Below are 138,797 nucleotides of genomic sequence, written 5' to 3' on the forward strand. Positions count from 1 at the left end.
CTCTTTCGCTCCCTCAGAAAGCCGTCCTCGGGTTTGTTTGCACCTCAGAGCGCTCTTATCCTCTCTGCCATCCAGGGTGCCTCCATTTGGTTTCTGGCCTCCTGAGGACATCTATACTCTGTTCAAATCCCCTCCAGACATCCTCCTTGTGTCCCTGAGCCTTCTTTGGTGTCTTTGGCCCAATCGGGACCCCTCCAATGGTGTCATGATGCCTATCGATGCCTTTGAGGTTGCCCTTAGCACACTTTTAGCATTGCAGCAGACCTCTCATCCCTCTCATTCTCTCAGAAGACTTCCCATGTCCATATCTATGACCCAGACAAGTCATTCTGTCCTTCTCTTCCTGCTAGCCATGCCTCTATTTGGCCCCTTGCCCTCCAATGACATGTTTACTTAGCTGAGATCCCCTCTGGATTTTATCATCATGTCCCCAATCCTTTTTCTGTCTCTCTGGCTCCCTCAGGACATTTCTCCTCCCAGTCACGACAGCTCCAGAGACCTTGTGCTCCACATTCACCTTTTAGCACTTTAGGTGGGGACATCTTTGAGCCACAGAACACTCGTTTGTTCCTCTACGCTATCTAGGATTCCTGTGTTCAGTCCCTGGCCACCTGAGACCGTCTGTACTCTGCTCAGATGATCACCCAAGTTCCTCCTTGTCATCCCCAAGCCTTCCTTTGTCCATCAGCACCCCTCAACACCCCTCTCCTCACAGTCACAACGCCTCCTGAGACCTTCCTTGATCTCCACAGCACCTTGTAGCACCTTATCTGACACGCGGAAACGAACTTCACAACTCACACAGAGTTATAAAGCAGGCATGTTTATTGCGGTGCCGGGTGCAAGGGGATTTCTCCACAAAGCTGCACACAGGGTTAAAATCATGACAGGTATTTAAAACAGTTAACAAAGTTAGTTACGCCTACTGGTGCTACTCCTTAATTAACTATTGGTTAATACTTTTCTTACTTCATCTTAAAGTTACAGTTCTCTTTTAATTCACCACGCATGCTCAGAGAGTAGGGGGCTAAATTGGGTTGGGGCTTCTCTAGCTAGGAGGTGTGTTTTTTAGTATTAAAATGAGATTATAATGAGACAAGTTAACTCTAGGGCACTATTTTGGCAGTCTTTTCTATTTTTCTACGATTCGTCCTTGAGCTAATCATTATTGCTAGTTAGCAGAGAGTCAGTGAAGACAAACTTTATCAGCAGAGAGTCAGTGGAGACAGTCTTTATCTCTAATATGTCTAAGTAGCAGGTGCAGTTGTTACAAAGTATCTTCTCTACACTTTTCTTTCTTACTTTTAACCCTTGTTTCTTACGATGCCCTGTAACATTCCCCCCTTTTCTTTCCCTTAAGCAAATTCCTTTGCTCTTAAAAGTGGTTCGTTATGTTTCATCATTACTTTTAGTGTCCATACTTGCCCAATAATTTCCTTTAGTTTACACCAAAGGATAAGATTCACTATTGTCAATGTTGAGGTGGCTATTAGTAACACCAATATTGGGTGGGTCATTATGTTTAAGGTTTTGGTAGCTGACAGGGAATAACCCCTAAACACATCCCACCAATTGTGCTCTCCGTCTGCCTTCACTCGTTCCACTACTTGGTGTATTTCCTCTGTATCATGATGTTCAGTAATAAAAGTCTTTCTTCCACTTTCTTGAACTTGTTTTAACAACCTTTTTACATTTTCATGATCTAATAGTTTTCTTATTAGAGTGAGATTCATTCCAGTAGGGGTGGGCTGTAGAGCCTGAATGAACGTATAATTAAATTGTAGCAATTGATAAGTAGTAACAGGAGCCGTGTAGTTAAAATCACATCCTGTAAGACTAACAAAGTTGCAAATGCAAATATTTGAATGGTTGCTCACGTCCACCATTTGATCATCTACTTGTACAAGATCACATTGAGATCTCAGACAAACACATCCCATACCCCTGTAAATTATGATGGTTCTTAGGGTCCCGTTGGGATGCACCTCAAAGTGACAAACATTTTGTTCAGTGTCAAGACAAATATCTTGCCCTTTGATGGTGTTTCCTTCAAAAATAAATCCTTGCTGGTCTCGTACGATACAGGCCTCGACATCAATAGTTTGCCACTTATTCCTGTTTTTCATCGCCCATACCCTATGTCCTAGGGGATAAAGTACAGTTCCATGGTAATTTAATCCTAGTGCAACAATCGGGTATATGTTATACACTAAAGCTTTATATATTGTTAGTAGAAAAGCTGTAGCTGTGTTGTTAGTAGGGTCAAAGGTAAAATTAACCAAATGCCACCACGATTGGAATCTCCTTTCAAATTTTGTTGTGTTATTCCAAATCACCTTTTGGATTTCTTTTGGTAGGATTCCGTCTTCACCTTCCCTAATGATTGCAGCTGCTATTGTCTGTAACCATAATTGAGCTTGGATACAACTGAGTGCTGTAGAAACATTAGTCTGAGCCACGTCTAATGCATTTATAATCAGTTCATTGTCCTTTTCATTGAGCTTTTCCCACTGTGGTAACATATTTACTGTAAGCCATTGGCTGGTTCCTAAAGTTAGGAGGGAAGATCTTAAAGGGTTCTGTATTTTGTTTAGATCACCGGTCACCGCTGCGAGCTTGTTCCTTATTATCTCAGTATCTATACTATTTAAAACTCCCAGTCCTGTTCCTACTGCACCAATCGCATCTCCTTTTTCTCATTCAGGAAGGAAGGGTCCTCTTATGTAACCATGACGTCCACCCTATGTGTAAGGGTCTTATAAATGATGAACAGGATGGTTGAACGGTGGAAATATCGTTCTGTATTAATAATTCCACTTGCTTAAGAGACCATATTGGATTAGACATTACCTGTTGCTGACCGACATATTTAATTACGTATGGTCCTGTTGGATACATATATGGTCCTATTTGCTCAGGCTCTGTGGGACTTGATTTAATAGCCTGAGTCGAGGTAGTGTAGGCAGGGGGAGTAGTGGTTTCCTCTGGTGTCTGCAGCCGAAATCTAAAAGTTAGAGCTTGGGCCTCCTCTTGAGTTGCCCCCAGACATACTATGGTCACCGTTTGAGTTATATTGAAGGGATACCAACAAACCTCCTTTCTTTCACATATTGTGCTGCCTGTCCTATTGGCAGAGTCCCAGACAGCACCAACTTTGACAGTAATTTGGGTCTGGAGAGGAGGTGGGTTACTTACATTAAGGAGTCTACAACCTATCTGGACCTCCTTTCCTTTCTCAATTCTCCAGGTACAGACCAAATCTATTCTTTCCCGTTCAATTGGTCGCAGTGTCATGTTGTTATTATATATTACTATAGTTGCTAAATTCAATCCATTTAAATTCTTTCCTGAGCTTCCCATATACCCAAAATAAGCGTCTGTCCAAGGCCACTCCCCACAGTGGTTACAGTTCAGTAGAGTCATAAGAATCCATATCACCGCTTTCGAATGCAAAGCTTCAACGGTCCCATAGATGTCAATTCCCATCGTGGCTTAGGGGCTTTCTTCGCCCTGGTATGATGCACCCATGAGGTCTGCTCCTTAATCTTGATCGCTGTATGGGGTGTCAGCAGCACCTGGAAGGGGCCTTCCCATTTCGGTATCAGAGGTGAATCTGTAAAGGACTTCACATACACATAATCACCAGGTTTAATATCATGCACTGGCCCATCAAGACCTCGGGCTCTGGTTCCTAAGACAAGTTTCTCTATCTCCCGAAGTTGTTTTTGCAGGTTTACAATATAATCAGATAACATTTCATCTCCAGTCTGAGTTGATATTCCCGCCTGTACAATATAGGGCCTTCCGTACAGTATTTCAAAAGGGCTCAACCCCTCTTTAGTTCTGGGTTTAGTTCTAATCCTCAGGAGTGCCAAAGATAATGATTGTGGCCAAAACAATCCGGCCTCCTGCCCCAATTTTACAATCTGTAACTTAATTAAGTGGTTCATCTTTTCCACTTGACCACTTGCTTGTGGCCTATATGAGGTATGTAACTGCCAATCTATTCCCAAGAGTTCACTAACTTGCTGAACAATTTTTGCAATGAAATGTGATCCTCTATCCAAGGAGATTGTTGCAGGAATTCCAAATCTCGGTATTATTTCTTGTAATAGTGCTTTAGTTACTTCTCTAGCCTTATTAGTTCGGCAAGGGAATGCTTCTGGCCAGCCTGAAAAGGTGTCTGTTAGAACCAGCAGATATCGAAACCCCCCTTTTCTTGGAAGTTCTGAGAAATCAATTTGCCACTGCTGCCCTGGATAGTTTCCTTTCTGTCCAAGTTGGCCTCTAGGGCTTACCTTAGGCTTATTTTGCAAACATATTTCACACTGCTGTGTCACTTGTTTAACAGTGGAGTAGAGGTTCCGGGCAACTATACGCTGACTCAAATGTTTATACAAGGCCTCAGCTCCCCAGTGGGATTTCCTGTGTTCTGCTATAACTATGGCCCACAGTAACGCAAATGGGATTATTATTTTGCCCTGCGGAGTCTTTGCCCATTTACCTTTCTCTACTTCTCCCCCTACATCTTCAACTAATTTCTGATCTTCTTTGGAATACCTGGATTCACAATCAATTTGTATTTTACCGTCTGGGACCAAAGACTGCACCTCTAATTCACCTTTCTCAGCTGCTCTTTTGGCTTCTCGGTCTGCCATAGCATTGCCCAATTCTTGAGCGGTATCTCCTTTCTGATGAGCCTTGCAATGCATGATAGTCACTTTTTCCGGTTGCTGTACTGCTTCCAGGAGCCTAAGAATTTCTTCAGCATGTTTTATACGTTTCCCTTGGGTGGATAGGAGTCCTCTTTCTTTCCATATGGCTCCATGGGCATGGACTACCCCAAAAGCATATTTGGAGTCTGTCCAGATATTAATCTGTTGTGTCTTTGGCTAGCTCCAAAGCTCGGGTTAAAGCGATTAGTTCTGCTTTTTGTGCCAAAGTATTTGGGGCAAGGGCTGCGGATTCTATGACCTGATTCACGGTGGTTATTGCATACCCTGCTCTGCGGACACCTTGTCGAACAAAGCTACTTCCATCTGTGTACCAGGAATCCTCAGCGTCTTTCAGTGGCTCCTCCTTTAGATCTGGTCAGCTGGAATAGACCGCTTCAATCATTTCCAGGCAATCACGTGATTCCGGTTCTCCTGTGGCTCCACTGAGGAAAGTTGCTGGATTGACAATGTTAGTAACAATTATTTCCACATCATCCTGTTCCACCAGAACAGTTTGATATTTAAGGAATATCTGTGGTGAGAGCCAATGCCCCCCTTTTACCTCTAATACTGTGGATACAGTATGAGATGTCAGCACTGTAATCTTTTGGCCCAATGTAAATTTACGTGCTTCTTGAATATTTAGCACCAATGCTGCTACCACCCTGAAGCAGCTAGGCCAACCTTTACTTACTTCATCAAGTTGTTTGGAGAAATACGCCACTGCTCTTCTATACGGTCCCAAGTTTTGGGCTAGGATTACCAGAGCTATTCCCTGTTTCTCATGGGAGAACAACCAGAACATCTTAGTAATATCTGGTAACCCCAAGGCAGGGGCTTCCATTAATTGCCTTTTCAGTTGCTGGAATGCTCTTTCTGCTTCCCCATTCCAGGTGAGGTCTTTTGGATTAGATTTTAACAGTTTATAGAGTGGTCTTACCGAGAGTCCATAGTTATAGATCCATAGACGACACCATCCCGTCATCCCTAAAAACGTACGGAGTTCTTTAGTTGTCTGTGGTCGAGGAGTTTGGCAGATGGCCTCCTTTCTTGCTGTTCCTAAGGTCCTTTGGCCAGCAGTTATCTCGTATCCGAGGTAAGTTACCTGCTGCTGAGCTATTTGGGCTTTCTGTGGAGAGACTCGATAGCCATTAAGTCCAAGGAAATTTAGCAGACTGACTGTCCATAGTATACATAGTTCTTTTGTTTTAGTGGCTATTAATAGATCATCTACATATTGTAACATTATTCCATCTCCATGCGGTCGCTCCCACTGTTCCAAGTCTTTAGCTAGTTGGTTCCCAAAAAGAGTGGGGCTGTTTTTAAACCCCTGTGGTAACACAGTCCACGTTAGTTATGTCTTTCTCCCAGAGTCCGGGTTTTCCCACTCGAATGCAAACAGCAACTGGCTCTCTGGAGTCAAAGGTAGGCAAAAGAAGGCATCTTTCAGGTCCAATATGGTAAACCAGGCCAATTCAAGTGTCAAGTTAGTTAATAATGTATATGGGTTTGCCACGACAGGATGCAAATCCTCAACAATTTTATTAATAGCTCTGAGGTCCTGTACCATTCGATAATTACCATCTGGCTTTTTGACAGGTAGAATGGGAGTGTTTTATTCCGATTCATACTCTGTTAGTATCCCATATTTGATAAATCGGTTGATTATTGGTCGGATTCCTTCCCTATCTTCAGTTCTGAGGGGATATTGCTTAATTCTTACAGGCTGCGCCCCCGATTTGAGCCTGATCATTATTGGGGAGGCATTTTTTGCTTTTCCTGGTATTTCTGAGGCCCATACCCCTGGATATACTTGGTTCTGGATTTTGTCAGGTATTTCTGAGCTAACAGGAGTATCTATGAGGGCCAGACTCAGAAGTTCAATTAGCTGGTCATCCCCCACTCGAAGCTCTATTTTTCCCTTCTCAAATTTTATTTCTGCTTTTAGCTGTTCCAGTAAGTCTCGCCCCAATAGAGGTTTTGGTGAGTTGGGCATATATAAGAATTTGTCTATTCCCAATTGTTTTCCCAATCTAAATTTAAGAGGCTTTAAAAAGTACGCCTTTTCACTTTGGCCAGTAGCTCCCCTTACCGTTACAAAATCATCATCAGTGGGTGTTAAAGCTTGATTTAAAACCAAAGATGTTGCCCCAGTATCAATTAAAAATTCTATACTCTGTTGTTGTTTCCCTAGCTTCAATATAACCAGTGGATCTGCTAGGGTAGACTCCCCAGGTCCCCATCAATCTTCTTTGGCATAGGCCTGTATTCTGCTTTTCCATTTCTCTGGACACTCGTGTTTCCAGTGTCCTCTTTGTTTACACCATGCACGCTGGTCTTTTTCCAAAGGTCTCAATTTCCCACGTTCCATACCTCTAAATCCCTTACTCTCTTGTAGTGCTGCTACCAGTGCCCGTTTATCCTTCCTCCGATCCTCCTCTTTTCTATTGCAAAACACTTTCCAAGCTTCATCTAATAGAGCCTACAAATTTCTGCTTTCTGGCTGCTTCAATTTCTGCAGCTTTCTCCGGATATCACTTGCTGACTGCCCCAGGAATAGAGACACTAACTGCTGTATCCCTATTTCCGATCCTGGGTCCAGAGGAGTGTGCCGCCTCATAATGTCTCGCAGCTTATCCAGGAAGTCTGAGGGGGTCTCATTCGGGCCCTGTCGAATAGTATATAAAGCTGACCAATTAATTGTTTTCGGGATGGCTCGTTCCATACCTTTTATGACCCAATCCCTGTATTTATTCAATAATTCCAAATGGGCCCTTCTGTTAGGGTTCCAATGTGGGTCTTGTAAGGGAAAGTGATCCTTTATGTCTTCCCCTGTATTACTAAGTTGGTCACTAGCTAAATCATGGGCAGTTTTTAGCATCAGTTGTTTTTCAGTTTCCGTCATGTTGTCCAATAACAATTGAACATCACTCCAATCAGGATTATGTTGCATTATTAGAAATTGGAAATGTTTAGTGACTCCTACAGAATCACTTTGGTAGTTTTTTTACTACCGTATTCCATGTTTCAAGATCAAGTGAGGAGAAGGGGACTTTTATTAAGACAGGACTTCCTTCTGGTCCCACCGCCTCCCTGAGGGGTGCTTGCACCACTGTCTGTTCTTTCCTACTCCGGGTGTGGGAGGATACTGGATTATCTAAAGGGGCTTCCGAATAGGCTTGCCAACGTGACGCCCATCTACAAGAAGGGTCGGAAGGAGGATCCGGGGAACTACAGGCCTGTCAGCCTGACCTCGGTGCCGGGGAAGGTTATGGAGAGGCTCATCTTGAGGGCGCTCACGGGACACGTGCAGGATACCCAAGGGATCAGGCCAAGCCAGCACGGGTTCATGAAAGGCAGGTCCTGCTTGACTAACCTGATCTCCTTCTATGACCAGGTGACCCGCCTAGTGGATGAGGGGAAGGCTGTTGATGTTGTCTACCTGGACTTCAGCAAAGCCTTTGACACTGTTCCCCACAGTATTCTCCTGGAGAAGCTGGCGGCCCGTGGTTTAGACAGGTACACTCTTCGCTGGGTAAAAAACTGGCTGGATGGCCGAGCCCAGAGACTTGTAGTGAATGGGGTGAAATCCAGCTGGCGGCCGGTCACAAGCGGAGTCCCCCAGGGCTCAGTTTTGGGACCGGTCTTGTTTAATGTCTTCATTGACGATCTGGATGAGGGGATAGAGTGCTCCCTCAGCAAGTTTGCAGACGACACCAAGTTGGGAGGGAGTGTTGATCTGCTTGAGGGTAGGAAGGCTCTGCAGAGGGATCTGGACAGGCTGGATCGATGGGCTGAGGCCAACCAGATGAAGTTCAATAAGGCCAAGTACCGGGTTCTACACTTTGGCCACAACAACCCCAGGCAACGCTACAGGCTTGGGGACGAGTGGCTGGAAAGCTCCCCCGCAGAAAAGGACCTGGGGGTGTTGATCGACACCCGGCTGAATATGAGCCAGCAGTGTGCCCAGGTGGCCAAGAAGGCCAACGGCATCCTGGCTTGTATCAGAAATGGTGTGGCCAGCAGGAGCAGGGAGGTGATCGTGCCTCTGTACTTGGCTCTGGTGAGGCCGCACGTCGAATACTGTGTTCAGTTTTGGGCCCCTCACTACAAGAAAGACATTGAGGTGCTGGAGCGTGTCCAGAGAAGGGCGACGAAGCTGGTGAGGGGTCTGGAACACAAGTCTTATGAGGAGCGGCTGAGGGAGCTGGGGTTGTTTAGCCTGGAGAAGAGGAGGCTGAGGGGAGACCTTATCGCTCTCTACAACTACCTGAAAGGAGGTTGCAGAGAGGTGGGTGTTGGTCTCTTCTCCCAAGTGACTAGTGACAGGACTAGAGGAAATGGCCTCAAGCTGCGCCAGGGGAGGTTCAGGCTAGATATTAGGAAAAAGTTCTTTACTGAGAGAGTGGTGAAACATTGGAATAGGCTGCCCAGGGAGGTGGTAGAGTCACCCTCCCTGGAGGTATTCAAGGAGCGTGTGGATGTGGCATTGTGGGATGTAGCTTGATGGACATGATGCTGTGTGGTGTTGGGTGGGTTGGTTTTTGGTGTGTTGTGGCTTGTTGTTGTTGTGTGGTGGTTGTGGTTTTTTTTTTTTTTTTTTCTTTCAGGTTGGACTTGATGATCTTACAGGTCTTTTCCAACCGTAGTGATTCTGTGATTCTGTGATCTGAACTTTCACTTTCTCCTTGTTGTACTCTTACCGGCAGTTTATAATACTCAGGCAGATCTCCCATCCCGGGATCCCTTATTTTCTCTAACTTTGTACATCTCTGCCCTATGCTGCACGCCAAACAGCACATCCTCATCTTTCCTTTTCCCTCTCTCTTATTTTCCTTCTCCAAAGCCATTACCATTGGGTCCTGTGGGGGTATTAATCCACAGTCCTTTTGATATTCAGGATGATTTCAGAGAGTGAAAAACATGTCTGCGTATATGACCTCAGCCCATTTCCCTTCTCTCCTCAAAAACAACATCAATTGCAACAAGGTGTTGTAATTCAAAGTTCCATTAAAGGGCCATTTCTCCTCATTATCCAATTTATACAAAGGCCACCATTGATTACAATATTTAATTAAAGTCCTTTTGCTCACGCTTCCTCCTGGCAGCTCTCCTATCTCCTTCCAGTGAGCTAAAATACAGCCTAGAGGGCTCCTTTTCAATACCCCGCCACTTTGTTTACCTCCCATAATGAACACTCTGCCTGATGTTTACAATGATTGCAACCTGATTGAATTGACAACAATAATACCTTATCCAAGGCAAAAGAAGCAAGGGCACACTCGTACAGCAAATGCACCTAAATTCAAGACAATTATTGAAAAGGAAATAACGTACTTATGATACTCCAAACACTTAGCATGAACAAACAAAGGACAGCAAGGGTTAACACTCAGTTTGATTAACACAGTCTATCATACGCTTCGTCTGTCTCCGGCCGCTCTCCTCGTGGAGAACATGGAACCGCGGATCAGGACTCCACACTCGCCCCGCAGTCCGACAGCGTCTCACTCACTCAAACACTCACCCAACTTACAACAACTTACAACAACATTAATTGTATGTAATGAAGCACTTTTCACAGAATACACGGTACCTGGAACAAAACTTCTTAAGTATATAGATTGTAGTGACTATCATAAAATACCAATTATAGCCACAATATAAATTTCAGTTCCCATGGGTTATAATAGTTGATCCAAACGATAGCAGCCCCGCGTACTTCCCTTAATCAGGGATTCCTGCGTTCAGGTAGCTATCCCATACTCCCGCAATTTCAGCAGAGAGCACTCCCGCGTACTTCCCTATGCAGGGATTCCCGCGCCCTCACTACTGGATTCGAATCCCTCCTGGGGCGAGCACCAATGCTCTTTACCTCGAGTAGGATGTCTCCTCACGACTTACAGGTTCCCCTTCCTTAACATACCTGGTCCGCTGATGGTCCTTGTCTGTCCCTGCAGTGATCGGGCGAGCGAGGGAGGTCCTCCGAGAAATCTCGGGGCGCACCAAGGGTGTCCCCCTCTCAGCCGGTCCCGCAGCCGGGCAGAGAGGGTCCCATCTGGGGTGCCAAAATTGGCACGTGGAAACGAACTTCACAACTCACCCAGAGTTATAAAGCAGGCATGTTTATTGCGGCGCCGGGTGCAAGGGGATTTCTCCACAAAGCTGCACACAGGGTTAAAATCATGACAGGTATTTAAAACAGTTAACAAAGTTAGTTACGCCTACTGGTGCTACTCCTTAATTAACTATTGGTTAATACTTTTCTTACTTCACCTTAAAGTTACAGTTCTCTTTTAATTCACCACGCATGCTCAGAGAGTAGGGGGCTAAATTGGGTTGGGGCTTCTCTAGCTAGGAGGTGTGTTTTTTAGTATTAAAATGAGATTATAATGAGACAAGTTAACTCTAGGGCACTATTTTGGCAGTCTTTTCTATTTTTCTACCATTCGTCCTTGTGCTAATCATTACTGCTAGTTAGCAGAGAGTCAGTGACGGCAATCTTTATCAGCAGAGAGTCAGTGGAGACAGTCTTTATCTCCAATATGTCTAAGTACCGGGTGCAGTTGTTACAAACTGTCTTCTCTACACTTTTCTTTCTTACTTTTAACCCTTGTTTCTCACGATGCCCTGCAACATATCACCCTTTCTATCTCTTGTTCTGTCAGCGCCTTCCTTCTTTCTTTGCTACGCAGCGCTCCTTTATCTTTCTCTCTGCCATCGAGGGTGTCTCCATTCGGTTCCTCTCTCTCAGTCACCTGTAGTTTGCCCCGATGCCCTCCTGAGACTCCAAGGCCCTCGCTGTGTCTCCAAGACTTCTTTTCTTACCCTGCCCCCTCATAATTTTTCCGCTGTCTGTGTCTTCCGAGTCCTTCCTTACTCCATGGCACTCTTGTAGCACTTTAGCTCCCTTGCAATTTTATTTTTCTGTGCTCTTCAGAGCACTCTTATCTTACTCTTCGATGTTTAGGATGCCTTCATTCAGCCCCCAGACCCCTGACGACATCCGTACATTGTTGAAATCCCCTTCAAAGTTCCTCACCATTATCTCTGAGGCTTCTTTGGTCTCTCAGGCTCCCTCGGGACCCCTCTGCTCCCTTTGCCGAACTCCCGCGAGGCATCCCCTATGCCCTAGAGCCATGTTCTAGCTCAGGAGGGCACTTAGCACCCCTCTTTTCCCCAGAATGCTTCCTGAGTCCGCACGTGTTACTCCAGTCGGTCTTTCTGTCCTCTCATCTGTTCGGTGCACCTCCATTCGATCCCCTGAGGACATCTGTACTTTGCTCAATTCCCTTTTGAGCTCGTTACATCCCCAAGACTTCTTCGGTCTCTCTAGCCCCTTCAGGACTTCTCTAATCCCTGTGATGATGCCTCTTGTTCTGTCAGAACCTTTTCTGAAGCAATCTTTGTGCTCCAGGGCAGTCTTATTTTTCCCATCTTATTGTATGTTTCTATTTGGTATCTGTTACCCTAAAGATGTCTATCGTCAGCTAAAATCCCTTCTTCAGTTCTTCAGAGGAGGCAATAGCCTTCATCTATTTTTATCAACACATCTCCCATGGTGTTTTTTGTTGTGTTTTACAAATTATTTTTGTCCTAGCTACTTAGGTGCTAATTAGGCTGCTTCATACAGCTTGATACATTACATTTCTTGTATTTCCATGGATTTTTGGTGTTTTCTGTCCTTTGGAACTCACCTAGTTCTCTTAAGAGAGTCAGTCAGAGACACTATCAAGGTGACTCCGAATCATCAGCGATTTACAGTAAATAATTTCCTTTACAACCAGAGATGTTTTTGAGAAGGGATTCTTACAGGTTCAAATTCTGATTTGTCATTCCATCCTACCCAGAACGTAGTTCCAGAAGAAGTTAGGAAGTACACGTGGTCTTGCTGGAAATGAAGTGTAACCCTGTAGCATTTTAGGGTTTTTTATAGGAAACAAAAGCACATAGTTTTTGATAATAATATAGTTATTGCTTTTAACAAACTACTTTCTTACATAGCTTAGTACAACATCTATCTACACCCCAGAAAAATTAAGTTTCATTCCCTACCCAGTCACGTTGCTGATGCAATAGATGTAGTTGTAGTAAAAGAGCAGGTATTGTCATTTCCAGTAAGGGTTGTTTTTTGTCTTCTCCACATTACATGCTGTAAACTGAAGGCAGATGACCAAACTCCCTGCTGCTCCCCCAGTTGCCTTTATGCCTTCAGGTGATTCACCCCTCCCCTTCCCCAGGTGTTTGTGGGGGAGGCCCGGGGTATGTGAGCCACAGCCTCTCCTCAGGCAGCTCCTTCTGCTCCTGGGCTTCTCTGGTGTCAGTGCTCTGCTGTTCCTTCAGCTGACTGTTGCTTTTGAGCTGTCTAAGCTATTTGGGCAGATGTGTTTTGATATTTAGAGAAGTGGAGGTGTCTGTCTGAGGTGAGAGCTTCAGGACCTGTCAAGGTTCAGCAGCATATGTAGTAAAAAGTACATCTGTATGCAGTGAGGTCTTTTCAGGTCAGTAATTTTGTATTGAGTGTTCACAGCTGGCAAGATGATTTAATAGTATGTAGGGGTTTTTTATTCTAAGTACTTCACATTTTCCTGGAATTCCTGACTTTATTGAAGGTGGAACCTTGTTTTTTTTCACCAGTTGTGCTGTGTGTTGTGTATGTTGCTGATACAGTCTCTGTTAATAGAACTGATGGTGAGATTATTTAGCAGGGCTTAAGGTGAGCATTTTGTAGGCATCTGTATATAGACTTTTAGCATTTCTTAAGAAAGCAGCTGGGACATAATTCATAATGTCTTTCAGGGTATGGGGCAGCTCATCACCTACCCAATTGCTCACAGAGTACTAACTTGTCCCTACAACCCTTGCGTCTTGCAGCAGGCCCCTCATAGATTATAAGCATCAGGAGTGAGTAGCTTACAGGTTTGGGAATTTTTATTTTGAAGGTGGAAGCAATGAGCAAAGCAGGCTATTGGCTCTAGAGGTGACTCAAGGAAGGTGAGCCATGACTAGTGGGTCAACTAGTAGTTAATTTTCAGGTGTCGTATTGTTGGTGAGGTTAAAAGCATCCCTTGTTGGTGTTTTACGGGTGGTACCCAAGCAGAATGGCAGAAGCAAGGTGGATGAGTGGCCAAGGTAAAGGAATGAAAGATGGGAAGGCTGGGGTTTTTGGGCAGTATCTCAGCATGTGCCTTTTTCCTTTGGTTTCTTCAGGTGCCACAAGCAGGCTGGGAGGGGTGAAGCTGCAGGCTGATGAGCTGCCTGAGAAGGTGAGGCTGTTGTCAGCTGGGTCTGTGTCTAAGAGCAGATAATCATGTGGCAGCTCGGTTAGGTGTTTCTCTTTAGTTTTGCAGGTGCCATTCAGGCTGCATTTGGAATTGAATTTGAGGTGAGCTGGGGGAGGAGCATGGAGCTGGTGACTTCTCGCAAGCACAACAATAGTTTTTGGTCTCTTGGTACCTTAAGTGCCCAAAGCGATGATGGCCACAGTATCTGACTTTGGAATTGGCATGGTGCAGGTGAATGGAAGGCCACCTTGCTTTTGAGGAGGGGGGGTGTTGTGGAAGAGGCTGGCATTGATGGATGTGATGCTTACTGCTGGCACTGTTTTTGTGAAGATCATGAAGAGGAATCTTGCAACTGCAGAAACATCCCAGTTAGCTGATGTGGCTTATGGTCTAGGATGGCTTCAGACCCCTAGCCCTCTGAAAGGCAAATGGAAGGACTGGGACTGAGGAGGGGGCTCTGGTTGGAGGGAACAAGGTTGGGAGTTGCAGGGAGGGTATTTAAGTTGCACAGGGGAGAGGCTATCCAGGAAGAGTCACCTTTGGGCAGGTAAAGGGAGGGGGTTACTTGTCAGGACAAGACTAGCATGTGCAGGGCAGTTCCAGCCTGTGTCAGTGTGGTGTAGTTTGTGCGGTCTGTCTTCTGTGTCGTAGACCTTCCTGAAGTCTCTTTGGACTCAAGGAGCACAGTATGTCCCCTGAGTCCATCCCTAGGGTCTTGAATGCCTGTATGCATTGGTATAGTGCCAACTGGGCGCTTCTTTCCTTGCATGACAAGCTTAAAGCATGGATAGGTCTTGCATCTCAGAAGTTTCCAGTTGGTCCTTTTTTGCGGCATTGTTTGAGGCCACATCAGTATGTCTGATGTTGAGTGGTCTATTTTCATGGATACCTTTTTCTGGGACTTCTTCCCTCCATCCCTACCTACATTCTTGGGTCTTTAAGCAAGGCAGCTTGCATATGCTTCGTCCCAGTTGCGGCCATATCTTCTTGTCACGGGGCATGGCATTCAATTTTTCTGAAGTTGCCATAGATTCTTCCTCACGGCCCCTTAGGTCTTCTTGCCCAATGGCATCTCTGGTCCAGGAGTCCTTCTTCTTACAGAGAGTGTTCTTATGTCTCTGGGTTCTGTCATTTGTCTTGTGTGCAGTGTTGGTCTGTGCATGGTTTTTGTCTGGGTTGGAGCTGCTCTGCCTGGGGGCATAGCAGTGATAGACTCAGCAGGAAAATAGCAGTAAGATTCTCTAGTTGGTATCTTGATAAGCCTGGACTTTGTAGGCAAGGGGTGTACAGTCCACTTCAGAGCAAATAGCCATATATGCAGCAGGTGAGGAGAGTCACTTCCATAGTGTTATGCAGGCACAGGGGATGACCAGATGTTTTTTTTAATGGCAGGCTGTAGTTGGACTCCAGATGATATTCCCAAATGGAAACAAGACCTCTGGAATTGTTAAACTATTGATCAGCATCCATGTGACTTGTTCAATATTGCTTTTCCAGGTGCAGAGGTGTGAGCCATGTGCAAACGGGCAACAGAAGAGAGGTGAGCAGAGTGCTGTCAGAGTGTGATTTGTGTGGTGTCAGAGGGAAGATGCAACTGGTGGCTGTATGACTACCTTATAGGTTTTGGTTTGTTTTTTATTTTGAAGGTGGGAAGCAATGACCAAGTGTATATTGGCAATGGAGCTGACTCCAGCAAGGTGAGCCATGACTAGTGGGCTGAAGTAGCAGTTAATGTTCAGGTGTCGTATTGTTGGTGAAGGTAGAAGCATCCCTTGTGTGTCTTATAGGTGGTACCAGAACCTCAGTGTAGCAACCTGTAAACAGCAGAGGCAGGGTGGGTGAGCAGCCGAGGTAAAGGAGTGGAGATGGGAATCACTGCAGGCAGGCTGTGGTTTTGGGCAGCACCTCAGCCTGGGCCTTTTAGGTTTGTTTTTTGTAGCTGCCACATGTTGCCTTGGAGGGACGAAGCGGCATGCTGACAAGAGGTCCGAGAAGGTGAGGTGGTTGGTGTCTAAGAGCAAAGTATCCTGTGGCAACTCAGTGAAGCGTTTCTCTTTGGGTTTGCAGGTGCCATGCGGGCCACCTGCAGAATTGGATGAGCTTCTGAGGTGAGCTGGGTGACAGTGAGGAGGAGCACGGGGCTGGTGACTTCTTGCAGGTGCAACAGTAATTTTTTGTCTCTTGGTATCTTAGGTGCCAGAGGCGATGATGGCCACAGTGTCCGACTTTGGAATTGCCATGGTGCAGGTGAGCAGAAGGCCACCTCGCTTTTGGGGAGGAGGGTGTTGTGCAAGAGGTTGTTGTCAACCAACATGATGGCACTTGTGTTTTTTCAGATGATGAAGAGGAACCTGGTGACTGCAGGAATGTCCCAGTTAGCTAATGTGGTTTATGTGGGTTTTTTCTTGAGGGTGGATTCAAACCCCTGGCCCTCAGAAAGTGAAGTTGAAGGACCGGGGCTGGGAGGAGGCAGGCAAGGTTGCGAACTGTGGAGGGTCCAGATTTAAAGTTGGTGTAGGGTTACTGTCAGCCCAACATTATGTGTGCCAGGCAGGGCAGTTCCAGCCTGTGTCGGTGTGGTGTAGTTTGTGCAGTCTGTCTTCTGTGTCTTGGAGCTTCCTCGGGTCCTAATGTTCTCATTGCTCTTTGTGCTCAAGAAGCATAGCATGTGTCTTGGGCACCATCCCTAGGGTCTCAAATGCTTGTATTCATCGACATAGTACCCATTGGGCAATTCTCTTCTTGCATTACAAGCTTAAAGCCTGGATCGGTCTCACTTCTCTTGAAGTTTCCAGTTGGTTCTCTTGCAGCATTGTTCCAGGCTGTGTCAGCAGCTCTGCTCTCTAGCCTTCTATTGTCATGAGCTGGGACTTCTTCCCTGCATCCTTACATTTTCTGGTCTCAAAGCCAGGCTTCTTGCGCATCCATCATCTCACTTTGGGCAGTAACTTCTTATGAGCCATTACGTTTGACTCTCTTCTGGGGCTGCTGTAGAGCCTCCTCACCTCACTGTTGTGGCCCTGTAGATGTTCTTGCCCAAGAGCATCTCCAGTCCAGGCATCGTTCTTGACAAGAGCTTCTCTCATCTGAGTCACATTGGCAGGGTGGGTGAGTGGCCAAGGTATAGGAGCAGAGACGGGAATCACTGTGGGCAGGCTGTGGTTTTGGGCAGCACCTCAGCATGGGCCTTCTACTTTGGCTTTAGCAGGTGCTATATGTTGCCTTGGAGGGATGAAGCAGCATGCTGACAAGAGGTGTGAGAAGGTGAGGCGGTTGTCAGCTGCGTCGGTGTCGTAAGAGCAAAGTATCCTGTGGTACCTCAGTGAAGCATTTCTCTTTAGTTTTGCAGGGGCTGTGCAGGCTGCCTGTGGACTTGGATGAGCTTCTGAGGTGAGCTGGGTAACAGCGAGGAGGAGCGTGGGGCTGGTGACTTCTGACAAGCGCAAGAGTAATTTTGTGTCTCTTAGTACCTTCAGTGCTGGAAGCAATGATGGCCACAGCATCTGACTTTGGAATTGGCATGGTTCAGGTGAGTAGAAGGCCATGTTGCTTTTGAGGAGGAGGGTGTTGTGCAAGAGTTTGGTGTTGACCGACATGATTCATCTGCAAAAAAATCCCCAGTGACAGCAGTAAGAAGAGGAGCCTGGCAAATGCAGGAACATACAAATTAGCCAATGTAGCTTGTTTTTGAGGCTGGATTCAAACCACCAGCCCTTTTCAAAGCTAAATTGAAGGACTGGGCCTCAAGAGGGGCTGGGAGGTGGGGACAAGGTTGGGAATTGCAGGGAGGTGTTCTAAAGTTAGTGTAGGTGAGATGGCTGTCCAGATAAAGGGAGAGGGTTAGTTGTAAGCACAAGACTAGCGTGGGCAGGGCAGTTCCAGCCTGTGTCTGTGTGGTGTAGTTTGTGTGGTCTGTCTTCTGTGTCGTAGACCTTCCTGAAGTCTCCATGTCATCTCTGCATTCAAGGAGCATGGTATGTCCCCTGGGTACCATCCCTAGCGTCTTGAATGCCTGTAGGCATCAGCATAGTGCCAATTGGGAGCTTCTTTATTGCGTTACAAGCTTAAAGTGTGTATTGGTCTCATGCCAGAAGTTTCCAGTTGATTTGCTTTTGCAGTGTTGTTCTAAGCTGCATTAGCAGCTCTGATCTTGAGTGGTCTGTTTTCACGGATCCCTTTTCTGGGACTTTTTTTCCTGCTTCCTTACATCCTTAGACCTTTAAGCAAGGCTACTTGTGCATGCTTTGTCCTGGTTGTGGCCATATCTTCTTGACATGAGGCACGGCATTTGACTTTTCTGGGGCTGCCATAGACCCTTCCTTGCAGCCCCCTAGGTCTTCTCGCCTGATGGCATCTCTGGTCCGAGAGTCATTCTTCTTACAGAGAGTGTCCTTATGTCTCTGGTCCAGGAGTCATTCTTACAGAGAGTGTTCTTATGTCTCCCAGTCCTGTCATCTCTCATTTGTGTGCAGTGTTGGTCTGTGCATGTTTTTTGTCTGGGTTGGAGCTGCTCTGCCTGGGGGCATAGCAGTGATGGAAGAGAAACAGCAGTAAGATTTTATAGTTAATACCCTAATAAGCCAAGATGATGTAAGCAAATGGTGTGCAGGCCATTTCAGAGCAAGTAACCATATACACAGCAGGTGAGGAGAGTCTTTTCTCTAGTGTTATGCAAACGTGGGGGATGACCAGACTTTTTTATAATGGCAGGCTGTAGTTTAGAAACTAGTTAGTAGTCCTAAATGGAAACAAGACCTGTGGTGTTCAGCTATTGCCCTGCATCTGGGTGACTTGCTTGATGTTGCTTTTTCAGATGCAGAGGGACAAGCTGTGGGCCAAAGTGTGACAGAGGAGGCGAGCAGCTGCTGTAAAGTGGGTTGTTGTGTGGTGTCAGAGGGAAGAGGCAGCTGGTGTCTGTGTGACTACCCTATAGGTTTTGACTTTGTTTTTACTTTGAAGATGTAAGCGATGAGCAAAGCGGGATCTTTGCTCTGGAGCTGCCTTGGGCAAGGTAAGCCAGGACTAGTGGGCTGAAGTAGCAGTTATTTTTCAGGTGTTGTATTGTTGGTGAAGTTAGAAGCCTCCCTTGTTTGTGTCTTACAGGTGGTACCCAAACCTTGACATGGCAACCAGTAAAGGGCAGAGGCAGGGCTGGTGAGAAGCCAAGGTAGAGCAGGAGATGGGAATTGCTGTGGGCAGTATCTCAGCATGTGTCTTTGCTTTGATTTTTGCAGGTGACTCACATAGCCTCAGAGGGGCCAAGCAGCATGCCACCAAGCAGTTTGAGAAGGTGAGGTGGTTGTTGGCCAGGTTGGTGTCTAAGAGCAAAGTATACTGCGGCAAATCAGTGAAGTGTTTCTCGTGGGTTTTCCAGGCGCCCTGCGGGCCAGCTTTGGAATTGGGTAAGCTTTTGAGGTGAGCTGGGTAGTAGTGAGGAGGAGGATGGGGCTGGTGATTATCTCAGAAGTGCAACAGTAAATTTTCTGTCTCTTGGTATCTTAGGTGCCAGAAGCAATGGTGGCCATGGTGTCTTACCTTGGAATTGGCAAGGAGCAGGTGAGTGGAAGGCCATGTCACTTTTGAGGAGGATGGTGTTGTGCAAGAGGTCAGTGTCAACAGACATGATGCTTACTGCTGGCACTTGTTTAGGGTTTTTTTTTTTTAAATAATGAAGAGGAACCTGGCGACTGCAGGAACATCCCAGTTAGCCAATGTGCTTTGTGTGGGTTTTTTATCAAGAATGGGTTCAAACCACCAGCGCTTTTGAAAGCTAAGTTGAAGGACTGGGGCTCGAGGGGACAAAGTTGGGAGTTGCAGGGATGGGTTTTAAAGTTAGTGTAGGGGAGATTGCTGCCCAGGTGAAGGGAGCGGGTTACTTGTCAGCACCAGACTAGTGTGTGCCAGGCAGGGCAGTTCCAGCCTGTGTATGCGTGATGCTGTGTAGTTTGTGTGGTCTGTCTTCTGTGTCTTAGACCTTCCTCAGGTCTCCATGTCCTCTTTGTGCTCAAGGAGCACAGTATGTCCCCTGGGTGCCGTTCCTAGGGTCTCAAATGCCTGTGCTCATTGGCATAGTGCCAATCAGGTGCTTCTTTTCTTGCATTACAAGCTTAAAGCGTGAATCAGTCTTGTGTCTCAGAAGTTTCCAGTCAGTCATCTTCTGCAGCATTGTTCCAAGCCACATCAGCAGCTCTGATCTTGAGTGGTCTGTCTTCACGGATCTGTTTCCTGGCATTTCTTCCCTGCGTCCCTACATTCTTAGGCCTTTACACAGGGCTTCTTGTGCATGCTTCATCCCAGTTGCGTCCATACCTTCTTGTCACAGGACACGGCATTCGACTTTTCTGGAGCTGCCATAGATTCTTCCTCATGGCCCCCTATGCCTTCTCGCCCGATGGCATCTCTGGTCTGGGAGTCATTCTTCTTACAAAGAGTGTTCTTCTGTCTCTGGGTCCTCTCATTTGTCTTGTTTGTGTGCAGTGTTGGTCTGTGCATGGTTTTTTTTGTCTGGGTTGGAGCTGCTCTGCCTGCTGAGTGCAGGAAAATAGCAGTAAGATTCTCTAGTTGGTATCTTGATAAGCCTGGACTTCGTAGGCAAGGGGTGTACAGTCCACTTCAGATTAAGTAGCCATATACATGGCATGCAAGGAGAGTCTTTTCCGTAGCATTATGCAGGCACAGGGGATGACCAGATTTTTTTATAATGGCAGGCTGTAGTTAGAATCTAGATAGTAATCCTAAAAGGAAAGAAGACCTCTGGAGTTGTTCAGCTATCACTCTGCATCTGAGTGACTTGTTCAATACTGCTTTTCCAGATGTAGAGGGACAAGCCATGTGCCAAAGAGTAACAGAGGATGTGAGCAGTTGCCATGAGAAGGTGGGTCAGTGCGTGCTATCAGAGGGAAGATACAGCCACCAGTTGCATGATTAGCTTATAAGTGTTGGTTGGGTCTTTTGCTTATTTTGAAGGTGGAAGCAATGAGTGAGCAGTATTTCGGTAGCAGAGCTGACTCGGGTAAGGTGAGCCTTGACTAGTGGGCTGAAGCAGCATTTACTTTTCAGGTGTTGTATTTCCGCAAATAGTGAGTTACCAGCAACTTGCGCCTGTCCGACACATCAAAGGTTTATTGCCTGGTGTTGTTTGGCAGTATGTTCCAAGTGGCTATTTTTAGTAAATTTAAACTTTCTGAGAATTCAGGGTTGTGTGTGGAAGAACACGTGCTTCTGTCTGTGTCCTGCTATGTAAATCGCATCAGTCAATGGGATGTCCAGTGGCAGGGCTGTTCTTCTGTACTCTCAATGTTGCCGTAGTGGCGTTGTGTTATTTAGACCTAAGAGACGGGTTTAGGAATGGGAGGGAGAATGCCTGTTTTCTGTAAGGGCTGTGAATGCTGGCCCTTTCCTCTGTCTGCTGCTTTCCTGTGCATGAGATGAAGCTGTTTTATTTTTCTCCCTTGTTCCTGGCCTAAATATTGCTGCAGCTGTTGCTGCTGTGGGCCTGCAGCTTGTCTTACTGCATGTTTGTACAGTTCTCATTGCGGATCATTTCTGCGGTGGTGAAATGTCAAGATATGGTTTTCAGTTTAAAGGTTCAGAAAGCAAAATTGGCAGCTCCCAGTGTAGGTGAAACTAATCCGGCGTGTGCAGCTGCGCTCGCAGGAATGCTCAGCAGCTCCTCGTGAAAACAATGAGGTGTATGGACATCCACAGGGTTGTGCTCTGGGTCTTGTATTTTTGCTGTTGGATGATGGAATAGGGCGTGTGCCTTTAGATCTAAGGACAGTCAAAAGCTGGGAGGGACCCCAAACCAGCAGGTTTGGTGGCACAAGTGCAGTTTTAAAAGATCTTGACCGTTTGGAGAATCAGCTGGGACAAAATCATTCCTTTTTTGCAACGAGGTGGCTGACAAGGACAGCTGTGTTGCTGTACTCTTTTAACAAATATTCAGCTTGGGATGTATAGGGTGAGGAAGTCTTCCCTATGCTTAGGCTTGAGAAAACGTATGTAGATACCTATGTCTGTCACCCGCACGTATCCAGGAAAGTGAGTTCTAGTGAAGCTAATGCTGCTATGGAAGTACAAGGCAGATGGAAAGAATCCACGGTGGTCTGCAAGTACAAGGTACGTCTATGATGTGTGTCTGCCTTTTTCCTAAGGTATTTGTAGTATGCGCTTTAAGGTTGATGTTAAAGTACCAACTCTCCTCCTATAGTTTTTGCGTTAAAACTTTTAACGCAAGTACTAACAAGAAGGTCTTTCCTGGAGCGTATTACACCTATGCAAAGCTTACTTCCCTCCATTTCTTTTCTCGTGCTGAAAGCATAATCCTCTGTTTCTGTGCGCTTACTATGAAATGATAACTGTGAAAATAATTTTGTACTAAAAGAGGAAAGAAGCTGTTCGTAAGAGTTCAGATGTTCGGAGGAAATGGACTTTGTTTTAATGATAAAAGCTTTAGGCTTTTTCAGTCAGTAAGTTTTTAAAGTATCTTGTAGTAGTACTCATAAACCTTACTGATATGCTGGCATCTGTACTAAAAGCAGTCAAGGTCAAAGAAGAGACGTGGACAAAACGGGACAAATCGGCATCGCTTCCCCAGGTTTTCCAGGCTTTCCCAAGAAGCATTAGTAGCCTTGCAACTGGTGACAGTGAGTCCTGATGTGGTTTTGGTGAGTTACTGCTTCAATGACACCCTTCTTCCTTCGCCTACGGTGTGTAAATTTTTTGCTTCAGTTGGAAAGAGGTTTTCCAGCATCAAAATCTTTCTCGTTCAAAGAAGTTGCATTTTATGAACTTCCTACCAGAGTGGAACTTCAGAGGTGATGTGCTTGGCAGTAGAAGTCATCAGCAACAAGACTTTTCACTCTTCAGAAAAAAAAAAGTCCATTTTCTTCCAGAGACCTGAGCGTAGTAGCGCATCTTCAAAAAGTTGATGGTGTTACTGGTCTGCATCTTCTCAGTTGTAACAGTCGAGATACCATAAAAACGTGTTCTTCCACATGCTTCAGTGCAGCCAAAAGCATTAGCAAATCCTCCAGTCCTTTTCGGTAGCCTTATGTATTGAAGCACTGGGAATTTAATTTTTCCTTTTCAAAAGCAAAACCGTATGGGTGACTTCTTATCTTGACAATTTTACTGTCATAAGTGAAACTTCTTTTAAAAAAAAAGTTAAAATTGTATAGCTTAAAAACTGACGTGGATTGTTTAAACTGAAACTGCCCAATAGCTGTTGCATACGACTTATAAGGTGTATTTAAGGAGGTAGGTGTTTGTTCTAAATCTTTAAAAAGAGAGGCTGTAGAATGTTACGGGGCTCTTAGTGAGTATCTTGACAGAGGGGTCTGAAGCACTTTGTGTCCGTCTTGCTTTCAGTGGTGCATTTCCCTGGCAGTTCAGTAGTGTCTCTTGGGCAGTGCAGCTGGCCGGATGTCCCTCCTAATTGTGTGATGCACAGGAAAAAAAAAGCCCTGGTCAAACTGTAACTGTGCATTTTGCGGATAGACCGTTTGATGGTATCAATTCACAGTGATGTGAGAATTGTATTGATGCAAGAATTGATCCTTTTGTATTGTAGTATATGTATTTTCCTTGGATGTATGTAAACATCCCCACACCTTCTGTTATCAAGTGAATAACTAAAATTTATTCTTTACTTTTTTTACTATACTCCTTTCGAAGTTTTAACCTTCACTTCCAATTTTATTGGCCAAGCAAGTGGGATGTGCAGCAGCAGGGCAAGGGTGGTAGGTGTTGTGCTGGATCTGTAAGCGTAGATTCATATTATGGCACAACCTCCTCCTGCAGCCTCATGGGGTTACCTCCCTGCAGCAGTGCCATAAGGAAAGGATGAGACACTTTCCCGTGCCAGGAGATGTGTTTACTTGAAAATACTATTGGTTAGTCTTGATACCAATTTTAAGAGTTCAAATTGCTCTAGTGTTTAAAGGATGAGTTGTACCTTGAGCTGACCTGTTGACATAGAGTCCTCCTCTAGCGTGATGACTATTCTATCCCTTAGCCTGACCGCATTTGTCTGCTTTCTTCTGTGTTGTTCTTCTAATGTGCTGAAATAGAATCTGGGGTTGCTGTTGCCCCAGTGCATTGCTGTAAGGGTCGCGGGGTGCTCAGTGGACACACCCCAGCCCAGGTTTACCTGCCGGTTGTTACATGTACTGAGGGTAAGCGGCCAGCCCTGTGTGTGGGGGCTTCTGGCTCTGTCTCCAGTGGGTGCCCACAGGTGGGGCGGCCAGGGCTGTGTGGGGGAGAGTCTGGGGCCAAGTGGTGTTGGGGACGTTTGTGGTCCAGGGCAGCCCCTCCCGGCGCTGGAACAGAGGGGGAGCATTGCGGAGCAGAGCCGAGCCTGAGCAATAGAGGTGGCACTGTTATCTGGCACGCTCTGTGGGGCAGCTGCCAGCCTGGGGGACGGGGTCTGAGGGGACTGCAACCGCGGGGGAGAGGCCACCCCCCCTTGATTTGTCTAGCAGAGCCCCCCGTGGGGGGGGGGGGCATGTACATATGTGAATGACATCATTAAAGTAACAAGCTGCTGCGTGGGGCAGTTTCCCTTGTTTTGTGTCTTTTTTTGGGGGGATGTGTGAATAAAAAGGGTGGGGTTGGAGAGGGCTGGGGGGTATGATGGGGTGCCCCAAATGACACCAGAGGTGGGGGGGAGGGGGGCACAATGATGCTGTGGAGGAGCAGGTGCGTGGGGGTGTCCTGACAAAAAAGGGGGGTCCCAGCCCAAAAATGCCTGAAAATTAATGGGGGTGAGTATAAAAAAAAAAAAACACAAAAGAAAACCCAAAAAAACCCCCACCTCTAAAGATGGGTGTGAGGTACTGAAATAGCTTTTGTAGTTACTAAAAGCTCATTAAATATATATAAGGATTTCAAAATAAAACCCTATATATACTATATTATATAAAGGACTTTGGAATAGAGAAAACATGAAAGAGAGTAAGATAGGATTTTAAAATATAAAAATAACTCGTGTATCTATAAATCAAATAAAGGACTAGAAAATGCTAAAAAAAAAAGGTTGACACACAGAGGTGTTAAAAATAGAAACAGGTCTGAACAGAGCTGGCTGCACTTGAGATGTGTTACTTGGTAAGTTTAAAGAGGTACAAGCGTAAAGAGAGATGTGAGTGTACAGCTGTGTAACCAGATACAAGTGCACATAGCGAGGTCTGCAGAGATACTCGGGTGTCAAAATACGTAAGTCTAAACAAGTAAGTGTTAGTAGGTGTCGGAATAGGTACTCCATGTAGTGTGAAGAGGCAGGGTTTAAAGGGAGCTCTGTTATCTCTACTTACACTTCTGTCAGTCTAAACGTACTGTAGAGAAGTGTAAACAGTTATCTGTGTGAAGACCTGTATCTCTAAAGGGATACCCCAGTGGCAATAGATGCTGTATACAACATAAATACATTCCATAGGTGGGGGCTGTGTAGCAATAGTGCTGTGAGTGTAAATGGAGACTTTTAAAAGGGGCCGTGCATGTGGGGGAGGGGACGGGACCTGACACCATGGCATAAATATACCCCACACACCTGATTCTGAGTTTGCCATGGGGAGGAAAAAAAAGGGAAATAATTTTGGGGCAAAAAGGGCTTAATTTCGGGCTCCAAGGAAAGCCACTGCGCATGCGCAGCACACGGACTGCAGTATCGCAATTTGGTCACAGGGTGGCAGCAGCGAGCCCAAGAAAACCCCACCACTGCGCATGCGCGGAGGCCGACTGCAGTACTGAAAGTTGGTCACAGGGCGGCAGCAGAGAGGTCGGAGAAAACACCACCACTGCGCATGCGAGGTATCCGGCTGCAGTACCGCACACTGGTCACACGGTGGGAACAGCGAGCGCGGCAAAAACCATGCCAATGCGCATGCGCAGCTCCCAGGCTGCAGTACCGTATACTAGTCACACGATGGCAGCAGCGAGGGCAGCAAAAAACCCGCTCCCAGGCTGCAGTACCGCACTTTGGTCAAACGGCGGCAGCAGCGAGCCCAGCGAAACACCACTACTGCGCATGCGCAGTGTCCGACTGCAGTGCCGCACTTTGGTCACACAGTGACAGCAGCGAGGGCAGTTAAAAAGGCCGCACTGCGCATGCACACTGCTGCAGGACCGGACGTTGGTCTCATGAGAGAAGCCGCGACCGCGGCAAAAAAATCAACACAGCGCATGCGGATCTCTGGGACTGCAGTACCGCACCACTATCACCAGGTGGCAGCAGAGAGTGAAGAGAAGGAGCCACCGTGCATGCGCTGCACAGGGCAACCCCGGGGAAGGGGGAGTGTACCGGCACCGAGCCGCGAAGCACAGTCGCCCTCGGGACTTCTATGCCTTAATGAATAAACACTCGCCGTGTCCTTTGCAGTCCCGGCTGTGGCCGTAGGGCTGTGTACTTGGTGAGCGGCTGTCACAGAGTCCAGGGGAGTAGGTGACAGAGTGGCTGTAAGGGGCTGTGGCTGCAGCTGTGGGCTGGGGCTGGAGGAGCCCCAGGTGGGGCCAGTGAGGCTGGTGGTGATGGCCCCTTTGTGTAAAAGGGCTGCAGCCCCAGGGGATGGTGCTGCTGTGGCATGCCTGCTTGAGAGAGCTGATGAGCTGCTGCAAGGATGTTTCCAACCCTCCAGAGCCTGGGGGAGGAGGTGAGAGGGTGGGGCGCTGGCCCCCTGTTCCTGCTGGGCTCCTTCCAGCTGGGGGCTGGGGCTGGAGGAGCCCCAGGTGGGGCCAGTGAGGCTGGTGGTGATGGCCCCTCCCTGTAAAGGGGCTGCTACTGGTGCTGCCCTGCCCTGCCCTGCCCGGGTCAGTGTGAGCCAAGGGAGGAGCGGAGCAGTCACGGAGCGTGGCCAGGCTGCAGCTGCAGGGAGGGAGAAAAGGTGAGCGGGGCAGGGCGTCCCTTTTGGACCGCGAACGTCCCGGGCGGTGGTGGCCCCGGGGGTGGGGGGTGCCTCTGCCGAGTGCCGGGGTCGGGTGCTGGGGACTCGCTGGGGGCCAGGGAGCCCCTGCGGAGGGAGGGGCATGGGGTCCGGTGGCGGAGCTGCGCAATGAACTGGCGGGGAAAGCCCCGGGGAAGGTGGCAGGGCCGGCGGGGGCCTTGTCGGATGCGTGGGGCGGCAGGGAAGCGGCGGGGCCGTGCCGTGTGGGAACCAGGAGGCGGGGGCAGCCCGGGGCCGGAGCCGGGGGAAGGGGCGGGGGGCTGCGCAGTGTCGGAGCCGGGCGGCGCGGGCAGCCCGGAGCAGCGCTGTGGAGCGCGGGGGCTGCGCTCGCGTCTCGGCGGGCTTCCGAGTGCGGCGGAGGGCGGGTACTGCAGGTGTCCCTGCAGGGTCAGGAAGCAGGGCGGGCTGCCTCTGGCGGCATGCCGGGAGCTGCCGGTCGGCGGGGGGTTGTTCGAGAGCATGCCGGGAGGTGTAGTCTTCCGGCAGGGGGCTGCCAGGCGGCCATGCTGCGTTTGTCAGTGCATGCCGGGAGGTGTACTTTTGGCGGAGAAGATGTGCGTCGGTAGCGCATGCGCAGTGTGGCGCTCGCCCGTGCTCACTGCTGCCGCCTGGTGAACACCGCCGGTACTGCAGGCGGGGCGCCGTGGGTGCGCGGCCGCGTGCCGGTGAGGGCGATGCGCTCCCGCGGTGCCTGCGAGGTGCTGCCCCCCGGTAAGGAAAAGCCGCTGCCGCCCGACGTGCACGCTGTCGGCGGGTGCTGGGCGCGGCGCCGGTGCCAGGCAGGCGTGCAGCAGTGCTGCCGCCGCCTGCCAGCGGTGGGCGAGGGCCGAGGCCGCCGGTGAGGAGCGAGGCCTTGGGCGTGTGCGGGGATGTCTCCTGCCCGCCGGCGCCCAGGGTTGGCGAGACGGGAGGCTGCGAACCGCCCGCTGCGGCAGGCTCCCGCTCAGCTGGAGGCGAGCCGGGTCTGGGCAGCCCCCGGGAGCCAGCCGAGAGCTGGCAGAAGGGAAGAGGGGAAGGAGGCGGACACCCGCCCAGGCGCAGCCACCGGCGGCCCCCCCAACTCGCGAGAGCTCCCCCCGAGCCTCCCCCGGCCCCGCAGCTGCCCCCAGCGCCGGCACCTCCCCTGAGGCCTGTCCCGTAGCCCCAGGCCGCCCCCAAGCCCTGTCACGATGGCGGCAAGCTGGCCCTCGAACGCGCTTGGTTCTCCCTTAACGACGCGGGCGCCGTTAGCAGCCCTGCCAGGAAGGAGCTACAGCCCCTCCGTGTAGAAGGGCTGCAGCCCCAGGGGATGGTGCTGCTGTGGCATGCCTGTTTGAGAAAGCTGATGAGCTGCTGCAAGGATGGTTTCCAACCGAGCAGTGCAACAGGTTGACAGTCAGTTGGAGTCAGTCCCCATCGAGGCAGCTCCCGGGCGTTTTTGGAGAGCTGGTGGAGAGGAAGCAGGAAGAGAGGCAGGAGATGGCTGCCCCCACCCCTCCAGGTACCTGGAGGCCTTCCCACCCCCGCAGCCACAGACTGCCCCCGAGGCCTGTCCTCAGGGCAGGGAGCTGGCCCTTGAATAGGCTTTATTCTCCATAAAAGCAGGTGCCATTAGCATGAGTTTGGGGAAAGAGCAGCGGCTCCAGGAGCACCTGCAGCAGGAGGGCTTCCTGCCTGAGGAGAGCTACCATAATCGCTAGGGATAACAGCTGCTTGTTCTTTCCCTCTCCCAGAGGCAGCACTGAGGACTTGGTTGTCGGTTTGTCTCCGGGGATGTTGTTCACGCATCTGGCTCAGGTTTGTGTGGCTTGCCTTTGCCCTCATCCTCGTAGCAGCTTGGGCGAAAAGGGACAGCTGGAGGGCTTACTGACTGTGGGCAGGAGCTGCCGCGGCTGAAGCTGGAGAGGCCAGAAAAAGGTAAAGTGCCTGAAGAATAAAACCCAGGGGATCCAGCTGACAGCCGCCTCCAGCTGCGGACAGGAGAGAGCCTGCCTCTCCGGGTGAGGAAGGATCCCTCTTAGCGTAGTCCTCAGCAGATCGGATCACCAGTGTGCGCAGCAGGGTCTCTACGCGTAACCAAAAGCGCGGGATGGTTATGGAGCGTGTGCGCGTGTGAGGCTATGTATGTGGGAAGCCTCATGTTGTAAGGGCTGTAAGATGCCAAACTAGACTTTTAGGTGGACGACAGTCAATGGACCGGAGCCACAGAGGAGGAAGGGAGGGGGAGAGAGAGACAGAGAAAGATGCACCTGAACTGTCAAATTCTCCAAGCAGCTCCGAGAGCGGGAGCTGCGTTGAGTCCTGGGGCCCTGTCGCCTCTCTTCTGCATCCCAGTCCCTCCCTGTCCCCCCCCCTTTCTCTTTCTCTCACTGCTGTCATTTTTGCCGCTTCCCTGTACCTCTCCCTCTCTCCTTCTCCAAGTCTCCCTCTTCCCCTGTCATTCTGCCTCTCCATCTTCTTCTTTCTGTGCTTCTGCCCTGTTCCCCCTCACGCTTTTTTTTTATCCTCTGTCTCTGTCCTGCAGCCCGTCACTCTTTTTGTCTTTCTCCGCCTGTCCGTCTGTCTTCCTGTCCCAATTCTTTTTATTTCCTCCCTGCCTGCCTTTTAGCCCTTCACAATTCCCACCCCCCGCACCTCTCTCTGTCTGGCGCCATGTCCCTATTTTGAAATTCCTCTCTCTCTGCCCTGTATTCTAGATATACTTTTTCTGTCTTAGATTTTCTCATTCCAGGTCCCTGTCCCTGTGTTTGAATTTCTTCCCTCTCTGGCCTATAGCCTGTTTTTTCCCCTTTACCGTTCTCTCTCTGTCTGGCTCCCTGTCCTTTAGTTCCTCTGTCTCTGCCCTTTTAGCTCATGGAGGTTTTTTGGTATTTCTCAGTCTCTTTCTGTCCACCTCACTGTCCCCTTTTTTTAACTCCTCCCTCTCTGCCCTGTGGCCCATCGCTATTCTTTGCTCTTCTCCATCTCTCTCGGCCTGCTTCCCGGTCCCTTCCTCCTCTCTGGCCTGTAGCCCATGGCTATTTTTTTTTTTTTTTTCTTCCGCTCTGCTTCTGTCTCTCTCTGTGGCTCCCTTTCCCTATTCTTCAATCCCCCCTCTTTGTCCCGTAGCAGCTGGCTGTTGTATTGTCTTGGTAGCTGGGGTGGGTAGGGGCTGCAGGGCTGGGTTCTGTGAGAAGACACCAGGAGTTGCCCCCGCGTTGGATGCAGCCAGTTCCAGCTCAGAGACCGCTCTGCTGCTGGTCAAAGCTGAGCCCATCAGCAATGCTGATAGTGCCTCTGGGATGACGTATTTAAGAAGGGCTAAAAAATGCTGTGCAGAAGCTGTGATAGAGAAAATGCGAGTGTGAAACAGCCCTGCAGACTGTGTGTAGCTTTGTGGTTTGGTTTGTGCTGTGTACCTGTCCACCTTCCCCCCATCATTTGTTGTCCCGGCTCCCTGTCCCTGTTGTTTCATTCCTCCCTCCCTGCCCTGTTCTTTGTTGCTTTTTTGTCTCTCTCTCTCTCTCTTCCTCTCTGTGGAAAGGGCATCTGCCTGACCATTGCTGAAGAGAGAGACAAGAGACTGGCAGCCAAGCAGGTGAACTGCAGCTTGGGCCGCCAGTGGTCCTTTCAGTATATTAATTAAACCATTTACCAAATGGCTGTGTGACTGGCTGGGGAGCATCGCAGGGCTGAGGGGAGCCGTGCCATGCCAGTGCGAGGCCACACTCTGCTCTCTGGAAGGGCCTGCTGGTCTGGGGAGGCTCCTGGCGATCCGAGCAACTGCCAGAGCCATCTTCCAGAAAGGTGAGGAGGAGCGGTGGGAGAACCTCCAGGCTGCTCTGACCCCGGGAAGGTGGTTGCACAACCGCTCCTGGATGTCGTTCCCAGGGACGTGCTGGAGGAGCAGGGGACTGGGAAGAGCCAGCTGGGCTCTTCCCAGGGCCAGTGGTGCCAGACAGGCTTGAGGCCCTCTGGGATTGCCCCCGACCGGGGCCCTGAGCAGAGAGGGGAGGCTCTGCAACCAGCACCAGCGGTGGGTGGTACATTGGCCGGTCAGTTGGGCGCCAGGGGTGGTGGCGCTCGGCGTCCCAAGCCTGGCTGGCGGCTGCTTACAGGGGAGGTCCCTGACGGGCTGCTCTTGTTCAGTGGCTTTCCTCGGAGGTGGAGCGTGCAAGGGATCGCGCTGCCAGCCAGGCCAGGGGAGGTCCCCACGCTGGGGGTGGCAGTGGCGATGCTGGCGGTTGGGCTGCTCTTGGGAGGGACTTGGCTGGAGCAGTGGAATGGGCTGCCGGGGACCCCAGGAAGTCTGGCAAAGGCAAGCGCCAAGCACTGGCCTGGGGATGGGCAGAGGTGCGGCTGGGGCCGGGTGGCTGGATAGCAGCAGTGGCTGTGGGAAAGGCCCCGGAGGCCAAGGCGCACAGGGGTGGGCAGCGTGCCTGGGCAGCAAGGACAGGCCTGCAGCCCGGGCTGTGCTGCAAAGGCGTGGGTGGCACCGTGGGGAAGGGGTTCCTCCGCGCCGCTGGGCCCAGGGGAGGCCGTGCCTGGGCGCTGGCTGTGGGCTGGGGCTGCCCGGGTCCCGGCAGACACAGCCACGGTGGAGCGAGGCCAGCGGAGGCCCCAGCTGGTTGGGAGCTGGAGCACCGGAGGCACGGGCAGAGGCCAAGGGCGTAGGCTCTGCTCAGCCTGGAGAAGAGGGAGCACAGGGGCTCTCCAGCTCTGCTTGCCTGTCTTTCTCCCGAGATGGAACAGGCGCTGACGAGCACTGGGGGAAAATTGTCATCTTTTATTGGCCTCGGAAAGCTTTCACAGCCGAGCGGAGGCTGGCAGCAGAATGTCCTCAGGGCAGCTGAATGCCTGGGGCGCTATCCATGCACCCATCCCTCGCGTGCCTCCCCTTGCCGCTCCTTGTGGATGCTGTGCAGGCTCAGGGCCAGCTGCCATCTTCGGAGAGCCACATGGTGCTGGCAGCGGGGCGCTGTTCCTCTTGCTGTCCCGTGATGCAGGTACAGCGGAAAGCTGTGCGCAGAGCCCGGAGCGCCCTCCTGAAGAAGGAGGGCCATCGCCGTCGAGCTGGGGGGTGTGGGAGTGCGGCCATGCCTGTGGGGGAAGGAGAGCTGTAGGCAAGGGGCTCCTCTCCTTGAGGCTCTCCAGCCAAGGGAGACTCGGTGTCCTGAGGCGCTGCAGGTGTTCTTGCTGCCGTTGCCACACCCGTGCTTTGTGCCAGGTCCCGCTGTGGTGCCGGCTGCTGCCTGGGACTCTGGCTCGCAGTGAAAGCCTTGCCCAGGGCCTCATTCACGAGGCACCGGGCTGTCTCCCGCAGAGCTGCCTCATAGGCTGCGGGGCTGTGCGGGGCAGGTTCCTGGCTCTCTGCCTGTGCTGCTCTTGAAGCCTGGGCGTGCAGGAGGGTGGCCATGCCTGTGGGGGAAGGAGAGCTGTAGGCAAGGGGCTCCTCTCCTTGAGGCTCTCCAGCCAAGGGAGACTCGGTGTCCTGAGGCGCTGCAGGTGTCCTTGCTGCCGTTGCCACATCCATGCTTTGCGCCAGGTCCCGCTGTGGCACCGGCTGCTGCCTGGGTCCCCGGCTCCCAGTGAAAGGCTTGCCCAGGGCCTCATTCACGAGGCACCGGGCTGTCTCCCGCAGAGCTGCCTCATAGGCTGCGGGGCTGTGCGGGGCAGGTTCCTGGCTCTCTGCCTGTGCTGCGCCGGCCTGCTCGCCCAAGACAGGAGAAGCTGGTGCCTTGCCCTCCACTTGTGCCCCGGGAGCACAGTGCCCCTCTTCCTCAGGAGCTCTGGCCAGGGCAGAAGCTGCCAGCTCGGGATCCGTGAGCCCTGCCGGGGCAGGAGACGCGCTCTGCAGGTCGCTGTCTGCCTCTCCTGCTGCCTCTGTGCCTGTGCTGCTGGGCCAGCTGGGCCCCTCCTGGGGACCAGTGTGGTCATCCTGGAAGAGCTCCGGGACCAAGGGGTTGACCCAGATGTTGTAGAAGGTGGTGTCTTCCCCTTGGGACAGCTCTCTGTTGCTGCCTTCTTCCCACTCCTCCTCCTCGGCCAAGGCCCCTGGCTTGTCCTCTGGCACTTGTGGGACTGTCCCCCCTGCTGCCCCCGCCTGCTGCTTGCTGGGGGCATGAGCTTCCAGCTGCTCCAGCACATCCTGCTTGCTGGTGGCGTCCTTCAGGAGCTCCACGTGTGTCAGCTCTGGCTGCCACGGGTTGGAAAATGAGTTCTCCTTGCAGATCTGAAAGGAGAGGGGGGGGATTTGTAAAGGTAGCCTGGCTGCCACCAGGAAATGCCTGCTGGGGACTGGCCAGCAGCAGCTGCTGGGACAGGGATGCTGGAGATGATCAGGCTGCATCTGTGCGGCCCAGCGGCTGGCCCCAGGTAGAGGGAGGCTTCGTCCCATGCCATCCCGTGCCATCCCATCCTTGGCCCTCACCTGGCTGGGTCTGACGCTGAGCTGCCCCAACTGCGTCAGGGAGGAATGGTGCTCCCTGCCCTCCTGCTGCTGGAGCTCACTCTCCTCTAGGCCATCCTGCTGCTGCTGCAGGGTGGCTTTCCTGAGCTGCGCCAGGCAGCTCCTCTCCAGCTCCTCCAGAGGCTCCATCTTGATGGATGGGATGGTCAGATGCTCCTCAACAGCCTTGTGGTGCACCTGCAACGACCTGCCATTGATGCACGCCACCGGCGTTGCTGGGTCATGCTCTGCCGCTCTTTCCCAGTGCCCAGGCTCCGCGTGCCTGCCCAGGGAGGCTGGCACAGGGGTCCTGCTGGCAGCACCGATGCCTTTGTGTGCATGGGGATCAGGCGTGGGCTGAGCTGCAGGGGCCTCCCTGCTGTCGGCCACCCAGACCTCGTCTGTTCTTGCTGTTGTTGCCACAGCCCTGCTGTGTGTCCGGTCCCGCTGTGGCGCTGGCTGCTGGCTGTGTCCCCGGCTCCCAGTGAAAGCCTTGTCCAGGGCCTCATTCACGAGGCACCGGGCTGTCTCCTTCAGAGCTGCCTCATAGGCTGCGGGGCTGTGCGGGGCAGGTTCCTGGCTCTCTGCCTGTGCTGCTCTTGAAGCCTGGGCGTGCAGGAGCGTGGCCATGCCTGTGGGGGAAGGAGAGCTGTAGGCAAGGGGCTCCTCTCCTTGAGGCTCTCCAGCCAAGGGAGACTCGGTGTCCTGAGGCGCTGCAGGTGTCCTTGCTGCCGTTGCCACATCCATGCTTTGCGCCAGGTCCCGCTGTGGCACCGGCTGCTGCCTGGGTCCCCGGCTCCCAGTGAAAGGCTTGCCCAGGGCCTCATTCACGAGGCACCGGGCTGTCTCCCGCAGAGCTGCCTCATAGGCTGCGGGGCTGTGCGGGGCAGGTTCCTGGCTCTCTGCCTGTGCTGCGCCGGCCTGCTCGCCCAAGACAGGAGAAGCTGGTGCCTTGCCCTCCACTTGTGCCCCGGGAGCACAGTGCCCCTCTTCCTCAGGAGCTCTGGCCAGGGCAGAAGCTGCCAGCTCGGGATCCGTGAGCCCTGCCGGGGCAGGAGACGCGCTCTGCAGGTCACTGTCTGCCTCTCCTGCTGCCTCTGTGCCTGTGCTGCTGGGCCAGCCGGGCCCCTCCTGGGGACCAGTGTGGTCATCCTGGAAGAGCTCCGGGACCAAGGGGTTGACCCAGATGTTGTAGAAGGTGGTGTCTTCCCCTTGGGACAGCTCTCTGTTGCTGCCTTCTTCCCACTCCTCCTCCTCGGCCAAGGCCCCTGGCTTGTCCTCTGGCACTTGTGGGACTGTCCCCCCTGCTGCCCCCGCCTGCTGCTTGCTGGGGGCATGAGCTTCCAGCTGCTCCAGCACATCCTGCTTGCTGGTGGCATCCTTCAGGAGCTCCACGTGTGTCAGCTCTGGCTGCCACGGGTTGGAAAATGAGTTCTCCTTGCAGATCTGAAAGGAGAGGGGGGGGATTTGTAAAGGTAGCCTGGCTGCCACCAGGAAATGCCTGCTGGGGACTGGCCAGCAGCAGCTGCTGGGACAGGGATGCTGGAGATGATCGGGCCGCATCTGTGCGGCCCAGCGGCTGGCCCCAGGTAGAGGGAGGCTTCGTCCCATGCCATCCCGTGCCATCCCATCCTTGGCCCTCACCTGGCTGGGTCTGATGCTGAGCTGCCCCAACTGCGTCGGGGAGGAATGGTGCTCCCTGCCCTCCTGCTGCTGGAGCTCACTCTCCTCTAGGCCATCCTGCTGCTGCTGCAGGGTGGCTTTCCTGAGCTGCGCCAGGCAGCTCCTCTCCAGCTCCTCCAGAGGCTCCATCTTGATGGATGGGATGGCCAGATGGCTGGGTCCCCGGCTCCCAGTGAAAACCTTGCCCAGGACCTCACTCACGAGGCACCAGGCTGTGTCCTTCACTGCAGGGCTGTGTGGGCCATGCCTCCAGCTCTCCAGCCTCGTGGCTGTGTCCCGGTCACCGTGGATGCCCCGAGCAGGGGGGACAAGCTGTTGGTGGCCACGGGCTGTGGTGCTGATGGCCGTTTCCCTGCCCCTGGCAGAAGATGCAGAGGGTGCTGCTGGCAGAGGCGGCAGCTTGGGGCAGGTGCTGGCAGCTCCTGGTAGCCGAGCTGCGGGTTCGTGCCCGGGTGCTGCTGCCTGCCTGGGGAGAGGCGGCAAGGCTGGCAGACGGTCTGCCTCGTCCCGCGTCACCCTGCTGCAGGGCGGCGCCACCCTGCGCGCCAGGCTGTCCGTCTGCAAGAGAAGCCGAGGAGAGAGGCTGTGTGACTGTGGGCCTTGCCCCCGGGGCCCCAGCTTGAAGTGCTCCTGCAGCTGGGCTCCCCTGCCAGCCCCCCCGGGCAGCGCTCAGCCCCGCAGGCGGCTGCCGCCCTGCTCCAGAGCCGCCTGGGGAGAGGGCTGGTCCCCCTGTGGCCCACTACGACTCCCGGGAGTGCCGGCATGGGGGGCTCAGCTTGCTAGAGGGCCCGGGCCCGCCTGTCCCCTCCTGCACCTCCCGCCTGCCCGTCGGCAGCTCCTGGGCTCGGGAAGACGTTAGGCCCTGTCTCCCTCGGGCTCCCTACCTGTGCGCGGTGGCTCCCAGCGGCCTGCGAGCTTCCTGGGCAGGGGAGCCGTGGCAGTCTGTCCCCGTGGAGGGATGAGACTCTGCTCTGTCTGCCCTGCGGCTCTCCCTGGGGCTGTCTGCGGTCCATCTGCGGGCAGGAGGAGGAGGAGGCATGGGATGGAGGTGGCTGCCTTGGCACAGCGGCTGCTACAGTGCCAGCAAGCCTGTCCCTGGCACCAAGGCAGCTCCGTGCGGCCCCGTCCCACCACCGGCCTCTCCCTCCTGCCCCGTCCCTCACCTGGCGCCTCCTCTGCCGGCTCTGCGGCCTGTCGGTGGACTGGGATTGGGCTGTCGCCTCCTCATCCAGGGGCATCTTTGGCGTCCTCTGCCGCAGACCTGCCACGGGCACCCAGGGGAGATACTGCCTCCTGAGGGAGGTGCTCTCCTGGGAGTGGGCACCCCAGGGCTCTCGCTCCTTAAATGCCCCCACGGTCATCGCGGGGACCCCCGTCACAATGGCCTCTGGGCACGACGACGCCCCCACATCACAAAGCCCCGGCGGTCGCTGTGGAGACGCCCGCGCCCACTACCGGCTGGGACCGGCACGGGGCAGCCCCTGCTCTCCCCTCACAGACGCCCCAGCAGGCCCGAGCCGACACCTCCCACGTACCCCCGGTGCCCGCGGCCTCTGCAGAGCCCCGAATTGCCCCGGCATGTCTCATGAGACCCCCACCTGGAGTACTGTGTTCAGCTCTGGAGTCCTCAGTACAGTCAAGACACAGACCTGTTGGAGCAGGTCCAGAGGAGGGCCACAAAAATGATCAGAGGGATGGAAAACTTCTATGAGGAAAGGCTGAGAGAGTTGGGGTTGTTCATCCTGGAGGAGAAAAGGCTCTGGAGAGACCTTATTGCGGCTTTTCAATACTTAATGGGGGCTTAAAAGGAAGTTGGGGACAGACGTTTTAGCAGGGCCTGTTGCGACAGGACAAGGGGTAATGGTTTTAAACTAAAACAGAGTAGGTTCAGACTAGATGTAAGGAAGGAATTTTTTATGATGAGGGTGGTGAAACACTGGCACAGGTTGCCCAGAGAGGTGGTAGACGCCCCATCCCTGGAAACATTCAAGGTCAGGTTGGACGGGGCTCTGAGCAACCTGATCTAGTGGAAGATGTCCCTGCTCATTGTGGGGGCGAGGGGGGGTGTGTGTTGCAGTAGATGACCTTCAAAGGGCCCTTCCAACCCAAACTATTCCATGATCACTGGTTTTTCGTTCTCCATCTCTTTGTCCTGATCTTGCTCTCCCTCTGTATTCGTCAATCCCTCCGGCTTGTTGCCTATCTCTTTCTTTCCTTCCTTCCTTATTCCTCTCATTCAATTTCTCTCTCAGTCCATCTGTTTTGCCCCACGCTCATCATTTTCCCTCTTTTTCCCTCTGTCCTGCTCCCTGACCCTGTTTTTCTCCTGCCGTGTCCCTGCAGGGCTCCTCATCCCTTTTTTATGGATTTCTCCATCTCTCGGTCCTTTTCCCTGTACCTTTCTTTCTCTGCTCCTCAGTCCTTCTCCCTCATCTTATTTTTATCTTTCTGTTCCTCCGTCCTGCTCCCCATCCCTGTATTTTCGTTCTCTGCATCTGCTGCTCCAGTAATGACTGCTGAGTTGTCCCAGGGGAAGGGTGAGTGTATAGGCAGCAAGCCCCAGAGCAGGCTCGCTCCCGGGACTTATACGCATTAACGAATAAACAGCTTCTGTCTCCTTTGCCCTCACGGCTGTGGTTGTAGTCCTTTGGACTTGGTGAGTGGCTGTCAGAGAGTCCAGGGGAGCAGGCTACTTCGTGGGTGTAAGGGGCTGTGGCTGCAGCTGTGGGCTGGGGCTGGAGGAGCCCCAGGTGGGGCCAGTGAGGCTGGTGGTGATGGCCCCTCCCTGTAAAGGGGCTGCAGCCCCAGGGGATGGTGCTGCTGTGGCATGCCTGCTTGAGAGAGCTGATGAGCTGCTGCAAGGATGTTTCCAACCCTCCAGAGCCCGGGGGAGGAGGTGAGAGGGTGGGGCGCTGGCCCCCTGTTCCTGCTGGGCTCCTTCCAGCTGGGGGCTGGGGCTGGAGGAGCCCCAGGTGGGGCCAGTGAGGCTGGTGGTGATGGCCCCTCCCTGTAAAGGGGCTGCTACTGGTGCTGCCCTGCCCTGCCCTGCCCGGGTCAGTGTGAGCCAAGGGAGGAGCGGAGCAGTCACGGAGCGTGGCCAGGCTGCAGCTGCAGGGAGGGAGAAAAGGTGAGCGGGGCAGGGCGTCCCTTTTGGACCGCGAACGTCCCGGGCGGTGGTGGCCCCGGGGGTGGGGGGTGCCTCTGCCGAGTGCCAGGGTCGGGTGCTGGGGACTGGCTGGGGGCCAGGGAGCCCCTGCGGAGGGAGGGGCACGGGGTCCGGTGGCGGAGCTGCGCAATGAACTGGCGGGGAAAGCCCCGGGGAAGGTGGCAGGGCCGGCGGGGGCCTTGTCGGATGCGTGGGGCGGCAGGGAAGCGGCGGGGCCGTGCCGTGTGGGAACCAGGAGGCGGGGGCAGCCCGGGGCCGGAGCCGGGGGAAGGGGCGGGGGGCTGCGCAGTGTCGGAGCCGGGCGGCGCGGGCAGCCCGGAGCAGCGCTGTGGAGCGCGGGGGCTGCGCTCGCGTCTCGGCGGGCTTCCGAGTGCGGCGGAGGGCGGGTACTGCAGGTGTCCCTGCAGGGTCAGGAAGCAGGGCGGGCTGCCTCTGGCGGCATGCCGGGAGCTGCCGGTCGGCGGGGGGTTGTTCGAGAGCATGCCGGGAGGTGTAGTCTTCCGGCAGGGGGCTGCCAGGCGGCCATGCTGCGTTTGTCAGTGCATGCCGGGAGGTGTACTTTTGGCGGAGAAGATGTGCGTCGGTAGCGCATGCGCAGTGTGGCGCTCGCCCGTGCTCACTGCTGCCGCCTGGTGAACACCGCCGGTACTGCAGGCGGGGCGCCGTGGGTGCGCGGCCGCGTGCCGGTGAGGGCGATGCGCTCCCGCGGTGCCTGCGAGGTGCTGCCCCCCGGTAAGGAAAAGCCGCTGCCGCCCGACGTGCACGCTGTCGGCGGGTGCTGGGCGCGGCGCCGGTGCCAGGCAGGCGTGCAGCAGTGCTGCCGCCGCCTGCCAGCGGTGGGCGAGGGCCGAGGCCGCCGGTGAGGAGCGAGGCCTTGGGCGTGTGCGGGGATGTCTCCTGCCCGCCGGCGCCCAGGGTTGGCGAGACGGGAGGCTGCGAACCGCCCGCTGCGGCAGGCTCCCGCTCAGCTGGAGGCGAGCCGGGTCTGGGCAGCCCCCGGGAGCCAGCCGAGAGCTGGCAGAAGGGAAGAGGGGAAGGAGGCGGACACCCGCCCAGGCGCAGCCACCGGCGGCCCCCCCAACTCGCGAGAGCTCCCCCCGAGCCTCCCCCGGCCCCGCAGCTGCCCCCAGCGCCGGCACCTCCCCTGAGGCCTGTCCCGTAGCCCCAGGCCGCCCCCAAGCCCTGTCACGATGGCGGCAAGCTGGCCCTCGAACGCGCTTGGTTCTCCCTTAACGACGCGGGCGCCGTTAGCAGCCCTGCCAGGAAGGAGCTACAGCCCCTCCGTGTAGAAGGGCTGCAGCCCCAGGGGATGGTGCTGCTGTGGCATGCCTGTTTGAGAAAGCTGATGAGCTGCTGCAAGGATGGTTTCCAACCAAGCAGTGCAACAGGTTGACAGTCAGTTGGAGTCAGTCCCCATCGAGGCAGCTCCCGGGCGTTTTTGGAGAGCTGGTGGAGAGGAAGCAGGAAGAGAGGCAGGAGATGGCTGCCCCCACCCCTCCAGGTACCTGGAGGCCTTCCCACCCCCTGGAAAAGGTGCTGGGTGCCTCCCCAACTCAAGAAAACTCCTCCAGCCCTGCTCACCCTCTGCAGCTGCCCCCAGCTCTGGCGCCTGCCCTGAAGCCTGTCCCGCAGCCACAGACTGCCCCCGAGGCCTGTCCTCAGGGCAGGGAGCTGGCCCTTGAATAGGCTTTATTCTCCATAAAAGCAGGTGCCATTAGCATGAGTTTGGGGAAAGAGCAGCGGCTCCAGGAGCACCTGCAGCAGGAGGGCTTCCTGCCTGAGGAGAGCTACCATAATCGCTAGGGATAACAGCTGCTTGTTCTTTCCCTCTCCCAGAGGCAGCACTGAGGACTTGGTTGCCGGTTTGTCTCCGGGGATGTTGTTCACGCATCTGGCTCAGGTTTGCGTGGCTTGCCTTTGCCCTCATCCTCGTAGCAGCTTGGGCGAAAAGGGACAGCTGGAGGGCTTACTGACTGTGGGCAGGAGCTGCCGCGGCTGAAGCTGGAGAGGCCAGAAAAAGGTAAAGTGCCTGAAGAATAAAACCCAGGGGATCCAGCTGACAGCCGCCTCCAGCTGCGGACAGGAGAGAGCCTGCCTCTCCGGGTGAGGAAGGATCCCTCTTAGCGTAGTCCTCAGCAGATCGGATCACCAGTGTGCGCAGCAGGGTCTCTACGCGTAACCAAAAGCGCGGGATGGTTATGGAGCGTGTGCGCGTGTGAGGCTATGTATGTGGGAAGCCTCATGTTGTAAGGGCTGTAAGATGCCAAACTAGACTTTTAGGTGGACGACAGTCAATGGACCGGAGCCACAGAGGAGGAAGGGAGGGGGAGAGAGAGACAGAGAAAGATGCACCTGAACTGTCAAATTCTCCAAGCAGCTCCGAGAGCGGGAGCTGCGTTGAGTCCTGGGGCCCTGTCGCCTCTCTTCTGCATCCCAGTCCCTCCCTGTCCCCCCCCCTTTCTCTTTCTCTCACTGCTGTCATTTTTGCCGCTTCCCTGTACCTCTCCCTCTCTCCTTCTCCAAGTCTCCCTCTTCCCCTGTCATTCTGCCTCTCCATCTTCTTCTTTCTGTGCTTTTGCCCTGTTCCCCCTCACGCTTTTTTTTTATCCTCTGTCTCTGTCCTGCAGCCCGTCACTCTTTTTGTCTTTCTTCGCCTGTCCGTCTGTCTTCCTGTCCCAATTCTTTTTATTTCCTCCCTGCCTGCCTTTTAGCCCTTCACAATTCCCACCCCCCGCACCTCTCTCTGTCTGGCGCCATGTCCCTATTTTGAAATTCCCCTCTCTCTGCCCTGTATTCTAGATATACTTTTTCTGTCTTAGATTTTCTCATTCCAGGTCCCTGTCCCTGTGTTTGAATTTCTTCCCTCTCTGGCCTATAGCCTGTTTTTTCCCCTTTACCGTTCTCTCTCTGTCTGGCTCCCTGTCCTTTAGTTCCTCTGTCTCTGCCCTTTTAGCTCATGGAGGTTTTTTGGTATTTCTCAGTCTCTTTCTGTCCACCTCACTGTCCCCTTTTTTTAACTCCTCCCTCTCTGCCCTGTGGCCCATCGCTATTCTTTGCTCTTCTCCATCTCTCTCGGCCTGCTTCCCGGTCCCTTCCTCCTCTCTGGCCTGTAGCCCATGGCTATTTTTTTTTTTTTTTTCTTCCGCTCTGCTTCTGTCTCTCTCTGTGGCTCCCTTTCCCTATTCTTCAATCCCCCCTCTTTGTCCCGTAGCAGCTGGCTGTTGTATTGTCTTGGTAGCTGGGGTGGGTAGGGGCTGCAGGGCTGGGTTCTGTGAGAAGACACCAGGAGTTGCCCCCGCGTTGGATGCAGCCAGTTCCAGCTCAGAGACCGCTCTGCTGCTGGTCAAAGCTGAGCCCATCAGCAATGCTGATAGTGCCTCTGGGATGACGTATTTAAGAAGGGCTAAAAAATGCTGTGCAGAAGCTGTGATAGAGAAAATGCGAGTGTGAAACAGCCCTGCAGACTGTGTGTAGCTTTGTGGTTTGGTTTGTGCTGTGTACCTGTCCACCTTCCCCCCATCATTTGTTGTCCCGGCTCCCTGTCCCTGTTGTTTCATTCCTCCCTCCCTGCCCTGTTCTTTGTTGCTTTTTTGTCTCTCTCTCTCTCTCTTCCTCTCTGTGGAAAGGGCATCTGCCTGACCATTGCTGAAGAGAGAGACAAGAGACTGGCAGCCAAGCAGGTGAACTGCAGCTTGGGCCGCCAGTGGTCCTTTCAGTATATTAATTAAACCATTTACCAAATGGCTGTGTGACTGGCTGGAGAGCATCGCAGGGCTGAGGGGAGCCGTGCCATGCCAGTGCGAGGCCACACTCTGCTCTCTGGAAGGGCCTGCTGGTCTGGGGAGGCTCCTGGCGATCCGAGCAACTGCCAGAGCCATCTTCCAGAAAGGTGAGGAGGAGCGGTGGGAGAACCTCCAGGCTGCTCTGACCCCGGGAAGGTGGTTGCACAACCGCTCCTGGATGTCGTTCCCAGGGACGTGCTGGAGGAGCAGGGGACTGGGAAGAGCCAGCTGGGCTCTTCCCAGGGCCAGTGGTGCCAGACAGGCTTGAGGCCCTCTGGGATTGCCCCCGACCGGGGCCCTGAGCAGAGAGGGGAGGCTCTGCAACCAGCACCAGCGGTGGGTGGTACATTGGCCGGTCAGTTGGGCGCCAGGGGTGGTGGCGCTCGGCGTCCCAAGCCTGGCTGGCGGCTGCTTACAGGGGAGGTCCCTGGCGGGCTGCTCTTGTTCAGTGGCTTTCCTCGGAGGTGGAGCGTGCAAGGGATCGCGCTGCCAGCCAGGCCAGGGGAGGTCCCCACGCTGGGGGTGGCAGTGGCGATGCTGGTGGTTGGGCTGCTCTTGGGAGGGACTTGGCTGGAGCAGTGGAATGGGCTGCCGGGGACCCCAGGAAGTCTGGCAAAGGCAAGCGCCAAGCACTGGCCTGGGGATGGGCAGAGGTGCGGCTGGGGCCGGGTGGCTGGATAGCAGCAGTGGCTGTGGGAAAGGCCCCGGAGGCCAAGGCGCACAGGGGTGGGCAGCGTGCCTGGGCAGCAAGGACAGGCCTGCAGCCCGGGCTGTGCTGCAAAGGCGTGGGTGGCACCGTGGGGAAGGGGTTCCTCCGCGCCGCTGGGCCCAGGGGAGGCCGTGCCTGGGCGCTGGCTGTGGGCTGGGGCTGCCCGGGTCCCGGCAGACACAGCCACGGTGGAGCGAGGCCAGCGGAGGCCCCAGCTGGTTGGGAGCTGGAGCACCGGAGGCACGGGCAGAGGCCAAGGGCGTAGGCTCTGCTCAGCCTGGAGAAGAGGGAGCACAGGGGCTCTCCAGCTCTGCTTGCCTGTCTTTCTCCCGAGATGGAACAGGCGCTGACGAGCACTGGGGGAAAATTGTCATCTTTTATTGGCCTCGGAAAGCTTTCACAGCCGAGCGGAGGCTGGCAGCAGAATGTCCTCAGGGCAGCTGAATGCCTGGGGCGCTATCCATGCACCCATCCCTCGCGTGCCTCCCCTTGCCGCTCCTTGTGGATGCTGTGCAGGCTCAGGGCCAGCTGCCATCTTCGGAGAGCCACATGGTGCTGGCAGCGGGGCGCTGTTCCTCTTGCTGTCCCGTGATGCAGGTACAGCGGAAAGCTGTGCGCAGAGCCCGGAGCGCCCTCCTGAAGAAGGAGGGCCATCGCCGTCGAGCTGGGGGGTGTGGGAGTGCGGCCATGCCTGTGGGGGAAGGAGAGCTGTAGGCAAGGGGCTCCTCTCCTTGAGGCTCTCCAGCCAAGGGAGACTCGGTGTCCTGAGGCGCTGCAGGTGTTCTTGCTGCCGTTGCCACACCCGTGCTTTGTGCCAGGTCCCGCTGTGGTGCCGGCTGCTGCCTGGGACTCTGGCTCGCAGTGAAAGCCTTGCCCAGGGCCTCATTCACGAGGCACCGGGCTGTCTCCCGCAGAGCTGCCTCATAGGCTGCGGGGCTGTGCGGGGCAGGTTCCTGGCTCTCTGCCTGTGCTGCTCTTGAAGCCTGGGCGTGCAGGAGGGTGGCCATGCCTGTGGGGGAAGGAGAGCTGTAGGCAAGGGGCTCCTCTCCTTGAGGCTCTCCAGCCAAGGGAGACTCGGTGTCCTGAGGCGCTGCAGGTGTCCTTGCTGCCGTTGCCACATCCATGCTTTGTGCCAGGTCCCGCTGTGGCACCGGCTGCTGCCTGGGTCCCCGGCTCCCAGTGAAAGGCTTGCCCAGGGCCTCATTCACGAGGCACCGGGCTGTCTCCCGCAGAGCTGCCTCATAGGCTGCGGGGCTGTGCGGGGCAGGTTCCTGGCTCTCTGCCTGTGCTGCGCCGGCCTGCTCGCCCAAGACAGGAGAAGCTGGTGCCTTGCCCTCCACTTGTGCCCCGGGAGCACAGTGCCCCTCTTCCTCAGGAGCTCTGGCCAGGGCAGAAGCTGCCAGCTCGGGATCCGTGAGCCCTGCCGGGGCAGGAGACGCGCTCTGCAGGTCGCTGTCTGCCTCTCCTGCTGCCTCTGTGCCTGTGCTGCTGGGCCAGCTGGGCCCCTCCTGGGGACCAGTGTGGTCATCCTGGAAGAGCTCCGGGACCAAGGGGTTGACCCAGATGTTGTAGAAGGTGGTGTCTTCCCCTTGGGACAGCTCTCTGTTGCTGCCTTCTTCCCACTCCTCCTCCTCGGCCAAGGCCCCTGGCTTGTCCTCTGGCACTTGTGGGACTGTCCCCCCTGCTGCCCCCGCCTGCTGCTTGCTGGGGGCATGAGCTTCCAGCTGCTCCAGCACATCCTGCTTGCTGGTGGCGTCCTTCAGGAGCTCCACGTGTGTCAGCTCTGGCTGCCACGGGTTGGAAAATGAGTTCTCCTTGCAGATCTGAAAGGAGAGGGGGGGGATTTGTAAAGGTAGCCTGGCTGCCACCAGGAAATGCCTGCTGGGGACTGGCCAGCAGCAGCTGCTGGGACAGGGATGCTGGAGATGATCAGGCTGCATCTGTGCGGCCCAGCGGCTGGCCCCAGGTAGAGGGAGGCTTCGTCCCATGCCATCCCGTGCCATCCCATCCTTGGCCCTCACCTGGCTGGGTCTGACGCTGAGCTGCCCCAACTGCGTCAGGGAGGAATGGTGCTCCCTGCCCTCCTGCTGCTGGAGCTCACTCTCCTCTAGGCCATCCTGCTGCTGCTGCAGGGTGGCTTTCCTGAGCTGCGCCAGGCAGCTCCTCTCCAGCTCCTCCAGAGGCTCCATCTTGATGGATGGGATGGTCAGATGCTCCTCAACAGCCTTGTGGTGCACCTGCAACGACCTGCCATTGATGCACGCCACCGGCGTTGCTGGGTCATGCTCTGCCGCTCTTTCCCAGTGCCCAGGCTCCGCGTGCCTGCCCAGGGAGGCTGGCACAGGGGTCCTGCTGGCAGCACCGATGCCTTTGTGTGCATGGGGATCAGGCGTGGGCTGAGCTGCAGGGGCCTCCCTGCTGTCGGCCACCCAGACCTCGTCTGTTCTTGCTGTTGTTGCCACAGCCCTGCTGTGTGTCCGGTCCCGCTGTGGCGCTGGCTGCTGGCTGTGTCCCCGGCTCCCAGTGAAAGCCTTGTCCAGGGCCTCATTCACGAGGCACCGGGCTGTCTCCTTCAGAGCTGCCTCATAGGCTGCGGGGCTGTGCGGGGCAGGTTCCTGGCTCTCTGCCTGTGCTGCTCTTGAAGCCTGGGCGTGCAGGAGCGTGGCCATGCCTGTGGGGGAAGGAGAGCTGTAGGCAAGGGGCTCCTCTCCTTGAGGCTCTCCAGCCAAGGGAGACTCGGTGTCCTGAGGCGCTGCAGGTGTCCTTGCTGCCGTTGCCACATCCATGCTTTGCGCCAGGTCCCGCTGTGGCACCGGCTGCTGCCTGGGTCCCCGGCTCCCAGTGAAAGGCTTGCCCAGGGCCTCATTCACGAGGCACCGGGCTGTCTCCCGCAGAGCTGCCTCATAGGCTGCGGGGCTGTGCGGGGCAGGTTCCTGGCTCTCTGCCTGTGCTGCGCCGGCCTGCTCGCCCAAGACAGGAGAAGCTGGTGCCTTGCCCTCCACTTGTGCCCCGGGAGCACAGTGCCCCTCTTCCTCAGGAGCTCTGGCCAGGGCAGAAGCTGCCAGCTCGGGATCAGTGAGCCCTGCCGGGGCAGGAGACGCGCTCTGCAGGTCGCTGTCTGCCTCTCCTGCTGCCTCTGTGCCTGTGCTGCTGGGCCAGCCGGGCCCCTCCTGGGGACCAGTGTGGTCATCCTGGAAGAGCTCCGGGACCAAGGGGTTGACCCAGATGTTGTAGAAGGTGGTGTCTTCCCCTTGGGACATCTCTCTGTTGCTGCCTTCTTCCCACTCCTCCTCCTCGGCCAAGGCCCCTGGCTTGTCCTCTGGCACTTGTGGGACTGTCCCCCCTGCTGCCCCCGCCTGCTGCTTGCTGGGGGCATGAGCTTCCAGCTGCTCCAGCACATCCTGCTTGCTGGTGGCATCCTTCAGGAGCTCCACGTGTGTCAGCTCTGGCTGCCACGGGTTGGAAAATGAGTTCTCCTTGCAGATCTGAAAGGAGAGCGGGGGGATTTGTAAAGGTAGCCTGGCTGCCACCAGGAAATGCCTGCTGGGGACTGGCCAGCAGCAGCTGCTGGGACAGGGATGCTGGAGATGATCGGGCCGCATCTGTGCGGCCCAGCGGCTGGCCCCAGGTAGAGGGAGGCTTCGTCCCATGCCATCCCGTGCCATCCCATCCTTGGCCCTCACCTGGCTGGGTCTGACGCTGAGCTGCCCCAACTGCGTCAGGGAGGAATGGTGCTCCCTGCCCTCCTGCTGCTGGAGCTCACTCTCCTCTAGGCCATCCTGCTGCTGCTGCAGGGTGGCTTTCCTGAGCTGCGCCAGGCAGCTCCTCTCCAGCTCCTCCAGAGGCTCCATCTTGATGGATGGGATGGCCAGATGGCTGGGTCCCCGGCTCCCAGTGAAAACCTTGCCCAGGACCTCACTCACGAGGCACCAGGCTGTGTCCTTCACTGCAGGGCTGTGTGGGCCATGCCTCCAGCTCTCCAGCCTCGTGGCTGTGTCCCGGTCACCGTGGATGCCCCGAGCAGGGGGGACAAGCTGTTGGTGGCCACGGGCTGTGGTGCTGATGGCCGTTTCCCTGCCCCTGGCAGAAGATGCAGAGGGTGCTGCTGGCAGAGGCGGCAGCTTGGGGCAGGTGCTGGCAGCTCCTGGTAGCCGAGCTGCGGGTTCGTGCCCGGGTGCTGCTGCCTGCCTGGGGAGAGGCGGCAAGGCTGGCAGACGGTCTGCCTCGTCCCGCGTCACCCTGCTGCAGGGCGGTGCCACCCTGCGCGCCAGGCTGTCCGTCTGCAAGAGAAGCCGAGGAGAGAGGCTGTGTGACTGTGGGCCTTGCCCCCGGGGCCCCAGCTTGAAGTGCTCCTGCAGCTGGGCTCCCCTGCCAGCCCCCCCGGGCAGCGCTCAGCCCCGCAGGCGGCTGCCGCCCTGCTCCAGAGCCGCCTGGGGAGAGGGCTGGTCCCCCTGTGGCCCACTACGACTCCCGGGAGTGCCGGCATGGGGGGCTCAGCTTGCTAGAGGGCCCGGGCCCGCCTGTCCCCTCCTGCACCTCCCGCCTGCCCGTCGGCAGCTCCTGGGCTCGGGAAGACGTTAGGCCCTGTCTCCCTCGGGCTCCCTACCTGTGCGCGGTGGCTCCCAGCGGCCTGCGAGCTTCCTGGGCAGGGGAGCCGTGGCAGTCTGTCCCCGTGGAGGGATGAGACTCTGCTCTGTCTGCCCTGCGGCTCTCCCTGGGGCTGTCTGCGGTCCATCTGCGGGCAGGAGGAGGAGGCGGCATGGGATGGAGGTGGCTGCCTTGGCACAGCGGCTGCTACAGTGCCAGCAAGCCTGTCCCCGGCACCAAGGCAGCTCCGTGCGGCCCCGTCCCACCACCGGCCTCTCCCTCCTGCCCCGTCCCTCACCTGGCGCCTCCTCTGCCGGCTCTGCGGCCTGTCGGTGGACTGGGATTGGGCTGTCGCCTCCTCATCCATGGGCATCTTTGGCGTCCTCTGCCGCAGACCTGCCACGGGCACCCAGGGGAGATACTGCCTCCTGAGGGAGGTGCTCTCCTGGGAGTGGGCACCCCAGGGCTCTCGCTCCTTAAATGCCCCCACGGTCATCGCGGGGACCCCCGTCACAATGGCCTCTGGGCACGACGACGCCCCCACATCACAAAGCCCCGGCGGTCGCTGTGGAGACGCCCGCGCCCACTACCGGCTGGGACCGGCACGGGGCAGCCCCTGCTCTCCCCTCACAGACGCCCCAGCAGGCCCGAGCCGACACCTCCCACGTACCCCCGGTGCCCGCGGCCTCTGCAGAGCCCCGAATTGCCCCGGCATGTCTCATGAGACCCCCACCTGGAGTACTGTGTTCAGCTCTGGAGTCCTCAGTACAGTCAAGACACAGACCTGTTGGAGCAGGTCCAGAGGAGGGCCACAAAAATGATCAGAGGGATGGAAAACTTCTATGAGGAAAGGCTGAGAGAGTTGGGGTTGTTCATCCTGGAGAAGAAAAGGCTCTGGAGAGACCTTATTGCGGCTTTTCAATACTTAATGGGGGCTTAAAAGGAAGTTGGGGACAGACGTTTTAGCAGGGCCTGTTGCGACAGGACAAGGGGTAATGGTTTTAAACTAAAACAGAGTAGGTTCAGACTAGATGTAAGGAAGGAATTTTTTATGATGAGGGTGGTGAAACACTGGCACAGGTTGCCCAGAGAGGTGGTAGACGCCCCATCCCTGGAAACATTCAAGGTCAGGTTGGACGGGGCTCTGAGCAACCTGATCTAGTGGAAGATGTCCCTGCTCATTGTGGGGGCGAGGGGGGGTGTGTGTTGCAGTAGATGACCTTCAAAGGGCCCTTCCAACCCAAACTATTCCATGATCGCTGGTTTTTCGTTCTCCATCTCTTTGTCCTGATCTTGCTCTCCCTCTGTATTCGTCAATCCCTCCGGCTTGTTGCCTATCTCTTTCTCTCCTTCCTTCCTTATTCCTCCCATTCAATTTCTCTCTCAGTCCATCTGTTTTGCCCCACGCTCATCATTTTCCCTCTTTTTCCCTCTGTCCTGCTCCCTGACCCTGTTTTTCTCCTGCCGTGTCCCTGCAGGGCTCCTCATCCCTTTTTTATGGATTTCTCCATCTCTCAGTCCTTTTCCCTGTACCTTTCTTTCTCTGCTCCTCAGTCCTTCTCCCTCATCTTATTTTTATCTTTCTGTTCCTCCGTCCTGCTCCCCATCCCTGTATTTTCGTTCTCTGCATCTGCTGCTCCAGTAATGACTGCTGAGTTGTCCCAGGGGAAGGGTGAGTGTATAGGCAGCAAGCCCCAGAGCAGGCTCGCTCCCGGGACTTATACGCATTAACGAATAAACAGCTTCTGTCTCCTTTGCCCTCACGGCTGTGGTTGTAGTCCTTTGGACTTGGTGAGTGGCTGTCAGAGAGTCCAGGGGAGCAGGCTACTTCGTGGGTGTAAGGGGCTGTGGCTGCAGCTGTGGGCTGGGGCTGGAGGAGCCCCAGGTGGGGCCAGTGAGGCTGGTGGTGATGGCCCCTCCCTGTAAAGGGGCTGCTACTGGTGCTGCCCTGCCCGGGTCAGTGTGAGCCAAGGGAGGAGCGGAGCAGTCACGGAGCGTGGCCAGGCTGCAGCTGCAGGGAGGGAGAAAAGGTGAGCGGGGCAGGGCGTCCCTTTTGGACCGCGAACGTCCCGGGCGGTGGTGGCCCCGGGGGTGGGGGGTGCCTCTGCCGAGTGCCAGGGTCGGGTGCTGGGGACTGGCTGGGGGCCAGGGAGCCCCTGCGGAGGGAGGGGCACGGGGTCCGGTGGCGGAGCTGCGCAATGAACTGGCGGGGAAAGCCCCGGGGAAGGTGGCAGGGCCGGCGGGGGCCTTGTCGGATGCGTGGGGCGGCAGGGAAGCGGCGGGGCCGTGCCGTGTGGGAACCAGGAGGCGGGGGCAGCCCGGGGCCGGAGCCGGGGGAAGGGGCGGGGGGCTGCGCAGTGTCGGAGCCGGGCGGCGCGGGCAGCCCGGAGCAGCGCTGTGGAGCGCGGGGGCTGCGCTCGCGTCTCGGCGGGCTTCCGAGTGCGGCGGAGGGCGGGTACTGCAGGTGTCCCTGCAGGGTCAGGAAGCAGGGCGGGCTGCCTCTGGCGGCATGCCGGGAGCTGCCGGTCGGCGGGGGGTTGTTCGAGAGCATGCCGGGAGGTGTAGTCTTCCGGCAGGGGGCTGCCAGGCGGCCATGCTGCGTTTGTCAGTGCATGCCGGGAGGTGTACTTTTGGCGGAGAAGATGTGCGTCGGTAGCGCATGCGCAGTGTGGCGCTCGCCCGTGCTCACTGCTGCCGCCTGGTGAACACCGCCGGTACTGCAGGCGGGGCGCCGTGGGTGCGCGGCCGCGTGCCGGTGAGGGCGATGCGCTCCCGCGGTGCCTGCGAGGTGCTGCCCCCCGGTAAGGAAAAGCCGCTGCCGCCCGACGTGCACGCTGTCGGCGGGTGCTGGGCGCGGCGCCGGTGCCAGGCAGGCGTGCAGCAGTGCTGCCGCCGCCTGCCAGCGGTGGGCGAGGGCCGAGGCCGCCGGTGAGGAGCGAGGCCTTGGGCGTGTGCGGGGATGTCTCCTGCCCGCCGGCGCCCAGGGTTGGCGAGACGGGAGGCTGCGAACCGCCCGCTGCGGCAGGCTCCCGCTCAGCTGGAGGCGAGCCGGGTCTGGGCAGCCCCCGGGAGCCAGCCGAGAGCTGGCAGAAGGGAAGAGGGGAAGGAGGCGGACACCCGCCCAGGCGCAGCCACCGGCGGCCCCCCCAACTCGCGAGAGCTCCCCCCGAGCCTCCCCCGGCCCCGCAGCTGCCCCCAGCGCCGGCACCTCCCCTGAGGCCTGTCCCGTAGCCCCAGGCCGCCCCCAAGCCCTGTCACGATGGCGGCAAGCTGGCCCTCGAACGCGCTTGGTTCTCCCTTAACGACGCGGGCGCCGTTAGCAGCCCTGCCAGGAAGGAGCTACAGCCCCTCCGTGTAGAAGGGCTGCAGCCCCAGGGGATGGTGCTGCTGTGGCATGCCTGTTTGAGAAAGCTGATGAGCTGCTGCAAGGATGGTTTCCAACCAAGCAGTGCAACAGGTTGACAGTCAGTTGGAGTCAGTCCCCATCGAGGCAGCTCCCGGGCGTTTTTGGAGAGCTGGTGGAGAGGAAGCAGGAAGAGAGGCAGGAGATGGCTGCCCCCACCCCTCCAGGTACCTGGAGGCCTTCCCACCCCCTGGAAAAGGTGCTGGGTGCCTCCCCAACTCAAGAAAACTCCTCCAGCCCTGCTCACCCTCTGCAGCTGCCCCCAGCTCTGGCGCCTGCCCTGAAGCCTGTCCCGCAGCCACAGACTGCCCCCGAGGCCTGTCCTCAGGGCAGGGAGCTGGCCCTTGAATAGGCTTTATTCTCCATAAAAGCAGGTGCCATTAGCATGAGTTTGGGGAAAGAGCAGCGGCTCCAGGAGCACCTGCAGCAGGAGGGCTTCCTGCCTGAGGAGAGCTACCATAATCGCTAGGGATAACAGCTGCTTGTTCTTTCCCTCTCCCAGAGGCAGCACTGAGGACTTGGTTGCCGGTTTGTCTCCGGGGATGTTGTTCACGCATCTGGCTCAGGTTTGCGTGGCTTGCCTTTGCCCTCATCCTCGTAGCAGCTTGGGCGAAAAGGGACAGCTGGAGGGCTTACTGACTGTGGGCAGGAGCTGCCGCGGCTGAAGCTGGAGAGGCCAGAAAAAGGTAAAGTGCCTGAAGAATAAAACCCAGGGGATCCAGCTGACAGCCGCCTCCAGCTGCGGACAGGAGAGAGCCTGCCTCTCCGGGTGAGGAAGGATCCCTCTTAGCGTAGTCCTCAGCAGATCGGATCACCAGTGTGCGCAGCAGGGTCTCTACGCGTAACCAAAAGCGCGGGATGGTTATGGAGCGTGTGCGCGTGTGAGGCTATGTATGTGGGAAGCCTCATGTTGTAAGGGCTGTAAGATGCCAAACTAGACTTTTAGGTGGACGACAGTCAATGGACCGGAGCCACAGAGGAGGAAGGGAGGGGGAGAGAGAGACAGAGAAAGATGCACCTGAACTGTCAAATTCTCCAAGCAGCTCCGAGAGCGGGAGCTGCGTTGAGTCCTGGGGCCCTGTCGCCTCTCTTCTGCATCCCAGTCCCTCCCTGTCCCCCCCCCCTTTCTCTTTCTCTCACTGCTGTCATTTTTGCCGCTTCCCTGTACCTCTCCCTCTCTCCTTCTCCAAGTCTCCCTCTTCCCCTGTCATTCTGCCTCTCCATCTTCTTCTTTCTGTGCTTTTGCCCTGTTCCCCCTCACGCTTTTTTTTTATCCTCTGTCTCTGTCCTGCAGCCCGTCACTCTTTTTGTCTTTCTTCGCCTGTCCGTCTGTCTTCCTGTCCCAATTCTTTTTATTTCCTCCCTGCCTGCCTTTTAGCCCTTCACAATTCCCACCCCCCGCACCTCTCTCTGTCTGGCGCCATGTCCCTATTTTGAAATTCCCCTCTCTCTGCCCTGTATTCTAGATATACTTTTTCTGTCTTAGATTTTCTCATTCCAGGTCCCTGTCCCTGTGTTTGAATTTCTTCCCTCTCTGGCCTATAGCCTGTTTTTTCCCCTTTACCGTTCTCTCTCTGTCTGGCTCCCTGTCCTTTAGTTCCTCTGTCTCTGCCCTTTTAGCTCATGGAGGTTTTTTGGTATTTCTCAGTCTCTTTCTGTCCACCTCACTGTCCCCTTTTTTTAACTCCTCCCTCTCTGCCCTGTGGCCCATCGCTATTCTTTGCTCTTCTCCATCTCTCTCGGCCTGCTTCCCGGTCCCTTCCTCCTCTCTGGCCTGTAGCCCATGGCTATTTTTTTTTTTTTTTTCTTCCGCTCTGCTTCTGTCTCTCTCTGTGGCTCCCTTTCCCTATTCTTCAATCCCCCCTCTTTGTCCCGTAGCAGCTGGCTGTTGTATTGTCTTGGTAGCTGGGGTGGGTAGGGGCTGCAGGGCTGGGTTCTGTGAGAAGACACCAGGAGTTGCCCCCGCGTTGGATGCAGCCAGTTCCAGCTCAGAGACCGCTCTGCTGCTGGTCAAAGCTGAGCCCATCAGCAATGCTGATAGTGCCTCTGGGATGACGTATTTAAGAAGGGCTAAAAAATGCTGTGCAGAAGCTGTGATAGAGAAAATGCGAGTGTGAAACAGCCCTGCAGACTGTGTGTAGCTTTGTGGTTTGGTTTGTGCTGTGTACCTGTCCACCTTCCCCCCATCATTTGTTGTCCCGGCTCCCTGTCCCTGTTGTTTCATTCCTCCCTCCCTGCCCTGTTCTTTGTTGCTTTTTTGTCTCTCTCTCTTCCTCTCTGTGGAAAGGGCATCTGCCTGACCATTGCTGAAGAGAGAGACAAGAGACTGGCAGCCAAGCAGGTGAACTGCAGCTTGGGCCGCCAGTGGTCCTTTCAGTATATTAATTAAACCATTTACCAAATGGCTGTGTGACTGGCTGGGGAGCATCGCAGGGCTGAGGGGAGCCGTGCCATGCCAGTGCGAGGCCACACTCTGCTCTCTGGAAGGGCCTGCTGGTCTGGGGAGGCTCCTGGCGATCCGAGCAACTGCCAGAGCCATCTTCCAGAAAGGTGAGGAGGAGCGGTGGGAGAACCTCCAGGCTGCTCTGACCCCGGGAAGGTGGTTGCACAACCGCTCCTGGATGTCGTTCCCAGGGACGTGCTGGAGGAGCAGGGGACTGGGAAGAGCCAGCTGGGCTCTTCCCGGGGCCAATGGTGCCAGACAGGCTTGAGGCCCTCTGGGATTGCCCCCGACCGGGGCCCTGAGCAGAGAGGGGAGGCTCTGCAACCAGCACCAGCGGTGGGTGGTACATTGGCCGGTCAGTTGGGCGCCAGGGGTGGTGGCGCTCGGCGTCCCAAGCCTGGCTGGCGGCTGCTTACAGGGGAGGTCCCTGACGGGCTGCTCTTGTTCAGTGGCTTTCCTCAGAGGTGGAGCGTGCAAGGGATCGCGCTGCCAGCCAGGCCAGGGGAGGTCCCCACGCTGGGGGTGGCAGTGGCGATGCTGGCGGTTGGGCTGCTCTTGGGAGGGACTTGGCTGGAGCAGTGGAATGGGCTGCCGGGGACCCCAGGAAGTCTGGCAAAGGCAAGCGCCAAGCACTGGCCTGGGGATGGGCAGAGGTGCGGCTGGGGCCGGGTGGCTGGATAGCAGCAGTGGCTGTGGGAAAGGCCCCGGAGGCCAAGGCGCACAGGGGTGGGCAGCGTGCCTGGGCAGCAAGGACAGGCCTGCAGCCCGGGCTGTGCTGCAAAGGCGTGGGTGGCACCGTGGGGAAGGGGTTCCTCCGCGCCGCTGGGCCCAGGGGAGGCCGTGCCTGGGCGCTGGCTGTGGGCTGGGGCTGCCCGGGTCCCAGCAGACACAGCCACGGTGGAGCGAGGCCAGCGGAGGCCCCAGCTGGTTGGGAGCTGGAGCACCGGAGGCACGGGCAGAGGCCAAGGGCGTAGGCTCTGCTCAGCCTGGAGAAGAGGGAGCACAGGGGCTCTCCAGCTCTGCTTGCCTGTCTTTCTCCCGAGATGGAACAGGCGCTGACGAGCACTGGGGGAAAATTGTCATCTTTTATTGGCCTCGGAAAGCTTTCACAGCCGAGCGGAGGCTGGCAGCAGAATGTCCTCAGGGCAGCTGAATGCCTGGGGCGCTATCCATGCACCCATCCCTCGCGTGCCTCCCCTTGCCGCTCCTTGTGGATGCTGTGCAGGCTCAGGGCCAGCTGCCATCTTCGGAGAGCCACATGGTGCTGGCAGCGGGGCGCTGTTCCTCTTGCTGTCCCGTGATGCAGGTACAGCGGAAAGCTGTGCGCAGAGCCCGGAGCGCCCTCCTGAAGAAGGAGGGCCATCGCCGTCGAGCTGGGGGGTGTGGGAGTGCGGCCATGCCTGTGGGGGAAGGAGAGCTGTAGGCAAGGGGCTCCTCTCCTTGAGGCTCTCCAGCCAAGGGAGACTCGGTGTCCTGAGGCGCTGCAGGTGTTCTTGCTGCCGTTGCCACACCCGTGCTTTGTGCCAGGTCCCGCTGTGGTGCCGGCTGCTGCCTGGGACTCTGGCTTGCAGTGAAAGCCTTGCCCAGGGCCTCATTCACGAGGCACCGGGCTGTCTCCCGCAGAGCTGCCTCATAGGCTGCGGGGCTGTGCGGGGCAGGTTCCTGGCTCTCTGCCTGCGCTGCTCTTGAAGCCTGGGCGTGCAGGAGGGTGGCCATGCCTGTGGGGGAAGGAGAGCTGTAGGCAAGGGGCTCCTCTCCTTGAGGCTCTCCAGCCAAGGGAGACTCGGTGTCCTGAGGCGCTGCAGGTGTCCTTGCTGCCGTTGCCACATCCATGCTTTGCGCCAGGTCCCGCTGTGGCACCGGCTGCTGCCTGGGTCCCCGGCTCCCAGTGAAAGGCTTGCCCAGGGCCTCATTCACGAGGCACCGGGCTGTCTCCCGCAGAGCTGCCTCATAGGCTGCGGGGCTGTGCGGGGCAGGTTCCTGGCTCTCTGCCTGTGCTGCGCCGGCCTGCTCGCCCAAGACAGGAGAAGCTGGTGCCTTGCCCTCCACTTGTGCCCCGGGAGCACAGTGCCCCTCTTCCTCAGGAGCTCTGGCCAGGGCAGAAGCTGCCAGCTCGGGATCCGTGAGCCCTGCCGGGGCAGGAGACGCGCTCTGCAGGTCGCTGTCTGCCTCTCCTGCTGCCTCTGTGCCTGTGCTGCTGGGCCAGCTGGGCCCCTCCTGGGGACCAGTGTGGTCATCCTGGAAGAGCTCCGGGACCAAGGGGTTGACCCAGATGTTGTAGAAGGTGGTGTCTTCCCCTTGGGACAGCTCTCTGTTGCTGCCTTCTTCCCACTCCTCCTCCTCGGCCAAGGCCCCTGGCTTGTCCTCTGGCACTTGTGGGACTGTCCCCCCTGCTGCCCCCGCCTGCTGCTTGCTGGGGGCATGAGCTTCCAGCTGCTCCAGCACATCCTGCTTGCTGGTGGCGTCCTTCAGGAGCTCCACGTGTGTCAGCTCTGGCTGCCACGGGTTGGAAAATGAGTTCTCCTTGCAGATCTGAAAGGAGAGGGGGGGGATTTGTAAAGGTAGCCTGGCTGCCACCAGGAAATGCCTGCTGGGGACTGGCCAGCAGCAGCTGCTGGGACAGGGATGCTGGAGATGATCAGGCTGCATCTGTGCGGCCCAGCGGCTGGCCCCAGGTAGAGGGAGGCTTCGTCCCATGCCATCCCGTGCCATCCCATCCTTGGCCCTCACCTGGCTGGGTCTGACGCTGAGCTGCCCCAACTGCGTCAGGGAGGAATGGTGCTCCCTGCCCTCCTGCTGCTGGAGCTCACTCTCCTCTAGGCCATCCTGCTGCTGCTGCAGGGTGGCTTTCCTGAGCTGCGCCAGGCAGCTCCTCTCCAGCTCCTCCAGAGGCTCCATCTTGATGGATGGGATGGTCAGATGCTCCTCAACAGCCTTGTGGTGCACCTGCAACGACCTGCCATTGATGCACGCCACCGGCGTTGCTGGGTCATGCTCTGCCGCTCTTTCCCAGTGCCCAGGCTCCGCGTGCCTGCCCAGGGAGGCTGGCACAGGGGTCCTGCTGGCAGCACCGATGCCTTTGTGTGCATGGGGATCAGGCGTGGGCTGAGCTGCAGGGGCCTCCCTGCTGTCGGCCACCCAGACCTTGTCTGTTCTTGCTGTTGTTGCCACAGCCCTGCTGTGTGTCCGGTCCCGCTGTGGCGCTGGCTGCTGGCTGTGTCCCCGGCTCCCAGTGAAAGCCTTGTCCAGGGCCTCATTCACGAGGCACCGGGCTGTCTCCTTCAGAGCTGCCTCATAGGCTGCGGGGCTGTGCGGGGCAGGTTCCTGGCTCTCTGCCTGTGCTGCTCTTGAAGCCTGGGCGTGCAGGAGCGTGGCCATGCCTGTGGGGGAAGGAGAGCTGTAGGCAAGGGGCTCCTCTCCTTGAGGCTCTCCAGCCAAGGGAGACTCGGTGTCCTGAGGCGCTGCAGGTGTCCTTGCTGCCGTTGCCACATCCATGCTTTGCGCCAGGTCCCGCTGTGGCACCGGCTGCTGCCTGGGTCCCCGGCTCCCAGTGAAAGGCTTGCCCAGGGCCTCATTCACGAGGCACCGGGCTGTCTCCCGCAGAGCTGCCTCATAGGCTGCAGGGCTGTGCGGGGCAGGTTCCTGGCTCTCTGCCTGTGCTGCGCCGGCCTGCTCGCCCAAGACAGGAGAAGCTGGTGCCTTGCCCTCCACTTGTGCCCCGGGAGCACAGTGCCCCTCTTCCTCAGGAGCTCTGGCCAGGGCAGAAGCTGCCAGCTCGGGATCAGTGAGCCCTGCCGGGGCAGGAGACGCGCTCTGCAGGTCGCTGTCTGCCTCTCCTGCTGCCTCTGTGCCTGTGCTGCTGGGCCAGCTGGGCCCCTCCTGGGGACCAGTGTGGTCATCCTGGAAGAGCTCCGGGACCAAGGGGTTGACCCAGATGTTGTAGAAGGTGGTGTCTTCCCCTTGGGACAGCTCTCTGTTGCTGCCTTCTTCCCACTCCTCCTCCTCGGCCAAGGCCCCTGGCTTGTCCTCTGGCACTTGTGGGACTGTCCCCCCTGCTGCCCCCGCCTGCTGCTTGCTGGGGGCATGAGCTTCCAGCTGCTCCAGCACATCCTGCTTGCTGGTGGCATCCTTCAGGAGCTCCACGTGTGTCAGCTCTGGCTGCCACGGGTTGGAAAATGAGTTCTCCTTGCAGATCTGAAAGGAGAGCGGGGGGATTTGTAAAGGTAGCCTGGCTGCCACCAGGAAATGCCTGCTGGGGACTGGCCAGCAGCAGCTGCTGGGACAGGGATGCTGGAGATGATCGGGCCGCATCTGTGCGGCCCAGCGGCTGGCCCCAGGTAGAGGGAGGCTTCGTCCCATGCCATCCCGTGCCATCCCATCCTTGGCCCTCACCTGGCTGGGTCTGACGCTGAGCTGCCCCAACTGCGTCAGGGAGGAATGGTGCTCCCTGCCCTCCTGCTGCTGGAGCTCACTCTCCTCTAGGCCATCCTGCTGCTGCTGCAGGGTGGCTTTCCTGAGCTGCGCCAGGCAGCTCCTCTCCAGCTCCTCCAGAGGCTCCATCTTGATGGATGGGATGGCCAGATGGCTGGGTCCCCGGCTCCCAGTGAAAACCTTGCCCAGGACCTCACTCACAAGGCACCAGGCTGTGTCCTTCACTGCAGGGCTGTGTGGGCCATGCCTCCAGCTCTCCAGCCTCGTGGCTGTGTCCCGGTCACCGTGGATGCCCCGAGCAGGGGGGACAAGCTGTTGGTGGCCACGGGCTGTGGTGCTGATGGCCGTTTCCCTGCCCCTGGCAGAAGATGCAGAGGGTGCTGCTGGCAGAGGCGGCAGCTTGGGGCAGGTGCTGGCAGCTCCTGGTAGCCGAGCTGCGGGTTCGTGCCCGGGTGCTGCTGCCTGCCTGGGGAGAGGCGGCAAGGCTGGCAGACGGTCTGCCTCGTCCCGCGTCACCCTGCTGCAGGGCGGTGCCACCCTGCGCGCCAGGCTGTCCGTCTGCAAGAGAAGCCGAGGAGAGAGGCTGTGTGACTGTGGGCCTTGCCCCCGGGGCCCCAGCTTGAAGTGCTCCTGCAGCTGGGCTCCCCTGCCAGCCCCCCCGGGCAGCGCTCAGCCCCGCAGGCGGCTGCCGCCCTGCTCCAGAGCCGCCTGGGGAGAGGGCTGGTCCCCCTGTGGCCCACTACGACTCCCGGGAGTGCCGGCATGGGGGGCTCAGCTTGCTAGAGGGCCCGGGCCCGCCTGTCCCCTCCTGCACCTCCCGCCTGCCCGTCGGCAGCTCCTGGGCTCGGGAAGACGTTAGGCCCTGTCTCCCTCGGGCTCCCTACCTGTGCGCGGTGGCTCCCAGCGGCCTGCGAGCTTCCTGGGCAGGGGAGCCGTGGCAGTCTGTCCCCGTGGAGGGATGAGACTCTGCTCTGTCTGCCCTGCGGCTCTCCCTGGGGCTGTCTGCGGTCCATCTGCGGGCAGGAGGAGGAGGCGGCATGGGATGGAGGTGGCTGCCTTGGCACAGCGGCTGCTACAGTGCCAGCAAGCCTGTCCCCGGCACCAAGGCAGCTCCGTGCGGCCCCGTCCCACCACCGGCCTCTCCCTCCTGCCCCGTCCCTCACCTGGCGCCTCCTCTGCCGGCTCTGCGGCCTGTCGGTGGACTGGGATTGGGCTGTCGCCTCCTCATCCATGGGCATCTTTGGCGTCCTCTGCCGCAGACCTGCCACGGGCACCCAGGGGAGATACTGCCTCCTGAGGGAGGTGCTCTCCTGGGAGTGGGCACCCCAGGGCTCTCGCTCCTTAAATGCCCCCACGGTCATCGCGGGGACCCCCGTCACAATGGCCTCTGGGCACGACGACGCCCCCACATCACAAAGCCCCGGCGGTCGCTGTGGAGACGCCCGCGCCCACTACCGGCTGGGACCGGCACGGGGCAGCCCCTGCTCTCCCCTCACAGACGCCCCAGCAGGCCCGAGCCGACACCTCCCACGTACCCCCGGTGCCCGCGGCCTCTGCAGAGCCCCGAATTGCCCCGGCATGTCTCATGAGACCCCCACCTGGAGTACTGTGTTCAGCTCTGGAGTCCTCAGTACAGTCAAGACACAGACCTGTTGGAGCAGGTCCAGAGGAGGGCCACAAAAATGATCAGAGGGATGGAAAACTTCTATGAGGAAAGGCTGAGAGAGTTGGGGTTGTTCATCCTGGAGAAGAAAAGGCTCTGGAGAGACCTTATTGCGGCTTTTCAATACTTAATGGGGGCTTAAAAGGAAGTTGGGGACAGACGTTTTAGCAGGGCCTGTTGCGACAGGACAAGGGGTAATGGTTTTAAACTAAAACAGAGTAGGTTCAGACTAGATGTAAGGAAGGAATTTTTTATGATGAGGGTGGTGAAACACTGGCACAGGTTGCCCAGAGAGGTGGTAGACGCCCCATCCCTGGAAACATTCAAGGTCAGGTTGGACGGGGCTCTGAGCAACCTGATCTAGTGGAAGATGTCCCTGCTCATTGTGGGGGCGAGGGGGGGTGTGTGTTGCAGTAGATGACCTTCAAAGGGCCCTTCCAACCCAAACTATTCCATGATCACTGGTTTTTCGTTCTCCATCTCTTTGTCCTGATCTTGCTCTCCCTCTGTATTCGTCAATCCCTCCGGCTTGTTGCCTATCTCTTTCTCTCCTTCCTTCCTTATTCCTCCCATTCAATTTCTCTCTCAGTCCATCTGTTTTGCCCCACGCTCATCATTTTCCCTCTTTTTCCCTCTGTCCTGCTCCCTGACCCTGTTTTTCTCCTGCCGTGTCCCTGCAGGGCTCCTCATCCCTTTTTTATGGATTTCTCCATCTCTCGGTCCTTTTCCCTGTACCTTTCTTTCTCTGCTCCTCAGTCCTTCTCCCTCATCTTATTTTTATCTTTCTGTTCCTCCATCCTGCTCCCCATCCCTGTATTTTCGTTCTCTGCATCTGCTGCTTCAGTAATGACTGCTGAGTTGTCCCAGGGGAAGGGTGAGTGTATAGGCAGCAAGCCCCAGAGCAGGCTCGCTCCCGGGACTTATACGCATTAACGAATAAACAGCTTCTGTCTCCTTTGCCCTCACGGCTGTGGTTGTAGTCCTTTGGACTTGGTGAGTGGCTGTCAGAGAGTCCAGGGGAGCAGGCTACTTCGTGGGTGTAAGGGTGTGAAATGTGTTCATCTGATTCGTGTCAATATGGAATAATGCTAGGGCCGCATGATGAAATGTGACGACCTGTCCTACATACCCTTGTTAACCATAAGCCTAAGAAAAACAGAATGGTTAATGTATATAGTTCCCATAAGCCTAAGAAACACAGAGTGGTTAATGTATATAGTTCTTGTATCTTGCAAGGGTTGCCTGACAAACATTCCAAAATCGGTTTTGTTGCTAACCACATAGTAAGCAAAAGAAGTCTATAGGGCGTGTGGGATTTGGATAATGAGGTGGGATTCCTGTGCACAAAGAGCTGTTAAGACTGCCCTTGCTATCTCTTGTGCGACCCGGGGGAGTGGAGACTCGCCTGGCTAACACAGGGTGCAGATAAGGAGGGGGTCCTGCGGAGGCAGGACAGCTCTGCTTATGGTCAGCAAAGACAGTAAAATAACAGAAATGTGAGAGGTCCTTTGTTTCTTTGAAAAGGCTTCGTGTCCGATAACTAACCTTTGCCTCATTACCGGTGAAATGCATATTACAACTCACACCCCTGTATATGTTAATGAAGATTATCGAGGTCATGCTAAACATATATGACTATAGCACTCGTCTCTCCACCCAAATCATGCTACACGTCACATATGGGGGGGGGGAACCTAATTCATTTACAAAGACCAACCTTTCCTATGAATATGCAGCAGCAGGAGAAAGATAAACCGAAAACGGGAACTGTACGGTGTGCGTCCTGGTGGAGCAGAGACTCCCGGCGCACCCAGCGCTGTTTGCTTGCCTCTATTCGTTTAATAAATTGTAAACTTTAATTGCAATCCTATTCGGGGTTGTGTCATTTATCACAATTGGGGGCTCGTCCGGGATGGCTTTGGTTCCTGAATTCTGATTTGATCTAGGAGGGGCGCCCCACCATTTGGTGGCTCCTGTTCGAGTCGGGTCGGGACTAACGCCATCCTGAATCTGAATAGAGGCAAGCAAAGAATTTGATTTTCTATGAGCTCCCTTGCCGGCTGCAGCACTATATTTTGCCCGTAATTCTGCGCGCGAAGATCCGAACGAAGACGACGGAGTCGTAAGTATTTAAGGCGTATACCGTTCGGTTGGGTGGGATTCGGTTGCCTGTGTGCGTTAAGAGTGTGACTGAGACGGAACTTAGTTCCGAAGCGATTGTGGAGGTCTTCTGACCGCGGTTCCAATCTCCCGCGAGGGAATTGGCCGGTGAAGGACCGAAGCGATTCCTATAGGATTCGTGGGTGGGTGATAGGTCCTAAACCCCCTGCAAGACACTCTTACTAAGGTAACCAAGGGCTGTAGGAATTGCCATAGTAAAATTCCTAGATGGGTCAAACAAAATCGAAGACCAGGGACCAGAAGAAAGGGAGCAAATTACCAGACATACCACCAGAAAGTCCATTAGGAATAATGATTAGGAATTGGAATGATAGGGGCCCCAGAAAAGGAAAAATTAAATTAAAAATGGTTCAGTATTGTATGGTAGAATGGCCAAAGGAGCCTTTAAGACCACATGTCTTTTGGCCTGTTTTTGGATCTTTTGAAGACTGGATTTGCCAGGCCTTAAATATACATGTTAATTCAAAGGAACCTTTTAGTCAGGAGGAAAGTGATTATGCAGAATTATGGATCAGGACTTCACATCCTTTTCCAGCCTCAATACTTACACTAAAAGCAGATGAGAAGTTTGAAGAAGATAAAGAAAAACAGGAAAAAGAAAAAGATGATAAATGGGAGCCATTGGATAACCTACCACCTCCGTATGCTAATAATCCACCCCCGGTGGTGGCTCCCCCTCCGGTGACCGTGGTATCTCCACCAGTACCACCGTTGCCCCTGCCTCCACCACCAACAGCACCGGAATTAGACCGACCTCCGGCTGCATGTACGAGAAGTAGGACTGCCGTATCTGAGGGAGCTTCTCTATATCCCTTACGAGAGGTACCCCTCGGAGGCAATCAGGGAGGCATTGGGTTCGTGGCAGTCCCATTAAATACCACAGATGTAAGAAATTTCAAAAAAGAAATGGGAACTCTATTAGATGATCCCCTCGGAATAGCTGAAAAACTGGACCAATTCCTAGGCCCCAATACTTATACCTGGGAAGAAATACAGTCCATTTTAGGGATCTTATTTACTGCTGAGGAGAAGGGAATGATTAGGCAAGCTGGAATGAGAATTTGGGAAAGACAGAATCAGGTAGGACCCCCGGGAGACCAAAAATGGCCAAACGTGGATCCCCACTGGGATCATCAACAACCCCAAGGAAGACAGAATATGAGGGATTTGAGAACACTAATCATACAGGGAATAAGGGAAGCGGTTCCCCGAGGACAAAACATTAATAAAGCATTTAATGAACAACAAGGGAAAGATGAATCTCCAACAGAATGGTTGGAGAGATTAAGGAAAAGCCTACAAATGTATTCTGGAATTGATCCGAATACAGTGGCCGGAACCGCACTCCTTAGAACACAATTTGTAGCTAAATCCTGGGGGGACATAAGAAGGAAATTAGAAAAGTTGGAAGACTGGCAAGAGAGAGGATTAGAAGAGTTACTTAGGGAAGCACAGAAAGTATATGTTAGAAGAGATGAGGAAAAACAAAAAGCAAAAGCCAAGATCTTTGTAGCAGCAGTAAGAGAAAGTCAGAAAAATAAGATCCCATCTGGAGAGAGGAGGGAAAAAGGAATAGAGAAAACACCCAGGGGACAGCCTTATCGAGAGAAATTCACAATTCCCGTCTGTTACTATTGCAATAAAAAGGGACATGTTCAGAGGAACTGTCGTAAGCGGGAACAAGATGAGAAAATGTTCAAAGAAGAATAGGGGTGTCAGGGGCTATATCTTCTGGGGACTTCAACATCAACGGAGCCCTTGATAAAATTATTAATTGGTCCCCATAAAGAGGAAGTTTTATTTTTAGTGGACACAGGGGCTGAAAAATCCACTATTCAAAGACTTCCAAAAGGAATAGAAAAAGGGAAGAGTTATATGTCAGTAATAGGGGCAAAAGGAGAGCCTTTTAAAGTACCTGTCTTGAAAGATGTAGAAGTAGAAACAGAGAAGAAAATTTGCCTTAATGATTTACTTTTGCTCCCTGAAGCAGAGTACAATTTATTAGGAAGGGATTTGATTTTGAGATTAAACTTGAGCATTCAGAGTCAAGGGGACAAATTGCAGATTAAATTATACACTTTAACGCAAAAGGATGAAGAAGCCATTAACCCTTCAGTATGGTATAAGGAGGGGGAAATTGGAAAGATAGAAATGGACCCCATAAATGTTCAAATAATAGATCCGCATCGTTCAATTAGAGTCAAACAATATCCTATACCAATGGAGGGTCGAAAAGGATTAAAACCTGTAGTTGACAGACTTCTGGAGAAAGGAACTCTAGAACCATGTATGTCACCTCATAATACACCCATCCTCCCCGTAAAGAAGTCGGATGGGTCATACAGGATGGTACAGGACCTCAGAGCTGTAAATCAGCGAACAATCACTAAATTCCCTGTGGTGGCAAATCCTTATACTTTACTGAGTCATATATCCCCCAAACATACTTGGTATAGTGTAATAGATTTGAAAGATGCTTTTTGGGCCTGCCCTCTGGATGAGGGATCCAGAGATTATTTTGCCTTTGAGTGGGAGGATCCCGAAACGGGACGAAAACAACAATTAAGATGGACTGTACTACCACAGGGGTTTACAGAATCACCAAATCTATTTGGACAAACTTTAGAGAAAATCTTACAAGATTTCATATTACCCAGGGGGGTAAAATTATTGCAATATGTGGACGATCTATTAGTAGCGGGAGAAACTGAAGAGAAAACCCGAGAAGCCACTATTAAATTGTTAAATTTCCTAGGGGAAAAGGGATTAAAGGTGTCCCGATCAAAACTACAGTTTGCAGAACAGGAAGTAAAATACTTGGGGCATTGGCTGAGTAAGGGCAGAAAGAAGTTGGATCCTGACAGGGTATCTGGGATCCTATCCTTAAGACCCCCACAAACTAAAAAGGAAATTCGGCAAATATTGGGATTATTAGGATATTGTAGACCATGGCTTGAAAGCTACAGTGAAAAAGTAAAATTTTTATATGAGAAATTAACTAATAACCAACTTAAATGGTTCATAGAAGATGATCAGAAATTCGAGGAAATAAAAAGGGCATTAATACAAGCACCTGTATTGAGCCTCCCAGATCTGGAAAAACCTTTCTATCTCTTTGTGAATACATCAAGCCAGACAGCATACGGAGTCCTTACTCAAGACTGGGCAGGAATTAAGAAACCCGTGGGGTATTGTTCTAAGTTACTTGACCCAGTAAGTAGAGGATGGCCGGTTTGTCTCCAAGCTCTGGTCGCTACAGCATTATTAATAGAGGAAGTTAGGAAGATTACCTTTAGTGCTCCTTTAAAGGTGTATACTCCACACAACGTCAGAAGTGTTTTACAACAGAAAGCGGAAAAATGGTTAACAGATAGCCGGATCCTAAAGTATGAAGCAATACTAATTGACTCCCCTGACTTAGAACTGAGGGTAACCTCTGCTCAGAGTCCAGCACAATTTTTGTTTGGAGAACCATCGGAGAAATTACAACATAACTGTTTAGAGGTAATTGAGACCCAGACTAAGGTGAGGCCAGATTTAAGGGATACTGAGTTGGAGAAAGGAGAAGCACTGTTTGTAGATGGCTCCTCCCGAGTGGTGGAAGGAAAAAGAAAATCAGGATATGCAATAATTAATAAGGATCTAAAACCTGTGGAATCAGGACCTTTGAGTCCATCATGGTCAGCTCAGGCTTGTGAGCTGTATGCCCTATGTAGGGCCCTGGAACTATTAAAGGGGAAAAGTGGGACTATATTTACAGATTCAAAATATGCATATGGGGTGGTCCATACTTTTGGAAAAATTTGGGAAGAAAGAGGTTTAATTAATACTCAGGGAAGAAATCTTATACATCAAGAATTAATAATAAGAATTTTAAAGGCATTAAGAGAACCAAGGGAGATAGCAGTGGTACATGTGAGAGGACACCAAAAGGGATTAGATTACCGAACCAGAGGAAATAATTTAGCAGATAAAGAAGCTCAAGAAGCAGCCTTGAAGACTCAGGTCGCTAAAATTAATGTAGTACAGGAGAAAAAAAGACGAGAGGAAGGAGAAAAGAAGTTTACCCCTGAGGAACAAACAAAATTGGAGAGAATAGGGGCTAAGTTGGAACAAGGAAAATGGACACTGCCTGATGGGCGAGAGATGTTGCCAAAAGCCTATACTAGGCAAATATTGGAACGTTTGCATGCACAAACACATTGGGGTACAAAGGCATTAAGTGATCATTTCCTTAAACAATTTGGCTGCATTGGGATTTTTGAAATAGCAAAGCAAATTACACAGGGTTGCTTAACTTGTCAGAAGATAAATAAAAAAGTGTTTCGACAAGTAGCCACGGGAGGGAGAAAAACAGCTTACAGACCTTTTGAGAAAGTACAAGTTGATTTCACTGAATTGCCCAAGATAGGGAGGATAAAATACCTATTGGTAATAGTAGATCATTTAACACAATGGGTAGAAGCTTATCCTGTAGCACGAGCTACGGCACAAACGGTGGTAAAAATTTTATTAGAACACTTGATACCTAGATATGGGATAATCCAGCACATCGATTCTGATCAGGGCACACACTTTACTTCTAAAATAATAAAACTATTATGTCAGTCATTAGGCATTCAGTGGGAGTACCACACTCCGTGGCACCCACAAAGCTCGGGGAAAGTAGAAAGAATGAATCAAACAATAAAACAACAATTGGCTAAGTTAATGATCGAAACACAAATGCCCTGGACGAAATGCTTACCATTGGCACTTTTAAACATAAGAACTAAACCACACAGTGAGACTGGATTATCGCCATATGAAATGTTATATGGCATGCCTTATTCCCAAGGGATGCCTCTAGGGAACAATGTTGTTGAGGATCGTAGTATCCAAAAATATATAATTACCATTGGAGAGAGATTAAAAGAACTAAGAGAAATTGGGATGATAGCTCAAACACCACCTCTAGGATTTGCAATTCATCAGTTAAAACCGGGAGATAAGGTTCTAATAAAAACATGGAAAGAGGAAAACCTATCTCCCCTCTGGGAAGGACCTTTTTCTTGTTTTATTAACTACAGAAACAGCTGTGAGAACTGCTGAGAAAGGATGGACACATGTGTCGCGAGTAAAAGGTCCAGTGAAGGAGTGGAAAGTAACATCTGAACCAGGAGAAACTAAACTAACCATCAGACGAACTTGAAGAGGCCTCCATCAAAGAGTATAAGCTAAGTTGCTGTGGGAATTTTGTTGTGATTACTCCTGTAAAATTAGTGAACAGAGATACTTCTGAATAGATACCTATTAAGGGAAACGATTTATTAATAACAGGGATCAGTTAAGTATTATCCCCTAAAAATAACAATAGGCTATCCGCAGTATACACGGGATATTTGGGACAAATTGGGAAAAAAAAGGCAAACTTTAAACTCATTTGGGTACTCAGAAAAGGACACCCCTTAATCTTAAGGAAGAGGGCAAGACCGGATAGGGAACTGGTGTTGCGGCTTGGAAGGTCTGCCAAGGGCTGCAACCCCTTCGGGCTGTGACCGCCGATCACTATGGCCCTTACCGGACCTCTTCTAATTCTACTTGGGGTGAGTTCCTTAACCCAAGCTACAGCAAACAACTGCAGTCAATGTATAGTAACTACTAGAAGGGGGCGGGTAAGCTCCCAAACCTTGGTGTATCATACGGTCTACGACTGTAAAGACCAGAAAATAGGAAACTGCATTCATAACCAAACCCAGTATGCTCTATGCAGAAAAGGTAACAGGACCGTATGCTATGATCCAAAAGAACTCCCTTACCAATATTGGATAGAAATGAAGACAGATTCGGAAGTAGGTAGATTAATTGGAACAAGTGGGGTTATAGCCAATTTGAGCACATCGGTGTCAGTAATCTTTGATGCATGCGATATTATAGATGATGATCTAGACACTAACTGTGGGAGTTTAGAGTGGAGACGATACTATAGTAATCAACCAAAATACATCTGTCCCGGCGGACATCAATGCCAAATAAGTCCTGATTATGTACCTAGTCAAACAGCGAGATATCAATCGGCACACCTGTGTGGAAGAAGGGGATGGTCCTGTGTATGTTGGGATACTGCAGGCTGGGGATATGATAATCAATGTGGGAATTTACAAGCTTCAATCACAAGGGTGCAAACAGACAGTAATTGTACAACCCGTACCTGCAATCTGGTAAATTTAACTCTCATAAATTTAGAAATTTGGAAACAGAAAAAAGTAACCAAAATTGGACTTAAGATATATGGACCTGGAGAAGACCCAGGTGTAGTTATTAATATTGAAATCAAAGAAAGGACAAAACAATCAGTGCAACATAGACTGTTATTCAACTCATTTTATCATGAAATGGAAACAGGAGTGAAATATGAAATTCCCACAGTTGCTAAAAATCTATTTGTGAATCTTGCTGAAAACATTGCTAAGTCATTGAATATAACTAATTGTTATGTTTGTGGTGGAACAAATCAAGGTGAACGATGGCCATGGGAGGCTATGGAGAGCAACATAAGCAATCCCCAAGTATGGAAAAGAATGGGAAAGGGTAATAGGAAACAACAATGGGTACTCCAAACGAGTATAATTGGAAGGAGTTGTTGGCAAAATCTAAAAAACAAAGGAAGACAAGTGGGTAACCTAGAGTGTGAAGGAGGTTACCTATGGAATGAAACTAAGAAGCGCTGGGATAAATGGGGAAGCCCACTGGAAATGAATAATCAATTTAAGAATTGGACCAATGGAACAAACATACCAAAGGGTTGGCCAACTCCTGAAGGACATTATTGGATTTGTGGCAAACTAGCCTATGCATATTTACCAGAGAATTGGGCAGGATCCTGTGTATTAGGAACTATAAGACCCAGTTTTTTCCTGTTACCCATAAATCGGGGAGAGCGATTAGGAGTCCCAGTGTATGCTGAAGCTGATGAGCTAAGAAAAAAGCGCCATAAACGGAACTTACAAATCGGACATTGGAAAGATAACGAATGGCCCCCTGAGAGAATCATTGCCTACTATGATCCAGCAACGTGGGCAGAAGACGGATCCTGGGGCTACAGGACCCCCATATATATGCTTAATAGAATAATTAGGTTACAAGCTGTATTAGAAATAGTTGTAAATAAAACCGGAGATGCACTTGGATTAATTGCAAAGCAAAATACCAAGATGAGAACTGCTTTGTATCAAAATCGCTTAGCTTTGGATTATTTGCTAGCACAAGAAGGAGGAGTCTGTGGAAAATTTAACCTTAGTAATTGTTGCTTAGAGATTGATGATGAAGGAAAAGCTGTAAATGAGCTTGTAAAAGAAATGAAGAAAATTGCACATGTTCCAGTTCAAACTTGGAATGGAATTAATCTAGGAGGATTATGGGGAGACTTTACAGGCGGTGATTGGCTTACTAAAATTGGGATAGTTGTACTGGGAATATGTGGAGGATTGTTAATAATTCCATGTTTAATACCTTGTTTTACCAGACTAATACACTCGGTTATACAGGGAATGCAAATATCTGCTGTACCTGTTGACCCAGAACCAGGGAAAGAGAAAACCCATTCCCTGATGATAATAAAAACAAAAGAAGATCCAAAATTGATACCAATTCGGCAAGTGTTGACTCGATTGGAAACGAAAACACGAATCAATGCCATAAAAAAAAAAAAAAAATGGGGGACTGTGAAATGTGTTCATCTGATTCGTGTCAATATGGAATAATGCTAGGGCCGCATGATGAAATGTGACGACCTGTCCTACATACCCTTGTTAACCATAAGCCTAAGAAAAACAGAATGGTTAATGTATATAGTTCCCATAAGCCTAAGAAACACAGAGTGGTTAATGTATATAGTTCTTGTATCTTGCAAGGGTTGCCTGACAAACATTCCAAAATCGGTTTTGTTGCTAACCACATAGTAAGCAAAAGAAGTCTATAGGGCGTGTGGGATTTGGATAATGAGGTGGGATTCCTGTGCACAAAGAGCTGTTAAGACTGCCCTTGCTATCTCTTGTGCGACCCGGGGGAGTGGAGACTCGCCTGGCTAACACAGGGTGCAGATAAGGAGGGGGTCCTGCGGAGGCAGGACAGCTCTGCTTATGGTCAGCAAAGACAGTAAAATAACAGAAATGTGAGAGGTCCTTTGTTTCTTTGAAAAGGCTTCGTGTCCGATAACTAACCTTTGCCTCATTACCGGTGAAATGCATATTACAACTCACACCCCTGTATATGTTAATGAAGATTATCGAGGTCATGCTAAACATATATGACTATAGCACTCGTCTCTCCACCCAAATCATGCTACACGTCACATATGGGGGGGGGGAACCTAATTCATTTACAAAGACCAACCTTTCCTATGAATATGCAGCAGCAGGAGAAAGATAAACCGAAAACGGGAACTGTACGGTGTGCGTCCTGGTGGAGCAGAGACTCCCGGCGCACCCAGCGCTGTTTGCTTGCCTCTATTCGTTTAATAAATTGTAAACTTTAATTGCAATCCTATTCGGGGTTGTGTCATTTATCACAAGGGGCTGTGGCTGCAGCTGTGGGCTGGGGCTGGAGGAGCCCCAGGTGGGGCCAGTGAGGCTGGTGGTGATGGCCCCTCCCTGTAAAGGGGCTGCTACTGGTGCTGCCCTGCCCTGCCCTGCCCGGGTCAGTGTGAGCCAAGGGAGGAGCGGAGCAGTCACGGAGCGTGGCCAGGCTGCAGCTGCAGGGAGGGAGAAAAGGTGAGCGGGGCAGGGCGTCCCTTTTGGACCGCGAACGTCCCGGGCGGTGGTGGCCCCGGGGGTGGGGGGTGCCTCTGCCGAGTGCCAGGGTCGGGTGCTGGGGACTGGCTGGGGGCCAGGGAGCCCCTGCGGAGGGAGGGGCACGGGGTCCGGTGGCGGAGCTGCGCAATGAACTGGCGGGGAAAGCCCCGGGGAAGGTGGCAGGGCCGGCGGGGGCCTTGTCGGATGCGTGGGGCGGCAGGGAAGCGGCGGGGCCGTGCCGTGTGGGAACCAGGAGGCGGGGGCAGCCCGGGGCCGGAGCCGGGGGAAGGGGCGGGGGGCTGCGCAGTGTCGGAGCCGGGCGGCGCGGGCAGCCCGGAGCAGCGCTGTGGAGCGCGGGGGCTGCGCTCGCGTCTCGGCGGGCTTCCGAGTGCGGCGGAGGGCGGGTACTGCAGGTGTCCCTGGAGGGTCAGGAAGCAGGGCGGGCTGCCTCTGGCGGCATGCCGGGAGCTGCCGGTCGGCGGGGGGTTGTTCGAGAGCATGCCGGGAGGTGTAGTCTTCCGGCAGGGGGCTGCCAGGCGGCCATGCTGCGTTTGTCAGTGCATGCCGGGAGGTGTACTTTTGGCGGAGAAGATGTGCGTCGGTAGCGCATGCGCAGTGTGGCGCTCGCCCGTGCTCACTGCTGCCGCCTGGTGAACACCGCCGGTACTGCAGGCGGGGCGCCGTGGGTGCGCGGCCGCGTGCCGGTGAGGGCGATGCGCTCCCGCGGTGCCTGCGAGGTGCTGCCCCCCGGTAAGGAAAAGCCGCTGCCGCCCGACGTGCACGCTGTCGGCGGGTGCTGGGCGCGGCGCCGGTGCCAGGCAGGCGTGCAGCAGTGCTGCCGCCGCCTGCCAGCGGTGGGCGAGGGCCGAGGCCGCCGGTGAGGAGCGAGGCCTTGGGCGTGTGCGGGGATGTCTCCTGCCCGCCGGCGCCCAGGGTTGGCGAGACGGGAGGCTGCGAACCGCCCGCTGCGGCAGGCTCCCGCTCAGCTGGAGGCGAGCCGGGTCTGGGCAGCCCCCGGGAGCCAGCCGAGAGCTGGCAGAAGGGAAGAGGGGAAGGAGGCGGACACCCGCCCAGGCGCAGCCACCGGCGGCCCCCCCAACTCGCGAGAGCTCCCCCCGAGCCTCCCCCGGCCCCGCAGCTGCCCCCAGCGCCGGCACCTCCCCTGAGGCCTGTCCCGTAGCCCCAGGCCGCCCCCAAGCCCTGTCACGATGGCGGCAAGCTGGCCCTCGAACGCGCTTGGTTCTCCCTTAACGACGCGGGCGCCGTTAGCAGCCCTGCCAGGAAGGAGCTACAGCCCCTCCGTGTAGAAGGGCTGCAGCCCCAGGGGATGGTGCTGCTGTGGCATGCCTGTTTGAGAAAGCTGATGAGCTGCTGCAAGGATGGTTTCCAACCAAGCAGTGCAACAGGTTGACAGTCAGTTGGAGTCAGTCCCCATCGAGGCAGCTCCCGGGCGTTTTTGGAGAGCTGGTGGAGAGGAAGCAGGAAGAGAGGCAGGAGATGGCTGCCCCCACCCCTCCAGGTACCTGGAGGCCTTCCCACCCCCTGGAAAAGGTGCTGGGTGCCTCCCCAACTCAAGAAAACTCCTCCAGCCCTGCTCACCCTCTGCAGCTGCCCCCAGCTCTGGCGCCTGCCCTGAAGCCTGTCCCGCAGCCACAGACTGCCCCCGAGGCCTGTCCTCAGGGCAGGGAGCTGGCCCTTGAATAGGCTTTATTCTCCATAAAAGCAGGTGCCATTAGCATGAGTTTGGGGAAAGAGCAGCGGCTCCAGGAGCACCTGCAGCAGGAGGGCTTCCTGCCTGAGGAGAGCTACCATAATCGCTAGGGATAACAGCTGCTTGTTCTTTCCCTCTCCCAGAGGCAGCACTGAGGACTTGGTTGCCGGTTTGTCTCCGGGGATGTTGTTCACGCATCTGGCTCAGGTTTGCGTGGCTTGCCTTTGCCCTCATCCTCGTAGCAGCTTGGGCGAAAAGGGACAGCTGGAGGGCTTACTGACTGTGGGCAGGAGCTGCCGCGGCTGAAGCTGGAGAGGCCAGAAAAAGGTAAAGTGCCTGAAGAATAAAACCCAGGGGATCCAGCTGACAGCCGCCTCCAGCTGCGGACAGGAGAGAGCCTGCCTCTCCGGGTGAGGAAGGATCCCTCTTAGCGTAGTCCTCAGCAGATCGGATCACCAGTGTGCGCAGCAGGGTCTCTACGCGTAACCAAAAGCGCGGGATGGTTATGGAGCGTGTGCGCGTGTGAGGCTATGTATGTGGGAAGCCTCATGTTGTAAGGGCTGTAAGATGCCAAACTAGACTTTTAGGTGGACGACAGTCAATGGACCGGAGCCACAGAGGAGGAAGGGAGGGGGAGAGAGAGACAGAGAAAGATGCACCTGAACTGTCAAATTCTCCAAGCAGCTCCGAGAGCGGGAGCTGCGTTGAGTCCTGGGGCCCTGTCGCCTCTCTTCTGCATCCCAGTCCCTCCCTGTCCCCCCCCCTTTCTCTTTCTCTCACTGCTGTCATTTTTGCCGCTTCCCTGTACCTCTCCCTCTCTCCTTCTCCAAGTCTCCCTCTTCCCCTGTCATTCTGCCTCTCCATCTTCTTCTTTCTGTGCTTTTGCCCTGTTCCCCCTCACGCTTTTTTTTTATCCTCTGTCTCTGTCCTGCAGCCCGTCACTCTTTTTGTCTTTCTTCGCCTGTCCGTCTGTCTTCCTGTCCCAATTCTTTTTATTTCCTCCCTGCCTGCCTTTTAGCCCTTCACAATTCCCACCCCCCGCACCTCTCTCTGTCTGGCGCCATGTCCCTATTTTGAAATTCCCCTCTCTCTGCCCTGTATTCTAGATATACTTTTTCTGTCTTAGATTTTCTCATTCCAGGTCCCTGTCCCTGTGTTTGAATTTCTTCCCTCTCTGGCCTATAGCCTGTTTTTTCCCCTTTACCGTTCTCTCTCTGTCTGGCTCCCTGTCCTTTAGTTCCTCTGTCTCTGCCCTTTTAGCTCATGGAGGTTTTTTGGTATTTCTCAGTCTCTTTCTGTCCACCTCACTGTCCCCTTTTTTTAACTCCTCCCTCTCTGCCCTGTGGCCCATCGCTATTCTTTGCTCTTCTCCATCTCTCTCGGCCTGCTTCCCGGTCCCTTCCTCCTCTCTGGCCTGTAGCCCATGGCTATTTTTTTTTTTTTTTTCTTCCGCTCTGCTTCTGTCTCTCTCTGTGGCTCCCTTTCCCTATTCTTCAATCCCCCCTCTTTGTCCCGTAGCAGCTGGCTGTTGTATTGTCTTGGTAGCTGGGGTGGGTAGGGGCTGCAGGGCTGGGTTCTGTGAGAAGACACCAGGAGTTGCCCCCGCGTTGGATGCAGCCAGTTCCAGCTCAGAGACCGCTCTGCTGCTGGTCAAAGCTGAGCCCATCAGCAATGCTGATAGTGCCTCTGGGATGACGTATTTAAGAAGGGCTAAAAAATGCTGTGCAGAAGCTGTGATAGAGAAAATGCGAGTGTGAAACAGCCCTGCAGACTGTGTGTAGCTTTGTGGTTTGGTTTGTGCTGTGTACCTGTCCACCTTCCCCCCATCATTTGTTGTCCCGGCTCCCTGTCCCTGTTGTTTCATTCCTCCCTCCCTGCCCTGTTCTTTGTTGCTTTTTTGTCTCTCTCTCTCTCTCTTCCTCTCTGTGGAAAGGGCATCTGCCTGACCATTGCTGAAGAGAGAGACAAGAGACTGGCAGCCAAGCAGGTGAACTGCAGCTTGGGCCGCCAGTGGTCCTTTCAGTATATTAATTAAACCATTTACCAAATGGCTGTGTGACTGGCTGGGGAGCATCGCAGGGCTGAGGGGAGCCGTGCCATGCCAGTGCGAGGCCACACTCTGCTCTCTGGAAGGGCCTGCTGGTCTGGGGAGGCTCCTGGCGATCCGAGCAACTGCCAGAGCCATCTTCCAGAAAGGTGAGGAGGAGCGGTGGGAGAACCTCCAGGCTGCTCTGACCCCGGGAAGGTGGTTGCACAACCGCTCCTGGATGTCGTTCCCAGGGACGTGCTGGAGGAGCAGGGGACTGGGAAGAGCCAGCTGGGCTCTTCCCAGGGCCAGTGGTGCCAGACAGGCTTGAGGCCCTCTGGGATTGCCCCCGACCGGGGCCCTGAGCAGAGAGGGGAGGCTCTGCAACCAGCACCAGCGGTGGGTGGTACATTGGCCGGTCAGTTGGGCGCCAGGGGTGGTGGCGCTCGGCGTCCCAAGCCTGGCTGGCGGCTGCTTACAGGGGAGGTCCCTGGCGGGCTGCTCTTGTTCAGTGGCTTTCCTCGGAGGTGGAGCGTGCAAGGGATCGCGCTGCCAGCCAGGCCAGGGGAGGTCCCCACGCTGGGGGTGGCAGTGGCGATGCTGGTGGTTGGGCTGCTCTTGGGAGGGACTTGGCTGGAGCAGTGGAATGGGCTGCCGGGGACCCCAGGAAGTCTGGCAAAGGCAAGCGCCAAGCACTGGCCTGGGGATGGGCAGAGGTGCGGCTGGGGCCGGGTGGCTGGATAGCAGCAGTGGCTGTGGGAAAGGCCCCGGAGGCCAAGGCGCACAGGGGTGGGCAGCGTGCCTGGGCAGCAAGGACAGGCCTGCAGCCCGGGCTGTGCTGCAAAGGCGTGGGTGGCACCGTGGGGAAGGGGTTCCTCCGCGCCGCTGGGCCCAGGGGAGGCCGTGCCTGGGCGCTGGCTGTGGGCTGGGGCTGCCCGGGTCCCGGCAGACACAGCCACGGTGGAGCGAGGCCAGCGGAGGCCCCAGCTGGTTGGGAGCTGGAGCACCGGAGGCACGGGCAGAGGCCAAGGGCGTAGGCTCTGCTCAGCCTGGAGAAGAGGGAGCACAGGGGCTCTCCAGCTCTGCTTGCCTGTCTTTCTCCCGAGATGGAACAGGCGCTGACGAGCACTGGGGGAAAATTGTCATCTTTTATTGGCCTCGGAAAGCTTTCACAGCCGAGCGGAGGCTGGCAGCAGAATGTCCTCAGGGCAGCTGAATGCCTGGGGCGCTATCCATGCACCCATCCCTCGCGTGCCTCCCCTTGCCGCTCCTTGTGGATGCTGTGCAGGCTCAGGGCCAGCTGCCATCTTCGGAGAGCCACATGGTGCTGGCAGCGGGGCGCTGTTCCTCTTGCTGTCCCGTGATGCAGGTACAGCGGAAAGCTGTGCGCAGAGCCCGGAGCGCCCTCCTGAAGAAGGAGGGCCATCGCCGTCGAGCTGGGGGGTGTGGGAGTGCGGCCATGCCTGTGGGGGAAGGAGAGCTGTAGGCAAGGGGCTCCTCTCCTTGAGGCTCTCCAGCCAAGGGAGACTCGGTGTCCTGAGGCGCTGCAGGTGTTCTTGCTGCCGTTGCCACACCCGTGCTTTGTGCCAGGTCCCGCTGTGGTGCCGGCTGCTGCCTGGGACTCTGGCTCGCAGTGAAAGCCTTGCCCAGGGCCTCATTCACGAGGCACCGGGCTGTCTCCCGCAGAGCTGCCTCATAGGCTGCGGGGCTGTGCGGGGCAGGTTCCTGGCTCTCTGCCTGTGCTGCTCTTGAAGCCTGGGCGTGCAGGAGGGTGGCCATGCCTGTGGGGGAAGGAGAGCTGTAGGCAAGGGGCTCCTCTCCTTGAGGCTCTCCAGCCAAGGGAGACTCGGTGTCCTGAGGCGCTGCAGGTGTCCTTGCTGCCGTTGCCACATCCATGCTTTGTGCCAGGTCCCGCTGTGGCACCGGCTGCTGCCTGGGTCCCCGGCTCCCAGTGAAAGGCTTGCCCAGGGCCTCATTCACGAGGCACCGGGCTGTCTCCCGCAGAGCTGCCTCATAGGCTGCGGGGCTGTGCGGGGCAGGTTCCTGGCTCTCTGCCTGTGCTGCGCCGGCCTGCTCGCCCAAGACAGGAGAAGCTGGTGCCTTGCCCTCCACTTGTGCCCCGGGAGCACAGTGCCCCTCTTCCTCAGGAGCTCTGGCCAGGGCAGAAGCTGCCAGCTCGGGATCCGTGAGCCCTGCCGGGGCAGGAGACGCGCTCTGCAGGTCGCTGTCTGCCTCTCCTGCTGCCTCTGTGCCTGTGCTGCTGGGCCAGCTGGGCCCCTCCTGGGGACCAGTGTGGTCATCCTGGAAGAGCTCCGGGACCAAGGGGTTGACCCAGATGTTGTAGAAGGTGGTGTCTTCCCCTTGGGACAGCTCTCTGTTGCTGCCTTCTTCCCACTCCTCCTCCTCGGCCAAGGCCCCTGGCTTGTCCTCTGGCACTTGTGGGACTGTCCCCCCTGCTGCCCCCGCCTGCTGCTTGCTGGGGGCATGAGCTTCCAGCTGCTCCAGCACATCCTGCTTGCTGGTGGCGTCCTTCAGGAGCTCCACGTGTGTCAGCTCTGGCTGCCACGGGTTGGAAAATGAGTTCTCCTTGCAGATCTGAAAGGAGAGGGGGGGGATTTGTAAAGGTAGCCTGGCTGCCACCAGGAAATGCCTGCTGGGGACTGGCCAGCAGCAGCTGCTGGGACAGGGATGCTGGAGATGATCAGGCTGCATCTGTGCGGCCCAGCGGCTGGCCCCAGGTAGAGGGAGGCTTCGTCCCATGCCATCCCGTGCCATCCCATCCTTGGCCCTCACCTGGCTGGGTCTGACGCTGAGCTGCCCCAACTGCGTCAGGGAGGAATGGTGCTCCCTGCCCTCCTGCTGCTGGAGCTCACTCTCCTCTAGGCCATCCTGCTGCTGCTGCAGGGTGGCTTTCCTGAGCTGCGCCAGGCAGCTCCTCTCCAGCTCCTCCAGAGGCTCCATCTTGATGGATGGGATGGTCAGATGCTCCTCAACAGCCTTGTGGTGCACCTGCAACGACCTGCCATTGATGCACGCCACCGGCGTTGCTGGGTCATGCTCTGCCGCTCTTTCCCAGTGCCCAGGCTCCGCGTGCCTGCCCAGGGAGGCTGGCACAGGGGTCCTGCTGGCAGCACCGATGCCTTTGTGTGCATGGGGATCAGGCGTGGGCTGAGCTGCAGGGGCCTCCCTGCTGTCGGCCACCCAGACCTCGTCTGTTCTTGCTGTTGTTGCCACAGCCCTGCTGTGTGTCCGGTCCCGCTGTGGCGCTGGCTGCTGGCTGTGTCCCCGGCTCCCAGTGAAAGCCTTGTCCAGGGCCTCATTCACGAGGCACCGGGCTGTCTCCTTCAGAGCTGCCTCATAGGCTGCGGGGCTGTGCGGGGCAGGTTCCTGGCTCTCTGCCTGTGCTGCTCTTGAAGCCTGGGCGTGCAGGAGCGTGGCCATGCCTGTGGGGGAAGGAGAGCTGTAGGCAAGGGGCTCCTCTCCTTGAGGCTCTCCAGCCAAGGGAGACTCGGTGTCCTGAGGCGCTGCAGGTGTCCTTGCTGCCGTTGCCACATCCATGCTTTGCGCCAGGTCCCGCTGTGGCACCGGCTGCTGCCTGGGTCCCCGGCTCCCAGTGAAAGGCTTGCCCAGGGCCTCATTCACGAGGCACCGGGCTGTCTCCCGCAGAGCTGCCTCATAGGCTGCGGGGCTGTGCGGGGCAGGTTCCTGGCTCTCTGCCTGTGCTGCGCCGGCCTGCTCGCCCAAGACAGGAGAAGCTGGTGCCTTGCCCTCCACTTGTGCCCCGGGAGCACAGTGCCCCTCTTCCTCAGGAGCTCTGGCCAGGGCAGAAGCTGCCAGCTCGGGATCAGTGAGCCCTGCCGGGGCAGGAGACGCGCTCTGCAGGTCGCTGTCTGCCTCTCCTGCTGCCTCTGTGCCTGTGCTGCTGGGCCAGCCGGGCCCCTCCTGGGGACCAGTGTGGTCATCCTGGAAGAGCTCCGGGACCAAGGGGTTGACCCAGATGTTGTAGAAGGTGGTGTCTTCCCCTTGGGACATCTCTCTGTTGCTGCCTTCTTCCCACTCCTCCTCCTCGGCCAAGGCCCCTGGCTTGTCCTCTGGCACTTGTGGGACTGTCCCCCCTGCTGCCCCCGCCTGCTGCTTGCTGGGGGCATGAGCTTCCAGCTGCTCCAGCACATCCTGCTTGCTGGTGGCATCCTTCAGGAGCTCCACGTGTGTCAGCTCTGGCTGCCACGGGTTGGAAAATGAGTTCTCCTTGCAGATCTGAAAGGAGAGCGGGGGGATTTGTAAAGGTAGCCTGGCTGCCACCAGGAAATGCCTGCTGGGGACTGGCCAGCAGCAGCTGCTGGGACAGGGATGCTGGAGATGATCGGGCCGCATCTGTGCGGCCCAGCGGCTGGCCCCAGGTAGAGGGAGGCTTCGTCCCATGCCATCCCGTGCCATCCCATCCTTGGCCCTCACCTGGCTGGGTCTGACGCTGAGCTGCCCCAACTGCGTCAGGGAGGAATGGTGCTCCCTGCCCTCCTGCTGCTGGAGCTCACTCTCCTCTAGGCCATCCTGCTGCTGCTGCAGGGTGGCTTTCCTGAGCTGCGCCAGGCAGCTCCTCTCCAGCTCCTCCAGAGGCTCCATCTTGATGGATGGGATGGCCAGATGGCTGGGTCCCCGGCTCCCAGTGAAAACCTTGCCCAGGACCTCACTCACGAGGCACCAGGCTGTGTCCTTCACTGCAGGGCTGTGTGGGCCATGCCTCCAGCTCTCCAGCCTCGTGGCTGTGTCCCGGTCACCGTGGATGCCCCGAGCAGGGGGGACAAGCTGTTGGTGGCCACGGGCTGTGGTGCTGATGGCCGTTTCCCTGCCCCTGGCAGAAGATGCAGAGGGTGCTGCTGGCAGAGGCGGCAGCTTGGGGCAGGTGCTGGCAGCTCCTGGTAGCCGAGCTGCGGGTTCGTGCCCGGGTGCTGCTGCCTGCCTGGGGAGAGGCGGCAAGGCTGGCAGACGGTCTGCCTCGTCCCGCGTCACCCTGCTGCAGGGCGGTGCCACCCTGCGCGCCAGGCTGTCCGTCTGCAAGAGAAGCCGAGGAGAGAGGCTGTGTGACTGTGGGCCTTGCCCCCGGGGCCCCAGCTTGAAGTGCTCCTGCAGCTGGGCTCCCCTGCCAGCCCCCCCGGGCAGCGCTCAGCCCCGCAGGCGGCTGCCGCCCTGCTCCAGAGCCGCCTGGGGAGAGGGCTGGTCCCCCTGTGGCCCACTACGACTCCCGGGAGTGCCGGCATGGGGGGCTCAGCTTGCTAGAGGGCCCGGGCCCGCCTGTCCCCTCCTGCACCTCCCGCCTGCCCGTCGGCAGCTCCTGGGCTCGGGAAGACGTTAGGCCCTGTCTCCCTCGGGCTCCCTACCTGTGCGCGGTGGCTCCCAGCGGCCTGCGAGCTTCCTGGGCAGGGGAGCCGTGGCAGTCTGTCCCCGTGGAGGGATGAGACTCTGCTCTGTCTGCCCTGCGGCTCTCCCTGGGGCTGTCTGCGGTCCATCTGCGGGCAGGAGGAGGAGGAGGCATGGGATGGAGGTGGCTGCCTTGGCACAGCGGCTGCTACAGTGCCAGCAAGCCTGTCCCCGGCACCAAGGCAGCTCCGTGCGGCCCCGTCCCACCACCGGCCTCTCCCTCCTGCCCCGTCCCTCACCTGGCGCCTCCTCTGCCGGCTCTGCGGCCTGTCGGTGGACTGGGATTGGGCTGTCGCCTCCTCATCCATGGGCATCTTTGGCGTCCTCTGCCGCAGACCTGCCACGGGCACCCAGGGGAGATACTGCCTCCTGAGGGAGGTGCTCTCCTGGGAGTGGGCACCCCAGGGCTCTCGCTCCTTAAATGCCCCCACGGTCATCGCGGGGACCCCCGTCACAATGGCCTCTGGGCACGACGACGCCCCCACATCACAAAGCCCCGGCGGTCGCTGTGGAGACGCCCGCGCCCACTACCGGCTGGGACCGGCACGGGGCAGCCCCTGCTCTCCCCTCACAGACGCCCCAGCAGGCCCGAGCCGACACCTCCCACGTACCCCCGGTGCCCGCGGCCTCTGCAGAGCCCCGAATTGCCCCGGCATGTCTCATGAGACCCCCACCTGGAGTACTGTGTTCAGCTCTGGAGTCCTCAGTACAGTCAAGACACAGACCTGTTGGAGCAGGTCCAGAGGAGGGCCACAAAAATGATCAGAGGGATGGAAAACTTCTATGAGGAAAGGCTGAGAGAGTTGGGGTTGTTCATCCTGGAGAAGAAAAGGCTCTGGAGAGACCTTATTGCGGCTTTTCAATACTTAATGGGGGCTTAAAAGGAAGTTGGGGACAGACGTTTTAGCAGGGCCTGTTGCGACAGGACAAGGGGTAATGGTTTTAAACTAAAACAGAGTAGGTTCAGACTAGATGTAAGGAAGGAATTTTTTATGATGAGGGTGGTGAAACACTGGCACAGGTTGCCCAGAGAGGTGGTAGACGCCCCATCCCTGGAAACATTCAAGGTCAGGTTGGACGGGGCTCTGAGCAACCTGATCTAGTGGAAGATGTCCCTGCTCATTGTGGGGGCGAGGGGGGGTGTGTGTTGCAGTAGATGACCTTCAAAGGGCCCTTCCAACCCAAACTATTCCATGATCGCTGGTTTTTCGTTCTCCATCTCTTTGTCCTGATCTTGCTCTCCCTCTGTATTCGTCAATCCCTCCGGCTTGTTGCCTATCTCTTTCTCTCCTTCCTTCCTTATTCCTCCCATTCAATTTCTCTCTCAGTCCATCTGTTTTGCCCCACGCTCATCATTTTCCCTCTTTTTCCCTCTGTCCTGCTCCCTGACCCTGTTTTTCTCCTGCCGTGTCCCTGCAGGGCTCCTCATCCCTTTTTTATGGATTTCTCCATCTCTCAGTCCTTTTCCCTGTACCTTTCTTTCTCTGCTCCTCAGTCCTTCTCCCTCATCTTATTTTTATCTTTCTGTTCCTCCGTCCTGCTCCCCATCCCTGTATTTTCGTTCTCTGCATCTGCTGCTCCAGTAATGACTGCTGAGTTGTCCCAGGGGAAGGGTGAGTGTATAGGCAGCAAGCCCCAGAGCAGGCTCGCTCCCGGGACTTATACGCATTAACGAATAAACAGCTTCTGTCTCCTTTGCCCTCACGGCTGTGGTTGTAGTCCTTTGGACTTGGTGAGTGGCTGTCAGAGAGTCCAGGGGAGCAGGCTACTTCGTGGGTGTAAGGGGCTGTGGCTGCAGCTGTGGGCTGGGGCTGGAGGAGCCCCAGGTGGGGCCAGTGAGGCTGGTGGTGATGGCCCCTCCCTGTAAAGGGGCTGCTACTGGTGCTGCCCTGCCCGGGTCAGTGTGAGCCAAGGGAGGAGCGGAGCAGTCACGGAGCGTGGCCAGGCTGCAGCTGCAGGGAGGGAGAAAAGGTGAGCGGGGCAGGGCGTCCCTTTTGGACCGCGAACGTCCCGGGCGGTGGTGGCCCCGGGGGTGGGGGGTGCCTCTGCCGAGTGCCAGGGTCGGGTGCTGGGGACTGGCTGGGGGCCAGGGAGCCCCTGCGGAGGGAGGGGCACGGGGTCCGGTGGCGGAGCTGCGCAATGAACTGGCGGGGAAAGCCCCGGGGAAGGTGGCAGGGCCGGCGGGGGCCTTGTCGGATGCGTGGGGCGGCAGGGAAGCGGCGGGGCCGTGCCGTGTGGGAACCAGGAGGCGGGGGCAGCCCGGGGCCGGAGCCGGGGGAAGGGGCGGGGGGCTGCGCAGTGTCGGAGCCGGGCGGCGCGGGCAGCCCGGAGCAGCGCTGTGGAGCGCGGGGGCTGCGCTCGCGTCTCGGCGGGCTTCCGAGTGCGGCGGAGGGCGGGTACTGCAGGTGTCCCTGCAGGGTCAGGAAGCAGGGCGGGCTGCCTCTGGCGGCATGCCGGGAGCTGCCGGTCGGCGGGGGGTTGTTCGAGAGCATGCCGGGAGGTGTAGTCTTCCGGCAGGGGGCTGCCAGGCGGCCATGCTGCGTTTGTCAGTGCATGCCGGGAGGTGTACTTTTGGCGGAGAAGATGTGCGTCGGTAGCGCATGCGCAGTGTGGCGCTCGCCCGTGCTCACTGCTGCCGCCTGGTGAACACCGCCGGTACTGCAGGCGGGGCGCCGTGGGTGCGCGGCCGCGTGCCGGTGAGGGCGATGCGCTCCCGCGGTGCCTGCGAGGTGCTGCCCCCCGGTAAGGAAAAGCCGCTGCCGCCCGACGTGCACGCTGTCGGCGGGTGCTGGGCGCGGCGCCGGTGCCAGGCAGGCGTGCAGCAGTGCTGCCGCCGCCTGCCAGCGGTGGGCGAGGGCCGAGGCCGCCGGTGAGGAGCGAGGCCTTGGGCGTGTGCGGGGATGTCTCCTGCCCGCCGGCGCCCAGGGTTGGCGAGACGGGAGGCTGCGAACCGCCCGCTGCGGCAGGCTCCCGCTCAGCTGGAGGCGAGCCGGGTCTGGGCAGCCCCCGGGAGCCAGCCGAGAGCTGGCAGAAGGGAAGAGGGGAAGGAGGCGGACACCCGCCCAGGCGCAGCCACCGGCGGCCCCCCCAACTCGCGAGAGCTCCCCCCGAGCCTCCCCCGGCCCCGCAGCTGCCCCCAGCGCCGGCACCTCCCCTGAGGCCTGTCCCGTAGCCCCAGGCCGCCCCCAAGCCCTGTCACGATGGCGGCAAGCTGGCCCTCGAACGCGCTTGGTTCTCCCTTAACGACGCGGGCGCCGTTAGCAGCCCTGCCAGGAAGGAGCTACAGCCCCTCCGTGTAGAAGGGCTGCAGCCCCAGGGGATGGTGCTGCTGTGGCATGCCTGTTTGAGAAAGCTGATGAGCTGCTGCAAGGATGGTTTCCAACCAAGCAGTGCAACAGGTTGACAGTCAGTTGGAGTCAGTCCCCATCGAGGCAGCTCCCGGGCGTTTTTGGAGAGCTGGTGGAGAGGAAGCAGGAAGAGAGGCAGGAGATGGCTGCCCCCACCCCTCCAGGTACCTGGAGGCCTTCCCACCCCCTGGAAAAGGTGCTGGGTGCCTCCCCAACTCAAGAAAACTCCTCCAGCCCTGCTCACCCTCTGCAGCTGCCCCCAGCTCTGGCGCCTGCCCTGAAGCCTGTCCCGCAGCCACAGACTGCCCCCGAGGCCTGTCCTCAGGGCAGGGAGCTGGCCCTTGAATAGGCTTTATTCTCCATAAAAGCAGGTGCCATTAGCATGAGTTTGGGGAAAGAGCAGCGGCTCCAGGAGCACCTGCAGCAGGAGGGCTTCCTGCCTGAGGAGAGCTACCATAATCGCTAGGGATAACAGCTGCTTGTTCTTTCCCTCTCCCAGAGGCAGCACTGAGGACTTGGTTGCCGGTTTGTCTCCGGGGATGTTGTTCACGCATCTGGCTCAGGTTTGCGTGGCTTGCCTTTGCCCTCATCCTCGTAGCAGCTTGGGCGAAAAGGGACAGCTGGAGGGCTTACTGACTGTGGGCAGGAGCTGCCGCGGCTGAAGCTGGAGAGGCCAGAAAAAGGTAAAGTGCCTGAAGAATAAAACCCAGGGGATCCAGCTGACAGCCGCCTCCAGCTGCGGACAGGAGAGAGCCTGCCTCTCCGGGTGAGGAAGGATCCCTCTTAGCGTAGTCCTCAGCAGATCGGATCACCAGTGTGCGCAGCAGGGTCTCTACGCGTAACCAAAAGCGCGGGATGGTTATGGAGCGTGTGCGCGTGTGAGGCTATGTATGTGGGAAGCCTCATGTTGTAAGGGCTGTAAGATGCCAAACTAGACTTTTAGGTGGACGACAGTCAATGGACCGGAGCCACAGAGGAGGAAGGGAGGGGGAGAGAGAGACAGAGAAAGATGCACCTGAACTGTCAAATTCTCCAAGCAGCTCCGAGAGCGGGAGCTGCGTTGAGTCCTGGGGCCCTGTCGCCTCTCTTCTGCATCCCAGTCCCTCCCTGTCCCCCCCCCTTTCTCTTTCTCTCACTGCTGTCATTTTTGCCGCTTCCCTGTACCTCTCCCTCTCTCCTTCTCCAAGTCTCCCTCTTCCCCTGTCATTCTGCCTCTCCATCTTCTTCTTTCTGTGCTTTTGCCCTGTTCCCCCTCACGCTTTTTTTTTATCCTCTGTCTCTGTCCTGCAGCCCGTCACTCTTTTTGTCTTTCTTCGCCTGTCCGTCTGTCTTCCTGTCCCAATTCTTTTTATTTCCTCCCTGCCTGCCTTTTAGCCCTTCACAATTCCCACCCCCCGCACCTCTCTCTGTCTGGCGCCATGTCCCTATTTTGAAATTCCCCTCTCTCTGCCCTGTATTCTAGATATACTTTTTCTGTCTTAGATTTTCTCATTCCAGGTCCCTGTCCCTGTGTTTGAATTTCTTCCCTCTCTGGCCTATAGCCTGTTTTTTCCCCTTTACCGTTCTCTCTCTGTCTGGCTCCCTGTCCTTTAGTTCCTCTGTCTCTGCCCTTTTAGCTCATGGAGGTTTTTTGGTATTTCTCAGTCTCTTTCTGTCCACCTCACTGTCCCCTTTTTTTAACTCCTCCCTCTCTGCCCTGTGGCCCATCGCTATTCTTTGCTCTTCTCCATCTCTCTCGGCCTGCTTCCCGGTCCCTTCCTCCTCTCTGGCCTGTAGCCCATGGCTATTTTTTTTTTTTTTTTCTTCCGCTCTGCTTCTGTCTCTCTCTGTGGCTCCCTTTCCCTATTCTTCAATCCCCCCTCTTTGTCCCGTAGCAGCTGGCTGTTGTATTGTCTTGGTAGCTGGGGTGGGTAGGGGCTGCAGGGCTGGGTTCTGTGAGAAGACACCAGGAGTTGCCCCCGCGTTGGATGCAGCCAGTTCCAGCTCAGAGACCGCTCTGCTGCTGGTCAAAGCTGAGCCCATCAGCAATGCTGATAGTGCCTCTGGGATGACGTATTTAAGAAGGGCTAAAAAATGCTGTGCAGAAGCTGTGATAGAGAAAATGCGAGTGTGAAACAGCCCTGCAGACTGTGTGTAGCTTTGTGGTTTGGTTTGTGCTGTGTACCTGTCCACCTTCCCCCCATCATTTGTTGTCCCGGCTCCCTGTCCCTGTTGTTTCATTCCTCCCTCCCTGCCCTGTTCTTTGTTGCTTTTTTGTCTCTCTCTCTCTCTCTTCCTCTCTGTGGAAAGGGCATCTGCCTGACCATTGCTGAAGAGAGAGACAAGAGACTGGCAGCCAAGCAGGTGAACTGCAGCTTGGGCCGCCAGTGGTCCTTTCAGTATATTAATTAAACCATTTACCAAATGGCTGTGTGACTGGCTGGGGAGCATCGCAGGGCTGAGGGGAGCCGTGCCATGCCAGTGCGAGGCCACACTCTGCTCTCTGGAAGGGCCTGCTGGTCTGGGGAGGCTCCTGGCGATCCGAGCAACTGCCAGAGCCATCTTCCAGAAAGGTGAGGAGGAGCGGTGGGAGAACCTCCAGGCTGCTCTGACCCCGGGAAGGTGGTTGCACAACCGCTCCTGGATGTCGTTCCCAGGGACGTGCTGGAGGAGCAGGGGACTGGGAAGAGCCAGCTGGGCTCTTCCCAGGGCCAGTGGTGCCAGACAGGCTTGAGGCCCTCTGGGATTGCCCCCGACCGGGGCCCTGAGCAGAGAGGGGAGGCTCTGCAACCAGCACCAGCGGTGGGTGGTACATTGGCCGGTCAGTTGGGCGCCAGGGGTGGTGGCGCTCGGCGTCCCAAGCCTGGCTGGCGGCTGCTTACAGGGGAGGTCCCTGGCGGGCTGCTCTTGTTCAGTGGCTTTCCTCGGAGGTGGAGCGTGCAAGGGATCGCGCTGCCAGCCAGGCCAGGGGAGGTCCCCACGCTGGGGGTGGCAGTGGCGATGCTGGTGGTTGGGCTGCTCTTGGGAGGGACTTGGCTGGAGCAGTGGAATGGGCTGCCGGGGACCCCAGGAAGTCTGGCAAAGGCAAGCGCCAAGCACTGGCCTGGGGATGGGCAGAGGTGCGGCTGGGGCCGGGTGGCTGGATAGCAGCAGTGGCTGTGGGAAAGGCCCCGGAGGCCAAGGCGCACAGGGGTGGGCAGCGTGCCTGGGCAGCAAGGACAGGCCTGCAGCCCGGGCTGTGCTGCAAAGGCGTGGGTGGCACCGTGGGGAAGGGGTTCCTCCGCGCCGCTGGGCCCAGGGGAGGCCGTGCCTGGGCGCTGGCTGTGGGCTGGGGCTGCCCGGGTCCCGGCAGACACAGCCACGGTGGAGCGAGGCCAGCGGAGGCCCCAGCTGGTTGGGAGCTGGAGCACCGGAGGCACGGGCAGAGGCCAAGGGCGTAGGCTCTGCTCAGCCTGGAGAAGAGGGAGCACAGGGGCTCTCCAGCTCTGCTTGCCTGTCTTTCTCCCGAGATGGAACAGGCGCTGACGAGCACTGGGGGAAAATTGTCATCTTTTATTGGCCTCGGAAAGCTTTCACAGCCGAGCGGAGGCTGGCAGCAGAATGTCCTCAGGGCAGCTGAATGCCTGGGGCGCTATCCATGCACCCATCCCTCGCGTGCCTCCCCTTGCCGCTCCTTGTGGATGCTGTGCAGGCTCAGGGCCAGCTGCCATCTTCGGAGAGCCACATGGTGCTGGCAGCGGGGCGCTGTTCCTCTTGCTGTCCCGTGATGCAGGTACAGCGGAAAGCTGTGCGCAGAGCCCGGAGCGCCCTCCTGAAGAAGGAGGGCCATCGCCGTCGAGCTGGGGGGTGTGGGAGTGCGGCCATGCCTGTGGGGGAAGGAGAGCTGTAGGCAAGGGGCTCCTCTCCTTGAGGCTCTCCAGCCAAGGGAGACTCGGTGTCCTGAGGCGCTGCAGGTGTTCTTGCTGCCGTTGCCACACCCGTGCTTTGTGCCAGGTCCCGCTGTGGTGCCGGCTGCTGCCTGGGACTCTGGCTCGCAGTGAAAGCCTTGCCCAGGGCCTCATTCACGAGGCACCGGGCTGTCTCCCGCAGAGCTGCCTCATAGGCTGCGGGGCTGTGCGGGGCAGGTTCCTGGCTCTCTGCCTGTGCTGCTCTTGAAGCCTGGGCGTGCAGGAGGGTGGCCATGCCTGTGGGGGAAGGAGAGCTGTAGGCAAGGGGCTCCTCTCCTTGAGGCTCTCCAGCCAAGGGAGACTCGGTGTCCTGAGGCGCTGCAGGTGTCCTTGCTGCCGTTGCCACATCCATGCTTTGTGCCAGGTCCCGCTGTGGCACCGGCTGCTGCCTGGGTCCCCGGCTCCCAGTGAAAGGCTTGCCCAGGGCCTCATTCACGAGGCACCGGGCTGTCTCCCGCAGAGCTGCCTCATAGGCTGCGGGGCTGTGCGGGGCAGGTTCCTGGCTCTCTGCCTGTGCTGCGCCGGCCTGCTCGCCCAAGACAGGAGAAGCTGGTGCCTTGCCCTCCACTTGTGCCCCGGGAGCACAGTGCCCCTCTTCCTCAGGAGCTCTGGCCAGGGCAGAAGCTGCCAGCTCGGGATCCGTGAGCCCTGCCGGGGCAGGAGACGCGCTCTGCAGGTCGCTGTCTGCCTCTCCTGCTGCCTCTGTGCCTGTGCTGCTGGGCCAGCTGGGCCCCTCCTGGGGACCAGTGTGGTCATCCTGGAAGAGCTCCGGGACCAAGGGGTTGACCCAGATGTTGTAGAAGGTGGTGTCTTCCCCTTGGGACAGCTCTCTGTTGCTGCCTTCTTCCCACTCCTCCTCCTCGGCCAAGGCCCCTGGCTTGTCCTCTGGCACTTGTGGGACTGTCCCCCCTGCTGCCCCCGCCTGCTGCTTGCTGGGGGCATGAGCTTCCAGCTGCTCCAGCACATCCTGCTTGCTGGTGGCGTCCTTCAGGAGCTCCACGTGTGTCAGCTCTGGCTGCCACGGGTTGGAAAATGAGTTCTCCTTGCAGATCTGAAAGGAGAGGGGGGGGATTTGTAAAGGTAGCCTGGCTGCCACCAGGAAATGCCTGCTGGGGACTGGCCAGCAGCAGCTGCTGGGACAGGGATGCTGGAGATGATCAGGCTGCATCTGTGCGGCCCAGCGGCTGGCCCCAGGTAGAGGGAGGCTTCGTCCCATGCCATCCCGTGCCATCCCATCCTTGGCCCTCACCTGGCTGGGTCTGACGCTGAGCTGCCCCAACTGCGTCAGGGAGGAATGGTGCTCCCTGCCCTCCTGCTGCTGGAGCTCACTCTCCTCTAGGCCATCCTGCTGCTGCTGCAGGGTGGCTTTCCTGAGCTGCGCCAGGCAGCTCCTCTCCAGCTCCTCCAGAGGCTCCATCTTGATGGATGGGATGGTCAGATGCTCCTCAACAGCCTTGTGGTGCACCTGCAACGACCTGCCATTGATGCACGCCACCGGCGTTGCTGGGTCATGCTCTGCCGCTCTTTCCCAGTGCCCAGGCTCCGCGTGCCTGCCCAGGGAGGCTGGCACAGGGGTCCTGCTGGCAGCACCGATGCCTTTGTGTGCATGGGGATCAGGCGTGGGCTGAGCTGCAGGGGCCTCCCTGCTGTCGGCCACCCAGACCTCGTCTGTTCTTGCTGTTGTTGCCACAGCCCTGCTGTGTGTCCGGTCCCGCTGTGGCGCTGGCTGCTGGCTGTGTCCCCGGCTCCCAGTGAAAGCCTTGTCCAGGGCCTCATTCACGAGGCACCGGGCTGTCTCCTTCAGAGCTGCCTCATAGGCTGCGGGGCTGTGCGGGGCAGGTTCCTGGCTCTCTGCCTGTGCTGCTCTTGAAGCCTGGGCGTGCAGGAGCGTGGCCATGCCTGTGGGGGAAGGAGAGCTGTAGGCAAGGGGCTCCTCTCCTTGAGGCTCTCCAGCCAAGGGAGACTCGGTGTCCTGAGGCGCTGCAGGTGTCCTTGCTGCCGTTGCCACATCCATGCTTTGCGCCAGGTCCCGCTGTGGCACCGGCTGCTGCCTGGGTCCCCGGCTCCCAGTGAAAGGCTTGCCCAGGGCCTCATTCACGAGGCACCGGGCTGTCTCCCGCAGAGCTGCCTCATAGGCTGCGGGGCTGTGCGGGGCAGGTTCCTGGCTCTCTGCCTGTGCTGCGCCGGCCTGCTCGCCCAAGACAGGAGAAGCTGGTGCCTTGCCCTCCACTTGTGCCCCGGGAGCACAGTGCCCCTCTTCCTCAGGAGCTCTGGCCAGGGCAGAAGCTGCCAGCTCGGGATCAGTGAGCCCTGCCGGGGCAGGAGACGCGCTCTGCAGGTCGCTGTCTGCCTCTCCTGCTGCCTCTGTGCCTGTGCTGCTGGGCCAGCCGGGCCCCTCCTGGGGACCAGTGTGGTCATCCTGGAAGAGCTCCGGGACCAAGGGGTTGACCCAGATGTTGTAGAAGGTGGTGTCTTCCCCTTGGGACATCTCTCTGTTGCTGCCTTCTTCCCACTCCTCCTCCTCGGCCAAGGCCCCTGGCTTGTCCTCTGGCACTTGTGGGACTGTCCCCCCTGCTGCCCCCGCCTGCTGCTTGCTGGGGGCATGAGCTTCCAGCTGCTCCAGCACATCCTGCTTGCTGGTGGCATCCTTCAGGAGCTCCACGTGTGTCAGCTCTGGCTGCCACGGGTTGGAAAATGAGTTCTCCTTGCAGATCTGAAAGGAGAGCGGGGGGATTTGTAAAGGTAGCCTGGCTGCCACCAGGAAATGCCTGCTGGGGACTGGCCAGCAGCAGCTGCTGGGACAGGGATGCTGGAGATGATCGGGCCGCATCTGTGCGGCCCAGCGGCTGGCCCCAGGTAGAGGGAGGCTTCGTCCCATGCCATCCCGTGCCATCCCATCCTTGGCCCTCACCTGGCTGGGTCTGACGCTGAGCTGCCCCAACTGCGTCAGGGAGGAATGGTGCTCCCTGCCCTCCTGCTGCTGGAGCTCACTCTCCTCTAGGCCATCCTGCTGCTGCTGCAGGGTGGCTTTCCTGAGCTGCGCCAGGCAGCTCCTCTCCAGCTCCTCCAGAGGCTCCATCTTGATGGATGGGATGGCCAGATGGCTGGGTCCCCGGCTCCCAGTGAAAACCTTGCCCAGGACCTCACTCACGAGGCACCAGGCTGTGTCCTTCACTGCAGGGCTGTGTGGGCCATGCCTCCAGCTCTCCAGCCTCGTGGCTGTGTCCCGGTCACCGTGGATGCCCCGAGCAGGGGGGACAAGCTGTTGGTGGCCACGGGCTGTGGTGCTGATGGCCGTTTCCCTGCCCCTGGCAGAAGATGCAGAGGGTGCTGCTGGCAGAGGCGGCAGCTTGGGGCAGGTGCTGGCAGCTCCTGGTAGCCGAGCTGCGGGTTCGTGCCCGGGTGCTGCTGCCTGCCTGGGGAGAGGCGGCAAGGCTGGCAGACGGTCTGCCTCGTCCCGCGTCACCCTGCTGCAGGGCGGTGCCACCCTGCGCGCCAGGCTGTCCGTCTGCAAGAGAAGCCGAGGAGAGAGGCTGTGTGACTGTGGGCCTTGCCCCCGGGGCCCCAGCTTGAAGTGCTCCTGCAGCTGGGCTCCCCTGCCAGCCCCCCCGGGCAGCGCTCAGCCCCGCAGGCGGCTGCCGCCCTGCTCCAGAGCCGCCTGGGGAGAGGGCTGGTCCCCCTGTGGCCCACTACGACTCCCGGGAGTGCCGGCATGGGGGGCTCAGCTTGCTAGAGGGCCCGGGCCCGCCTGTCCCCTCCTGCACCTCCCGCCTGCCCGTCGGCAGCTCCTGGGCTCGGGAAGACGTTAGGCCCTGTCTCCCTCGGGCTCCCTACCTGTGCGCGGTGGCTCCCAGCGGCCTGCGAGCTTCCTGGGCAGGGGAGCCGTGGCAGTCTGTCCCCGTGGAGGGATGAGACTCTGCTCTGTCTGCCCTGCGGCTCTCCCTGGGGCTGTCTGCGGTCCATCTGCGGGCAGGAGGAGGAGGCGGCATGGGATGGAGGTGGCTGCCTTGGCACAGCGGCTGCTACAGTGCCAGCAAGCCTGTCCCCGGCACCAAGGCAGCTCCGTGCGGCCCCGTCCCACCACCGGCCTCTCCCTCCTGCCCCGTCCCTCACCTGGCGCCTCCTCTGCCGGCTCTGCGGCCTGTCGGTGGACTGGGATTGGGCTGTCGCCTCCTCATCCATGGGCATCTTTGGCGTCCTCTGCCGCAGACCTGCCACGGGCACCCAGGGGAGATACTGCCTCCTGAGGGAGGTGCTCTCCTGGGAGTGGGCACCCCAGGGCTCTCGCTCCTTAAATGCCCCCACGGTCATCGCGGGGACCCCCGTCACAATGGCCTCTGGGCACGACGACGCCCCCACATCACAAAGCCCCGGCGGTCGCTGTGGAGACGCCCGCGCCCACTACCGGCTGGGACCGGCACGGGGCAGCCCCTGCTCTCCCCTCACAGACGCCCCAGCAGGCCCGAGCCGACACCTCCCACGTACCCCCGGTGCCCGCGGCCTCTGCAGAGCCCCGAATTGCCCCGGCATGTCTCATGAGACCCCCACCTGGAGTACTGTGTTCAGCTCTGGAGTCCTCAGTACAGTCAAGACACAGACCTGTTGGAGCAGGTCCAGAGGAGGGCCACAAAAATGATCAGAGGGATGGAAAACTTCTATGAGGAAAGGCTGAGAGAGTTGGGGTTGTTCATCCTGGAGAAGAAAAGGCTCTGGAGAGACCTTATTGCGGCTTTTCAATACTTAATGGGGGCTTAAAAGGAAGTTGGGGACAGACGTTTTAGCAGGGCCTGTTGCGACAGGACAAGGGGTAATGGTTTTAAACTAAAACAGAGTAGGTTCAGACTAGATGTAAGGAAGGAATTTTTTATGATGAGGGTGGTGAAACACTGGCACAGGTTGCCCAGAGAGGTGGTAGACGCCCCATCCCTGGAAACATTCAAGGTCAGGTTGGACGGGGCTCTGAGCAACCTGATCTAGTGGAAGATGTCCCTGCTCATTGTGGGGGCGAGGGGGGGTGTGTGTTGCAGTAGATGACCTTCAAAGGGCCCTTCCAACCCAAACTATTCCATGATCGCTGGTTTTTCGTTCTCCATCTCTTTGTCCTGATCTTGCTCTCCCTCTGTATTCGTCAATCCCTCCGGCTTGTTGCCTATCTCTTTCTCTCCTTCCTTCCTTATTCCTCCCATTCAATTTCTCTCTCAGTCCATCTGTTTTGCCCCACGCTCATCATTTTCCCTCTTTTTCCCTCTGTCCTGCTCCCTGACCCTGTTTTTCTCCTGCCGTGTCCCTGCAGGGCTCCTCATCCCTTTTTTATGGATTTCTCCATCTCTCAGTCCTTTTCCCTGTACCTTTCTTTCTCTGCTCCTCAGTCCTTCTCCCTCATCTTATTTTTATCTTTCTGTTCCTCCGTCCTGCTCCCCATCCCTGTATTTTCGTTCTCTGCATCTGCTGCTCCAGTAATGACTGCTGAGTTGTCCCAGGGGAAGGGTGAGTGTATAGGCAGCAAGCCCCAGAGCAGGCTCGCTCCCGGGACTTATACGCATTAACGAATAAACAGCTTCTGTCTCCTTTGCCCTCACGGCTGTGGTTGTAGTCCTTTGGACTTGGTGAGTGGCTGTCAGAGAGTCCAGGGGAGCAGGCTACTTCGTGGGTGTAAGGGGCTGTGGCTGCAGCTGTGGGCTGGGGCTGGAGGAGCCCCAGGTGGGGCCAGTGAGGCTGGTGGTGATGGCCCCTCCCTGTAAAGGGGCTGCTACTGGTGCTGCCCTGCCCGGGTCAGTGTGAGCCAAGGGAGGAGCGGAGCAGTCACGGAGCGTGGCCAGGCTGCAGCTGCAGGGAGGGAGAAAAGGTGAGCGGGGCAGGGCGTCCCTTTTGGACCGCGAACGTCCCGGGCGGTGGTGGCCCCGGGGGTGGGGGGTGCCTCTGCCGAGTGCCAGGGTCGGGTGCTGGGGACTGGCTGGGGGCCAGGGAGCCCCTGCGGAGGGAGGGGCACGGGGTCCGGTGGCGGAGCTGCGCAATGAACTGGCGGGGAAAGCCCCGGGGAAGGTGGCAGGGCCGGCGGGGGCCTTGTCGGATGCGTGGGGCGGCAGGGAAGCGGCGGGGCCGTGCCGTGTGGGAACCAGGAGGCGGGGGCAGCCCGGGGCCGGAGCCGGGGGAAGGGGCGGGGGGCTGCGCAGTGTCGGAGCCGGGCGGCGCGGGCAGCCCGGAGCAGCGCTGTGGAGCGCGGGGGCTGCGCTCGCGTCTCGGCGGGCTTCCGAGTGCGGCGGAGGGCGGGTACTGCAGGTGTCCCTGCAGGGTCAGGAAGCAGGGCGGGCTGCCTCTGGCGGCATGCCGGGAGCTGCCGGTCGGCGGGGGGTTGTTCGAGAGCATGCCGGGAGGTGTAGTCTTCCGGCAGGGGGCTGCCAGGCGGCCATGCTGCGTTTGTCAGTGCATGCCGGGAGGTGTACTTTTGGCGGAGAAGATGTGCGTCGGTAGCGCATGCGCAGTGTGGCGCTCGCCCGTGCTCACTGCTGCCGCCTGGTGAACACCGCCGGTACTGCAGGCGGGGCGCCGTGGGTGCGCGGCCGCGTGCCGGTGAGGGCGATGCGCTCCCGCGGTGCCTGCGAGGTGCTGCCCCCCGGTAAGGAAAAGCCGCTGCCGCCCGACGTGCACGCTGTCGGCGGGTGCTGGGCGCGGCGCCGGTGCCAGGCAGGCGTGCAGCAGTGCTGCCGCCGCCTGCCAGCGGTGGGCGAGGGCCGAGGCCGCCGGTGAGGAGCGAGGCCTTGGGCGTGTGCGGGGATGTCTCCTGCCCGCCGGCGCCCAGGGTTGGCGAGACGGGAGGCTGCGAACCGCCCGCTGCGGCAGGCTCCCGCTCAGCTGGAGGCGAGCCGGGTCTGGGCAGCCCCCGGGAGCCAGCCGAGAGCTGGCAGAAGGGAAGAGGGGAAGGAGGCGGACACCCGCCCAGGCGCAGCCACCGGCGGCCCCCCCAACTCGCGAGAGCTCCCCCCGAGCCTCCCCCGGCCCCGCAGCTGCCCCCAGCGCCGGCACCTCCCCTGAGGCCTGTCCCGTAGCCCCAGGCCGCCCCCAAGCCCTGTCACGATGGCGGCAAGCTGGCCCTCGAACGCGCTTGGTTCTCCCTTAACGACGCGGGCGCCGTTAGCAGCCCTGCCAGGAAGGAGCTACAGCCCCTCCGTGTAGAAGGGCTGCAGCCCCAGGGGATGGTGCTGCTGTGGCATGCCTGTTTGAGAAAGCTGATGAGCTGCTGCAAGGATGGTTTCCAACCAAGCAGTGCAACAGGTTGACAGTCAGTTGGAGTCAGTCCCCATCGAGGCAGCTCCCGGGCGTTTTTGGAGAGCTGGTGGAGAGGAAGCAGGAAGAGAGGCAGGAGATGGCTGCCCCCACCCCTCCAGGTACCTGGAGGCCTTCCCACCCCCTGGAAAAGGTGCTGGGTGCCTCCCCAACTCAAGAAAACTCCTCCAGCCCTGCTCACCCTCTGCAGCTGCCCCCAGCTCTGGCGCCTGCCCTGAAGCCTGTCCCGCAGCCACAGACTGCCCCCGAGGCCTGTCCTCAGGGCAGGGAGCTGGCCCTTGAATAGGCTTTATTCTCCATAAAAGCAGGTGCCATTAGCATGAGTTTGGGGAAAGAGCAGCGGCTCCAGGAGCACCTGCAGCAGGAGGGCTTCCTGCCTGAGGAGAGCTACCATAATCGCTAGGGATAACAGCTGCTTGTTCTTTCCCTCTCCCAGAGGCAGCACTGAGGACTTGGTTGCCGGTTTGTCTCCGGGGATGTTGTTCACGCATCTGGCTCAGGTTTGCGTGGCTTGCCTTTGCCCTCATCCTCGTAGCAGCTTGGGCGAAAAGGGACAGCTGGAGGGCTTACTGACTGTGGGCAGGAGCTGCCGCGGCTGAAGCTGGAGAGGCCAGAAAAAGGTAAAGTGCCTGAAGAATAAAACCCAGGGGATCCAGCTGACAGCCGCCTCCAGCTGCGGACAGGAGAGAGCCTGCCTCTCCGGGTGAGGAAGGATCCCTCTTAGCGTAGTCCTCAGCAGATCGGATCACCAGTGTGCGCAGCAGGGTCTCTACGCGTAACCAAAAGCGCGGGATGGTTATGGAGCGTGTGCGCGTGTGAGGCTATGTATGTGGGAAGCCTCATGTTGTAAGGGCTGTAAGATGCCAAACTAGACTTTTAGGTGGACGACAGTCAATGGACCGGAGCCACAGAGGAGGAAGGGAGGGGGAGAGAGAGACAGAGAAAGATGCACCTGAACTGTCAAATTCTCCAAGCAGCTCCGAGAGCGGGAGCTGCGTTGAGTCCTGGGGCCCTGTCGCCTCTCTTCTGCATCCCAGTCCCTCCCTGTCCCCCCCCCCTTTCTCTTTCTCTCACTGCTGTCATTTTTGCCGCTTCCCTGTACCTCTCCCTCTCTCCTTCTCCAAGTCTCCCTCTTCCCCTGTCATTCTGCCTCTCCATCTTCTTCTTTCTGTGCTTTTGCCCTGTTCCCCCTCACGCTTTTTTTTTATCCTCTGTCTCTGTCCTGCAGCCCGTCACTCTTTTTGTCTTTCTTCGCCTGTCCGTCTGTCTTCCTGTCCCAATTCTTTTTATTTCCTCCCTGCCTGCCTTTTAGCCCTTCACAATTCCCACCCCCCGCACCTCTCTCTGTCTGGCGCCATGTCCCTATTTTGAAATTCCCCTCTCTCTGCCCTGTATTCTAGATATACTTTTTCTGTCTTAGATTTTCTCATTCCAGGTCCCTGTCCCTGTGTTTGAATTTCTTCCCTCTCTGGCCTATAGCCTGTTTTTTCCCCTTTACCGTTCTCTCTCTGTCTGGCTCCCTGTCCTTTAGTTCCTCTGTCTCTGCCCTTTTAGCTCATGGAGGTTTTTTGGTATTTCTCAGTCTCTTTCTGTCCACCTCACTGTCCCCTTTTTTTAACTCCTCCCTCTCTGCCCTGTGGCCCATCGCTATTCTTTGCTCTTCTCCATCTCTCTCGGCCTGCTTCCCGGTCCCTTCCTCCTCTCTGGCCTGTAGCCCATGGCTATTTTTTTTTTTTTTTTCTTCCGCTCTGCTTCTGTCTCTCTCTGTGGCTCCCTTTCCCTATTCTTCAATCCCCCCTCTTTGTCCCGTAGCAGCTGGCTGTTGTATTGTCTTGGTAGCTGGGGTGGGTAGGGGCTGCAGGGCTGGGTTCTGTGAGAAGACACCAGGAGTTGCCCCCGCGTTGGATGCAGCCAGTTCCAGCTCAGAGACCGCTCTGCTGCTGGTCAAAGCTGAGCCCATCAGCAATGCTGATAGTGCCTCTGGGATGACGTATTTAAGAAGGGCTAAAAAATGCTGTGCAGAAGCTGTGATAGAGAAAATGCGAGTGTGAAACAGCCCTGCAGACTGTGTGTAGCTTTGTGGTTTGGTTTGTGCTGTGTACCTGTCCACCTTCCCCCCATCATTTGTTGTCCCGGCTCCCTGTCCCTGTTGTTTCATTCCTCCCTCCCTGCCCTGTTCTTTGTTGCTTTTTTGTCTCTCTCTCTTCCTCTCTGTGGAAAGGGCATCTGCCTGACCATTGCTGAAGAGAGAGACAAGAGACTGGCAGCCAAGCAGGTGAACTGCAGCTTGGGCCGCCAGTGGTCCTTTCAGTATATTAATTAAACCATTTACCAAATGGCTGTGTGACTGGCTGGGGAGCATCGCAGGGCTGAGGGGAGCCGTGCCATGCCAGTGCGAGGCCACACTCTGCTCTCTGGAAGGGCCTGCTGGTCTGGGGAGGCTCCTGGCGATCCGAGCAACTGCCAGAGCCATCTTCCAGAAAGGTGAGGAGGAGCGGTGGGAGAACCTCCAGGCTGCTCTGACCCCGGGAAGGTGGTTGCACAACCGCTCCTGGATGTCGTTCCCAGGGACGTGCTGGAGGAGCAGGGGACTGGGAAGAGCCAGCTGGGCTCTTCCCGGGGCCAATGGTGCCAGACAGGCTTGAGGCCCTCTGGGATTGCCCCCGACCGGGGCCCTGAGCAGAGAGGGGAGGCTCTGCAACCAGCACCAGCGGTGGGTGGTACATTGGCCGGTCAGTTGGGCGCCAGGGGTGGTGGCGCTCGGCGTCCCAAGCCTGGCTGGCGGCTGCTTACAGGGGAGGTCCCTGGCGGGCTGCTCTTGTTCAGTGGCTTTCCTCGGAGGTGGAGCGTGCAAGGGATCGCGCTGCCAGCCAGGCCAGGGGAGGTCCCCACGCTGGGGGTGGCAGTGGCGATGCTGGCGGTTGGGCTGCTCTTGGGAGGGACTTGGCTGGAGCAGTGGAATGGGCTGCCGGGGACCCCAGGAAGTCTGGCAAAGGCAAGCGCCAAGCACTGGCCTGGGGATGGGCAGAGGTGCGGCTGGGGCCGGGTGGCTGGATAGCAGCAGTGGCTGTGGGAAAGGCCCCGGAGGCCAAGGCGCACAGGGGTGGGCAGCGTGCCTGGGCAGCAAGGACAGGCCTGCAGCCCGGGCTGTGCTGCAAAGGCGTGGGTGGCACCGTGGGGAAGGGGTTCCTCCGCGCCGCTGGGCCCAGGGGAGGCCGTGCCTGGGCGCTGGCTGTGGGCTGGGGCTGCCCGGGTCCCAGCAGACACAGCCACGGTGGAGCGAGGCCAGCGGAGGCCCCAGCTGGTTGGGAGCTGGAGCACCGGAGGCACGGGCAGAGGCCAAGGGCGTAGGCTCTGCTCAGCCTGGAGAAGAGGGAGCACAGGGGCTCTCCAGCTCTGCTTGCCTGTCTTTCTCCCGAGATGGAACAGGCGCTGACGAGCACTGGGGGAAAATTGTCATCTTTTATTGGCCTCGGAAAGCTTTCACAGCCGAGCGGAGGCTGGCAGCAGAATGTCCTCAGGGCAGCTGAATGCCTGGGGCGCTATCCATGCACCCATCCCTCGCGTGCCTCCCCTTGCCGCTCCTTGTGGATGCTGTGCAGGCTCAGGGCCAGCTGCCATCTTCGGAGAGCCACATGGTGCTGGCAGCGGGGCGCTGTTCCTCTTGCTGTCCCGTGATGCAGGTACAGCGGAAAGCTGTGCGCAGAGCCCGGAGCGCCCTCCTGAAGAAGGAGGGCCATCGCCGTCGAGCTGGGGGGTGTGGGAGTGCGGCCATGCCTGTGGGGGAAGGAGAGCTGTAGGCAAGGGGCTCCTCTCCTTGAGGCTCTCCAGCCAAGGGAGACTCGGTGTCCTGAGGCGCTGCAGGTGTTCTTGCTGCCGTTGCCACACCCGTGCTTTGTGCCAGGTCCCGCTGTGGTGCCGGCTGCTGCCTGGGACTCTGGCTTGCAGTGAAAGCCTTGCCCAGGGCCTCATTCACGAGGCACCGGGCTGTCTCCCGCAGAGCTGCCTCATAGGCTGCGGGGCTGTGCGGGGCAGGTTCCTGGCTCTCTGCCTGCGCTGCTCTTGAAGCCTGGGCGTGCAGGAGGGTGGCCATGCCTGTGGGGGAAGGAGAGCTGTAGGCAAGGGGCTCCTCTCCTTGAGGCTCTCCAGCCAAGGGAGACTCGGTGTCCTGAGGCGCTGCAGGTGTCCTTGCTGCCGTTGCCACATCCATGCTTTGCGCCAGGTCCCGCTGTGGCACCGGCTGCTGCCTGGGTCCCCGGCTCCCAGTGAAAGGCTTGCCCAGGGCCTCATTCACGAGGCACCGGGCTGTCTCCCGCAGAGCTGCCTCATAGGCTGCGGGGCTGTGCGGGGCAGGTTCCTGGCTCTCTGCCTGTGCTGCGCCGGCCTGCTCGCCCAAGACAGGAGAAGCTGGTGCCTTGCCCTCCACTTGTGCCCCGGGAGCACAGTGCCCCTCTTCCTCAGGAGCTCTGGCCAGGGCAGAAGCTGCCAGCTCGGGATCCGTGAGCCCTGCCGGGGCAGGAGACGCGCTCTGCAGGTCGCTGTCTGCCTCTCCTGCTGCCTCTGTGCCTGTGCTGCTGGGCCAGCTGGGCCCCTCCTGGGGACCAGTGTGGTCATCCTGGAAGAGCTCCGGGACCAAGGGGTTGACCCAGATGTTGTAGAAGGTGGTGTCTTCCCCTTGGGACAGCTCTCTGTTGCTGCCTTCTTCCCACTCCTCCTCCTCGGCCAAGGCCCCTGGCTTGTCCTCTGGCACTTGTGGGACTGTCCCCCCTGCTGCCCCCGCCTGCTGCTTGCTGGGGGCATGAGCTTCCAGCTGCTCCAGCACATCCTGCTTGCTGGTGGCGTCCTTCAGGAGCTCCACGTGTGTCAGCTCTGGCTGCCACGGGTTGGAAAATGAGTTCTCCTTGCAGATCTGAAAGGAGAGGGGGGGGATTTGTAAAGGTAGCCTGGCTGCCACCAGGAAATGCCTGCTGGGGACTGGCCAGCAGCAGCTGCTGGGACAGGGATGCTGGAGATGATCAGGCTGCATCTGTGCGGCCCAGCGGCTGGCCCCAGGTAGAGGGAGGCTTCGTCCCATGCCATCCCGTGCCATCCCATCCTTGGCCCTCACCTGGCTGGGTCTGACGCTGAGCTGCCCCAACTGCGTCAGGGAGGAATGGTGCTCCCTGCCCTCCTGCTGCTGGAGCTCACTCTCCTCTAGGCCATCCTGCTGCTGCTGCAGGGTGGCTTTCCTGAGCTGCGCCAGGCAGCTCCTCTCCAGCTCCTCCAGAGGCTCCATCTTGATGGATGGGATGGTCAGATGCTCCTCAACAGCCTTGTGGTGCACCTGCAACGACCTGCCATTGATGCACGCCACCGGCGTTGCTGGGTCATGCTCTGCCGCTCTTTCCCAGTGCCCAGGCTCCGCGTGCCTGCCCAGGGAGGCTGGCACAGGGGTCCTGCTGGCAGCACCGATGCCTTTGTGTGCATGGGGATCAGGCGTGGGCTGAGCTGCAGGGGCCTCCCTGCTGTCGGCCACCCAGACCTTGTCTGTTCTTGCTGTTGTTGCCACAGCCCTGCTGTGTGTCCGGTCCCGCTGTGGCGCTGGCTGCTGGCTGTGTCCCCGGCTCCCAGTGAAAGCCTTGTCCAGGGCCTCATTCACGAGGCACCGGGCTGTCTCCTTCAGAGCTGCCTCATAGGCTGCGGGGCTGTGCGGGGCAGGTTCCTGGCTCTCTGCCTGTGCTGCTCTTGAAGCCTGGGCGTGCAGGAGCGTGGCCATGCCTGTGGGGGAAGGAGAGCTGTAGGCAAGGGGCTCCTCTCCTTGAGGCTCTCCAGCCAAGGGAGACTCGGTGTCCTGAGGCGCTGCAGGTGTCCTTGCTGCCGTTGCCACATCCATGCTTTGCGCCAGGTCCCGCTGTGGCACCGGCTGCTGCCTGGGTCCCCGGCTCCCAGTGAAAGGCTTGCCCAGGGCCTCATTCACGAGGCACCGGGCTGTCTCCCGCAGAGCTGCCTCATAGGCTGCAGGGCTGTGCGGGGCAGGTTCCTGGCTCTCTGCCTGTGCTGCGCCGGCCTGCTCGCCCAAGACAGGAGAAGCTGGTGCCTTGCCCTCCACTTGTGCCCCGGGAGCACAGTGCCCCTCTTCCTCAGGAGCTCTGGCCAGGGCAGAAGCTGCCAGCTCGGGATCAGTGAGCCCTGCCGGGGCAGGAGACGCGCTCTGCAGGTCGCTGTCTGCCTCTCCTGCTGCCTCTGTGCCTGTGCTGCTGGGCCAGCTGGGCCCCTCCTGGGGACCAGTGTGGTCATCCTGGAAGAGCTCCGGGACCAAGGGGTTGACCCAGATGTTGTAGAAGGTGGTGTCTTCCCCTTGGGACAGCTCTCTGTTGCTGCCTTCTTCCCACTCCTCCTCCTCGGCCAAGGCCCCTGGCTTGTCCTCTGGCACTTGTGGGACTGTCCCCCCTGCTGCCCCCGCCTGCTGCTTGCTGGGGGCATGAGCTTCCAGCTGCTCCAGCACATCCTGCTTGCTGGTGGCATCCTTCAGGAGCTCCACGTGTGTCAGCTCTGGCTGCCACGGGTTGGAAAATGAGTTCTCCTTGCAGATCTGAAAGGAGAGCGGGGGGATTTGTAAAGGTAGCCTGGCTGCCACCAGGAAATGCCTGCTGGGGACTGGCCAGCAGCAGCTGCTGGGACAGGGATGCTGGAGATGATCGGGCCGCATCTGTGCGGCCCAGCGGCTGGCCCCAGGTAGAGGGAGGCTTCGTCCCATGCCATCCCGTGCCATCCCATCCTTGGCCCTCACCTGGCTGGGTCTGACGCTGAGCTGCCCCAACTGCGTCAGGGAGGAATGGTGCTCCCTGCCCTCCTGCTGCTGGAGCTCACTCTCCTCTAGGCCATCCTGCTGCTGCTGCAGGGTGGCTTTCCTGAGCTGCGCCAGGCAGCTCCTCTCCAGCTCCTCCAGAGGCTCCATCTTGATGGATGGGATGGCCAGATGGCTGGGTCCCCGGCTCCCAGTGAAAACCTTGCCCAGGACCTCACTCACAAGGCACCAGGCTGTGTCCTTCACTGCAGGGCTGTGTGGGCCATGCCTCCAGCTCTCCAGCCTCGTGGCTGTGTCCCGGTCACCGTGGATGCCCCGAGCAGGGGGGACAAGCTGTTGGTGGCCACGGGCTGTGGTGCTGATGGCCGTTTCCCTGCCCCTGGCAGAAGATGCAGAGGGTGCTGCTGGCAGAGGCGGCAGCTTGGGGCAGGTGCTGGCAGCTCCTGGTAGCCGAGCTGCGGGTTCGTGCCCGGGTGCTGCTGCCTGCCTGGGGAGAGGCGGCAAGGCTGGCAGACGGTCTGCCTCGTCCCGCGTCACCCTGCTGCAGGGCGGTGCCACCCTGCGCGCCAGGCTGTCCGTCTGCAAGAGAAGCCGAGGAGAGAGGCTGTGTGACTGTGGGCCTTGCCCCCGGGGCCCCAGCTTGAAGTGCTCCTGCAGCTGGGCTCCCCTGCCAGCCCCCCCGGGCAGCGCTCAGCCCCGCAGGCGGCTGCCGCCCTGCTCCAGAGCCGCCTGGGGAGAGGGCTGGTCCCCCTGTGGCCCACTACGACTCCCGGGAGTGCCGGCATGGGGGGCTCAGCTTGCTACAGGGCCCGGGCCCGCCTGTCCCCTCCTGCACCTCCCGCCTGCCCGTCGGCAGCTCCTGGGCTCGGGAAGACGTTAGGCCCTGTCTCCCTCGGGCTCCCTACCTGTGCGCGGTGGCTCCCAGCGGCCTGCGAGCTTCCTGGGCAGGGGAGCCGTGGCAGTCTGTCCCCGTGGAGGGATGAGACTCTGCTCTGTCTGCCCTGCGGCTCTCCCTGGGGCTGTCTGCGGTCCATCTGCGGGCAGGAGGAGGAGGCGGCATGGGATGGAGGTGGCTGCCTTGGCACAGCGGCTGCTACAGTGCCAGCAAGCCTGTCCCCGGCACCAAGGCAGCTCCGTGCGGCCCCGTCCCACCACCGGCCTCTCCCTCCTGCCCCGTCCCTCACCTGGCGCCTCCTCTGCCGGCTCTGCGGCCTGTCGGTGGACTGGGATTGGGCTGTCGCCTCCTCATCCATGGGCATCTTTGGCGTCCTCTGCCGCAGACCTGCCACGGGCACCCAGGGGAGATACTGCCTCCTGAGGGAGGTGCTCTCCTGGGAGTGGGCACCCCAGGGCTCTCGCTCCTTAAATGCCCCCACGGTCATCGCGGGGACCCCCGTCACAATGGCCTCTGGGCACGACGACGCCCCCACATCACAAAGCCCCGGCGGTCGCTGTGGAGACGCCCGCGCCCACTACCGGCTGGGACCGGCACGGGGCAGCCCCTGCTCTCCCCTCACAGACGCCCCAGCAGGCCCGAGCCGACACCTCCCACGTACCCCCGGTGCCCGCGGCCTCTGCAGAGCCCCGAATTGCCCCGGCATGTCTCATGAGACCCCCACCTGGAGTACTGTGTTCAGCTCTGGAGTCCTCAGTACAGTCAAGACACAGACCTGTTGGAGCAGGTCCAGAGGAGGGCCACAAAAATGATCAGAGGGATGGAAAACTTCTATGAGGAAAGGCTGAGAGAGTTGGGGTTGTTCATCCTGGAGAAGAAAAGGCTCTGGAGAGACCTTATTGCGGCTTTTCAATACTTAATGGGGGCTTAAAAGGAAGTTGGGGACAGACGTTTTAGCAGGGCCTGTTGCGACAGGACAAGGGGTAATGGTTTTAAACTAAAACAGAGTAGGTTCAGACTAGATGTAAGGAAGGAATTTTTTATGATGAGGGTGGTGAAACACTGGCACAGGTTGCCCAGAGAGGTGGTAGACGCCCCATCCCTGGAAACATTCAAGGTCAGGTTGGACGGGGCTCTGAGCAACCTGATCTAGTGGAAGATGTCCCTGCTCATTGTGGGGGCGAGGGGGGGTGTGTGTTGCAGTAGATGACCTTCAAAGGGCCCTTCCAACCCAAACTATTCCATGATCACTGGTTTTTCGTTCTCCATCTCTTTGTCCTGATCTTGCTCTCCCTCTGTATTCGTCAATCCCTCCGGCTTGTTGCCTATCTCTTTCTCTCCTTCCTTCCTTATTCCTCCCATTCAATTTCTCTCTCAGTCCATCTGTTTTGCCCCACGCTCATCATTTTCCCTCTTTTTCCCTCTGTCCTGCTCCCTGACCCTGTTTTTCTCCTGCCGTGTCCCTGCAGGGCTCCTCATCCCTTTTTTATGGATTTCTCCATCTCTCGGTCCTTTTCCCTGTACCTTTCTTTCTCTGCTCCTCAGTCCTTCTCCCTCATCTTATTTTTATCTTTCTGTTCCTCCATCCTGCTCCCCATCCCTGTATTTTCGTTCTCTGCATCTGCTGCTTCAGTAATGACTGCTGAGTTGTCCCAGGGGAAGGGTGAGTGTATAGGCAGCAAGCCCCAGAGCAGGCTCGCTCCCGGGACTTATACGCATTAACGAATAAACAGCTTCTGTCTCCTTTGCCCTCACGGCTGTGGTTGTAGTCCTTTGGACTTGGTGAGTGGCTGTCAGAGAGTCCAGGGGAGCAGGCTACTTCGTGGGTGTAAGGGTGTGAAATGTGTTCATCTGATTCGTGTCAATATGGAATAATGCTAGGGCCGCATGATGAAATGTGACGACCTGTCCTACATACCCTTGTTAACCATAAGCCTAAGAAAAACAGAATGGTTAATGTATATAGTTCCCATAAGCCTAAGAAACACAGAGTGGTTAATGTATATAGTTCTTGTATCTTGCAAGGGTTGCCTGACAAACATTCCAAAATCGGTTTTGTTGCTAACCACATAGTAAGCAAAAGAAGTCTATAGGGCGTGTGGGATTTGGATAATGAGGTGGGATTCCTGTGCACAAAGAGCTGTTAAGACTGCCCTTGCTATCTCTTGTGCGACCCGGGGGAGTGGAGACTCGCCTGGCTAACACAGGGTGCAGATAAGGAGGGGGTCCTGCGGAGGCAGGACAGCTCTGCTTATGGTCAGCAAAGACAGTAAAATAACAGAAATGTGAGAGGTCCTTTGTTTCTTTGAAAAGGCTTCGTGTCCGATAACTAACCTTTGCCTCATTACCGGTGAAATGCATATTACAACTCACACCCCTGTATATGTTAATGAAGATTATCGAGGTCATGCTAAACATATATGACTATAGCACTCGTCTCTCCACCCAAATCATGCTACACGTCACATATGGGGGGGGGGAACCTAATTCATTTACAAAGACCAACCTTTCCTATGAATATGCAGCAGCAGGAGAAAGATAAACCGAAAACGGGAACTGTACGGTGTGCGTCCTGGTGGAGCAGAGACTCCCGGCGCACCCAGCGCTGTTTGCTTGCCTCTATTCGTTTAATAAATTGTAAACTTTAATTGCAATCCTATTCGGGGTTGTGTCATTTATCACAATTGGGGGCTCGTCCGGGATGGCTTTGGTTCCTGAATTCTGATTTGATCTAGGAGGGGCGCCCCACCATTTGGTGGCTCCTGTTCGAGTCGGGTCGGGACTAACGCCATCCTGAATCTGAATAGAGGCAAGCAAAGAATTTGATTTTCTATGAGCTCCCTTGCCGGCTGCAGCACTATATTTTGCCCGTAATTCTGCGCGCGAAGATCCGAACGAAGACGACGGAGTCGTAAGTATTTAAGGCGTATACCGTTCGGTTGGGTGGGATTCGGTTGCCTGTGTGCGTTAAGAGTGTGACTGAGACGGAACTTAGTTCCGAAGCGATTGTGGAGGTCTTCTGACCGCGGTTCCAATCTCCCGCGAGGGAATTGGCCGGTGAAGGACCGAAGCGATTCCTATAGGATTCGTGGGTGGGTGATAGGTCCTAAACCCCCTGCAAGACACTCTTACTAAGGTAACCAAGGGCTGTAGGAATTGCCATAGTAAAATTCCTAGATGGGTCAAACAAAATCGAAGACCAGGGACCAGAAGAAAGGGAGCAAATTACCAGACATACCACCAGAAAGTCCATTAGGAATAATGATTAGGAATTGGAATGATAGGGGCCCCAGAAAAGGAAAAATTAAATTAAAAATGGTTCAGTATTGTATGGTAGAATGGCCAAAGGAGCCTTTAAGACCACATGTCTTTTGGCCTGTTTTTGGATCTTTTGAAGACTGGATTTGCCAGGCCTTAAATATACATGTTAATTCAAAGGAACCTTTTAGTCAGGAGGAAAGTGATTATGCAGAATTATGGATCAGGACTTCACATCCTTTTCCAGCCTCAATACTTACACTAAAAGCAGATGAGAAGTTTGAAGAAGATAAAGAAAAACAGGAAAAAGAAAAAGATGATAAATGGGAGCCATTGGATAACCTACCACCTCCGTATGCTAATAATCCACCCCCGGTGGTGGCTCCCCCTCCGGTGACCGTGGTATCTCCACCAGTACCACCGTTGCCCCTGCCTCCACCACCAACAGCACCGGAATTAGACCGACCTCCGGCTGCATGTACGAGAAGTAGGACTGCCGTATCTGAGGGAGCTTCTCTATATCCCTTACGAGAGGTACCCCTCGGAGGCAATCAGGGAGGCATTGGGTTCGTGGCAGTCCCATTAAATACCACAGATGTAAGAAATTTCAAAAAAGAAATGGGAACTCTATTAGATGATCCCCTCGGAATAGCTGAAAAACTGGACCAATTCCTAGGCCCCAATACTTATACCTGGGAAGAAATACAGTCCATTTTAGGGATCTTATTTACTGCTGAGGAGAAGGGAATGATTAGGCAAGCTGGAATGAGAATTTGGGAAAGACAGAATCAGGTAGGACCCCCGGGAGACCAAAAATGGCCAAACGTGGATCCCCACTGGGATCATCAACAACCCCAAGGAAGACAGAATATGAGGGATTTGAGAACACTAATCATACAGGGAATAAGGGAAGCGGTTCCCCGAGGACAAAACATTAATAAAGCATTTAATGAACAACAAGGGAAAGATGAATCTCCAACAGAATGGTTGGAGAGATTAAGGAAAAGCCTACAAATGTATTCTGGAATTGATCCGAATACAGTGGCCGGAACCGCACTCCTTAGAACACAATTTGTAGCTAAATCCTGGGGGGACATAAGAAGGAAATTAGAAAAGTTGGAAGACTGGCAAGAGAGAGGATTAGAAGAGTTACTTAGGGAAGCACAGAAAGTATATGTTAGAAGAGATGAGGAAAAACAAAAAGCAAAAGCCAAGATCTTTGTAGCAGCAGTAAGAGAAAGTCAGAAAAATAAGATCCCATCTGGAGAGAGGAGGGAAAAAGGAATAGAGAAAACACCCAGGGGACAGCCTTATCGAGAGAAATTCACAATTCCCGTCTGTTACTATTGCAATAAAAAGGGACATGTTCAGAGGAACTGTCGTAAGCGGGAACAAGATGAGAAAATGTTCAAAGAAGAATAGGGGTGTCAGGGGCTATATCTTCTGGGGACTTCAACATCAACGGAGCCCTTGATAAAATTATTAATTGGTCCCCATAAAGAGGAAGTTTTATTTTTAGTGGACACAGGGGCTGAAAAATCCACTATTCAAAGACTTCCAAAAGGAATAGAAAAAGGGAAGAGTTATATGTCAGTAATAGGGGCAAAAGGAGAGCCTTTTAAAGTACCTGTCTTGAAAGATGTAGAAGTAGAAACAGAGAAGAAAATTTGCCTTAATGATTTACTTTTGCTCCCTGAAGCAGAGTACAATTTATTAGGAAGGGATTTGATTTTGAGATTAAACTTGAGCATTCAGAGTCAAGGGGACAAATTGCAGATTAAATTATACACTTTAACGCAAAAGGATGAAGAAGCCATTAACCCTTCAGTATGGTATAAGGAGGGGGAAATTGGAAAGATAGAAATGGACCCCATAAATGTTCAAATAATAGATCCGCATCGTTCAATTAGAGTCAAACAATATCCTATACCAATGGAGGGTCGAAAAGGATTAAAACCTGTAGTTGACAGACTTCTGGAGAAAGGAACTCTAGAACCATGTATGTCACCTCATAATACACCCATCCTCCCCGTAAAGAAGTCGGATGGGTCATACAGGATGGTACAGGACCTCAGAGCTGTAAATCAGCGAACAATCACTAAATTCCCTGTGGTGGCAAATCCTTATACTTTACTGAGTCATATATCCCCCAAACATACTTGGTATAGTGTAATAGATTTGAAAGATGCTTTTTGGGCCTGCCCTCTGGATGAGGGATCCAGAGATTATTTTGCCTTTGAGTGGGAGGATCCCGAAACGGGACGAAAACAACAATTAAGATGGACTGTACTACCACAGGGGTTTACAGAATCACCAAATCTATTTGGACAAACTTTAGAGAAAATCTTACAAGATTTCATATTACCCAGGGGGGTAAAATTATTGCAATATGTGGACGATCTATTAGTAGCGGGAGAAACTGAAGAGAAAACCCGAGAAGCCACTATTAAATTGTTAAATTTCCTAGGGGAAAAGGGATTAAAGGTGTCCCGATCAAAACTACAGTTTGCAGAACAGGAAGTAAAATACTTGGGGCATTGGCTGAGTAAGGGCAGAAAGAAGTTGGATCCTGACAGGGTATCTGGGATCCTATCCTTAAGACCCCCACAAACTAAAAAGGAAATTCGGCAAATATTGGGATTATTAGGATATTGTAGACCATGGCTTGAAAGCTACAGTGAAAAAGTAAAATTTTTATATGAGAAATTAACTAATAACCAACTTAAATGGTTCATAGAAGATGATCAGAAATTCGAGGAAATAAAAAGGGCATTAATACAAGCACCTGTATTGAGCCTCCCAGATCTGGAAAAACCTTTCTATCTCTTTGTGAATACATCAAGCCAGACAGCATACGGAGTCCTTACTCAAGACTGGGCAGGAATTAAGAAACCCGTGGGGTATTGTTCTAAGTTACTTGACCCAGTAAGTAGAGGATGGCCGGTTTGTCTCCAAGCTCTGGTCGCTACAGCATTATTAATAGAGGAAGTTAGGAAGATTACCTTTAGTGCTCCTTTAAAGGTGTATACTCCACACAACGTCAGAAGTGTTTTACAACAGAAAGCGGAAAAATGGTTAACAGATAGCCGGATCCTAAAGTATGAAGCAATACTAATTGACTCCCCTGACTTAGAACTGAGGGTAACCTCTGCTCAGAGTCCAGCACAATTTTTGTTTGGAGAACCATCGGAGAAATTACAACATAACTGTTTAGAGGTAATTGAGACCCAGACTAAGGTGAGGCCAGATTTAAGGGATACTGAGTTGGAGAAAGGAGAAGCACTGTTTGTAGATGGCTCCTCCCGAGTGGTGGAAGGAAAAAGAAAATCAGGATATGCAATAATTAATAAGGATCTAAAACCTGTGGAATCAGGACCTTTGAGTCCATCATGGTCAGCTCAGGCTTGTGAGCTGTATGCCCTATGTAGGGCCCTGGAACTATTAAAGGGGAAAAGTGGGACTATATTTACAGATTCAAAATATGCATATGGGGTGGTCCATACTTTTGGAAAAATTTGGGAAGAAAGAGGTTTAATTAATACTCAGGGAAGAAATCTTATACATCAAGAATTAATAATAAGAATTTTAAAGGCATTAAGAGAACCAAGGGAGATAGCAGTGGTACATGTGAGAGGACACCAAAAGGGATTAGATTACCGAACCAGAGGAAATAATTTAGCAGATAAAGAAGCTCAAGAAGCAGCCTTGAAGACTCAGGTCGCTAAAATTAATGTAGTACAGGAGAAAAAAAGACGAGAGGAAGGAGAAAAGAAGTTTACCCCTGAGGAACAAACAAAATTGGAGAGAATAGGGGCTAAGTTGGAACAAGGAAAATGGACACTGCCTGATGGGCGAGAGATGTTGCCAAAAGCCTATACTAGGCAAATATTGGAACGTTTGCATGCACAAACACATTGGGGTACAAAGGCATTAAGTGATCATTTCCTTAAACAATTTGGCTGCATTGGGATTTTTGAAATAGCAAAGCAAATTACACAGGGTTGCTTAACTTGTCAGAAGATAAATAAAAAAGTGTTTCGACAAGTAGCCACGGGAGGGAGAAAAACAGCTTACAGACCTTTTGAGAAAGTACAAGTTGATTTCACTGAATTGCCCAAGATAGGGAGGATAAAATACCTATTGGTAATAGTAGATCATTTAACACAATGGGTAGAAGCTTATCCTGTAGCACGAGCTACGGCACAAACGGTGGTAAAAATTTTATTAGAACACTTGATACCTAGATATGGGATAATCCAGCACATCGATTCTGATCAGGGCACACACTTTACTTCTAAAATAATAAAACTATTATGTCAGTCATTAGGCATTCAGTGGGAGTACCACACTCCGTGGCACCCACAAAGCTCGGGGAAAGTAGAAAGAATGAATCAAACAATAAAACAACAATTGGCTAAGTTAATGATCGAAACACAAATGCCCTGGACGAAATGCTTACCATTGGCACTTTTAAACATAAGAACTAAACCACACAGTGAGACTGGATTATCGCCATATGAAATGTTATATGGCATGCCTTATTCCCAAGGGATGCCTCTAGGGAACAATGTTGTTGAGGATCGTAGTATCCAAAAATATATAATTACCATTGGAGAGAGATTAAAAGAACTAAGAGAAATTGGGATGATAGCTCAAACACCACCTCTAGGATTTGCAATTCATCAGTTAAAACCGGGAGATAAGGTTCTAATAAAAACATGGAAAGAGGAAAACCTATCTCCCCTCTGGGAAGGACCTTTTTCTTGTTTTATTAACTACAGAAACAGCTGTGAGAACTGCTGAGAAAGGATGGACACATGTGTCGCGAGTAAAAGGTCCAGTGAAGGAGTGGAAAGTAACATCTGAACCAGGAGAAACTAAACTAACCATCAGACGAACTTGAAGAGGCCTCCATCAAAGAGTATAAGCTAAGTTGCTGTGGGAATTTTGTTGTGATTACTCCTGTAAAATTAGTGAACAGAGATACTTCTGAATAGATACCTATTAAGGGAAACGATTTATTAATAACAGGGATCAGTTAAGTATTATCCCCTAAAAATAACAATAGGCTATCCGCAGTATACACGGGATATTTGGGACAAATTGGGAAAAAAAAGGCAAACTTTAAACTCATTTGGGTACTCAGAAAAGGACACCCCTTAATCTTAAGGAAGAGGGCAAGACCGGATAGGGAACTGGTGTTGCGGCTTGGAAGGTCTGCCAAGGGCTGCAACCCCTTCGGGCTGTGACCGCCGATCACTATGGCCCTTACCGGACCTCTTCTAATTCTACTTGGGGTGAGTTCCTTAACCCAAGCTACAGCAAACAACTGCAGTCAATGTATAGTAACTACTAGAAGGGGGCGGGTAAGCTCCCAAACCTTGGTGTATCATACGGTCTACGACTGTAAAGACCAGAAAATAGGAAACTGCATTCATAACCAAACCCAGTATGCTCTATGCAGAAAAGGTAACAGGACCGTATGCTATGATCCAAAAGAACTCCCTTACCAATATTGGATAGAAATGAAGACAGATTCGGAAGTAGGTAGATTAATTGGAACAAGTGGGGTTATAGCCAATTTGAGCACATCGGTGTCAGTAATCTTTGATGCATGCGATATTATAGATGATGATCTAGACACTAACTGTGGGAGTTTAGAGTGGAGACGATACTATAGTAATCAACCAAAATACATCTGTCCCGGCGGACATCAATGCCAAATAAGTCCTGATTATGTACCTAGTCAAACAGCGAGATATCAATCGGCACACCTGTGTGGAAGAAGGGGATGGTCCTGTGTATGTTGGGATACTGCAGGCTGGGGATATGATAATCAATGTGGGAATTTACAAGCTTCAATCACAAGGGTGCAAACAGACAGTAATTGTACAACCCGTACCTGCAATCTGGTAAATTTAACTCTCATAAATTTAGAAATTTGGAAACAGAAAAAAGTAACCAAAATTGGACTTAAGATATATGGACCTGGAGAAGACCCAGGTGTAGTTATTAATATTGAAATCAAAGAAAGGACAAAACAATCAGTGCAACATAGACTGTTATTCAACTCATTTTATCATGAAATGGAAACAGGAGTGAAATATGAAATTCCCACAGTTGCTAAAAATCTATTTGTGAATCTTGCTGAAAACATTGCTAAGTCATTGAATATAACTAATTGTTATGTTTGTGGTGGAACAAATCAAGGTGAACGATGGCCATGGGAGGCTATGGAGAGCAACATAAGCAATCCCCAAGTATGGAAAAGAATGGGAAAGGGTAATAGGAAACAACAATGGGTACTCCAAACGAGTATAATTGGAAGGAGTTGTTGGCAAAATCTAAAAAACAAAGGAAGACAAGTGGGTAACCTAGAGTGTGAAGGAGGTTACCTATGGAATGAAACTAAGAAGCGCTGGGATAAATGGGGAAGCCCACTGGAAATGAATAATCAATTTAAGAATTGGACCAATGGAACAAACATACCAAAGGGTTGGCCAACTCCTGAAGGACATTATTGGATTTGTGGCAAACTAGCCTATGCATATTTACCAGAGAATTGGGCAGGATCCTGTGTATTAGGAACTATAAGACCCAGTTTTTTCCTGTTACCCATAAATCGGGGAGAGCGATTAGGAGTCCCAGTGTATGCTGAAGCTGATGAGCTAAGAAAAAAGCGCCATAAACGGAACTTACAAATCGGACATTGGAAAGATAACGAATGGCCCCCTGAGAGAATCATTGCCTACTATGATCCAGCAACGTGGGCAGAAGACGGATCCTGGGGCTACAGGACCCCCATATATATGCTTAATAGAATAATTAGGTTACAAGCTGTATTAGAAATAGTTGTAAATAAAACCGGAGATGCACTTGGATTAATTGCAAAGCAAAATACCAAGATGAGAACTGCTTTGTATCAAAATCGCTTAGCTTTGGATTATTTGCTAGCACAAGAAGGAGGAGTCTGTGGAAAATTTAACCTTAGTAATTGTTGCTTAGAGATTGATGATGAAGGAAAAGCTGTAAATGAGCTTGTAAAAGAAATGAAGAAAATTGCACATGTTCCAGTTCAAACTTGGAATGGAATTAATCTAGGAGGATTATGGGGAGACTTTACAGGCGGTGATTGGCTTACTAAAATTGGGATAGTTGTACTGGGAATATGTGGAGGATTGTTAATAATTCCATGTTTAATACCTTGTTTTACCAGACTAATACACTCGGTTATACAGGGAATGCAAATATCTGCTGTACCTGTTGACCCAGAACCAGGGAAAGAGAAAACCCATTCCCTGATGATAATAAAAACAAAAGAAGATCCAAAATTGATACCAATTCGGCAAGTGTTGACTCGATTGGAAACGAAAACACGAATCAATGCCATAAAAAAAAAAAAAAAATGGGGGACTGTGAAATGTGTTCATCTGATTCGTGTCAATATGGAATAATGCTAGGGCCGCATGATGAAATGTGACGACCTGTCCTACATACCCTTGTTAACCATAAGCCTAAGAAAAACAGAATGGTTAATGTATATAGTTCCCATAAGCCTAAGAAACACAGAGTGGTTAATGTATATAGTTCTTGTATCTTGCAAGGGTTGCCTGACAAACATTCCAAAATCGGTTTTGTTGCTAACCACATAGTAAGCAAAAGAAGTCTATAGGGCGTGTGGGATTTGGATAATGAGGTGGGATTCCTGTGCACAAAGAGCTGTTAAGACTGCCCTTGCTATCTCTTGTGCGACCCGGGGGAGTGGAGACTCGCCTGGCTAACACAGGGTGCAGATAAGGAGGGGGTCCTGCGGAGGCAGGACAGCTCTGCTTATGGTCAGCAAAGACAGTAAAATAACAGAAATGTGAGAGGTCCTTTGTTTCTTTGAAAAGGCTTCGTGTCCGATAACTAACCTTTGCCTCATTACCGGTGAAATGCATATTACAACTCACACCCCTGTATATGTTAATGAAGATTATCGAGGTCATGCTAAACATATATGACTATAGCACTCGTCTCTCCACCCAAATCATGCTACACGTCACATATGGGGGGGGGGAACCTAATTCATTTACAAAGACCAACCTTTCCTATGAATATGCAGCAGCAGGAGAAAGATAAACCGAAAACGGGAACTGTACGGTGTGCGTCCTGGTGGAGCAGAGACTCCCGGCGCACCCAGCGCTGTTTGCTTGCCTCTATTCGTTTAATAAATTGTAAACTTTAATTGCAATCCTATTCGGGGTTGTGTCATTTATCACAAGGGGCTGTGGCTGCAGCTGTGGGCTGGGGCTGGAGGAGCCCCAGGTGGGGCCAGTGAGGCTGGTGGTGATGGCCCCTCCCTGTAAAGGGGCTGCTACTGGTGCTGCCCTGCCCTGCCCTGCCCGGGTCAGTGTGAGCCAAGGGAGGAGCGGAGCAGTCACGGAGCGTGGCCAGGCTGCAGCTGCAGGGAGGGAGAAAAGGTGAGCGGGGCAGGGCGTCCCTTTTGGACCGCGAACGTCCCGGGCGGTGGTGGCCCCGGGGGTGGGGGGTGCCTCTGCCGAGTGCCGGGGTCGGGTGCTGGGGACTGGCTGGGGGCCAGGGAGCCCCTGCGGAGGGAGGGGCACGGGGTCCGGTGGCGGAGCTGCGCAATGAACTGGCGGGGAAAGCCCCGGGGAAGGTGGCAGGGCCGGCGGGGGCCTTGTCGGATGCGTGGGGCGGCAGGGAAGCGGCGGGGCCGTGCCGTGTGGGAACCAGGAGGCGGGGGCAGCCCGGGGCCGGAGCCGGGGGAAGGGGCGGGGGGCTGCGCAGTGTCGGAGCCGGGCGGCGCGGGCAGCCCGGAGCAGCGCTGTGGAGCGCGGGGGCTGCGCTCGCGTCTCGGCGGGCTTCCGAGTGCGGCGGAGGGCGGGTACTGCAGGTGTCCCTGGAGGGTCAGGAAGCAGGGCGGGCTGCCTCTGGCGGCATGCCGGGAGCTGCCGGTCGGCGGGGGGTTGTTCGAGAGCATGCCGGGAGGTGTAGTCTTCCGGCAGGGGGCTGCCAGGCGGCCATGCTGCGTTTGTCAGTGCATGCCGGGAGGTGTACTTTTGGCGGAGAAGATGTGCGTCGGTAGCGCATGCGCAGTGTGGCGCTCGCCCGTGCTCACTGCTGCCGCCTGGTGAACACCGCCGGTACTGCAGGCGGGGCGCCGTGGGTGCGCGGCCGCGTGCCGGTGAGGGCGATGCGCTCCCGCGGTGCCTGCGAGGTGCTGCCCCCCGGTAAGGAAAAGCCGCTGCCGCCCGACGTGCACGCTGTCGGCGGGTGCTGGGCGCGGCGCCGGTGCCAGGCAGGCGTGCAGCAGTGCTGCCGCCGCCTGCCAGCGGTGGGCGAGGGCCGAGGCCGCCGGTGAGGAGCGAGGCCTTGGGCGTGTGCGGGGATGTCTCCTGCCCGCCGGCGCCCAGGGTTGGCGAGACGGGAGGCTGCGAACCGCCCGCTGCGGCAGGCTCCCGCTCAGCTGGAGGCGAGCCGGGTCTGGGCAGCCCCCGGGAGCCAGCCGAGAGCTGGCAGAAGGGAAGAGGGGAAGGAGGCGGACACCCGCCCAGGCGCAGCCACCGGCGGCCCCCCCAACTCGCGAGAGCTCCCCCCGAGCCTCCCCCGGCCCCGCAGCTGCCCCCAGCGCCGGCACCTCCCCTGAGGCCTGTCCCGTAGCCCCAGGCCGCCCCCAAGCCCTGTCACGATGGCGGCAAGCTGGCCCTCGAACGCGCTTGGTTCTCCCTTAACGACGCGGGCGCCGTTAGCAGCCCTGCCAGGAAGGAGCTACAGCCCCTCCGTGTAGAAGGGCTGCAGCCCCAGGGGATGGTGCTGCTGTGGCATGCCTGTTTGAGAAAGCTGATGAGCTGCTGCAAGGATGGTTTCCAACCGAGCAGTGCAACAGGTTGACAGTCAGTTGGAGTCAGTCCCCATCGAGGCAGCTCCCGGGCGTTTTTGGAGAGCTGGTGGAGAGGAAGCAGGAAGAGAGGCAGGAGATGGCTGCCCCCACCCCTCCAGGTACCTGGAGGCCTTCCCACCCCCTGGAAAAGGTGCTGGGTGCCTCCCCAACTCAAGAAAACTCCTCCAGCCCTGCTCACCCTCTGCAGCTGCCCCCAGCTCTGGCGCCTGCCCTGAAGCCTGTCCCGCAGCCACAGACTGCCCCCGAGGCCTGTCCTCAGGGCAGGGAGCTGGCCCTTGAATAGGCTTTATTCTCCATAAAAGCAGGTGCCATTAGCATGAGTTTGGGGAAAGAGCAGCGGCTCCAGGAGCACCTGCAGCAGGAGGGCTTCCTGCCTGAGGAGAGCTACCATAATCGCTAGGGATAACAGCTGCTTGTTCTTTCCCTCTCCCAGAGGCAGCACTGAGGACTTGGTTGCCGGTTTGTCTCCGGGGATGTTGTTCACGCATCTGGCTCAGGTTTGTGTGGCTTGCCTTTGCCCTCATCCTCGTAGCAGCTTGGGCGAAAAGGGACAGCTGGAGGGCTTACTGACTGTGGGCAGGAGCTGCCGCGGCTGAAGCTGGAGAGGCCAGAAAAAGGTAAAGTGCCTGAAGAATAAAACCCAGGGGATCCAGCTGACAGCCGCCTCCAGCTGCGGACAGGAGAGAGCCTGCCTCTCCGGGTGAGGAAGGATCCCTCTTAGCGTAGTCCTCAGCAGATCGGATCACCAGTGTGCGCAGCAGGGTCTCTACGCGTAACCAAAAGCGCGGGATGGTTATGGAGCGTGTGCGCGTGTGAGGCTATGTATGTGGGAAGCCTCATGTTGTAAGGGCTGTAAGATGCCAAACTAGACTTTTAGGTGGACGACAGTCAATGGACCGGAGCCACAGAGGAGGAAGGGAGGGGGAGAGAGAGACAGAGAAAGATGCACCTGAACTGTCAAATTCTCCAAGCAGCTCCGAGAGCGGGAGCTGCGTTGAGTCCTGGGGCCCTGTCGCCTCTCTTCTGCATCCCAGTCCCTCCCTGTCCCCCCCCCTTTCTCTTTCTCTCACTGCTGTCATTTTTGCCGCTTCCCTGTACCTCTCCCTCTCTCCTTCTCCAAGTCTCCCTCTTCCCCTGTCATTCTGCCTCTCCATCTTCTTCTTTCTGTGCTTCTGCCCTGTTCCCCCTCACGCTTTTTTTTTATCCTCTGTCTCTGTCCTGCAGCCCGTCACTCTTTTTGTCTTTCTCCGCCTGTCCGTCTGTCTTCCTGTCCCAATTCTTTTTATTTCCTCCCTGCCTGCCTTTTAGCCCTTCACAATTCCCACCCCCCGCACCTCTCTCTGTCTGGCGCCATGTCCCTATTTTGAAATTCCTCTCTCTCTGCCCTGTATTCTAGATATACTTTTTCTGTCTTAGATTTTCTCATTCCAGGTCCCTGTCCCTGTGTTTGAATTTCTTCCCTCTCTGGCCTATAGCCTGTTTTTTCCCCTTTACCGTTCTCTCTCTGTCTGGCTCCCTGTCCTTTAGTTCCTCTGTCTCTGCCCTTTTAGCTCATGGAGGTTTTTTGGTATTTCTCAGTCTCTTTCTGTCCACCTCACTGTCCCCTTTTTTTAACTCCTCCCTCTCTGCCCTGTGGCCCATCGCTATTCTTTGCTCTTCTCCATCTCTCTCGGCCTGCTTCCCGGTCCCTTCCTCCTCTCTGGCCTGTAGCCCATGGCTATTTTTTTTTTTTTTTCTTCCGCTCTGCTTCTGTCTCTCTCTGTGGCTCCCTTTCCCTATTCTTCAATCCCCCCTCTTTGTCCCGTAGCAGCTGGCTGTTGTATTGTCTTGGTAGCTGGGGTGGGTAGGGGCTGCAGGGCTGGGTTCTGTGAGAAGACACCAGGAGTTGCCCCCGCGTTGGATGCAGCCAGTTCCAGCTCAGAGACCGCTCTGCTGCTGGTCAAAGCTGAGCCCATCAGCAATGCTGATAGTGCCTCTGGGATGACGTATTTAAGAAGGGCTAAAAAATGCTGTGCAGAAGCTGTGATAGAGAAAATGCGAGTGTGAAACAGCCCTGCAGACTGTGTGTAGCTTTGTGGTTTGGTTTGTGCTGTGTACCTGTCCACCTTCCCCCCATCATTTGTTGTCCCGGCTCCCTGTCCCTGTTGTTTCATTCCTCCCTCCCTGCCCTGTTCTTTGTTGCTTTTTTGTCTCTCTCTCTCTCTCTTCCTCTCTGTGGAAAGGGCATCTGCCTGACCATTGCTGAAGAGAGAGACAAGAGACTGGCAGCCAAGCAGGTGAACTGCAGCTTGGGCCGCCAGTGGTCCTTTCAGTATATTAATTAAACCATTTACCAAATGGCTGTGTGACTGGCTGGGGAGCATCGCAGGGCTGAGGGGAGCCGTGCCATGCCAGTGCGAGGCCACACTCTGCTCTCTGGAAGGGCCTGCTGGTCTGGGGAGGCTCCTGGCGATCCGAGCAACTGCCAGAGCCATCTTCCAGAAAGGTGAGGAGGAGCGGTGGGAGAACCTCCAGGCTGCTCTGACCCCGGGAAGGTGGTTGCACAACCGCTCCTGGATGTCGTTCCCAGGGACGTGCTGGAGGAGCAGGGGACTGGGAAGAGCCAGCTGGGCTCTTCCCGGGGCCAATGGTGCCAGACAGGCTTGAGGCCCTCTGGGATTGCCCCCGACCGGGGCCCTGAGCAGAGAGGGGAGGCTCTGCAACCAGCACCAGCGGTGGGTGGTACATTGGCCGGTCAGTTGGGCGCCAGGGGTGGTGGCGCTCGGCGTCCCAAGCCTGGCTGGCGGCTGCTTACAGGGGAGGTCCCTGACGGGCTGCTCTTGTTCAGTGGCTTTCCTCGGAGGTGGAGCGTGCAAGGGATCGCGCTGCCAGCCAGGCCAGGGGAGGTCCCCACGCTGGGGGTGGCAGTGGCGATGCTGGTGGTTGGGCTGCTCTTGGGAGGGACTTGGCTGGAGCAGTGGAATGGGCTGCCGGGGACCCCAGGAAGTCTGGCAAAGGCAAGCGCCAAGCACTGGCCTGGGGATGGGCAGAGGTGCGGCTGGGGCCGGGTGGCTGGATAGCAGCAGTGGCTGTGGGAAAGGCCCCGGAGGCCAAGGCGCACAGGGGTGGGCAGCGTGCCTGGGCAGCAAGGACAGGCCTGCAGCCCGGGCTGTGCTGCAAAGGCGTGGGTGGCACCGTGGGGAAGGGGTTCCTCCGCGCCGCTGGGCCCAGGGGAGGCCGTGCCTGGGCGCTGGCTGTGGGCTGGGGCTGCCCGGGTCCCGGCAGACACAGCCACGGTGGAGCGAGGCCAGCGGAGGCCCCAGCTGGTTGGGAGCTGGAGCACCGGAGGCACGGGCAGAGGCCAAGGGCGTAGGCTCTGCTCAGCCTGGAGAAGAGGGAGCACAGGGGCTCTCCAGCTCTGCTTGCCTGTCTTTCTCCCGAGATGGAACAGGCGCTGACGAGCACTGGGGGAAAATTGTCATCTTTTATTGGCCTCGGAAAGCTTTCACAGCCGAGCGGAGGCTGGCAGCAGAATGTCCTCAGGGCAGCTGAATGCCTGGGGCGCTATCCATGCACCCATCCCTCGCGTGCCTCCCCTTGCCGCTCCTTGTGGATGCTGTGCAGGCTCAGGGCCAGCTGCCATCTTCGGAGAGCCACATGGTGCTGGCAGCGGGGCGCTGTTCCTCTTGCTGTCCCGTGATGCAGGTACAGCGGAAAGCTGTGCGCAGAGCCCGGAGCGCCCTCCTGAAGAAGGAGGGCCATCGCCGTCGAGCTGGGGGGTGTGGGAGTGCGGCCATGCCTGTGGGGGAAGGAGAGCTGTAGGCAAGGGGCTCCTCTCCTTGAGGCTCTCCAGCCAAGGGAGACTCGGTGTCCTGAGGCGCTGCAGGTGTTCTTGCTGCCGTTGCCACACCCGTGCTTTGTGCCAGGTCCCACTGTGGTGCCGGCTGCTGCCTGGGACTCTGGCTCGCAGTGAAAGCCTTGCCCAGGGCCTCATTCACGAGGCACCGGGCTGTCTCCCGCAGAGCTGCCTCATAGGCTGCGGGGCTGTGCGGGGCAGGTTCCTGGCTCTCTGCCTGCGCTGCTCTTGAAGCCTGGGCGTGCAGGAGGGTGGCCATGCCTGTGGGGGAAGGAGAGCTGTAGGCAAGGGGCTCCTCTCCTTGAGGCTCTCCAGCCAAGGGAGACTCGGTGTCCTGAGGCGCTGCAGGTGTCCTTGCTGCCGTTGCCACATCCATGCTTTGCGCCAGGTCCCGCTGTGGCACCGGCTGCTGCCTGGGTCCCCGGCTCCCAGTGAAAGGCTTGCCCAGGGCCTCATTCACGAGGCACCGGGCTGTCTCCCGCAGAGCTGCCTCATAGGCTGCGGGGCTGTGCGGGGCAGGTTCCTGGCTCTCTGCCTGTGCTGCGCCGGCCTGCTCGCCCAAGACAGGAGAAGCTGGTGCCTTGCCCTCCACTTGTGCCCCGGGAGCACAGTGCCCCTCTTCCTCAGGAGCTCTGGCCAGGGCAGAAGCTGCCAGCTCGGGATCCGTGAGCCCTGCCGGGGCAGGAGACGCGCTCTGCAGGTCGCTGTCTGCCTCTCCTGCTGCCTCTGTGCCTGTGCTGCTGGGCCAGCTGGGCCCCTCCTGGGGACCAGTGTGGTCATCCTGGAAGAGCTCCGGGACCAAGGGGTTGACCCAGATGTTGTAGAAGGTGGTGTCTTCCCCTTGGGACAGCTCTCTGTTGCTGCCTTCTTCCCACTCCTCCTCCTCGGCCAAGGCCCCTGGCTTGTCCTCTGGCACTTGTGGGACTGTCCCCCCTGCTGCCCCCGCCTGCTGCTTGCTGGGGGCATGAGCTTCCAGCTGCTCCAGCACATCCTGCTTGCTGGTGGCGTCCTTCAGGAGCTCCACGTGTGTCAGCTCTGGCTGCCACGGGTTGGAAAATGAGTTCTCCTTGCAGATCTGAAAGGAGAGGGGGGGGATTTGTAAAGGTAGCCTGGCTGCCACCAGGAAATGCCTGCTGGGGACTGGCCAGCAGCAGCTGCTGGGACAGGGATGCTGGAGATGATCAGGCTGCATCTGTGCGGCCCAGCGGCTGGCCCCAGGTAGAGGGAGGCTTCGTCCCATGCCATCCCGTGCCATCCCATCCTTGGCCCTCACCTGGCTGGGTCTGACGCTGAGCTGCCCCAACTGCGTCAGGGAGGAATGGTGCTCCCTGCCCTCCTGCTGCTGGAGCTCACTCTCCTCTAGGCCATCCTGCTGCTGCTGCAGGGTGGCTTTCCTGAGCTGCGCCAGGCAGCTCCTCTCCAGCTCCTCCAGAGGCTCCATCTTGATGGATGGGATGGTCAGATGCTCCTCAACAGCCTTGTGGTGCACCTGCAACGACCTGCCATTGATGCACGCCACCGGCGTTGCTGGGTCATGCTCTGCCGCTCTTTCCCAGTGCCCAGGCTCCGCGTGCCTGCCCAGGGAGGCTGGCACAGGGGTCCTGCTGGCAGCACCGATGCCTTTGTGTGCATGGGGATCAGGCGTGGGCTGAGCTGCAGGGGCCTCCCTGCTGTCGGCCACCCATACCTCGTCTGTTCTTGCTGTTGTTGCCACAGCCCTGCTGTGTGTCCGGTCCCGCTGTGGCGCTGGCTGCTGGCTGTGTCCCCGGCTCCCAGTGAAAGCCTTGTCCAGGGCCTCATTCACGAGGCACCGGGCTGTCTCCTTCAGAGCTGCCTCATAGGCTGCGGGGCTGTGCGGGGCAGGTTCCTGGCTCTCTGCCTGTGCTGCTCTTGAAGCCTGGGCGTGCAGGAGCGTGGCCATGCCTGTGGGGGAAGGAGAGCTGTAGGCAAGGGGCTCCTCTCCTTGAGGCTCTCCAGCCAAGGGAGACTCGGTGTCCTGAGGCGCTGCAGGTGTCCTTGCTGCCGTTGCCACATCCATGCTTTGCGCCAGGTCCCGCTGTGGCACCGGCTGCTGCCTGGGTCCCCGGCTCCCAGTGAAAGGCTTGCCCAGGGCCTCATTCACGAGGCACCGGGCTGTCTCCCGCAGAGCTGCCTCATAGGCTGCGGGGCTGTGCGGGGCAGGTTCCTGGCTCTCTGCCTGTGCTGCGCCGGCCTGCTCGCCCAAGACAGGAGAAGCTGGTGCCTTGCCCTCCACTTGTGCCCCGGGAGCACAGTGCCCCTCTTCCTCAGGAGCTCTGGCCAGGGCAGAAGCTGCCAGCTCGGGATCCGTGAGCCCTGCCGGGGCAGGAGACGCGCTCTGCAGGTCGCTGTCTGCCTCTCCTGCTGCCTCTGTGCCTGTGCTGCTGGGCCAGCTGGGCCCCTCCTGGGGACCAGTGTGGTCATCCTGGAAGAGCTCCGGGACCAAGGGGTTGACCCAGATGTTGTAGAAGGTGGTGTCTTCCCCTTGGGACAGCTCTCTGTTGCTGCCTTCTTCCCACTCCTCCTCCTCGGCCAAGGCCCCTGGCTTGTCCTCTGGCACTTGTGGGACTGTCCCCCCTGCTGCCCCCGCCTGCTGCTTGCTGGGGGCATGAGCTTCCAGCTGCTCCAGCACATCCTGCTTGCTGGTGGCATCCTTCAGGAGCTCCACGTGTGTCAGCTCTGGCTGCCACGGGTTGGAAAATGAGTTCTCCTTGCAGATCTGAAAGGAGAGCGGGGGGATTTGTAAAGGTAGCCTGGCTGCCACCAGGAAATGCCTGCTGGGGACTGGCCAGCAGCAGCTGCTGGGACAGGGATGCTGGAGATGATCGGGCCGCATCTGTGCGGCCCAGCGGCTGGCCCCAGGTAGAGGGAGGCTTCGTCCCATGCCATCCCGTGCCATCCCATCCTTGGCCCTCACCTGGCTGGGTCTGACGCTGAGCTGCCCCAACTGCGTCGGGGAGGAATGGTGCTCCCTGCCCTCCTGCTGCTGGAGCTCACTCTCCTCTAGGCCATCCTGCTGCTGCTGCAGGGTGGCTTTCCTGAGCTGCGCCAGGCAGCTCCTCTCCAGCTCCTCCAGAGGCTCCATCTTGATGGATGGGATGGCCAGATGGCTGGGTCCCCGGCTCCCAGTGAAAACCTTGCCCAGGACCTCACTCACGAGGCACCAGGCTGTGTCCTTCACTGCAGGGCTGTGTGGGCCATGCCTCCAGCTCTCCAGCCTCGTGGCTGTGTCCCGGTCACCGTGGATGCCCCGAGCAGGGGGGACAAGCTGTTGGTGGCCACGGGCTGTGGTGCTGATGGCCGTTTCCCTGCCCCTGGCAGAAGATGCAGAGGGTGCTGCTGGCAGAGGCGGCAGCTTGGGGCAGGTGCTGGCAGCTCCTGGTAGCCGAGCTGCGGGTTCGTGCCCGGGTGCTGCTGCCTGCCTGGGGAGAGGCGGCAAGGCTGGCAGACGGTCTGCCTCGTCCCGCGTCACCCTGCTGCAGGGCGGTGCCACCCTGCGCGCCAGGCTGTCCGTCTGCAAGAGAAGCCGAGGAGAGAGGCTGTGTGACTGTGGGCCTTGCCCCCGGGGCCCCAGCTTGAAGTGCTCCTGCAGCTGGGCTCCCCTGCCAGCCCCCCCGGGCAGCGCTCAGCCCCGCAGGCGGCTGCCGCCCTGCTCCAGAGCCGCCTGGGGAGAGGGCTGGTCCCCCTGTGGCCCACTACGACTCCCGGGAGTGCCGGCATGGGGGGCTCAGCTTGCTACAGGGCCCGGGCCCGCCTGTCCCCTCCTGCACCTCCCGCCTGCCCGTCGGCAGCTCCTGGGCTCGGGAAGACGTTAGGCCCTGTCTCCCTCGGGCTCCCTACCTGTGCGCGGTGGCTCCCAGCGGCCTGCGAGCTTCCTGGGCAGGGGAGCCGTGGCAGTCTGTCCCCGTGGAGGGATGAGACTCTGCTCTGTCTGCCCTGCGGCTCTCCCTGGGGCTGTCTGCGGTCCATCTGCGGGCAGGAGGAGGAGGCGGCATGGGATGGAGGTGGCTGCCTTGGCACAGCGGCTGCTACAGTGCCAGCAAGCCTGTCCCTGGCACCAAGGCAGCTCCGTGTGGCCCCGTCCCACCACCGGCCTCTCCCTCCTGCCCCGTCCCTCACCTGGCGCCTCCTCTGCCGGCTCTGCGGCCTGTCGGTGGACTGGGATTGGGCTGTCGCCTCCTCATCCAGGGGCATCTTTGGCGTCCTCTGCCGCAGACCTGCCACGGGCACCCAGGGGAGATACTGCCTCCTGAGGGAGGTGCTCTCCTGGGAGTGGGCACCCCAGGGCTCTCGCTCCTTAAATGCCCCCACGGTCATCGCGGGGACCCCCGTCACAATGGCCTCTGGGCACGACGACGCCCCCACATCACAAAGCCCCGGCGGTCGCTGTGGAGACGCCCGCGCCCACTACCGGCTGGGACCGGCACGGGGCAGCCCCTGCTCTCCCCTCACAGACGCCCCAGCAGGCCCGAGCCGACACCTCCCACGTACCCCCGGTGCCCGCGGCCTCTGCAGAGCCCCGAATTGCCCCGGCATGTCTCATGAGACCCCCACCTGGAGTACTGTGTTCAGCTCTGGAGTCCTCAGTACAGTCAAGACACAGACCTGTTGGAGCAGGTCCAGAGGAGGGCCACAAAAATGATCAGAGGGATGGAAAACTTCTATGAGGAAAGGCTGAGAGAGTTGGGGTTGTTCATCCTGGAGGAGAAAAGGCTCTGGAGAGACCTTATTGCGGCTTTTCAATACTTAATGGGGGCTTAAAAGGAAGTTGGGGACAGACGTTTTAGCAGGGCCTGTTGCGACAGGACAAGGGGTAATGGTTTTAAACTAAAACAGAGTAGGTTCAGACTAGATGTAAGGAAGGAATTTTTTATGATGAGGGTGGTGAAACACTGGCACAGGTTGCCCAGAGAGGTGGTAGACGCCCCATCCCTGGAAACATTCAAGGTCAGGTTGGACGGGGCTCTGAGCAACCTGATCTAGTGGAAGATGTCCCTGCTCATTGTGGGGGCGAGGGGGGGTGTGTGTTGCAGTAGATGACCTTCAAAGGGCCCTTCCAACCCAAACTATTCCATGATCACTGGTTTTTCGTTCTCCATCTCTTTGTCCTGATCTTGCTCTCCCTCTGTATTCGTCAATCCCTCCGGCTTGTTGCCTATCTCTTTCTCTCCTTCCTTCCTTATTCCTCCCATTCAATTTCTCTCTCAGTCCATCTGTTTTGCCCCACGCTCATCATTTTCCCTCTTTTTCCCTCTGTCCTGCTCCCTGACCCTGTTTTTCTCCTGCCGTGTCCCTGCAGGGCTCCTCATCCCTTTTTTATGGATTTCTCCATCTCTCGGTCCTTTTCCCTGTACCTTTCTTTCTCTGCTCCTCAGTCCTTCTCCCTCATCTTATTTTTATCTTTCTGTTCCTCCGTCCTGCTCCCCATCCCTGTATTTTCGTTCTGTGCATCTGCTGCTCCAGTAATGACTGCTGAGTTGTCCCAGGGGAAGGGTGAGTGTATAGGCAGCAAGCCCCAGAGCAGGCTCGCTCCCGGGACTTATACGCATTAACGAATAAACAGCTTCTGTCTCCTTTGCCCTCACGGCTGTGGTTGTAGTCCTTTGGACTTGGTGAGTGGCTGTCAGAGAGTCCAGGGGAGCAGGCTACTTCGTGGGTGTAAGGGGCTGTGGCTGCAGCTGTGGGCTGGGGCTGGAGGAGCCCCAGGTGGGGCCAGTGAGGCTGGTGGTGATGGCCCCTCCCTGTAAAGGGGCTGCTACTGGTGCTGCCCTGCCCTGCCCTGCCCGGGTCAGTGTGAGCCAAGGGAGGAGCGGAGCAGTCACGGAGCGTGGCCAGGCTGCAGCTGCAGGGAGGGAGAAAAGGTGAGCGGGGCAGGGCGTCCCTTTTGGACCGCGAACGTCCCGGGCGGTGGTGGCCCCGGGGGTGGGGGGTGCCTCTGCCGAGTGCCGGGGTCGGGTGCTGGGGACTGGCTGGGGGCCAGGGAGCCCCTGCGGAGGGAGGGGCACGGGGTCCGGTGGCGGAGCTGCGCAATGAACTGGCGGGGAAAGCCCCGGGGAAGGTGGCAGGGCCGGCGGGGGCCTTGTCGGATGCGTGGGGCGGCAGGGAAGCGGCGGGGCCGTGCCGTGTGGGAACCAGGAGGCGGGGGCAGCCCGGGGCCGGAGCCGGGGGAAGGGGCGGGGGGCTGCGCAGTGTCGGAGCCGGGCGGCGCGGGCAGCCCGGAGCAGCGCTGTGGAGCGCGGGGGCTGCGCTCGCGTCTCGGCGGGCTTCCGAGTGCGGCGGAGGGCGGGTACTGCAGGTGTCCCTGCAGGGTCAGGAAGCAGGGCGGGCTGCCTCTGGCGGCATGCCGGGAGCTGCCGGTCGGCGGGGGGTTGTTCGAGAGCATGCCGGGAGGTGTAGTCTTCCGGCAGGGGGCTGCCAGGCGGCCATGCTGCGTTTGTCAGTGCATGCCGGGAGGTGTACTTTTGGCGGAGAAGATGTGCGTCGGTAGCGCATGCGCAGTGTGGCGCTCGCCCGTGCTCACTGCTGCCGCCTGGTGAACACCGCCGGTACTGCAGGCGGGGCGCCGTGGGTGCGCGGCCGCGTGCCGGTGAGGGCGATGCGCTCCCGCGGTGCCTGCGAGGTGCTGCCCCCCGGTAAGGAAAAGCCGCTGCCGCCCGACGTGCACGCTGTCGGCGGGTGCTGGGCGCGGCGCCGGTGCCAGGCAGGCGTGCAGCAGTGCTGCCGCCGCCTGCCAGCGGTGGGCGAGGGCCGAGGCCGCCGGTGAGGAGCGAGGCCTTGGGCGTGTGCGGGGATGTCTCCTGCCCGCCGGCGCCCAGGGTTGGCGAGACGGGAGGCTGCGAACCGCCCGCTGCGGCAGGCTCCCGCTCAGCTGGAGGCGAGCCGGGTCTGGGCAGCCCCCGGGAGCCAGCCGAGAGCTGGCAGAAGGGAAGAGGGGAAGGAGGCGGACACCCGCCCAGGCGCAGCCACCGGCGGCCCCCCCAACTCGCGAGAGCTCCCCCCGAGCCTCCCCCGGCCCCGCAGCTGCCCCCAGCGCCGGCACCTCCCCTGAGGCCTGTCCCGTAGCCCCAGGCCGCCCCCAAGCCCTGTCACGATGGCGGCAAGCTGGCCCTCGAACGCGCTTGGTTCTCCCTTAACGACGCGGGCGCCGTTAGCAGCCCTGCCAGGAAGGAGCTACAGCCCCTCCGTGTAGAAGGGCTGCAGCCCCAGGGGATGGTGCTGCTGTGGCATGCCTGTTTGAGAAAGCTGATGAGCTGCTGCAAGGATCGTTTCCAACCAAGCAGTGCAACAGGTTGACAGTCAGTTGGAGTCAGTCCCCATCGAGGCAGCTCCCGGGCGTTTTTGGAGAGCTGGTGGAGAGGAAGCAGGAAGAGAGGCAGGAGATGGCTGCCCCCACCCCTCCAGGTACCTGGAGGCCTTCCCACCCCCTGGAAAAGGTGCTGGGTGCCTCCCCAACTCAAGAAAACTCCTCCAGCCCTGCTCACCCTCTGCAGCTGCCCCCAGCTCTGGCGCCTGCCCTGAAGCCTGTCCCGCAGCCACAGACTGCCCCCGAGGCCTGTCCTCAGGGCAGGGAGCTGGCCCTTGAATAGGCTTTATTCTCCATAAAAGCAGGTGCCATTAGCATGAGTTTGGGGAAAGAGCAGCGGCTCCAGGAGCACCTGCAGCAGGAGGGCTTCCTGCCTGAGGAGAGCTACCATAATCGCTAGGGATAACAGCTGCTTGTTCTTTCCCTCTCCCAGAGGCAGCACTGAGGACTTGGTTGCTGGTTTGTCTCCGGGGATGTTGTTCACGCATCTGGCTCAGGTTTGTGTGGCTTGCCTTTGCCCTCATCCTCGTAGCAGCTTGGGCGAAAAGGGACAGCTGGAGGGCTTACTGACTGTGGGCAGGAGCTGCCGCGGCTGAAGCTGGAGAGGCCAGAAAAAGGTAAAGTGCCTGAAGAATAAAACCCAGGGGATCCAGCTGACAGCCGCCTCCAGCTGCGGACAGGAGAGAGCCTGCCTCTCCGGGTGAGGAAGGATCCCTCTTAGCGTAGTCCTCAGCAGATCGGATCACCAGTGTGCGCAGCAGGGTCTCTACGCGTAACCAAAAGCGCGGGATGGTTATGGAGCGTGTGCGCGTGTGAGGCTATGTATGTGGGAAGCCTCATGTTGTAAGGGCTGTAAGATGCCAAACTAGACTTTTAGGTGGACGACAGTCAATGGACCGGAGCCACAGAGGAGGAAGGGAGGGGGAGAGAGAGACAGAGAAAGATGCACCTGAACTGTCAAATTCTCCAAGCAGCTCCGAGAGCGGGAGCTGCGTTGAGTCCTGGGGCCCTGTCGCCTCTCTTCTGCATCCCAGTCCCTCCCTGTCCCCCCCCCTTTCTCTTTCTCTCACTGCTGTCATTTTTGCCGCTTCCCTGTACCTCTCCCTCTCTCCTTCTCCAAGTCTCCCTCTTCCCCTGTCATTCTGCCTCTCCATCTTCTTCTTTCTGTGCTTCTGCCCTGTTCCCCCTCACGCTTTTTTTTTATCCTCTGTCTCTGTCCTGCAGCCCGTCACTCTTTTTGTCTTTCTCCGCCTGTCCGTCTGTCTTCCTGTCCCAATTCTTTTTATTTCCTCCCTGCCTGCCTTTTAGCCCTTCACAATTCCCACCCCCCGCACCTCTCTCTGTCTGGCGCCATGTCCCTATTTTGAAATTCCTCTCTCTCTGCCCTGTATTCTAGATATACTTTTTCTGTCTTAGATTTTCTCATTCCAGGTCCCTGTCCCTGTGTTTGAATTTCTTCCCTCTCTGGCCTATAGCCTGTTTTTTCCCCTTTACCGTTCTCTCTCTGTCTGGCTCCCTGTCCTTTAGTTCCTCTGTCTCTGCCCTTTTAGCTCATGGAGGTTTTTTGGTATTTCTCAGTCTCTTTCTGTCCACCTCACTGTCCCCTTTTTTTAACTCCTCCCTCTCTGCCCTGTGGCCCATCGCTATTCTTTGCTCTTCTCCATCTCTCTCGGCCTGCTTCCCGGTCCCTTCCTCCTCTCTGGCCTGTAGCCCATGGCTATTTTTTTTTTTTTTTCTTCCGCTCTGCTTCTGTCTCTCTCTGTGGCTCCCTTTCCCTATTCTTCAATCCCCCCTCTTTGTCCCGTAGCAGCTGGCTGTTGTATTGTCTTGGTAGCTGGGGTGGGTAGGGGCTGCAGGGCTGGGTTCTGTGAGAAGACACCAGGAGTTGCCCCCGCGTTGGATGCAGCCAGTTCCAGCTCAGAGACCGCTCTGCTGCTGGTCAAAGCTGAGCCCATCAGCAATGCTGATAGTGCCTCTGGGATGACGTATTTAAGAAGGGCTAAAAAATGCTGTGCAGAAGCTGTGATAGAGAAAATGCGAGTGTGAAACAGCCCTGCAGACTGTGTGTAGCTTTGTGGTTTGGTTTGTGCTGTGTACCTGTCCACCTTCCCCCCATCATTTGTTGTCCCGGCTCCCTGTCCCTGTTGTTTCATTCCTCCCTCCCTGCCCTGTTCTTTGTTGCTTTTTTGTCTCTCTCTCTCTCTCTTCCTCTCTGTGGAAAGGGCATCTGCCTGACCATTGCTGAAGAGAGAGACAAGAGACTGGCAGCCAAGCAGGTGAACTGCAGCTTGGGCCGCCAGTGGTCCTTTCAGTATATTAATTAAACCATTTACCAAATGGCTGTGTGACTGGCTGGGGAGCATCGCAGGGCTGAGGGGAGCCGTGCCATGCCAGTGCGAGGCCACACTCTGCTCTCTGGAAGGGCCTGCTGGTCTGGGGAGGCTCCTGGCGATCCGAGCAACTGCCAGAGCCATCTTCCAGAAAGGTGAGGAGGAGCGGTGGGAGAACCTCCAGGCTGCTCTGACCCCGGGAAGGTGGTTGCACAACCGCTCCTGGATGTCGTTCCCAGGGACGTGCTGGAGGAGCAGGGGACTGGGAAGAGCCAGCTGGGCTCTTCCCGGGGCCAATGGTGCCAGACAGGCTTGAGGCCCTCTGGGATTGCCCCCGACCGGGGCCCTGAGCAGAGAGGGGAGGCTCTGCAACCAGCACCAGCGGTGGGTGGTACATTGGCCGGTCAGTTGGGCGCCAGGGGTGGTGGCGCTCGGCGTCCCAAGCCTGGCTGGCGGCTGCTTACAGGGGAGGTCCCTGACGGGCTGCTCTTGTTCAGTGGCTTTCCTCAGAGGTGGAGCGTGCAAGGGATCGCGCTGCCAGCCAGGCCAGGGGAGGTCCCCACGCTGGGGGTGGCAGTGGCGATGCTGGCGGTTGGGCTGCTCTTGGGAGGGACTTGGCTGGAGCAGTGGAATGGGCTGCCGGGGACCCCAGGAAGTCTGGCAAAGGCAAGCGCCAAGCACTGGCCTGGGGATGGGCAGAGGTGCGGCTGGGGCCGGGTGGCTGGATAGCAGCAGTGGCTGTGGGAAAGGCCCCGGAGGCCAAGGCGCACAGGGGTGGGCAGCGTGCCTGGGCAGCAAGGACAGGCCTGCAGCCCGGGCTGTGCTGCAAAGGCGTGGGTGGCACCGTGGGGAAGGGGTTCCTCCGCGCCGCTGGGCCCAGGGGAGGCCGTGCCTGGGCGCTGGCTGTGGGCTGGGGCTGCCCGGGTCCCGGCAGACACAGCCACGGTGGAGCGAGGCCAGCGGAGGCCCCAGCTGGTTGGGAGCTGGAGCACCGGAGGCACGGGCAGAGGCCAAGGGCGTAGGCTCTGCTCAGCCTGGAGAAGAGGGAGCACAGGGGCTCTCCAGCTCTGCTTGCCTGTCTTTCTCCCGAGATGGAACAGGTGCTGACGAGCACTGGGGGAAAATTGTCATCTTTTATTGGCCTCGGAAAGCTTTCACAGCCGAGCGGAGGCTGGCAGCAGAATGTCCTCAGGGCAGCTGAATGCCTGGGGCGCTATCCATGCACCCATCCCTCGCGTGCCTCCCCTTGCCGCTCCTTGTGGATGCTGTGCAGGCTCAGGGCCAGCTGCCATCTTCGGAGAGCCACATGGTGCTGGCAGCGGGGCGCTGTTCCTCTTGCTGTCCCGTGATGCAGGTACAGCGGAAAGCTGTGCGCAGAGCCCGGAGCGCCCTCCTGAAGAAGGAGGGCCATCGCCGTCGAGCTGGGGGGTGTGGGAGTGCGGCCATGCCTGTGGGGGAAGGAGAGCTGTAGGCAAGGGGCTCCTCTCCTTGAGGCTCTCCAGCCAAGGGAGACTCGGTGTCCTGAGGCGCTGCAGGTGTTCTTGCTGCCGTTGCCACACCCGTGCTTTGTGCCAGGTCCCGCTGTGGTGCCGGCTGCTGCCTGGGACTCTGGCTCGCAGTGAAAGCCTTGCCCAGGGCCTCATTCACGAGGCACCGGGCTGTCTCCCGCAGAGCTGCCTCATAGGCTGCGGGGCTGTGCGGGGCAGGTTCCTGGCTCTCTGCCTGTGCTGCTCTTGAAGCCTGGGCGTGCAGGAGGGTGGCCATGCCTGTGGGGGAAGGAGAGCTGTAGGCAAGGGGCTCCTCTCCTTGAGGCTCTCCAGCCAAGGGAGACTCGGTGTCCTGAGGCGCTGCAGGTGTCCTTGCTGCCGTTGCCACATCCATGCTTTGTGCCAGGTCCCGCTGTGGCACCGGCTGCTGCCTGGGTCCCCGGCTCCCAGTGAAAGGCTTGCCCAGGGCCTCATTCACGAGGCACCGGGCTGTCTCCCGCAGAGCTGCCTCATAGGCTGCGGGGCTGTGCGGGGCAGGTTCCTGGCTCTCTGCCTGTGCTGCGCCGGCCTGCTCGCCCAAGACAGGAGAAGCTGGTGCCTTGCCCTCCACTTGTGCCCCGGGAGCACAGTGCCCCTCTTCCTCAGGAGCTCTGGCCAGGGCAGAAGCTGCCAGCTCGGGATCCGTGAGCCCTGCCGGGGCAGGAGACGCGCTCTGCAGGTCGCTGTCTGCCTCTCCTGCTGCCTCTGTGCCTGTGCTGCTGGGCCAGCTGGGCCCCTCCTGGGGACCAGTGTGGTCATCCTGGAAGAGCTCCGGGACCAAGGGGTTGACCCAGATGTTGTAGAAGGTGGTGTCTTCCCCTTGGGACAGCTCTCTGTTGCTGCCTTCTTCCCACTCCTCCTCCTCGGCCAAGGCCCCTGGCTTGTCCTCTGGCACTTGTGGGACTGTCCCCCCTGCTGCCCCCGCCTGCTGCTTGCTGGGGGCATGAGCTTCCAGCTGCTCCAGCACATCCTGCTTGCTGGTGGCGTCCTTCAGGAGCTCCACGTGTGTCAGCTCTGGCTGCCACGGGTTGGAAAATGAGTTCTCCTTGCAGATCTGAAAGGAGAGGGGGGGGATTTGTAAAGGTAGCCTGGCTGCCACCAGGAAATGCCTGCTGGGGACTGGCCAGCAGCAGCTGCTGGGACAGGGATGCTGGAGATGATCAGGCTGCATCTGTGCGGCCCAGCGGCTGGCCCCAGGTAGAGGGAGGCTTCGTCCCGTGCCATCCCGTGCCATCCCATCCTTGGCCCTCACCTGGCTGGGTCTGACGCTGAGCTGCCGCAACTGCGTCAGGGAGGAATGGTGCTCCCTGCCCTCCTGCTGCTGGAGCTCACTCTCCTCTAGGCCATCCTGCTGCTGCTGCAGGGTGGCTTTCCTGAGCTGCGCCAGGCAGCTCCTCTCCAGCTCCTCCAGAGGCTCCATCTTGATGGATGGGATGGTCAGATGCTCCTCAACAGCCTTGTGGTGCACCTGCAACGACCTGCCATTGATGCACGCCACCGGCGTTGCTGGGTCATGCTCTGCCGCTCTTTCCCAGTGCCCAGGCTCCGCGTGCCTGCCCAGGGAGGCTGGCACAGGGGTCCTGCTGGCAGCACCGATGCCTTTGTGTGCATGGGGATCAGGCGTGGGCTGAGCTGCAGGGGCCTCCCTGCTGTCGGCCACCCAGACCTCGTCTGTTCTTGCTGTTGTTGCCACAGCCCTGCTGTGTGTCCGGTCCCGCTGTGGCGCTGGCTGCTGGCTGTGTCCCCGGCTCCCAGTGAAAGCCTTGTCCAGGGCCTCATTCACGAGGCACCGGGCTGCCTCCTTCAGAGCTGCCTCATAGGCTGCGGGGCTGTGCGGGGCAGGTTCCTGGCTCTCTGCCTGTGCTGCTCTTGAAGCCTGGGCGTGCAGGAGCGTGGCCATGCCTGTGGGGGAAGGAGAGCTGTAGGCAAGGGGCTCCTCTCCTTGAGGCTCTCCAGCCAAGGGAGACTCGGTGTCCTGAGGCGCTGCAGGTGTCCTTGCTGCCGTTGCCACATCCATGCTTTGCGCCAGGTCCCGCTGTGGCACCGGCTGCTGCCTGGGTCCCCGGCTCCCAGTGAAAGGCTTGCCCAGGGCCTCATTCACGAGGCACCGGGCTGTCTCCCGCAGAGCTGCCTCATAGGCTGCGGGGCTGTGCGGGGCAGGTTCCTGGCTCTCTGCCTGTGCTGCGCCGGCCTGCTCGCCCAAGACAGGAGAAGCTGGTGCCTTGCCCTCCACTTGTGCCCCGGGAGCACAGTGCCCCTCTTCCTCAGGAGCTCTGGCCAGGGCAGAAGCTGCCAGCTCGGGATCCGTGAGCCCTGCCGGGGCAGGAGACGCGCTCTGCAGGTCACTGTCTGCCTCTCCTGCTGCCTCTGTGCCTGTGCTGCTGGGCCAGCCGGGCCCCTCCTGGGGACCAGTGTGGTCATCCTGGAAGAGCTCCGGGACCAAGGGGTTGACCCAGATGTTGTAGAAGGTGGTGTCTTCCCCTTGGGACAGCTCTCTGTTGCTGCCTTCTTCCCACTCCTCCTCCTCGGCCAAGGCCCCTGGCTTGTCCTCTGGCACTTGTGGGACTGTCCCCCCTGCTGCCCCCGCCTGCTGCTTGCTGGGGGCATGAGCTTCCAGCTGCTCCAGCACATCCTGCTTGCTGGTGGCATCCTTCAGGAGCTCCACGTGTGTCAGCTCTGGCTGCCACGGGTTGGAAAATGAGTTCTCCTTGCAGATCTGAAAGGAGAGCGGGGGGATTTGTAAAGGTAGCCTGGCTGCCACCAGGAAATGCCTGCTGGGGACTGGCCAGCAGCAGCTGCTGGGACAGGGATGCTGGAGATGATCGGGCCGCATCTGTGCGGCCCAGCGGCTGGCCCCAGGTAGAGGGAGGCTTCGTCCCATGCCATCCCGTGCCATCCCATCCTTGGCCCTCACCTGGCTGGGTCTGATGCTGAGCTGCCCCAACTGCGTCGGGGAGGAATGGTGCTCCCTGCCCTCCTGCTGCTGGAGCTCACTCTCCTCTAGGCCATCCTGCTGCTGCTGCAGGGTGGCTTTCCTGAGCTGCGCCAGGCAGCTCCTCTCCAGCTCCTCCAGAGGCTCCATCTTGATGGATGGGATGGCCAGATGGCTGGGTCCCCGGCTCCCAGTGAAAACCTTGCCCAGGACCTCACTCACGAGGCACCAGGCTGTGTCCTTCACTGCAGGGCTGTGTGGGCCATGCCTCCAGCTCTCCAGCCTCGTGGCTGTGTCCCGGTCACCGTGGATGCCCCGAGCAGGGGGGACAAGCTGTTGGTGGCCACGGGCTGTGGTGCTGATGGCCGTTTCCCTGCCCCTGGCAGAAGATGCAGAGGGTGCTGCTGGCAGAGGCGGCAGCTTGGGGCAGGTGCTGGCAGCTCCTGGTAGCCGAGCTGCGGGTTCGTGCCCGGGTGCTGCTGCCTGCCTGGGGAGAGGCGGCAAGGCTGGCAGACGGTCTGCCTCGTCCCGCGTCACCCTGCTGCAGGGCGGTGCCACCCTGCGCGCCAGGCTGTCCGTCTGCAAGAGAAGCCGAGGAGAGAGGCTGTGTGACTGTGGGCCTTGCCCCCGGGGCCCCAGCTTGAAGTGCTCCTGCAGCTGGGCTCCCCTGCCAGCCCCCCCGGGCAGCGCTCAGCCCCGCAGGCGGCTGCCGCCCTGCTCCAGAGCCGCCTGGGGAGAGGGCTGGTCCCCCTGTGGCCCACTATGACTCCCGGGAGTGCCGGCATGGGGGGCTCAGCTTGCTAGAGGGCCCGGGCCCGCCTGTCCCCTCCTGCACCTCCCGCCTGCCCGTCGGCAGCTCCTGGGCTCGGGAAGACGTTAGGCCCTGTCTCCCTCGGGCTCCCTACCTGTGCGCGGTGGCTCCCAGCGGCCTGCGAGCTTCCTGGGCAGGGGAGCCGTGGCAGTCTGTCCCCGTGGAGGGATGAGACTCTGCTCTGTCTGCCCTGCGGCTCTCCCTGGGGCTGTCTGCGGTCCATCTGCGGGCAGGAGGAGGAGGAGGCATGGGATGGAGGTGGCTGCCTTGGCACAGCGGCTGCTACAGTGCCAGCAAGCCTGTCCCTGGCACCAAGGCAGCTCCGTGCGGCCCCGTCCCACCACCGGCCTCTCCCTCCTGCCCCGTCCCTCACCTGGCGCCTCCTCTGCCGGCTCTGCGGCCTGTCGGTGGACTGGGATTGGGCTGTCGCCTCCTCATCCAGGGGCATCTTTGGCGTCCTCTGCCGCAGACCTGCCACGGGCACCCAGGGGAGATACTGCCTCCTGAGGGAGGTGCTCTCCTGGGAGTGGGCACCCCAGGGCTCTCGCTCCTTAAATGCCCCCACGGTCATCGCGGGGACCCCCGTCACAATGGCCTCTGGGCACGACGACGCCCCCACATCACAAAGCCCCGGCGGTCGCTGTGGAGACGCCCGCGCCCACTACCGGCTGGGACCGGCACGGGGCAGCCCCTGCTCTCCCCTCACAGACGCCCCAGCAGGCCCGAGCCGACACCTCCCACGTACCCCCGGTGCCCGCGGCCTCTGCAGAGCCCCGAATTGCCCCGGCATGTCTCATGAGACCCCCACCTGGAGTACTGTGTTCAGCTCTGGAGTCCTCAGTACAGTCAAGACACAGACCTGTTGGAGCAGGTCCAGAGGAGGGCCACAAAAATGATCAGAGGGATGGAAAACTTCTATGAGGAAAGGCTGAGAGAGTTGGGGTTGTTCATCCTGGAGAAGAAAAGGCTCTGGAGAGACCTTATTGCGGCTTTTCAATACTTAATGGGGGCTTAAAAGGAAGTTGGGGACAGACGTTTTAGCAGGGCCTGTTGCGACAGGACAAGGGGTAATGGTTTTAAACTAAAACAGAGTAGGTTCAGACTAGATGTAAGGAAGGAATTTTTTATGATGAGGGTGGTGAAACACTGGCACAGGTTGCCCAGAGAGGTGGTAGACGCCCCATCCCTGGAAACATTCAAGGTCAGGTTGGACGGGGCTCTGAGCAACCTGATCTAGTGGAAGATGTCCCTGCTCATTGTGGGGGCGAGGGGGGGTGTGTGTTGCAGTAGATGACCTTCAAAGGGCCCTTCCAACCCAAACTATTCCATGATCACTGGTTTTTCGTTCTCCATCTCTTTGTCCTGATCTTGCTCTCCCTCTGTATTCGTCAATCCCTCCGGCTTGTTGCCTATCTCTTTCTTTCCTTCCTTCCTTATTCCTCTCATTCAATTTCTCTCTCAGTCCATCTGTTTTGCCCCACGCTCATCATTTTCCCTCTTTTTCCCTCTGTCCTGCTCCCTGACCCTGTTTTTCTCCTGCCGTGTCCCTGCAGGGCTCCTCATCCCTTTTTTATGGATTTCTCCATCTCTCGGTCCTTTTCCCTGTACCTTTCTTTCTCTGCTCCTCAGTCCTTCTCCCTCATCTTATTTTTATCTTTCTGTTCCTCCGTCCTGCTCCCCATCCCTGTATTTTCGTTCTCTGCATCTGCTGCTCCAGTAATGACTGCTGAGTTGTCCCAGGGGAAGGGTGAGTGTATAGGCAGCAAGCCCCAGAGCAGGCTCGCTCCCGGGACTTATACGCATTAACGAATAAACAGCTTCTGTCTCCTTTGCCCTCACGGCTGTGGTTGTAGTCCTTTGGACTTGGTGAGTGGCTGTCAGAGAGTCCAGGGGAGCAGGCTACTTCGTGGGTGTAAGGGGCTGTGGCTGCAGCTGTGGGCTGGGGCTGGAGGAGCCCCAGGTGGGGCCAGTGAGGCTGGTGGTGATGGCCCCTCCCTGTAAAGGGGCTGCAGCCCCAGGGGATGGTGCTGCTGTGGCATGCCTGCTTGAGAGAGCTGATGAGCTGCTGCAAGGATGTTTCCAACCCTCCAGAGCCTGGGGGAGGAGGTGAGAGGGTGGGGCGCTGGCCCCCTGTTCCTGCTGGGCTCCTTCCAGCTGGGGGCTGGGGCTGGAGGAGCCCCAGGTGGGGCCAGTGAGGCTGGTGGTGATGGCCCCTCCCTGTAAAGGGGCTGCTACTGGTGCTGCCCTGCCCTGCCCTGCCCGGGTCAGTGTGAGCCAAGGGAGGAGCGGAGCAGTCACGGAGCGTGGCCAGGCTGCAGCTGCAGGGAGGGAGAAAAGGTGAGCGGGGCAGGGCGTCCCTTTTGGACCGCGAACGTCCCGGGCGGTGGTGGCCCCGGGGGTGGGGGGTGCCTCTGCCGAGTGCCAGGGTCGGGTGCTGGGGACTGGCTGGGGGCCAGGGAGCCCCTGCGGAGGGAGGGGCACGGGGTCCGGTGGCGGAGCTGCGCAATGAACTGGCGGGGAAAGCCCCGGGGAAGGTGGCAGGGCCGGCGGGGGCCTTGTCGGATGCGTGGGGCGGCAGGGAAGCGGCGGGGCCGTGCCGTGTGGGAACCAGGAGGCGGGGGCAGCCCGGGGCCGGAGCCGGGGGAAGGGGCGGGGGGCTGCGCAGTGTCGGAGCCGGGCGGCGCGGGCAGCCCGGAGCAGCGCTGTGGAGCGCGGGGGCTGCGCTCGCGTCTCGGCGGGCTTCCGAGTGCGGCGGAGGGCGGGTACTGCAGGTGTCCCTGCAGGGTCAGGAAGCAGGGCGGGCTGCCTCTGGCGGCATGCCGGGAGCTGCCGGTCGGCGGGGGGTTGTTCGAGAGCATGCCGGGAGGTGTAGTCTTCCGGCAGGGGGCTGCCAGGCGGCCATGCTGCGTTTGTCAGTGCATGCCGGGAGGTGTACTTTTGGCGGAGAAGATGTGCGTCGGTAGCGCATGCGCAGTGTGGCGCTCGCCCGTGCTCACTGCTGCCGCCTGGTGAACACCGCCGGTACTGCAGGCGGGGCGCCGTGGGTGCGCGGCCGCGTGCCGGTGAGGGCGATGCGCTCCCGCGGTGCCTGCGAGGTGCTGCCCCCCGGTAAGGAAAAGCCGCTGCCGCCCGACGTGCACGCTGTCGGCGGGTGCTGGGCGCGGCGCCGGTGCCAGGCAGGCGTGCAGCAGTGCTGCCGCCGCCTGCCAGCGGTGGGCGAGGGCCGAGGCCGCCGGTGAGGAGCGAGGCCTTGGGCGTGTGCGGGGATGTCTCCTGCCCGCCGGCGCCCAGGGTTGGCGAGACGGGAGGCTGCGAACCGCCCGCTGCGGCAGGCTCCCGCTCAGCTGGAGGCGAGCCGGGTCTGGGCAGCCCCCGGGAGCCAGCCGAGAGCTGGCAGAAGGGAAGAGGGGAAGGAGGCGGACACCCGCCCAGGCGCAGCCACCGGCGGCCCCCCCAACTCGCGAGAGCTCCCCCCGAGCCTCCCCCGGCCCCGCAGCTGCCCCCAGCGCCGGCACCTCCCCTGAGGCCTGTCCCGTAGCCCCAGGCCGCCCCCAAGCCCTGTCACGATGGCGGCAAGCTGGCCCTCGAACGCGCTTGGTTCTCCCTTAACGACGCGGGCGCCGTTAGCAGCCCTGCCAGGAAGGAGCTACAGCCCCTCCGTGTAGAAGGGCTGCAGCCCCAGGGGATGGTGCTGCTGTGGCATGCCTGTTTGAGAAAGCTGATGAGCTGCTGCAAGGATCGTTTCCAACCAAGCAGTGCAACAGGTTGACAGTCAGTTGGAGTCAGTCCCCATCGAGGCAGCTCCCGGGCGTTTTTGGAGAGCTGGTGGAGAGGAAGCAGGAAGAGAGGCAGGAGATGGCTGCCCCCACCCCTCCAGGTACCTGGAGGCCTTCCCACCCCCTGGAAAAGGTGCTGGGTGCCTCCCCAACTCAAGAAAACTCCTCCAGCCCTGCTCACCCTCTGCAGCTGCCCCCAGCTCTGGCGCCTGCCCTGAAGCCTGTCCCGCAGCCACAGACTGCCCCCGAGGCCTGTCCTCAGGGCAGGGAGCTGGCCCTTGAATAGGCTTTATTCTCCATAAAAGCAGGTGCCATTAGCATGAGTTTGGGGAAAGAGCAGCGGCTCCAGGAGCACCTGCAGCAGGAGGGCTTCCTGCCTGAGGAGAGCTACCATAATCGCTAGGGATAACAGCTGCTTGTTCTTTCCCTCTCCCAGAGGCAGCACTGAGGACTTGGTTGCTGGTTTGTCTCCGGGGATGTTGTTCACGCATCTGGCTCAGGTTTGTGTGGCTTGCCTTTGCCCTCATCCTCGTAGCAGCTTGGGCGAAAAGGGACAGCTGGAGGGCTTACTGACTGTGGGCAGGAGCTGCCGCGGCTGAAGCTGGAGAGGCCAGAAAAAGGTAAAGTGCCTGAAGAATAAAACCCAGGGGATCCAGCTGACAGCCGCCTCCAGCTGCGGACAGGAGAGAGCCTGCCTCTCCGGGTGAGGAAGGATCCCTCTTAGCGTAGTCCTCAGCAGATCGGATCACCAGTGTGCGCAGCAGGGTCTCTACGCGTAACCAAAAGCGCGGGATGGTTATGGAGCGTGTGCGCGTGTGAGGCTATGTATGTGGGAAGCCTCATGTTGTAAGGGCTGTAAGATGCCAAACTAGACTTTTAGGTGGACGACAGTCAATGGACCGGAGCCACAGAGGAGGAAGGGAGGGGGAGAGAGAGACAGAGAAAGATGCACCTGAACTGTCAAATTCTCCAAGCAGCTCCGAGAGCGGGAGCTGCGTTGAGTCCTGGGGCCCTGTCGCCTCTCTTCTGCATCCCAGTCCCTCCCTGTCCCCCCCCCTTTCTCTTTCTCTCACTGCTGTCATTTTTGCCGCTTCCCTGTACCTCTCCCTCTCTCCTTCTCCAAGTCTCCCTCTTCCCCTGTCATTCTGCCTCTCCATCTTCTTCTTTCTGTGCTTCTGCCCTGTTCCCCCTCACGCTTTTTTTTTATCCTCTGTCTCTGTCCTGCAGCCCGTCACTCTTTTTGTCTTTCTCCGCCTGTCCGTCTGTCTTCCTGTCCCAATTCTTTTTATTTCCTCCCTGCCTGCCTTTTAGCCCTTCACAATTCCCACCCCCCGCACCTCTCTCTGTCTGGCGCCATGTCCCTATTTTGAAATTCCTCTCTCTCTGCCCTGTATTCTAGATATACTTTTTCTGTCTTAGATTTTCTCATTCCAGGTCCCTGTCCCTGTGTTTGAATTTCTTCCCTCTCTGGCCTATAGCCTGTTTTTTCCCCTTTACCGTTCTCTCTCTGTCTGGCTCCCTGTCCTTTAGTTCCTCTGTCTCTGCCCT

The sequence above is a fragment of the Gavia stellata genome, chromosome 2 (genome assembly GCF_030936135.1).
Source record: "Gavia stellata isolate bGavSte3 chromosome 2, bGavSte3.hap2, whole genome shotgun sequence".
NCBI classification, from domain to species: Eukaryota; Metazoa; Chordata; class Aves; order Gaviiformes; family Gaviidae; genus Gavia; species Gavia stellata.